General features: G+C 45.6%; 6 protein-coding genes across 8 annotated transcripts; 2 read left to right on the top strand and 4 right to left on the bottom strand.

Moving 5' to 3' along the window:
• Positions 1–454: 454 nt before the first annotated feature.
• Positions 455–7,796, bottom strand: PSMC3IP (PSMC3 interacting protein). Its single transcript, XM_066627808.1, has 8 exons — positions 7,590–7,796; positions 6,037–6,152; positions 4,673–4,762; positions 4,256–4,367; positions 3,918–4,063; positions 3,253–3,306; positions 949–1,008; positions 455–777 (listed from the first exon to the last, which is right to left on the bottom strand). Exons 1-8 carry the CDS (start codon positions 7,624–7,626, stop codon positions 721–723), a joined length of 672 nt encoding a protein of 223 aa, XP_066483905.1. The 5' UTR covers positions 7,627–7,796; the 3' UTR covers positions 455–720.
• A 3,346-nt stretch (positions 7,797–11,142) lies between these two features.
• Positions 11,143–30,644, bottom strand: RETREG3 (reticulophagy regulator family member 3). Of its 2 annotated transcripts, none has more exons than XM_066631127.1 (9): positions 30,266–30,644; positions 26,083–26,189; positions 24,788–24,815; positions 18,198–18,324; positions 17,543–17,627; positions 17,156–17,293; positions 16,077–16,159; positions 15,584–15,716; positions 11,143–13,849 (listed from the first exon to the last, which is right to left on the bottom strand). In XM_066631127.1, the coding sequence occupies exons 1-9, from the start codon at positions 30,610–30,612 to the stop codon at positions 13,401–13,403; spliced, it is 1,497 nt and encodes a 498-aa protein (XP_066487224.1). In that variant the 5' UTR covers positions 30,613–30,644; the 3' UTR covers positions 11,143–13,400. The 2 variants fall into 2 exon arrangements, with proteins under 2 accessions (XP_066487224.1, XP_066487223.1); XM_066631126.1 differs by having other exon boundaries at positions 24,788–24,818.
• Positions 30,645–30,756: 112 nt separating this feature from the next.
• On the top strand, positions 30,757–49,118 carry TUBG1 (tubulin gamma 1). Its single transcript, XM_066627286.1, has 11 exons — positions 30,757–30,862; positions 31,582–31,694; positions 34,175–34,342; positions 34,911–34,979; positions 39,284–39,363; positions 42,407–42,533; positions 42,860–42,946; positions 43,412–43,561; positions 44,481–44,633; positions 44,926–45,087; positions 45,848–49,118. The coding sequence occupies exons 1-11, from the start codon at positions 30,814–30,816 to the stop codon at positions 46,043–46,045; spliced, it is 1,356 nt and encodes a 451-aa protein (XP_066483383.1). The 5' UTR covers positions 30,757–30,813; the 3' UTR covers positions 46,046–49,118.
• On the bottom strand, positions 45,595–71,227 carry PLEKHH3 (pleckstrin homology, MyTH4 and FERM domain containing H3). 2 transcript variants are annotated; one of them, XM_066627285.1, is made up of 12 exons: positions 70,954–71,227; positions 59,740–59,798; positions 56,641–56,726; positions 55,580–55,774; positions 54,838–54,995; positions 53,760–53,883; positions 53,264–53,561; positions 52,430–52,637; positions 51,617–51,753; positions 51,006–51,126; positions 50,457–50,789; positions 45,595–47,960 (listed from the first exon to the last, which is right to left on the bottom strand). In XM_066627285.1, the coding sequence occupies exons 1-12, from the start codon at positions 71,101–71,103 to the stop codon at positions 47,823–47,825; spliced, it is 2,007 nt and encodes a 668-aa protein (XP_066483382.1). In that variant the 5' UTR covers positions 71,104–71,227; the 3' UTR covers positions 45,595–47,822. The 2 variants fall into 2 exon arrangements, with proteins under 2 accessions (XP_066483382.1, XP_066483381.1); XM_066627284.1 differs by having other exon boundaries at positions 50,457–50,918.
• Positions 71,228–89,929: 18,702 nt separating this feature from the next.
• Positions 89,930–92,362, bottom strand: CCR10 (C-C motif chemokine receptor 10). Its single transcript, XM_066629212.1, has 2 exons — positions 92,336–92,362; positions 89,930–90,979 (listed from the first exon to the last, which is right to left on the bottom strand). Exons 1-2 carry the CDS (start codon positions 92,360–92,362, stop codon positions 89,930–89,932), a joined length of 1,077 nt encoding a protein of 358 aa, XP_066485309.1.
• Positions 92,363–97,356: 4,994 nt separating this feature from the next.
• On the top strand, positions 97,357–133,485 carry CNTNAP1 (contactin associated protein 1). The gene is made up of 25 exons (XM_066629213.1): positions 97,357–97,730; positions 98,299–98,321; positions 99,020–99,121; positions 99,974–100,167; positions 102,358–102,505; positions 105,575–105,778; positions 107,166–107,350; positions 107,633–107,776; positions 109,161–109,434; positions 111,329–111,478; positions 116,802–116,973; positions 119,077–119,183; positions 119,275–119,394; positions 119,669–119,872; positions 121,868–122,024; positions 122,152–122,279; positions 122,423–122,608; positions 123,896–124,114; positions 127,760–127,999; positions 128,666–128,902; positions 129,706–129,833; positions 130,025–130,118; positions 131,209–131,445; positions 132,746–132,796; positions 133,080–133,485. Exons 1-25 carry the CDS (start codon positions 97,357–97,359, stop codon positions 133,307–133,309), a joined length of 4,308 nt encoding a protein of 1,435 aa, XP_066485310.1. The 3' UTR covers positions 133,310–133,485.
• The last annotated feature ends 358 nt before the right edge of the window (positions 133,486–133,843 follow it).

The following is a 133,843-nucleotide window of genomic DNA, read 5'->3' on the forward strand; positions in this document are numbered from 1 at the left end:
AGTTCCACTGCATTCAATTAGACTTGCAAGTGTCATATTTCCAGGCCTTTTTAACATTCTCGTAGGAAATTCTTCCTAGAGTTTAAAAACTCAGACTCCTGAGTTTCCTGAGTTTCTCATCCTTGACTTCTCAAATATTATCTCCTTCCCTTCATAACAGTGCAGAAAATCTCAGAAAGGGCCAGCTAAAGCATTATTGTTATGGCAATGGTTTCCCCATATTATTTTGAGGGCCTCCATCACCTGACCCATCTTTGCTGCTTTTTTCTGGTGTTCCTTTAGAACAAATTTCAGCTCCTCAAGCCATTCCTGGGATTAGTCTTGTTTCTACCTGATGTAGCTATTCAGAAAAAAGCATGAAAGCACAACATAAGAGAGTAGGGTTGGTTTTATGCACACCACCAAGTTCTAGCATGCAGGTCTGTTGCTCAAAAAAGAGAAGAAGACACAACCATGACAGCAACTTAAATATTTATTTTGTGTGTCTCCCCCCACCCCCATCCCAACAGTGCTTACCGGCAATCCTGTGTAGTGGGGCAAACAGGCTGACAAGCCTGGGGAGAGGTACTGTAACTAAGAAATAGTAGTGCTGTGAGCAGGATCTGCTTATCCCCACTGAATGCAAAGTACTTTCAACAATACACAGAGATACAGAAGATGTGGAACTGGAACTTGAATGCTAAACAGGTAAATGTTTCATAAGCCAGGCAAGCCCTTGGTTCATGCAAGAGGTAACGTAACATTGACATCTTCATCAGTCTCAATGCCAACTTCCTCCTGTACAAAGGACAACATGTATCCCTTAAGATGCAGGACAGGAAAATAAGGTCATCTCACACTTCATCCCAACTGGACTAATGCATTGTGGGAGCCGAACAAGAGCAGCCTGCTTAACCCACACTGTGCAACTGAGTTGCACAACACCCAGTGAAATGGGTTTATACTTACAAAGAACTGCTTCTTGCTCTTGGGGTAGCCTTCTAGGATTGCATCAAGTAGCTCTGTTGCCTGTTGAGATAGAATCAACAAACATGTTTAGCTGTTTGCCATCTTTAGCTAAGACAATATACCATGCTAGTCCCAGGGTGGTTATAATCAAGAAGACAGCCCTGTTGATGTACAGAAGAAAATATTACCAGACACAAGAAGTGATTGAACCATTTCCTATTTGAACCAGGAAGCAGAACCGGGCTATAGCTAGTGGAAAGAAGCTGTGCCCTATTTCTCAAACTTTGGAAGTATACACCATCAGAATAATCAATAATGCAGAATACAATGAAAAATGCAGAGGAGGCAACTTCAATTCAGCTCAGATACTCCAAATCTTGACATTTAGTTGCATAGTGGCCCAGTATGAACATCATATGTAACTTTGGTTTAATCCTGGTTCTGCATGACAATTCCATGCATTATGCTTGCATGATTCCCCCTCCATGCACTAAGAGAATAAGATTTCTACTTGCTTTTATGATTCAGAAGAAGATAAATTTGATCATGGATATCCAAAACAAGCAAATCCTAGATGGTCCAAATCAGTTTTGGAATGAGCCAGGTTTTGCTGGATTCAGACATAGAAAATAATGGCTTGTTCTAAGCCATGACAAGAAGCACATGAAGAAGAGGGGGAAGTATGCAACTCTGAGGGTGGGGAACATCACACAAAAACTGAATTAAGCCTGTTTCACCTGACAACTGAACCAGATCAGTGTGTATTTTGGTAACCTCTAAACCTCAGAGGAAAGCTTGAGATTTAAAATTCTCTTTTAAAAAAACATTCAATATATTACTGAATGACTAAGCTAGGAGGTATAACATTGAATGCAAAATATGAAGGGAAGACAAGCGAAACAGTTGTGTCAGGCACAATGCTTGCAGCTGAGCCTCAAAAGCGAAAATAAGGAAGTGAATCAACCAACGAAGAAAGACTATGAGAAACTTACAATGTGCATGAGTTACCAAAAACCCTAGAGGGGGAAAAATGGAACATAAAAAGATGAAACACACTGACTGTGAACCACCTTCCCGATATGTAAGGGTCAATAGAGAACATATTACCAGGAACAGTTAATACGAATTAGAGACATGAGGACACATTTTAAACTATAATTCTGGTTCTGAATAGAGACACATCTCTAATTGGGGGGGGGGGGGGTTGGTGTTTGAAAATAAGAAATGCTCCTTGAAAACATAGGCCATCAAGCTATCACTACAATACCACACGAAGCTATCGTCAGCTATGGGGATAAACTGCTCCCTAAGTGATCTAGCACATATCCACCAACCAGGGAAACTATATTACAGTGCTCAAAACCCAGCAACCAAAATAACTGTAAATACAAAGCAGTTCTGCTTGTAAAGATAAGGCACTAGAAGTGTGTTTTTAATTTGTACAGAGCCTAGTGCAACATTAGGCACTATAAATAATAATAATGTGAATTTTTGTGTGTGTTTTATTCTACTGCAGTATTTCCCAAATTGTGGGTTGGGACTCATCAGTGAATCATAACCTGATTGTTGATGAGTTATGAAATTGACAAGCTGATAGCTAACAAGGAAAATGTACCAAACGTGAAACTGAGTTGCATGTGTGTTTTTACTTGCAAGTTTCTCAATGCATTTTGAAAGGCAGGCCGAGAATAACACACCACCAGAATGGTTCCAATCTAATGAACGCAGGCCCTAAAAAACACTAAAGAAGGAGGTCACCCCTCCAAGCTGACAAGGAAAATGTAGGCAGTGTTCTTTTTTTATATCATTGGTTCCCAACCCATGGTCCTCAAGACCCTGAGAAGCGGTCCACGAGGTCTCAGAAAAAAAAGATTGCCTTTGATCCAGTGTCTTGCTGAGTGAGTGCTCCCCCATTGACCAACAGAGAGGGCTAAAGTGTCAGCTGTTGCTGTGGAATCCATTCTCTACCCTCTCTGGAAGCTCATGGGAGACCATGAGAGAGCATGAGCAGAGAGAGTACGAGTAGAGTATGAATCACCCACAGTCACAGCGAGCAACCCATAAATCTTCTCTATAAATAATAAGTCGCACAAATCTCTAATAACTCCACTGCAGAGTTTGGAACTCATGGTGAGTTAAATCTGTGGGTTACGAACCCACAGATAAATAGGGCGTTCCCGTACTGATTTAATTGTTGGCATTTTTTATTCACATCTGGATAAAACAGCCTCAATAATGGCACAAAATGGGTCTATGCAGATCATACATTCTTTCCACCCTTATAAAGCTAAGAAGTTGCCTTACCATTCTCTTCCGGCGGCGCCATTCCTTGCAATACAGCTTCTTCTCATTGTAAACCTGCCACCAGAAAAAGCAAGTTCTTACACCCCTGACCCCCCAAAAGAACGTCTAGCAATAAGGACAGCTATGATGCGGGGAGCAGGACAGTAGCATGTTAAACAGAATGTTCACAAGATACCAGCTCAGGGAACGGTCTCAGAAATGGAGAGCAGTCATGCTTTTACTGAAGGGACCATTCACACCTAGTAAATAGGTAAGAAAAGGTATTCATAGTAAAGAAATTGATCTGATGCAATCTTAAGAAAATCCTCCTTAGGAAAGGCTCCAGAGAACATATGAACATACACTGGTTGTCTTGAATCAAGGGCCTGTTGAAACAGGCAGTTTCCATGAACTCCAGAACACACTTATTCCCACTTTGATCAAGTTAACTGCAATTCGAGTAGGGTACTGACTAACTATATTGATGTTTTCCTGACTCCATGAAGAGTAATACATATAGTGTGTTTTGGAGTCTCAAGCATCATGTATTATGTGGTGCTTGAGGGTAGCTTTGAGAATTTCATCACTACTAGGATCCCTAGACACGGCTACAGGGAATGGCAAGGTACATGTCTGGACCCATGCTAGTCTCTGTAGCGTGGCCCTCCCTTTGGCAGCTCCGTTACCTTTTCTTTCTCTTCAGGGGTCACATGATTGGCAGCAGATTTAATTCGCTCCAGTTTCTCTGTATAATTGGCACAATCTTTTTTTAATTCTTCAATCTCCTTATCCATCTCTGGGGTTGTCAAAGAGCCTTTCAGTTCTTTCAGTTCTGGAATGGAATTGCTAGTTACAACAGCTGAGACAGCACTGGTCAGTGGGAAGCATCACAGGTACTCCGTGCACTGCTAACTCAAATACCAACACTTCACAAATGCTCTGTACTGTTTATGCGCTCAGTCACACGTGCACTAATTCTACACAAGACTAGCTGAGCAGATGAACTTAACCTGCCTGAACACACCTGTCTCCATATGACGGCAGTTCTGTTGGAGGGTCTGCACTTTGCAGGACAGCTCTGAAATCTCATTGTCCAGGACTTTGAGCTCTGAGTCACTGAAAGTGCCAAAGCGGTCCTGAAAGACAAAACACATAGGGAAAGGTTATTCATCTTGAAGACATAAATGGGATACTAGGTATGATTGCTGCTGCCATATTACAAACTCTACTCCCCATACATGTTAAGTATCATGTTAAGATTATGCAATAGTTTATTTTTTCCCCAATTACTGCTAACTTTCCCCTAATTAATGCCAGCTACAAGATTTCAATTTGCTAAATTGCTGTTTTAGAAAATTTCTTTATGGGTAGTTTATTCACAGTGGTAACTGAAGCATGCGTTTACTCCTTACAGAAACTGAAGAGCATCTCTCTCTCTCACCTGGTCTGGAAAATAGATTTTTTGTTTCCCATAAACCTTCTCTTTGATCTTCCCTTGCTGAGCCAACTGCTCTAGAGCCTTCACTACAGCCTAAGGAGAAACAAGAGAAGGAGCAGACTGATACAACTATTCACAATGGATCTGTAAAATTAAGATGACAGGCAGCATTTGTACAATGAAGTGTCCTTGTCAAATCAAAAACTGGAAGTTAAACTTTGCCCCTCTGTCAGGATGATGATTGTATAACAAGCTGGGCTGAACAAATGAGCTCTAAAGCCTGTTGACGCAACTCTTGACAGTCGTCTTGCTATCAACCAGTGGGTACAGAAAATCAAGCAGTTGTGAGAGAGGAGAGAGTTGTGGATGCCTGTATCTGGCAACATCATGTGAGTTTCGATGCAGCCCTATCTCCTATGGTGCAGCCTTATGAAGAAAGGTTGAATGAAAGTGTGGTCAGAAATTGCTGCAGCAAGCAGATAAGACAAAGTTGAAACTATCATCTCTCAAAAGCAACAACTGCATATTCAAGCCAGTTACTTGCCTCAGAAATGGTTCATGCCAGAGTGTGCAGTATTGTGAAGGGCACACAATATTTACTGCTGTTTCAAAACAAAACAGGAGAGCCAGGATGTGGGTCAGGAGTTGGATTTAGACCTAGAAGATCCAAGTGGAAATCCTCACTCAGTCATAAAGCTTCCTGGGAGATCTTGCATCAGTCTTGCAAGACTTGCAAGACTTGCATCAGTCACTGTCTCTCAGCCTAACCTACCTCACAGGATAGTTGTGAGGACAAAAGGAGGAAGGATCTATATACACGACCCTGAGCTCCTTGGAGGAAGAATGCCTTTCTTAGGAGGGTATAAAAATATGAAAAAAATAAGAATAAACTCATTGAAAGGAACGTAGCAACCAAATTATGCCCCCCCCCCTCTAAATTCAGCCAAGGACATGTATTGTATTAAAGCAGTTTCAAATTATATTCAGGAGAAACCCTAGAGTTTTCCAGATGTTCATCAGAGGTTTCTCATTGAGAACACTAAGGGCAGACCAACTTTCCTAAATGATAATTGCCCACCTTTGATTTTCCCCTACAATTACCTTTCATTATTGGTTCCAAAATCCTTTAATCCTGATAATCTCTTAAAACAGAATTGTGGTGACAACAAGGAACCATCCCTTTGATAACATTTTGTTTAAAAGCAGTAAATAAATATTCTAAATAAATCTACAACTGCCCCACAGAATCTGGACATCCAGCTTTTGAATGCTGACTCTTTTGACTAAGAGTCTCTGGAGTCACTCTCCTTTTTAGTGTTGTGAAATATTACAGTCCCCACACTTTCACCCCTGAAGTTGTATCTCACCGTTTTGCCCAGGCCATGCTCTCGCTGCAAGTTGCCAAAGGCATCCTGAGCACTGTGGGGTCTGTTTTGTTCCTGAAGGTAACGCAGCAGAATGGCAGCTGCACTTTCTCCAGTTCCTTGGATAGAGAAAGAAGAGTATCAGAAACAGGAGATTATGGCTGCAATCCTATGCACATTTTCCTGGGAGTAAGCGCCAATGAAAACAATGGGACTTACTTCTGAGTAGACATAAACAGACATCTGCTGCTTGTGAAGCAAACTCATCCTAGCTGCAGGCATTAGGAATTTATATTATGGATGATAGCAAGTTTTGAGAAAAAATAGCATAACTGAAAAAATAGAAATGGTTCTCAGCATACAGAAAATAATGTTTATGGGGGGAGGGTGTTGGAGAGTAATGAACTGCAAGCAGTGACCAAAAGCCTAAATCCTTGGTTAGCTGCTTGTTTTACCTCTGGTTTGTCAACAGCCACATAACCACCTTTCAATCTCATGACCCTTCTATTTTACAGGAACAGCCACTGGGGCTGAGCAAAGGTGCACATACTTTGCCCTTTAAAAAAAAAATCTAGCCTTTGCCAGTGGATGGCTTGGATTCCTCATGGAGGAAGCTCAAGATTTCAATTTGCATACACTGGTATACATCTCTGTCCTAATTGATAAATAGCAGCTTTCTCCGTAACATGGAGTCTTCTAGCACCTTAAAGACTAACCCAGTCTCAAGTATTTTAGCACCGGGACCTGCTCTTTAGAAAAACAATTTGTCAGGACCCACCACAAGTGATGTCATTAACCTGGAAGTGATGTCATGGTTGGAAGTGACATCACCAATTTAGGATTCAAACCTAAACCATGATCAGCCAAAGGTCCCATTACACAGCGCGCTGGTACTGTTACTTTGCATAGCTTAGAATTCAAACATTCCGAATCGGAAGTCAAAGCAGACGTAGACTTGGATCCTTCTCCAACCAGAAGCCCTCCTCCCTTTCCAGCATCCCATCTTCCTGCCTATGCAGGGCAAAGCACTATGCCTCTCTCCCCGTGGGAGGCTGCCTTGCCCAGCAGCTCTGCACCCTGTATTTTCAACGGTGGCTGAGATAGGCCCTACATGACCCACTTGAAATTGGCTTGTGACCCACCTAGTGGGTCCTGACCCACAGTTTGAAAAACGCTGAACTAATTTATTTCAGTTTATGCTTCTGTGGACCAGGGGTGTGTAGTGGATGGGGAGGCAGATGAGGCAGAGCCTCTCCACCAGAGTCCTTCGAAGAGCACTGCCACCGCTGTGGGAGGCACCCAAGCACCCACAACCCACGCGCACTGTGCTGCTTGTGGGTGCTTGGGTGCCTCCCATGGCGGTGGCGGTGCTCTTTGAAGGACTCCGGTGGGGAGGCTCTGCCTCACCTACCTGCCCACCCACCACACACCCCTGCTGGGGACCACAGTCCACCATCAGATGCATGAGGTGGGGGGCTGAGTGGGTGTGAGGAGGCGTTGCCTAGCAACAAGAAACAGGGGCAAGGGCGGGAGGGTCTCAGTCTCCTCAGTCTTACCTGCACTCCCCTCCCTGGCTTTACCTCCTCCACTCATCCTGACCACCACGAAGCCTCCAGGACACAAACCAAGCGGAAGCGGAAGCGTCTGGCGCGACAACAAGCAAGCACCTCAAACCTGATCACCCCCTAACTAGACAGCTTCCGGGTGTGTCTTCGACGCCATTCTTTCTCCCCCCCCTCCCTCGGAGGAAGAGACAGTTCCATAGAGCCAGCAAGGACTCTTGCGCATGCGCGGTTGGCAGCGGCGCTGTCTCGCGCACAGATCCCTGCGAAAGTCGTTCATTGGCTTTCCAGCGAAAGGCTTGTTTACAGGACAGAGCGAGGGTGCTTGTGCGCATGCGCGCTCTGCCTCTGCAGGCGGTTGAACATTCTGGTCTGGGGGAAGAGATGCTTTCGCATGCTTCCACTGTAACAAACGCCCTGCAGTGCTAGTTTTCTACTTGCAGTGAGTTATTTTATTTTATTTTAAAGCTAAGACAGGATTAAAAATAATCTGCAACCTAAAGCTGTGCAGTTGGGCAGAACCTCCAATAGGAATTTTATCAGGGGGGTACAAAGTTTCTTTTGGGTCCCTTTGCAAAGGGGGAGGGGAAAACAGAATGGGGGAGGGGCAAAACAGGGGGTGGAGACAGCTGGAAAAGTCTTTGGAGCCCAGTCCTCCCTGCCCATGCAGCATCAGCAGCTAGATACAGTAATATGGAAAACCAAACACATTCCTAAGTCTCTAAAATCTTTTGCAAGTAGAAAATCATGCCAAAAATTAGCATCATTGTATTTAGGCCCACACTAGAATGGAAAGTGTCCTGTGTGTGCCAAAACTTCTGCAGCAGCTGTAGTCCTGCAGTGGTGTCCCTGAGCTCCTATACACTCCTTAAAGGTTAGCAGATCCACAAGCCAAAGAGCTACTGTAGCAGGCTGGTTTCCTCCCACTGTGTTAAGGAGTGCCAGGTATGCATTCCTTGGCTCAGGGCATATGGCTTGTGGCAGTAGGTGCAGCCACATGCCCATGGTGGTGCCCCCAGCATTCTGTGCAGGCAATGAGTTTGAGATAGGAAAATGTAAGACCCCAGGAAATTTCCTGTCTCCCTCCTTTGGCTCTTGGACCTCTTTTCTGACACTGGACCTGTTTACAAATTACCCTCTCATGGGCCCTGCAGTTGGGGCCAATGCCAGGTTTCAGGAGATCAGTGGCCAAAAAACCCTCCCTTTCCCATAGGCTGGCTTCTGCCCTTCTGATAGCGTGATTACAGGCTACATCCCAACTACCAGGGTGCAATGACTCAGTCACGAAAATGCACGTTTTTAGCTGACTTGTGGAGTTGCATGCATGTTAGACTAACACTAAGGGGCTTCCTGACTCGGCACTTGTCCCCATGTCTGCAGACTCAAGTCTGGGTATGCTTGCTTACTGTTTTCTCAGTGTGAAAACCTTGTGAGGCCATCGTTCAGACCAGGTGAGCAGCAGGGAGGTTCTGGCTGGGAGGCAGGGAAGGGCTAATGTTTTCCTTTGCATGGGGGGGGGGGGAGAAGAGGCAGGAGCGAGCATAAAAGCTTATGCCATTTTTGAAATCAGCACCCGAAATTCATATAAAACCACCATAAATTCTGAAAAAAGCTTTTCTGACCCTCAATTTCATAGACCTGTGTAATTTTTATGCTCTGCCCTTGTGGATTTTTACTTCATGCCATCTTAACTGACTGCAAAAACTCATACCATAGATATTTTAAAGTTTCATTTTAAAGTAACATACACCACCTAAGACTAAAAAATAAATGCTGTTATTCCCAAGCAATGGTATTGTTAAACACTGAGGTGGCAAAGAGCACAATCCAAATTGTATTGGCAACCTTCAGTCTTGAAAGACTATGGTATCGCGCTCTGAAAGGTGGTTCTGGCACAGCGTCCAGTGTGGCTGAAAAGGCCAATCCGGGAGTGACAATCCCTTCCACACTGGGAGCAAGTGCAGTCCGTCCCTGGTCTGTCTCCCTGGCTATGGGCCTTCCTTCTTTGCCTCTTAGCCTCAGACTGTTGGCAAAGTGTCTCTTCAAACTGGGAAAGGCCATGCTGCACAGCCTGCCTCCAAGCGGGCCGCTCAGAGGCCAGGGTTTCCCACTTGTTGAGGTCCATCCCTATAATCCAAATACTGTACAGTATATCCTGCAGTAGAGGATAGCAACTTTCCCACACCAGTTGGACACTGAAATGCAATGCAATCTCTTCTCCAGGTAATTTTTCAAACTTTAGATGAAATAATGGCCCTAGAGACTGATCCACTCTTATTTTTTTGCTTTCCAGGCCACTAGTGGGACTGTCACATTCTCTCCTTGCCCCCAATACTCATTTTATCAAGGGGAAACAATCCTGGACAACTTCCCCATAGAGCTGTTGCCAAATCAACTGAGGATTTTTCCAGCTAGATTTGTGCAACAATACTACAACTGTACTTTGTTTTATTAATGCATTGTCAGTTAGCAACAGCTCCCTATAGCAAAAACACTTTCACCAGCCTGCAAGCCCATCCCTATACCTTCCACAAAACCTATTTCTGCAAATTAGTTTTTCCTGCATCTTCTATCATAACTCTTCCCTACAAGCCCTCTCCCAATCTATCAACTTTCAGGACACAGACTGTGTTGGGTCTATGTTTTGTGCAGCAGCTAGAACAGTATACGGTGACCACTACATGAACAAAAGGAACATACATCACATTTGGCGATAAAGACTCTAGCACTAATGGCTCAAACTAGAAGCAAAATAACAAATAGGGTTCGAGTCACTTTTAGAAAAATCACTAATTTAATAATAATGATACTAATAATAATAATACAGGTATTTATATACAGCCTTTCTTGGTCATCAGATTTCTCCTCAGACGGAAGGAGATTCAAGGCGGTTTACATAGGCAGGCTGTTTAAATCCCCGTAGGGATTTTTACAATTAAAGAAAGGTTCTAGCTTTCAAGAACCACACAACATTTCAGATGGAACTTTTGCGGTCTGTTATCACTTTCTGGCCTCCTCTCACACAGGCTGACAAGCAGCTCCTTCCAAAGAGCAGGTGGAATAACTCGGCTCAGCCTGTCAGCTGCTTCAAGGTCTCACCATTCATGGTGCCGGTGGCCTCAAACTGGCGACCTTCGGATGTTATCTTCAGGCAAATGGAGGCTCAACCCTCTAGACCAGACCTTCTGCCCTAATTTACAAAGTCAGGACAACCAAAAGCAACCCAAATGACCTTATGTGGGACTAGAACTGCATTAACACATCTGCAACTTCTGTTTAAACATCTCTTACCTCTATCTTGCTGAAGGGTAGTATGAGGGAACACTGATTTTATACAACAGTAGTGGTGAAAGCACAGAACCTAGGGCAAGCCAGCCATCATATTACAATGTGGGTCAATATCAAAATACTACAGAGAAGTTTCTCAGTATTACAAGTGCAGCAATGAGGAAACAAAACAGGATTTTTCTCAAATTCTTTATTTTGCACCAGTTGGGGCAGGAAAAAACACACCTGACAAGAACAAAAAACCCCAAATGTCTCACTATTGATACAGTGTTTGATTTATTGCACTAAACTTTTGTTCTAATCCATGTAACACAAAATCTGATGAAATAAATCTCCCACCTCAAAAGTTATCAGCATCTTATTTAAAAAACCTCTGCAAGGTGACAAATTACTCTATAAACTTTCACAATGTTGGCTGATTGTAAACACTAAAAAAGGCAGTTAAACACCATGATATTGCCACACAAATGGTACCAAACTCAAGCTGTTTCAAATTTACAAAGCACCACTCTTCTCTTGAGGCTTTTCTGCAAAAATGTGCTCTTGGGCATATAGCATCTACACCACCACATTACTGCTTGGCCAAGAAAACGATAGGCAGTGTATTGCAAAGGTCTCCAAATGCTAAGTCGAAAAAGTCTGTAAGCTTCTAAATCAAGGAGCCTAAAAATGGCGTTTGTTGAACTGGAGCTATAGGAATCTAGAGCAAAGCTCCTTAAGTAGATATGTCAGTATTCAAAATGGTTCAGTTCAGCAGATTCACAAGTTGCTTACAGAAGGTTGGAAACTAAAGAGCAGTTTAAAATGTAAAATCACAGCATTCCCATAAGTATCTCTTGTGTCCACAGAGGGTCACCACAATGGCTTTGTACTGAGCAGAATAACTTCTAGGATCCAATCTTCCAATAGTTTTGCATACAGACCGGAAAAGTTTAGATATGGAAGCCTGTACAAGGATAAATGGAGCATCAGGATTAAACCCATTAGCTATAGGCCCTACGGCACAAGACATAACTCCTCAGTGTTTACTTTCCTGTGAAGGCCTCAATTCCTTGTCTGTCTCAGGTGTTGGCACAGGAAACACCTGCATGCTGGTTTTATTCAAACGAGGAAAAACAGAAGATGTCGGTGGTATTGTGAGCAACAAATTCAGTGCCAAGGCATTCTTAACATCCAGATACCATGTGCAAATGTTTTCCTTGAGGAATATGGCGCCATTATCCCAGCAAGGCAAACCAGATAAATAGGTCACCCAAATCTATCATGTTATTTTGAATTTGGTTATCAAACAGTTCTCAGTAGTTAATAAAAACATGGCTGCCATACTAAGATGACTAGAAATGATGCATCCTACTATATTCCCAGAGTTTTTATTCTGAAGGGAAATCCTTGAGCATAAACTCTTATCTTTATGCACTCTTGGAAAACTATGTATCTTGGGAGAGCAAGTAGTGACTGGAGCTCTGGCTTTGCTGCCAGCTTCCATCTGTTATTCTGGGTAACATGCTTAACTTTCTATAGTGCAATTACAGAGCTCTTAAAAAGGGAGGAGGGTTGCATGTGAGAACATCCAACACCGATGGATTCAGAAATCAGTGGCAAATCACTACTAAGCTGGGAAGGACAGACTTATATAGTCCCCTTGCCAGGTATAAATCCCCAAAAGATCACACACTCCAACCTGGAGAGCAAAACCTTCTTTAGTGAGGAAGCATATTCATGACTCATGTGCAGGTATAGATTTTAGTGAGTGCTGGAAAGGGACTAAAGGCTGAAAAGACCTCCAGCTTTGAACCAATTCTTTAATGTTTATTCTACCTTGAACCTTCCCAAGGAATGGGGCATGTTATTTCAGCACTCACTTCTTTCAAATAGTTAATAGTGGGGCATGCTTCTATGGGTGCCTATGCTTCTATGAAAGGAGCGAGCGCAAATTTTAGCTCACCAAAGTATTATTGCCTTTACGTTCTGTGAGAAGAGCAACAGAACCCCTGGATTTTACAAGGTATGAATTTAGGGTCAATTAAGTAAAAATATTGGAGATAGAAGGGAATTTCCAATATCTTTAGTGTGTCAGGGGCAAATATATTACTTAACACATGTAACAGCAGAGGACTGGATCTAGGGACTTAAATTGTAAATTAGCAGCAGTGGAATACAGCCACCTTCTATTACTCAAGATCTGGCTTTAAATAAAATCCCACTGCCCGATTTCTGCTGCATTAATCAGGAACTAAGATCTTTCTTCCAGATCTTTTCAACAAGGGCAGCAACAGCAACATGAGATTTTGGCTTTGAACAAGAAGTGCAACAGGCAGCAAGCTAGAGAGGTGTAGGGCACAGCAGGTTCAGTAGCCAATCTTCTGGTTGTGCCCTGGAAAGTTTATTTTAAATGAAGACTGTCTTCCAAGTTCACCCAGCCATGCCACCCAGAGCATGATAATATTTGTGCACAGGGCTTTTCCATCTCTGCTCCATGAGACAGAAAAGCCACAGACATGGAAGGAGATAACTTGTTTATTGGCCACGGGAAACAGAAGGGTCCATCTGATTTAGCTCTGACTGATCCAACAGTTCAAAGTCATCCCCCTCAGCATCGGTGTCCAGCTCTGAGCTGGATGTCCGGAGAAAGCCCCTGGCACTTTGCTGCTGCCTGAAGCCATGTAAGGAGCCTGGCTGGGAGGCCCCAGACAAGGCAAACTGGATCATGCCTCTGGTCACAAAGCTGGCTAGGTCATCTGGGAGGTTGTGCGCAGATAGCAGCTCCCCTGGGCGAAGCTCCGAGGTTACTTCCTGGCTGCGAGAGAGACGAAGGTCCTCCTGGCCCTGTGCACGGTACACAAGGCTTGGGATACCTATGCTGGTGTCATCCTCATCATCTATGCCCGTTACTTCAGGGTTGATAGAAGGAAAATCTGGGAGATCCCGGGCAAAGGATTCCTCAGGATCACTGTGGCCATCAAGGTCTAAAGAGAGAAAGATAGTTTGGCAGTTAAAACCATAATCTGGCTTTTTGTCAATCACCAAGCAGATCTAATTTCCTTTTGGGGGCATTCCCTTTAAGCGAGCAGTTCCCAAACTCTCCTATAGAGTTTGGGCTCTTGTAAGTGTGTGTGGGGGCATGGTGGTGACATGATCACCACAACTGTGCCACCACCAGGGACAAAATAGTTGTGTTTTTTTTTAACTCACCCCTCACAGTACTGGCCCTCCAGAGGGTGCATGGAGCTGGCAGACCCCTGTGCTAGGCTTCCCACGTCTCAGAAAAGCAAAAAATGTGATCGCAACCCACTTCCAGTTTCACAATCGCAAACTGGAAGTGGGTTGCAATAGCATTTTTTAGCTTTTCTGAGGTGTAGGGAGCCCTGCAGAAGGGTCCGCAAGCTCCCTGCACCCTCTGGAGAGCCAGCGCAGCGCTTTTGTCCCTGGCAGGGATGCGATCACGGCGGTTGTCACCATTCCCTGCCTCGCCCCTTAATGGGGCAGAGACAGGGTTTCCTTGGCTGGGGCATCACAACACCCTAGTTTAGAAATCTCTGCTTTAAGCCATATTGTCTCTTGCAGGAAGCCATTATCTGGGCAATAAAATTTGCCAGCAGAAAAGAAAGCAGTATAACTTCTGAACCCATCCCCAAATACTTCAGTTAGCTCTCTCCATGAGGAAAAGGAAAATCAAAACTTTGATCCTGCAGCACAAACAGAGCTGAGTTTCATAGATCAAGAGCTAACTAGCCCAACAAGATGAATTTTTCCAACCTTGATAGGCAAATAAGTTTTAAATCCAGCTCTCAGAAATAGGTCTTTCCCAGACCTGTCATAGAAAGCCCTCAACTGGAGGTGCTGAGAAGTGAAGTGCTAAACAAGTGCTGAGTAATGCCAACAAAGAACAAGTTCTGCCATCAGACAGCCTGATCCTAGGCTGCCTTATTGTCAGTGCTGCAGTGCTGCAGTGCACCCCGCGCTGGTGGTGGATGTTGCAAACGTGCCATAAAGCACATCTGCGCCACCTAGCGAGGAAGCCGCATTGCAGGGAGGCCTGAGCTGCCCCATCAACACTGCAGAGGAAGACACAGCAAAGGTGGAGCAGAGGTAAGCGCTGAGCAGCATGGGGGGGGGGTGATGGAGGGCATGGGGGAGGTGTTTCTTGGTGGGGGGAGGGCAGAACCGGGGAAGGGACTGCCCTGGGAGGGATGTGGAACTGGCCTCCTCCACAGAATCCAATTCCCTGAATTGGGCTCGGAAGTCATGCATGGGGCTTCTCTAGTGTGGGCCAGCAATTTAGCTGACATTGACTCAAGGAGTCCCATTGAGCAGGCTGAGACTTTACTTTCCTCCTAGGAGACCTCTAGCCTGCTTGTATCCAGCACAGGATGCAGTGATAGCTGTTTGGAGCTGCTGCTCCTATGCTGGATAGGATTAACCACTAAACTGATCTCAATACCCAATAGTTTCCCACCCCAATTGCTAATGACTTAATCATAAAGCAAGCTGCAAAAGCTTTAGGGCAAGCCATGTTTTAAAGGATCTAGCTGCTCTTATTTCATTTTTAATATTTCTATCCTGTACTTTTTCTATCAATAGTTATATCTAACAGTTAAACTGAAAGCAAATCTTAAAATGCTACTATACATAAATTTAGTCGCAGCAAGAACATCCTGCCCCAGTCTCTACCTATCCCAATTAACCACGTGTGCCCTCACCTTCTGATCCCTCTGTCAAGGGAGTCTGGCCTCGTGAAAGATTGAATGTCCCATTGTCAGTATAGGACACTTCTGCATCAGAGTGCTCTGAATCGGAGATAGCCAGCTCTTTGGCAACCACGGCATCATCCAACTTGGAAGAAAAAGATCAACAAAATTCTTAGTAAGAAGGTTATTTTGGGGTACCAGACTGGGGAGAACGTATACACTAGGGCTTAAGAAAAAGAACACTGTCACCCTCTCCAACCTCTTACTGGGAAAGTCAGAAGCAGTGTCTGACCAAACTGGATCCAATATGCAGCTTATGAGAAGCAAATCAAAATGAAATTGTGCAAACCAATTTCGTATTGAAGATGAACAGAGCTAGCAGGAGATATGACATCCTTCAAATCAGGAAAACCCAAAACAAATACTCTGCTCTGCCACCACTTCATCCTCCATCGCAGCAGTAACCCATGCTTTGGCAAGACTCCTGTTACAGCTCTCTCTTTACCTTGGGACAGAAAGCAGCCAGCTCCTCTTCACTGTCACTCCCATCAGCAGTAGCAGGATTCTGGCTCAGCATCTGATAGCGCACTACAGTAAAATCAGAACCCAGACTAGCAGTTAGTTAACAGAAAGAAACAATTTGGCATGACCACTAGGAAGCCAAGCGAATTGGACCAGAGCAAGATTGAGAAAGGATCTTGGCATCAGAAACCTGAGGCTGCAGAGGCCAAGGACAGACACATCAAGAGCTGAAGCGCCTGTTGATGAATGCGTCCAGTTAGAATTACAAGAAGTCTGATTCCATGTTGAAAACGGCATTTCTCACAAATGGTCAACTTTGGCTGCCCCGTCCTAATCACAATTTCTTGAAGTGAACTTTTCTTGAATTCAAAGCTGGCTACTTACAGGAAAAGTTCATTTCAAGAAGTTGTGATCAGGATAGAAGAGCCATCATGACAGTCCAATCCTAAGTTTCCCAGTGCCCACTGGAGCAGCAGCACCAAAATGGCTACTGCTGCATCCAGCGGGTGCCAGGAAGCAGCTGGAGGTGTCCTTGGGGAAATCCCAAGCCATGCAATGGGGCTTCTCAAGTCTGCACTGGCTATTTTGCTGGCACAGACTGGAGAGACTCAGTGTTGGGCCAGAAGGCCCAACACAGAGTTCTGGATCCAGTGGAATAGAGCTCTGCCTGTCCCACTATCATCTGCCCCACTCCCTCCCCTCTCCCCAACCTCCCCTGCCCCGGAATGCCTCCCGCCGGTGCCCCGACAAACCTCACCACTGCCCAGAACTCTTTCTTTGCTCCAAGTAGCCAACTGGTGCTGGGCTGGCACCAGTGCTGACCCGGCTAAGAGTGTTGCAGGCGTGCCTTATGACACATTTGCAACACTCCAAACCGGTGGCATGCTGGAGCAACAAGCTCAGAATTGGGATCTGAGGCAGCCACTAGCTTGTTCAGAGCTTCCATTTAAACTAGAAAGCTGTTGAGTTCCTGATATTACCACCAGGCTGGGGTAGCTGACAAGAGTCTAAGTAAGCCTCCCACCCAACAACTTGTGGGAGTTAATACTAGCTCAGACTCACACTGCCTCTCCTTATGCTTGGACATCATGTAGCCACGGACACTGAAGTCCAACCGCTGCAGAGCTGGCTCCAGCTTGGTATACAGGCGCTGGCCAAGGTGGTGGTACACAGCAAGTGGCCACAGCAGGAGAAGCAGCACTGGAGAAAGAGGATGATTAGAGGACTTGTGCTTAATGAACATTCCCAGGAGGTATTTGGCAGTAATTAGGGAAATCTTTAGGATGTGACAATAAGAACATGTGGCATACAGTGCAACTAAAGCAAGCTGGAACTGGTCATGGCTGAACCTAGCCATCAACCCACAACTCATCATAACTATGTCATGCTGTGCACTTTCAAGGGGAAGACTTCATTTGCTCAGCTATTCCCCAACATGCAAGTACTCACTTGTAAGATAGGCAAGACAGACACCTGGAATGTACTGGCCCAAGACAGCCAAGAATGTGAGGACACCACAAGCTAGAAGGCAGAACTGAAGAGATAAAACCCAAAGTTAGTTTTTTGGGTATGGAAGAAAGGAAGCAATCTGGTTCTCAAAACCATTCAGGGATACTTACCAGTAAGCTGATACCTGGGAAATCAAGGCCACAACACAGATATTCTGCTTGACAAGATTTGCATAAATATGAGTGTTCGTATGGAAGTGTAGGGGAATTTGGACTAATTCCTGGATGCTGTAGTCAGAACCAGAACAAAACCTCTCAAATTTCGGTGGAAGCAAAACTGGAGAATGCTGAAAATTCCACCAGGTAGGATGGCTGCAGTAACATCCATCTGCCTCTGTATCCATTCCTTTTCTCGTTTCTTCTTGTACATACCTCTCAATTCTCCAGTGTCCCTCCCTCTCAATAGTGGGAGAACATATGTATGTATGATTTGGGGGCAGAGACATTGATTTTGTACAGGGAACCCTGCTTGTACTTCAAACAGGGTAATTCAAACAGTTGCTATTCTGAGGCCTTTGCCTCAGTTTAATCATGCCCCCTCCCTGCTATTTTGCCCAATACCAGATATATTTAATATAAGTAGAATAGATTTTCACCTTGCCCGGATTTTGCTTTTTGAAGCCCAACAGATTCCTCATGAAGGTGTCTCCGGTGACCAATCCTTCTGCCAAATAGTGACAGAGTTCAGGCACACTCAGCAGTCGGGGGTGAACATAGCCCCAGCTGGAGAAAGATGAGAAAGAAGGTATCTTGCCTTACTAATAAAATATCAGTACATTAATCCTCCTACAAACACACTAAGGTTTCTGTGGCTGGACGCCACGAAATTATTAAACATAATTTAAAATGTTGCTCAAGTCTTCAAGCCACAGATTAAAACACATTGTAGGATCTAGTCCCAACATTTCACTTTAAACTGTGGAAAGCATCTTCAGGGGGTTACAAAGAATTTTATATCCTCTGCTCAAATTCTGCTCTGCTCAAAGGGACAGATTAATTACATAATGGGTAAGGAAATATTAGTTTTTGTCTGTTCTATCTCTCCCACTAGTCATTTTTAGTTCTGGTTTCTACTTCTCCCACTAGTTCCCTGGTTCTGCTGTCGTGAGAGAGGAAAAAAAAATTCCTCTATCCATGCCATACATAATTTTACATGTCTCAATCATGTCCTCCTTCTCAAGTGCCTTCTTTTTAGACTGAACAGCCCCAACTGCTGCAGCCTTTCCTCTTAAGGGAGGAGCCCTAGCCCATTAATCATTTTGGTCCCCCTTTTTTGCACCTTTTCCAGTTCCACTATATCCTTTTTGAGTTATGGTGCTCAGAACTGGACACAATACTCCAGATATGGCCTTACCATTGATTTGTACAATGGCATAATAATATTTGTTATTTTATTCTCAATTCTCTTTTTAAAAATGATCCTTAGCATGGAATTGGCCTTCTTCACAGCACACTGTGTCAACGCTTTCATCAAGCTGTCTACCACCATGCCAAGATCTCTCTCCTGATCTGTAACAGACAGCTCAGAACCCATCACCACATATGTGAAATGCTGGTTTTCTGCCCCAGCATGCATCACTTAACACTTAAAGTGCAGCTGCCATTTTGCCACCCATTCCTCCCTTTTGGAGCACTTCACGATCCATTCTGGACTTCACTACCCAGAAAAGTTTAGTCTCATCTGCAAATGGGCCACCTCACTGCTTATTTCCAGGTCATTTATGAATAACTTGAAAAGCACCAGTCCCAAGAAAGATCCTGGGGCATACTGTTTTTCACTTCTTTCCATTCTGAAAATTGCTCATTTACACCCACTCTCAGTTTCCTGTTCTTCAGCCAGTTCCTAATCTGTAAGAGTACCTGCCCTTTTATTCCCTGACTGCAGAGTTTAATCAGGAGGCTTTGGTGAAGGGCTGTGTCAAACGCCTTCTGGAAGTCAAGATATATCCACATGTCTGTTGACTTTTTCAAAGAATTCTACAAGATTCATGAAGCAAGACTTACCCATACAGAAGCCATGCTGATTCTTCCTCAGCAAAGCTTGTTCTTTTATATGTTCTAAGATTTTATCCTTAATTAGGCTTTCCACCATCTTTCCTAGAACAGATGTTAGGCTGATCGGCCTGTATTTTCTCAGGTCTCCTATCTCTCCTTTTTAAAAGACTGGCATGATATTAGCTATTCTCCAGTCTTCTGGCACACAAGCCATTTTAGGGGCTCCAGGTCACAAAACCTGCTCTGGCCTTAGCATCTCTGAGCACTAGTGAAGTTCAAGCATACAGTGGGCCCTCAGTATCTGCAGGGAATCCATTCCTGGATACATACACATCCCACAGATACAGATTTCTATGGATCTGTGTATGACCTCCCCATGCTTCATAAGGCCTGCTAGAACCTTCTGAAAGGTTTTTCACTAAACTGGAAGTGCCTTTCAGAAGGCTCTGGCAGGCCTTTTGAGGTGCAGCAAGGCCATGCACAGCCTCCCCGCATCTCAAAAGACCTCCCACACATGATTTCCGGTCATGTCTGGGAGGTACCTTGAGGCCCTCCAGTGCCACCTTTTAATCTGTATTGACTCAAATCCACAGATCACAAACCCATGGATGATGAGGGCTGACTATATTTCAAGCAAGAAAGATGAGTCAAAGGTCTTGTGTTTGCAAGCTGCTTCACTTGCCCAGACTGTATCCAAGTTTGCACTATTCCTGCCAAATAGTCCGCCTTATCAGTAGAGCAACTTGGCCACCCTTGAGTTCTGTGCATCTACTATTTTAGTTATCTCTTGTTTATTGGCGATGCCAGGCTTATTATGGCTTCTATCTGATTATTACATTTTATGTAAGCAGTTACAGCTTTAGTAGGAAACAACCCAAATACATATACAGGTTGAGACTCATTATTCGAGAGGGTTACATTCCAAGCACTCACTTGGATGGCAAAAAACACACTATAGTAAATCAATTTTAAAAAACAAGTCTCTTTATTCTGGTGATTTAAAAACAGCCTTGATGACCTTTGTAATGCACACAGAGGCCATCAGTGTCTCTCCAAGCACTTAGGCTTCACTAGGAGATAGCAATCCTTCCCTTCACCAGGAGCCCCAGTGAGGGGGAAAGAATACAGAAGGTGATAATCACTGCCATTTAGCCTTAGTTTGCTAAGAATGCAGAAGGTGATAATCGCTGCCATTTAGCCTTAGTAATTTTAAAAAACTTGTTTTTTAAAATTGATCTACTATAGCGTGTTTTTTGCCATCCAAGTGAGTGCTTGGAATGGAACCCTCTCAAATAATGAGTCTCAACCTGTATATGTATTTGGGTTGTTTCCTACTAAAGCTGCAACTGCTTACATAAAATGTAATAATAATGCAGATAGAAGCCATATCTGCTCAGGGGGAAAGGAGGAGTGAAGCCTGCAGAGAGAATGATTGATGGATTGTCAGCAGCTGCCCTCTCTGACATTATTAAACAACTGTTTTCCTTTAATTTAGAGGGCCCTTCTCATCAGCTTTGAGATAGAAAAATCTGTGGATACTTAGGTTATACCTGTAATCACTTGCATGACTCTCTCTGAAACAGTAAAAAGCAGTTTTTAAAACTGTGATTTTAAAGGGATGCGTTTTTCCCCTTCTCCAGGGATCATGATGCACATTCCTTCTCATCTGCAGGGGCCATTCATATTGAGTCAAATTTGTGTATAAAAAATCTGTGTATAACAAGGCTGGACCTGTACCATGCTGCTTTGTTTTCATACCAGATTGGTGGCTGTGCGTCACCTTGTCAACCAGTTCCAGCTATCTGAATGCACTCTTGTATTGAAAGTACTGTATTCTAATAAAAATCTCTTCATGAGCAAACCTGGATCTCTCATATCATTTCCTCAGAGTCCCAAAAAACCTTCAGGCACACCCAATTTTAAGAGACAAGTTGCAGATTTTGGAAAGAAGATCAGTAATTTCATACTTGAGTCCCTAAAGTACTCTGGGTGGATGCCATCTGGGCCTGGTGAATTGTTAATCTTTAATTTGTCACTAGTTCTTTTTTAACCTCTATTTTATGTAATTCTTTGGTTGAAGGGGGGGTGCAGTTGTTCAGGCAGTGGTATCTATCTGAGCTCTTCTGTCATGAAGACAGATGCAAAGAACAACAACAACAGTATTTATGTAAGTAAAAGCAAAGTATTTGCTTTTCAACAAAAAGTTCACAAAGCGGTTTACAGAGAAAATCAAATATCTAATGGTTCTAATGCAAAGAACTTATTTGCAATCTCCCAATTCCCTTTTATCTCCGCCTCCCATTGCCCAGCAGACCAACAGCTTCTCTAGCAACCATCCTGCTTCAAATATATTTGAAAAAGCTTTTATTATTTCCCTTAGTGATGCTGGCCATACACTCTTCAAAGTCTTTTTTTGCCTCCTGTATTGTCTTTTTACATTTCTTTTGCCACAGTTTGTGTTCCTTTTTATTCTCCTCGTTTTGGCAAGACTTCCATTTACGGAAGCATGCAAGACTTCCATTTATGGAAGCATGGTTGAAAGGCACTTTACAGCCTTTCAACCATGGTGGACCAACTGGCTGGGATGGGGCTTGGGAGCTAGCTTTGAAGTGGGTCTGCTCCTTCTTAGCCAACAGGTCCCAGAAGGTTATGCCTGAGGTCTCCAACACCATGGCCTTTACGGTGTGGGGTGCCTCGAGGTTCCATCTTGTTCCCCATGCTTTTCAACATGAAACCACAGGGAGAGGTTATCCAGGGATTTGAACTCTATCTCTCTTTACTATTGGATTCCAGGGAAACTGTCAAGGTCTTGTAGAGCTACCTGGAGGTAGTTTGAACATGGATGAGGGCCAACAAGTTGAAATTACATCCAGATACAACAGTGGTTCTCCTGGTCCAGAAACCTTCAACTCAGGTGTTAGTATGTTGAGTCCAGCCAAGTCTATGCTTCTGCAACTCGACTCAAAAACAAGTCACAACAGGCAGACTTTCCGAGTTGCCCAGAGCATTTTCATGACTCCAAAAGACTTGAGTCACGAGTCTTTCCCTTTAAAAAGTCAGCTGCGGCTCTGTGGGGAAAAACAGAGTTGCTTCCAGGGGTGTGTGTGTATGTGTTTCACAGGTCCTTTAAACACTCCCCTGCTGTTCCCATCCCATCTGTAAACAAGGTGGGAGGGGGTGGGATTGCGTGAGAGTGGGGACAGAAGTGGCAAGAGGGAGAAGGGTCATGTGTGGCAGCTAGGAGGCTTACCAGTATGATCCAATCTTTTGCAGTTCTACTCAAAAGTAGTCTCATTGTGGCTGGTCATTCAATGAGCCTGCTGGAGCCAAGCCATTTCTCCAGGATGGTTAGGAACCTCCCCCCCCCCCACACCTTCCCCCCTTATTTGTCCAGGGAAAAAACCTTCATTCAATGAATGCAGATGAATGCCCAGCTTTCAGATCAGCGCACAAGGTCTTTCAGGCAACGCGGAAGCAGTACAACTGCATCAGAGTCGCAAGTAGCACCCCAAGCAGGGTTGGGCGAATTGAGTCATCCCTTGTGGTTCCCAAGTCAGTAGCCCCAGGACTCAAGTGTTTCCCTCAGTTATTGACACATGTGACTTGAAACTGCACAAGTTAGCAAAAAACGTGTTTTTGCAACTTGGACTTGAGTCACTTGACTCAAATTCCCATGCCTGGTTCATCCACCTGTTCTGAATGGGACAGTACACCCCTTGCAGACCAGGTGTGCAGCTTGGGAGTACTCCTGGATACACAGCTCTGCCTGCATAGTCATAGCAGCTGTGGCTAGGGGGCCCTATGCCCAGCTTTGGCTTGTGCGACTGGTGCATCAGCTGCAGCCGTACATGAGTCAGTCGGATCTTACCATGGTGGTCCGCGCCCTAGTGACAGCATAGTTGGATTATCGCACCACATGTTATGTGGGGCTGCCCTAGAAGATGGGGTTGAAACTGCAATTAGTGCAGAACATGGGGGGCTCATATGGTCACTGGATCTTGGCGGTTCGATTCTGTTGGGTCGCTGCTCCAAGGGCTGCACCAGCTACCAATTCATTTCTGGACCCAATTCAAGGTGCTGATACTCAGCCCTTTACATTTTAGGACCAGGTTATCAAGGATCACCTACTTCCACCCAATCCACCCTGCCCCCTTAGGACATCAAAGACAGCCCTCTTGTGGGCACTGCTACCCTTGGAGGTGAAAGAGGCTTTCTAGAGGAAGGGCTTTCTCAGGCACAGCACCCAGTCTGTTGATTTCCCTCTTTCAAGATTTGCTAAATGCCTCTTTCTTGATGGTATTCTAGTTGAGAAGACACATTTATTCCAATTAGCTTTTTCATAGGTCTGGGTTTTTTTAATATGTTATGGCCTTCCCTTGGTGTCTTTAAGCCAGGGGTCTCCAAACCCCAGCCCGGGGGCCAGATGCAGCCCACAGGGAGCCTCTATCCGGCCCACGACCAGCCTCTTGTCCCCTGAAAGCCTCTGGCCCACTCGACTGAACATGACCAGAGCTGTGCTCTGATTGCATCTGGAGGGTGTTCTGAGGGCCAGAGAGGCTGAGTGAATTAGCCCACTCATTCATTTATTCAGTCATCTAAGTTCCACCTCTTATTTATTTATTTATTTATTTATTTATTTAAATTTTATATTTAAATTTTTTCCAGCCCACAGCACTTTGCCAGATATTTCATGCGGCATTCTGGCCAAAACGTTTGGAGATCCCTGCTTTAAGCCATGATTGTTTGCCGCCTGTTTGACCAATAGACTGACTATTAGTTGTTTTTACCCTCACTTTTAGATTAGTCATTTAATGTAGATACATTTTATTGTAATATATATTATAAATGTTTATATACATTTTGATGTTCAACTTTTACTGAGCGCAGCTTCGGGTTACCCATCAGGGACAAAAGAAAGATATAAATACTTCCAATCAATCAGTCATATATGTCTCAGAGATGTCTGTTGTGGAGAAGTTTTACCCCAAAAGTAAGCACTAAACTGTAGTCTTGCGTGAAATGAGAAACACATGAGCTACAATATTCAGCAGCAAAGGACCTCTCCTTCAGTTTAACCTCTGAAAAGTATTCCCTACCACAGAAGTCTGAACTGACAAAGGTATTTTAGCTAAGTTTCACCAACACTGATGACACAGGATAAAGAAAAGGGGACTGAATGAATGTATCATACCTCTCACTGTCCAATTCATCAGGTCTTGCTACTAGAATGCAAAAGACACAGAAGGGTGAGTTGCAAGGAAAGTGCCCAGTTACATAATTAAAACATGCAATGACTGCATTTGTACTACTAGCAATTGAAGACACTCTGTGTAGAGTTTAGAATATAGAGTCCCACCCTGTTCTCTGCTTTTAGAGACTTGGTTACAAGCTCATCTCCCAGTTTAATGCCAATTATCATCTGGAGTCACTAATCAGCCTAACTGGGGGAGAATCTGGGAATCAATACTGCAGCTTATCAAAATGGAAGACAGACCACCCCAGGGAGATGTGGACAAGCAGTATGAGCATTTCTTCCTGATTGAATGGAATGAATGATTCCATTCAGCCCCAATCAAAGTTTGCTGTATTTCAATCAACATACTACCAGGGTAGCTGCATAGCCTGAACCTAGGAATTGTCAGAAATGAAGGAAAATAGAGCAATTTGAGATTTGGAAACACTTCCAGGCATCTTTAAAGTATGTCCTGGAACAACAAGACCCTGCCTTCCTCAATATCAGCATTTCTCAATGTGTGCTGCTCACCACATTCTAGTTACGGCATCATTTTGGATGTCAATTGGGAGTTGAATGGAATCATATTTGTAAAATTAGTATCTAGCTGCTTTAGCACATAGAGAAAATCAATCTGTTTCCAGGTCACACCTTAATTTTCTTGAACTAGAAGTTCCATGTGGCAAATTGTTTTGCATCTGTTCATGGAGAACACCTAGCTTGGATACGTTATTACAAAATTCAAACAAAGAAACCTTTGACTATGACTGCCCAGGAAATCATACCATCGCTTTGTTCACTTGACATATTTGATTGCAGAGTAAAAGATTATAATTGAAGATGAATATCAAGAGCCTCATCCATTCAATGCCCATTCTACTGATGGACTATCCTGGGCTTCACCTGGTGCCATGGCCTTTTCTGAAGTCAGCAGACAAAGCTTCAGACTACAGTACTTAATTAAGATCTCTGTGATCCTCTATGATTAATCTGGGTTCACGAACTCAGTAAGTAAAATCCTACACAATAGATAGGTATACCTACAAGAGGTGAGGGTGTTCACATCCAGATTGCAAGCCTATGTTTTTCAAATTCCCTGTCCTGAGAAAGGACAGTTCTCTCCTTCCTCTAATCAACTGAGAGATGTCTTCTTAGCCCCCTCTACTTCTAAATCTCTTCCAATCAAAGACTCCAGCTCACAGAATCCCTCTCCATCTTCAACCACCATTTTCAATTAGGAAGACAGAACTTACCTTTTATTTCAGGCCAGATTTTATTCTTCCACTGATCTAAACACACTATTAATATCAGGGTAAAAGCAACCAAGAATACCAGGTGGAGAGACGTCAAAGCAAAAAACCTAAAGGGAAATAAAGTGCATTAGCACAAAAATGCTTCTGGAAAAGTAATACATGAAAAGTGGAAGACATACTATTTAGGCCACAAATCAGCAGAAGCTCAGAATAAATGAATCTTAAAAGGCTCTTTAGAATTTAAATATTGGAGTTTGAGGGGAAAAGTCATGGCTTTTTTGCATATTTCATCCTTATGCAACATTCTTTTTCTCTCTTCCCTACCTCTCCTTTGTTGTTCAACAATTTACAGTTTTGGCCATTTTTATACATTCACCCATGTCATAAGAACATAAGAACAGCCCCACTGGATCAGGCCATAGGCCCATCTAGTCCAGCTTCCTGTATCTCACAGTGGCCCACCAAATGCCCCAAGGAGCACACCTGATAACAAGAGACCTCATTCTGGTGCCCTCCCTTGCATCTGGCATTCTGACAGCCCATTTCTAAAATCAGGAGGTTGCACATACACATCATGGCTTGTAACCCGTAATGGATTTTTCCTCCAGAAACTTGCCCAATCCCCTTTTAAAGGCATCTAGGCCAGATGCCATCACCACATCCTGTGGCAAGGAATTCCATAGACCAACCACATGCTGTGTAAAGAATAATTTTCTTTTGTCTGTTCTAACTCTCCCAACTCTCAATTTTAGTGGATGTCCCCTGGTTCCGGTGTTATGTGAGAGTGTAAATAGGCATCTGTCTATCCACTCTATCCTTCCCATGCATAATTTTGTACATTTGTATGTATATCAGCAGTACACTCTGCTCAGTATTCCGCCCATGCTCCAAACAAGGCTGGGCTTTTGAAACTGGGTTCTCAGGGGAACATAAGAAAAAAACCCAAATCACTCAGAAAGGAGAGCAAGTGGAAAGTTTGGAACTGACTTAAAATAGTAGAGACCTTAAAACCTGCTGCCCACCCCTGGCCTAAAGAGATCACAATTTTCCCCACTACCCAAGGCCAGTTAGCAAGCCTGTGGTTATTGTGGGGCCTGAAGCCTAAAGTGGATCCAATTTAATTTTCGTTGTGTGATCTTCACAACTTCCTCTCCAGGATGCCTCTTGGAGAGGCATTCTGCCTCTGAATAAAATTGGAGGATGCCTTGTTGCAGACTACCATGGTTACTCACTCTATCAACCAGCCAACCAGAAAACTAACACATTCATGGTGAATTCTACATATTTATGTGCATATTTGAGCCCCCAAATCTCTCATAAACATCTGGCCAGCTATAACATTAAACATCTGGCCAGCTATAAACAGATAACACAGCTTATAGCAAGTTGTGCCATCTGATGAGCTAGCATTTAAGATGCAATGTTCATGAAGATTATATAGTATTTCAGAGTCAGTAGCCTGCAGAAAGCAGGGAACAAGGGAGGTTGGGAGTGGTTTATGGATTACAGAACCATGCCCTGCTACACCCAGTTTTCAGTTTTTGATGTATTTTTGGCCACTCATGTCATAGTTACACACCTGTTAAGACTTACATACACAAACACCTCTCAGCAAAAGTTTACATGTTATTCCAGCCAGTGGTTAATGTCAACAATTATAACCAAAAACAAGGTCTGCAGTTGAGGATATCAATTTAACCACAAGCAATTTAACCACAAACCACCAAAACCAAGGTGGAAGTCACACCATTTTTATAGTCATAATTCTTTCTACAATAAAGGCATGCACATTAAAAACAATTAAAACTTTTTCAAATTGTTCCACTCAAGGGCCAACACAAGATATTTGCTATTGTGTTTCAATCCACATCAATAACTGTGGATTTTACAGTTGTACTGTACAATCTTATGCACATTTACTAGGAAGCAAGTTCTGTAGTGTTCAAGGGGGCTTCCTTCCTGGAAAGTGTGTACTGAAATACAACTTCAGTTTCTTGGGCAAGCCAAGCCTAAGCAGAGCACAGTTGAATGACTAGAGTTTGTGACATGGAGCAAAAGATAGTCAGGCACTCACTCCAGCTAGTAAGAGGCAAAACCACTGAAACCAAATGGCACGTGAACTCAGAGGACTTTTTTTTTCTTTTGTCCAAAGAGCTGAATACCTATTTGTTCCCTCACTGAATAGGAACTGTGTGCTCTCTCATCAAAGATTAGCCAAATATAATACTGTCATAAAAAAGCTGCATCCACAAAGACAGATGGTTATTTTCATCTGTTTAATGAAACCCCACTGGGAGCAAGTGATCTTTCAAGCCATTCATAGCACCAGTCGTACACACTGATCACTTTGCTCTGAGGCAAGCAATACAGGGTTCTTCAATGAGACCAATTATACACCAAAACTTAGCAAGAACACATCATGCACAAGAGATCTCAGTGGCATTGTTCCGGATGGAATGCTCTCTTTTTTATCCTAAGGCAGGAAGATAATAAGATTGTTTTCCTTCACCCAAAATGCTCAATTAATAAATATAACTACAAATATAACTTTAAGGGGAAAATAGAAGCAATTTTGCTGCTGCAAGATCATGAAAGACCAAACATCAGAAAAGTTTCTCAAGAGACTCAAAAACATCATCCGACGCATTCTCTGAGGCATACAGTGTGCTATTTCCTGTCCCTCTTTTCTATTCACAGCTCAAAAGTGTAGCATGTCAACACGAAAGTTCACAAGAAGGCAGCACGGTAGTTAAACTGCACACTTCTCATTGTTACTTTGAACATATCACTACAGGCACAACAGCCTGGTACTCCACTATGGACTCTAACAAAAAAGCCACCAAGAGTGTGGTGATCATGATTGCCTAGATAGAAAGGGGGACAAGAAGCCAGCAACTTGGCCCAAAACCACCATTCATCTGTCTTAAAGCACAGACAATGACAACACAGAGGTTCATATTGTGGCTGGGCAAAATGCCACACTTTGTTGAGCAGAGCTACAAGCACTCATCCCCCATTTGGAACTTATTTGCCTAAATAATAGAGAATCCTCATCTTATATGAGTTTGCCTGTTAATGTTTGGTGGAAGCACTGGGCAACTTAACACCAAATGTTTCCCATTCAGCATCCAAGCAGCAGGATCCCCCCCCCCTTGCTTCCATGGCAAGTGCAGCTTTCACCAGGACACCCATCACCACCTCCAGCCATTCATTCATGGCAACAACATAAAACTGCAAAATCAGCATGCTCTAACCTGCCTAATGAAGGTTCAGTTCACTTACTGAACCTGGTAATGCTTTTATTGGCTCCTTATTTTTCTTGGTAAGGGTACATCTGCATAGTGCAAATGTAGTTCAAATCTTATTTCTAGGCAGGTAAAAGAACAGAACTAGTTTCATTCACTTCAAATAGGTACAGCCTTGTTTTTAAAAACAGCAGACCTAAGTGAACCAGGCAGTTTTTTTACACAATGACAGTCACTCTGGCTCTATCCATGGTCTTTGTTATTCAAAGCTACCTACAGGCACCAGAGAGAAAGGGATCAGCCTCTGGTTGCTCACTACAGTGTACTGTACAACAGTGTGGAGTGTCACAACAGTGGACAATGTCCAGTATCAGAGGCTTAGGAAATCACCTATATATCCCCTTTAGAAATCTCTTTAGATTTTCTATATATCCCCTTTAGAAATCCCCTATATATTCCCCTTTAGAAATCTCTAAAGCAGCACAAAAGCGCACCTGACCTGCTTCCTCTGAAGAAGCAGCCTCACTTCTTCCATTACTATTTGTGTTGACCTGGACTGCATGAGGCACAATATAAAGAGAGAAACACCTCCAAGGAGTCCAGAGAAGGAAAGGCGGGTCTGGCAGCAATCTTATCCGCACCTCCCTAAGAGAAAGCCCTATTGAATATAATGGGACTAACTTCTGAGTAGGCACACACAGGATTGGGCTATTTGGCTGCAATCCTCTCCACACTTACCTGGGAGTAAGTCCCATTGACTCTAATGGGACTTACTTCTGAGTAGACGTGCCCAAGATTGGGCTCTGAGGCTGCAGTCCTCTCCACACTTACCTGGGAGTAAGTCCCATTGACTCTAATGGGACTTACTTCTGAGTAGACGTGCCCAAGATTGGGCTCTAGGTCTTCCCACCCCGCAGCCCACTGCCCAGGGGGCTCACCCGAAGGCTGCGTGGGCTCCGAGCCAGGCGGCAGCGCTCCTCGCCGGCTTCTCCCAGACGAGCACGGCCTGCAGAGAGCTCAGCGCCGGTTCGTAGGGCCCGAGGCGGCTCCGCAGGGAAGCGCTCAGGGCGCTCACGCGCCGCTGCCGCTCCGACGCCGGCGCCTGGACATCGCCAAGGGAGCCGCTGCTGCCGCCCCTAGTGCCGCCGACAGGCCATCCTGCCAGCGCCTCCATCCTTCGCCCGCCCAGCGCCACCGGGAGGCCGGGAGAGGGGAGAGGGGGGCAGAGGGAGGAGGAAAGCACAACCGTCACCAACGGTCGCCGCCGCCACACGCACGCCAACATGGCCACCCCTTGCGGGCGAGGGCAGTATGGGCGCCGCCATCTCGCCGTACGGAAAAGCTTGCCCGAAGTGCGCAGGCGCGCCAGCTCCAAGGTCCGTTGACTTTGGCGCATGCGCGCTGCAGGTCGAGAAGTCAGCCTGGAAACCACAAGGCGGCGGGAAGAATAGCGGGATCTCCGAGCTCGGGAGGGGCTGCGGCCGTTATGCCGCGGGAGATCATCACTCTGCAGCTGGGGCAGTGCGGCAACCAGAGTAAGGCCGGAGGGAGGGAGAGGCCTGTGCTGAGGGTGGACCTCGGTGGCTGAACTGGGGGGCGGCGGCTGGGCTGAGCTGGACTGGGCAGGGCAGGGCAGCCGAGGAGGAGGCTGAGCTGGGGGGGCCTTGATGTTGAGCTGGGGAGCCGAGGAGGAGGAGGAGGCTGAGCTGAGCTGAGCTGGGGGGGTCTTGAGGCTGAGCTGGGGGGCGAGGAGGAGGAGGAGGAGGCTGAGCTGGGGGGAAATGGGGGGCCTTGAAACTGAGCTGGGGGGATGAGGAGGAGGAGGCTGAGCGGGTGGGGGGCCTAGCTTCTGAGGAGGGAAGTCTGTAGTTGGTCTTGCTCTGTGCAGGCCTGGCTGGGGGGAGAGCAGGGGCTCTCCCTGGCTTTGGTGGCCACATTAAGGGGCTGAGGCAACATCTCAGGCTGTGACTTATTTGGTGTGGAATGGGGAGCTGCCTGAGGATGCCTGTGAGCCCAATCCTGGTCTACTCAGAAGTAAGTCCCATTAGGGTCAGTGAGGCTTACTCCCAGGATAGTGTGGATAGGATTGTAGCCTGAAGACCTGGTGCTCTCCCTTCTGTGGGGCTGGGAATAAATCTGCCCTCTTCCCCCACAGCACTGGGCCATGCTTTCTACTTTCCTTCTGTGCACCATTGTGTAGAGAGACTCCTTTTCTTCTTCTTCTTCTTCTTCTTCTTCTTCTTTACCATTACAGTTGGATTTGAATTCTGGAAACAGCTCTGTGCAGAACATGGCATTAGTCCTGAGGGCATCGTGGAGGAATTTGCCACTGAAGGCACTGACCGTAAAGATGTCTTTTTCTACCAGGTAGTACTGCACTGGTTGCCTCTTTCTCTCTGGGGCCTACAGCAGGGATATGTGGTGGGTGGGGAGGCAGGGTTGCCTCCCCACTGACAGCCCGTGGGGGTTGCCTCCCCACTGACAGTGCGTGGGTTGGTGACAGTGCTTTTCAAAGGACCCACCACATGTCTCTGGCCTGCCATGGATCTTGTAGATGGTCATCTGCCCCGATGAGTGATTCTTCACTGAAGGGACACTTGCAGAAAGATCATGTACTTGGTCTGCAACTGACTTTCTTCCCTAGCTGTACCTTTTTCTTCTTTCCCTGCTTTAACTTGCTCTCCCCCAGTTATTTTTAGAAAGAGATTTTCCTGACCATTCAATGACAATAGGGTAAACATTCATTTTTCTGAATCAACATTTTAAAGAGGTTGGTTATTCATTCATTCATTAATAAAAAAAAAGTATGGAAATAGTGAGTTAAAGCACTTGTCTCAACTTTTGTATAAGCGTATATATGTGTATATAGCTTTCCATTTTACAAATGAGCTTCATTCATCCACACTTTCTCCTGGCTGTTCAGCTTCTTTCTCTGTCTATTGGGAGCAAAAATGCTACACAAACGTTGAACAATACTTGTAGAAACAGCATTTGAAAAAAAATAGGGTTTATGGCCAGCCTGCTGATGTAAACTGCCTTGATTTTATGAGGAAGGCAGTATATAAATACTGCAATTAATAAATAGTTCCTTTTTACTTAAAAGCAAAAAATCAAGCACTGTAGGGGCCCAATCCTATCCAATTTTCCAGCACTGATGCAGCCACAGAGCAGCCCCATGGTAAGGAAGCAAATGTTCCCTTACCTGAGGAGGTTTACATGATTGCCTCCATACCACAGGATGCAGCGTGCACCCCATTGGCATAGCTGCATCAGTGCTGGAAGGTTGGTTATGATTGGGCTACCTATGTGTTCACAATGGCACCCAGAAAGCTTCTCTTTATTCTCCTCCAAAGCTGATGCGCCTGTTCTTATTCCTCCCCTAGTTCTTCCCTCTGTAGTTGGTTCAGAACCCTGTTTACTGCTTGGTCAATCAAAACACCTATTGGGGAGAAGACAGCAAAGCTCCACCATTTCTCTCTCTTTTGCCTACCCACTTTAAGCCAATCTCAGCCTGAACCTGCGACCCACTCCTTGGCCATGTTATCACCCCCATTCAGTCAAGCAACTAGAGATAGGAAAAGGGGTGTAGGGACACCTCTTGCTGCCAAACTGTCAACTGCGAGCACACTGGAATCTCTGTTGGCTTAGCCACTGCTCAAAGCTCTGGGACAGAAGTTCTCAAGGATTAGGTAGGGGGCATCTGCTCTGTAATGGTAGCTTCTACTGTGTATGAGTGCCTTTGACTCTCACTGGTATAAATTGGCTGTCTTTCATCTGATTTTGGACTGCTTGTACCCTTCACCCAAGGGATCTTCCATGGCAAATCTCTTAGTGATGGGACAAATCTTATCAATTTTATAATACTATTTTCATGTTTTTAACAAATATAATATGGTTCAGTTCCCAGTCATGTTCTTGTGATCTAACCTCAATTGAGTCTTTGTCCCATGTGCTATTTTATTGCCCCCACTATACTGATTTACGTCATCAATTCCTAATATGACTTAAAGACATACTTCTGCAGCTTTATTGTCTGTACAAAAGTTAACAAAATGCGAACCCTATCTGAGAGCTTACAATCTAATAAATAACATATAAATAAAATGTTTGTCCATTTAGGCTCTCATCTGATCAGGATATGCCTGTGCACTATTTTCCACATGCGGTACATGTTGAAGCTAAAAGATACAAAAAAGGTGCTGCGTAAAGTTATGTTAGGAATATGATCTAAAATAGTGCTAAAAGCACATACAAAAAGCTAAAATATATTGCTTCATAGTGTCATGCTGCAAGAAGCTTCTCTTTCCAAAATCTGAACTAGGCTTCTTCAACAAGGTTTGCTTACAGAATTTTCCCTGAGAACTGATAGCTCAGTTCCAGTTTACCATCAATTAATATGCAAAGTAGCTGAGATCCTGAAAAGAGTTTTGTTTTGACTTGGAAGGTTTTTCAAGGCATTTTAATAACAGGCACTAAAATTGTTAGATCAAAGCACTTTACAAAGTACTGTACAATCTCACAATTCAGCAAGCTGATCAGTAAAACATTTGTAAGGGTGTAAAAGGATCTGGCCAAAGAGTCTGTGTGGTTTTGCTCAAACGAGATCTACTCTTGTACCAATTACCTTTCTGATAGTATTGCTTAGGGAACTTCAGTGAAGTTGTGAATGCATTGTGAATGCTAGTGAGGGTTGAACTGACCAGAAAGAAACCCAAGTTCAAAATGAAGAAAAATGCAACTTTCACTTGGGGAATCTGACTGGGGTTGGTCTGACTGCAGCTTTGCATGCTAATCGCCGAACTCTTATTCTATGAATTGCTCAGGGTACTTTCATTCCTTGTTAACAGGCAGATGATGAGCATTACATCCCCCGAGCTGTCCTCCTGGATCTGGAACCACGAGTAATCCATTCCATTCTGAACTCGCCATATGCCAACCTGTACAACCCAGAAAACATATACCTGTCTGAGCATGGTGGTGGGGCTGGGAACAACTGGGCCAGTGGCTTTTCACAGGTAAGTGGGTTAAGAACCTGGAAGCAAAATTTGCCTCAGTTTCTCATAGCTAGACATTGATACCTCCCCCAAAACGCAGAACATTGCACATTTGGTGCTAGTTGTCTCCCTAAATCAGTGTTTCTCAAACTGTGGGTAGGGACCCACTAGGTGGGTCGCGAGCCAATTTCAGCTGGGTCCCCATTTCAATATTTTATTAATATTAGACTTGATGCTACCCTGGTATATGACTGCATTTGGGGAAATGTTACAGACCTATACTTTTAACAAGCTAATGTGTATATTCTTTTAACAATGATAGTAAATGGGACGTACTCCTGGGTAAGTGTGGGTAGGATTGCAGCCTGGGATTATTAAAAAATTTCCTGCTTGATGATATCACTTCTGGTCATGACATCACTTCTGGTGGGCCCTGACAGATTCTCATTCCAAAAAGTGGGTCCCAGTGCTAAATGTGTGAGAATCACTGCCCTAAATGAAGAGATGGCCTCCAGCAATAGTGTCTAGCTTCCAGGAAGTCATAGAGTGGAACACAGGACAAGGATTTTCATATGTTTTATCTCTGCAGGGAGAAAAGATCCATGAAGATATATTTGACATTATAGACAGAGAAGCTGATGGCAGTGACAGCTTAGAGGTAAGGTAAATAAGTAAGTTGATGTATAATGAGATGCGATGGAGAAATAGCTGACTTTCAGACTTCATTAAATACTCTCTGTTGGTTGGCTCTTGCTAGCCTCTGAAGTTCTTGCTAGCCTCTGTCTTTCTGGACTAGCTGATAGTAGCAATTTTTGCTACAGTTTTTTTTATTCTGCATTTGTTCCAAATCTTGAACAGGACATTTTGGTTTTATAGATCTTGAAGGCTTTAAGATTTCATTTCTGTATAATCCATTATACCTTTTTTGTCTTGTGTTCATGCAACCCCACTTCCTCTGCTTTTCAAAAAAAAAAAAAATTCTCTTGGAATACCAACAGTTAGAGACAAAATTTGCAGCCATGTGCCAACATTATTTATTAGAAGTTTCTATCCTGCCCTTTCTGCGGAGCACTCAATGACATGCGTTGTCATTTCCTCTTCCCCATCTTGTATTCTTACTACAGCAATATGAGGTAAGTTATGCTGAAAAATGGTGACTTATACTGAAAAATGGTCATCCAGTGAGCTTTGTGGATGAAGGAAGATTTGAACCTGGGTTTCTCTGGTCTAGGGAAGACCAGTTTCTCTGGTCTGCCTGAAGATAATATCCGAAGGTCGCCAGTTCAAGGCCACTGGCACCGTGCGACCTTGAAGCAGCTGACAAGCTGAGCCGAGCTATTCCATCTGCTCTGAGCGTGGGAGGATGGAGGCCAGAATGTGCGACCAGACCAAGAAAGAAACATCTGAATGTTGTGGTTTCTTGAAAGATAGAAAACTTCTTTCAAAATTGTAAAAATCCCTATGGGGATTTAAATTTGCCTGCCTATGTAAACCACCTTGAATAAAGTCTAAGGAGAAATCTGAGGACCAAGAAAGGCGGTATAGAAATACCTGTATTACTATTATTATTAGTGGCCAGATTAGATGAGATACAGAGAGATGTGTGATTGGCTCTGTAAAGGAAGACAGAGGACCAAATAGGGTGGAAGATGTAGGACTTAGCAACTGGCATCTACTCCTGTCTTCCTCATCCACCTCTCTTGTTTACCTGTTTATAATTGGGATGGTATTTACTGCTACTACCAAAATCTAGAAGCCCAGACAGAAGGGGGCTGCATTGGGAAAGCCTCTTTCAGATTAATAGAGGGCCTCAAGATCTGGTTGTTTGCTTCCCTTAAAACCAGCCGGTAACAGAACATGGTAGATGGAGCAACCTGTTCCCTCTCAAGTGAACTGATACCAGGCAGGTAAACTGTAGCTGTTAAAGGAATTTATTAAAAGGCTAAACCGTCAACTGGGGGGAGGGGAAAATGTAAGGAACAGGCACAGATCATGTAGCAAAAGGGCCTGCAGTGGCAAAGGTTAGCAAGGATATTAAAAGGCAAATGGCACATAAAAGAAAAAACCCTAATGCGACTTCTCTGGGTCCTTACTCTACTTGCTAACACTATCCATGGTCCTGCTCCTTGCACCCATGCTTGCAGCATGATGAGTGGGTGAGTCCCTGTGAAGTCTCGTCTCAGGTACTTCTGATGTCAGATGTAGCAAACGCACAGAGGTGTATGTGTGTGACCCCACTTTCTACCTTTGCCTCTGGACGTTAAGTAGGTTTCAGCTATGAGATTGGGTACAGGGTGGGATGGTCACTTTAGGTCTTGAATTTCCTGCTCTTGGGATCAGGTGGACTTTATGGGCCAATGAACTGGCTCAAAGCCAAGTTCTTTGTTGAGCAGTCAGTTGGAGAAGAAGAAAGTGGTCAAACAATAAACAACAAAGGGGAGTGATTACTGCATCAGGATGACTCAGCATCCTTTCCAGGATGCTGAAATGTCATAGAAGCCTCTGGAATGGTAGAAAGGTCCAAAATAGAAAGGGCACTAGAATTTCTATCGCAACATATCTCTTGGATTTGTTCAAATCACCTGTGGGAGGACTGGCTCAAAGAAGCAACTCTGGGAGATAGAATTTTCATGTGTTTTACCTCCCCCCCCCCAATACCATTTTCTTGATCTAAATTTTCTCTTTTCTGTCTACCCCTCGCCCATTTGCCCTATGGGAGAACTCATGCAGGCACCATACAGTTACCGGTGTAATTTTCCCTAGTAGGGTCATGGGGGAAATAGTGGATTTTGAGGACTATCTCCTTGTAAGCCTAGACTAAAGTGTAGGCCTGCTAGTATTCCCAACTCACACTACTGGTCTTTATGTTGCAGATTTATGTAATTTATTGTGGTTCCGTCAATGTAGAGACATAGGGTTGTGATTGGGTGGGGGTCTTTGTGAAGTGGATTGGAAAGTATTGAGCTTAGAGATCATGGCTAGATGGCTTTGGTGCCCACTAGTCTCATCTTTGATTTGATAGTTACCGCAGTCACCCGCCCATAAGTCGACCCCACAGATAAGTCGAGGGCAGGTTTTGAGCCGACAACCATGGAATTTTCTATGACCCTCGGATAAGTCGGGGGTTAAACTTAGAGGGGTGTCTGACTATAGTTTTGTCTGATTTTACCCCAGGCCAGATCCTGAAAAATAAACTACCACTAATTGTTACCTAAGAACTGTAGCCTGTAGTTTTAATTTATTAAAAACATAGTAAAAGATCATAAGATACATTTAAGATACATTTTTATTCTTTTTAAATTCTGGTCTTCACCATGTGTTGGCATCCTTCAATCTCGGAAGACTATGGTGTCACACTGTGAGAGTGTCCTCTCTGGAACAGTGTGTCCTCTCTGGAACACACTGGAACAGAGTGTCCTCTCCAGTGCGCGAAGCCTGGGTAAAGTAGGTATGGAGGATAGGCTGTTACCCATGCAGCAAATCCCCCAACTCCACGTCGCTGAAAAGGTCCAATGGAAAGGCAGAGGCCAATACGGTTTGTTCCAGTGGCATCGCAGGAGTTGCCAGAACATGACTGTGTTCAGCCATGAACTATCTCAGGGACTCCAGCTCCGGATTTTGCCTCGAGGTTGACTCCTGAAGCCTTTTCCATAACTGTATGTAGCCACAAGGCAGTGGAGGTTTGGGATCAGAGTTTTCCTTCTCTCAGATGAGCTGCCTTCCCAGGCTAACAAGTCCCATCTACCCGGTGGCTGTTTAGTCGCCTCTTATGACAAGTACAGCCAAACTGGGGGGCCTATTCTTATCCCCAGCCCCCAGGGGAAAGGTCTTCACCACCTTTTTGTAAACACTATCAGAGTAAGTGCACTGTAAACAAAATACCAGTAAATCAGTGGTTCCCAACCTGGTATTCATGTACTCCCAGGGACACTCAACAGGACCTTTAGGGGTACTTGAAAAAGAATGGAATAATGGTAGAAAAAGGCAGGTCATGCTCCAGAATGCCTTGCAAGGACCAGCAAGGCAGGAAGGGAGGTAGCTAGTTGGCTTTGAAAGCCCCACCAACAGCTAGTTTTTGGTCATCAATTCATGTATGAACCAGTGATTGAAAACTAGCACAGTAAAAAAGCTGAAACATAATATGGAAAGCCCAGAATTTCTCAGCATACTTCTGGTGCAAAACAGTGCAAAGGCAGAGTCTTCTGTTCCTCAAACAGATAAAAAGAGAAACCACTGTGATGAATACATGAAGTCTTGGTTTTCATATAGAGGAGATGAGGGCTTGTATTATTACAAACATTTTGCTAATATGAAGGGTACAATTTATTATTGCCAAGGGATATGCAAGTGAAAAAGGTTGGGAACCACTGCAGGAGAACCATGAATCAAATCCACCTTTAAGGTGTCTGGTGTGTTGCCAGAAGCTCTACATACAACATACAACCCATAACACATAACTGAGAGTGTGCAATTCAATTCACAGCAGAGAGATGCAGCTGCATATATTTGCAATCCTTTTTACTCAGAAGTAGACCCACTGCTTTCCATGGGTGTTATTCTTAAGTAATGCTGCATTGAATTGTAGCCTGGGAATTGTTGCTTCAAATGGAAAGGGGATCCCATCCTGGTGTTGAAAAAAAAGACCTCTGCCAAATGCAAAGCCTTTGTAAAAGGTTGCAGCAGCAAAAGGGAATGGAGGGGAATAAAAGGTTAACTTTGGCTGAAACATCCCAGGAAAGTAACTATAGCAACAAACCAGCTGCCTGCCTAAGCTTAGCAGAGAAAGAACCTGTTCAGAGTTGAAAGGCTCTGCCCTCTGATTGACCTGGAGATAAGGCAAAGTGAGAATTGGAGCTTGATTACTTGGCAAAAATTTCAAGCACTATACCCGAATACGTGTATGTGCACTGAGTGGACTTTCCACATGTACGCACCTTATGTCATGTGTCCTTTTCCCTCCAGGGTTTTGTGCTGTGCCATTCCATTGCAGGTGGTACTGGTTCTGGTTTGGGCTCTTACCTTCTGGAGAGATTAAATGATAGGTAAGTGCATGCACGAACTCATTCTCGCTCTCTCCTTCGCTCCCTGGGGACAAGTAGGTAAGGAAGCCAGTAAAGCTATGAGGAGGATCTCCTAAATTGGCAGATGCATGGCATATGCAGCTGACTCAGAATTAGGTCTGTTACCACCCATACCCAAACCTTGTAGCTGGAGAAGGCGTGGCTCAAAATGGGAAAGAGATTGAAATAATTGGGTTTTTTTCCCTTCCCCACAGGTAAGGGATTTCTTTAATCACCACTATGTCAAATCGGACTTATTTTTGATGACACGTAGTGACTTGGAAATTGTATCTTTGCAACAATTCTAGAAGCATTGTGGAGTTGGGGTGTGTGTGTGTGTGTGTGAGAGAGAGAGAGGGAGAGGGAGAGAGAGAACAAGAGCTTCCAAAGGAGAAGGAATGATGGAGATGGCAAGATTGTGGGGTTGCCACAGCTGGCAGCGTCTCCTCCTAGGAAGCAAACCTGGAAGTGATGTCATGATACCATGACATAGTGACACCATTTCTTCAGGCACCACTGTCTCCAGCGATGTCTCTGGTACCACCTACCCATAACTTGGGATTATCACTGATCCCTGCAGTCCTCTCCAAATGCCAGAGGGAAAAGGGGTCTTGTATTGTGATGAACAGGAGTAAGCTATCTGCTTCAAGGATTTATCATCATACTGAGATCTGGAGCAGACAGAAAAATGTTCTTGACATACAAGTTATTATTGATTTGTTTCTAAGCCATTTCAAAGTGTGGGCTTTGTTTAAGGCTCTGAACAATCTGGAACCAGGTTACCTTAAGAATAGCCTCTCCGCTTCTGTACCTACTAGGATCACTATCCAAGGCCCTGTTCTACATTCCTTTGCCATCTGAGATACCACAGGTAGGTATGTGGGAGAGGGTCTTCTCCCCTGTGGCACTATAGGTCCGGAATGCATTCTCAAAAGTAGTCCTATGCTGGCTTTCTGCTGCATTGTAATGACATGGCTCTTGCATAGTGCATTTGGGCTGAGGGTAGGGAGAAGAACAGAACTTTAGAAAAATGGATTGTTTTAAGTGGTGTTTGTTTTTTTTTAGCTGCTGGTTAACAACTCTTAATATATTTTACATATTGTAAAAGTGTGTGTTGACATTTATTAGCCACCTGTTTGTTTGCATTGTGGAAAATAAATTGTCATGAAGGTCCATCAGACAAAGGACATCCAGTGGTGGACGAGTCTTCCCATCCAAGAGGAGGCAGAGCTTGTAGAGGCTTAAAATTTCAACCAGGGTGGGGGGGAGTCACACCTTCATTTTTGTCCTTCCTTCATTGAGGGCACTTCCTTCCTGTGGTCCAGGGGCTATTTTTCATTTTCAGTTTAACAAGGCTAAATAGATTTTTTTTGTTCCCACTCCACCCCTTTCTGGTTTAGCTGGACAGGGTTTTGGAGTGGCTTTTGTTCTTGGCCTCTTTCCCTTAGGGCAGTCTGTTGTCTTGGCTTTATCCCTAATGCCAAGCAGTAAATACTTAGCTTAGAGCCTTCTCAATGGAGCTGCTGTTGAGCACTCTGAGCCTCCAACTGAAGCCTAATTGTGTTGGTTTCTTCCACTTCTGACTTGTTCTTTGGTGCTTGACACCTCTTGCTTCTCAGCTGCCATCAGGAGCTCAATCAAAGCAGGGGCAAATATTCTCTAAGGGCACAATCCTAACCAACTTTCAAGCACCAAGGTAAGAGCAGTGCATCTCTGAGGTAAGGGAACAAACATTCCCATACTTTGAGGAGGCCTCTGTGACTGCCACCCAAATGTAGGGTGTAGCACATGCCCATTGGCACAGCTATGTCAGTGCTGGAAAGCTGGTTGGGATGTGGGCCTAAATCACATAGCAGCATGCCTGATCTTTCCTCAGTGGGATGTTTGTAAGGAATGTGGCAAATCTCTTTCAGTGTTGGGATCTTGGCAGACACACACTCCCATATAGAAGAAGGTAAATGTTCTAGAAGGAGGAGGGATTGATAGGCTGTTGATTTACCAACTAACAGGCTATTTCACCCAGGTTATGTTGGATGTTCGTACAGGAGCTGACTCATCAACCTGTTTTTGATGATAAACAGGGCATATCCTGGGGGGGGGGTGTTTCAGAGGCTTTCCCTAGGTCTAGACTCTAGACCAGTGGTTTCCAAACTTTTTCAACTGGTGGTTTCTTGACCTGGACCACTGGCCGTGGCTCCCCATTAGGGAGTACAATGTACAGTCCTATACATTGTATAGGGCGGCAGGTTTTTCATGAGAATTCTGCAGCTTCCCTGGTTGGTTTCCGTGGCTCCCCAGGAAGCCATGGCTCACAGTTTTAGAACTCTTGCTCTAGAACAGGGGTCTCCAAACTTTTTGGCCAGAGGGCCGCATGAAATATCTAGTGCAGTGCTGAGGTCCGGAAAAAAATTTAAATATAAAATTTAAATAAATAAATTGGAACTTAGATGAATGAATAAATGAATGAGTGGGCTCATTCACTCAGCCTCTCTGGCCCTCAGAACACCCTCCAGATGCAATCAGAGCACAACTCTGGTCATGTTCAGTCAAGTGGGCTAGAGGCTTTCAGGGGACAAGAGGCTGGCCGCGGGCCAGATAGAGGCTCGCTGCGGGCTGCATCTGGCCCCCAGCCGGGGCTTGGAGACCCCTGCTCTAGACCAGGATTTCTCAACCAGTGATATGGGTACCACCAGTGGTACTTGAGGTGGTGTTTGGTGGTACTCGCAAGACCGCTGGACCTCTACTGCCCTGCAGTGAGACCAGGAACATGATGTAACAAACAGCAGTAGGAGGCTTGGTTCAGTGGGCAGAGCTCCAAAGCATGCTTTTCTATGCACCCTCCCATCCACCCTGAGCATCTGGTTATGCTTCAGGCCATTTGCACATCCAAACTTCTGAAACTGTTACTGGGCACTCCAGAGCAGCCATGATGCTCCACCCTGCATCTGGGAACCAAAGGCACTAAAGTCGCTGGAAAAGATGGGTTTTTTTAATACAAACTGGTAACTAGCTCCCTTTCCAACAGGTACCCCAAAAAGCTGGTGCAGACATACTCGGTCTTCCCCAACCAGGATGAGATGAGTGATGTAGTGGTGCAGCCGTACAACTCTCTCTTGACACTCAAGCGGCTGACACAGAATGCTGATTGTGTGGTAAGGGGTGCTAATTGGGGCAAACATCAATTCCTCTTCAGGAATTGAGCATATTGCTCAAGGCTTAAAGCACATGCATGAAGATGCATCTTAACTTTCTTTATCTCCAAGGAGGAGTTCATTTCTCCAGTCCTATGGCAACATCCTTAGAGTTAGCATGTTCTGGGGGCCTCCCAAAGCATCCCGCTCCTACAGGACAGGCTAATACAGATGTCAGCGGTAGCTCAGAGAGAAATGGGGAGATGGGTGAAGAGCCTGCAGGCTCTTTTAAGAGGGCTGAGGGATGCTTTGCTGAGCCTGTGCTCAGGTTTTCCCCCTTTTAACAGGTGGTTCTAGACAATACTGCGCTGAATCGTATTGCCACTGACCGTCTGCACATCCAGAATCCCACCTTTTCTCAAATCAACCAGCTGGTGAGTGATTAGGGTAGAAGATGCTTCTCCGAAGCTTCTGGAGAAGAAAGACTGGGATTTGATACTGGGTGGGAATTGGTAGCGGGATATTCTGAAGGTAGACTAGCCTTTTCTAGAGATGGGAATGGATGGGGTGAGTGACATAATTAGAGCTTTCCAGAGAACTGTGTAGCTGAATGGAGATTTGAATATGAGTTTTGGTTGTCTAAATGTAGTAACTGTATCCACTAAACTTCACAGGAAGGACTTAAGATTGCACTGTTTGCATGTATTTTCTGTATAACACTTGACAGGTCTAATATATTTGAAATAAATGTTTGGCTGCTGAGAATATTACTTGTGGCCTAGGATCCTCTTGTCTTCCTAGAAGATCATAAGTAGCTGTTTCCTGGAATCACTCATAGTGAATTCCCTCCTTTGGCCTCTGAAGATAGAATCTTGCCATAACTCTTGCTTCTTTGCTAGGTCTCAACCATTATGTCTGCCAGCACCACCACTTTGCGCTATCCTGGCTACATGAATAATGACTTGATTGGACTGATTGCCTCCCTTATCCCCACTCCCAGACTGCATTTTCTGATCACAGGCTACACACCTCTCACCACAGATCAGGCTGTAAGTACTTATTCTGCCTCCCAAGCCATGCTCTGGGAGTAGAGAAAAAAATCTCTGGCCTGTGTTAACTTGTGCTCCATTACTGGTTCTCAATTCTGCACATAACTAGTCTGGATGACTTCCCACATTATAGCTGAAAAAGGGCTAGTGTGGCCCCATGGCTGTATACTCATTCTATGTCTTCAGCACTTGAGAATGGAGGGTCTTCATCTTCTGGTTTGGAGATAAACCATGGCACTTCACTGTAACTGTGCAGTCAGGCTGTTCTCTCTGACTTGCAGTGATACCACAGAACTGGAGCAGTGCAGAAACAAGCAAGGGGAATTCCTGTGTAGGGCAGTCCCTTCAGCCATATTCCCAGCCTGCTAAACACAACTGTCTTCTCCCTTTGTCATCCCTTCCCACAAGCAGCAGGTCAGGATGCGGAAGGACAGATCACAAAGGCTGGCACTTCAGAAGAGGGTATCAAATGCATGATGTGTGACTTGGGTGTGCACCCCATTTTTTCCCTGCAATAGGTTGATTCTTATTTTCTTCTTTCTCCTGACTTATGCCTACTGTGACAATCTGTGTCTCTTCATTTCTCCTTATCAATATGTTGTTTAGAGAAGGAAGAATAGCCTAATGAAAGAATTCAGTTTTCCCAAATCTCAGATGCTAAAGGACTTGGGACATGGGAGGGGGGCATGTTTTGTTTACCTTTTCTAAATGTATGGGAGATTGCAACACTTTCCTTCCGAATATCACTTAAAGCAGGGGTGCTCTTTTGTTTTTATCCACTAGGAGACGCTTGGAGAAACTTTTCTGAAACAAACTCTCCAAGCTGTGCAAGCAGTCTTCTCTCTAATATATTTGTGTATACTGTGATAACTCTGTCTTCCACCATGTAAATGCTGATGTTGGCTCCTGTCACTCACAGGTGGCCAGTGTGCGCAAAACCACAGTCCTTGATGTGATGCGGCGGTTGCTGCAGCCCAAGAATGTCATGGTGTCCATGGGGCGCGATCGGCAAACAAATCACTGCTACATTGCTATCCTTAACATCATCCAAGGGGAAGTAGACCCCACTCAGGTTAGTAGCTGGATGAAGATTGGCCAAATCAAGTTGACTGTTGGAAAAATCTTCCATCAAGTGTTACCTTTGCTCATGAGGTCAGAAGAATAGCAATTCAGTCACTGCATACTGAGATGCATATACTGGATACACTGGATGCTACGGTGCTTGTGGAATGCTAAAAATGTAAACGATCCTTAAGATCTAAGGCATCTTTGGGCAAACTTTTCTTTCTGGCCATTAGAGGAAGTTTTTAGACTAAAGGACTCAAATAATTGGCATGTGTGTGGATATATCTGGTTCTCATCAGGTTCACAAGAGTCTGCAACGAATTCGGGAGAGGAAACTGGCCAATTTCATCCCTTGGGGCCCAGCCAGCATCCAGGTGGCACTTTCTAGAAAGTCTCCATACCTGCCCTCTGCACACAGAGTCAGTGGACTGATGATGGCTAATCACACCAACATATCTTCGGTGAGTCTAATTGTGAACATAAAGTGAAATAACATGAACTTCTTTCTGAGGGCCTTGATTTTCATGCTACAGAAAGATCTTCCTGTGTTTCACTCACTTCCTGCTGTAGAAGATTCCATGCTGTTTTTTAAAATAAGGAGTTAGTATGTGGGGAAGATTATTCACTCTCTTCTGCCAATAGTGTAGCTGATACTGGTTTCTCTTTCTATCTGTATATGTTGTAGTCATTATTGCAGGGTGAGAATTGGCTTAAAGAGGTTTAAGACCAGGTGCTAAAATCAGAAATATAAGGGCTAGAAAAATTTATCCTTGAAAGTAATCTGAAATGTGTTTTTTCTTAAGTGGTTTCTGGGCCTCCTTTTTATAGAATGATTTTCAGTGCTTTGTAAACAAAATTCCCTCCTTCCCCATCTCTTAGCAAAAAAATTACCTTGTTGATATCTGAATTGTGCAAAGCATAGTTTAATCTGGGTCTTAAGATGATATCCAGCTTTTTGGTGTAGTCATTCTAGCTAGTCAGAAACTTTCCTACCACTTGCATCTGCTTACTGTCCACCCCATCCCCCATATAGAAATCAGGATTCCAGTTCTTGTTCCCAAGGTACTTTCATCTTGTATGGTAGTGGTGGACAAGACAAAGATGGATATAGTGCTCAGCAGCATTTTTGCTGTCATAATGAAGCATAACTTGCATCTTTCTACAGTGCTCACTAGGTATTTTGCTTCTTTATTGTAACTGAATCTTTGTCCTTTTGCCCAGCTTTTTGAACGTACCTGCCATCAGTACGACAAACTGCGCAAGCGTGAAGCCTTCCTGGAACAGTTCCGTAAAGAAGACATGTTCAAGGAGAACTTTGATGAACTTGATGACTCTCGTAAGATTGTCCAGGAGTTGATAGATGAATATCACGCTGCTACCCGGCCTGACTACATTTCCTGGGGCACACAAGAGCAGTGAGTGGCCTCATAGGCTGCCTGGCTAGAGTTTTATCCTCCCTTCTTATGTGACCCACGGCTAAGGACGAGGGCAATCACATTTTTCCAACATTGAAGACAATCTTTTTCTGTGTGCTGTTTCTGGTCCTTGGATCGAGGTCCTCCATCACTTGCTAAGCTGAAACCTGATGTTCCTATTCTTGGATCTACTGTATCCTATCTCCTTAAGGAACCTGGCTGTGTATGGCACTCCCTTGGAATGGGACTTGCTAATCTGGTTACAAATGAACATGTGCTATGACAACTTCCTTTCTGTCTAATTCCCTTTAGTGTTCTAAAGGTTGTTCTTTCACTTTTTTCTTGTTGTTGCTGTATTTATTGAAACACATTCTTTGTTGGGCTAGATACCCAAATGGAGTGAATTGCCTGTGGGCATTTTAAAATAACACAGACCTATATTTCCACCAGCAGTTATTTTGCATTGCCCTTTATTCTTGTGGGCATGAACACTGTTTCAGCTGGATGGTGGCAAGTGAAAAGATAGCTGAATAGAAAAGATCAGAAGTATAAAAAGCAAGGGAGAGCAAGCTGTCATGGAGATTTACAACTCCTTATTTGGAATTGGGTAGCTTCTCCAGGTGGGAATAGCTGTGTACACAGGTGAGACTCTGGCACCCAATAGAATGTAGTGGGAGTAAAACATGGAAATTGCCTATTTTGAAGTTGCTCGGAGGTGATCTTCATTCCTTGTCCCACCTCAGTCAGTCACAGAACTTGTTTGATAATTCCTATACTGGAAATAATCTCCACATACTACCAAACTAAATTGTTCCTCTACAACCATTGTGAGAAACAAAGATGTTTCCTGCAACTGTAACATGTGGAGTTGGGCTTAGCTTGCTACGCTTATCTAGCTTTAGACTGCTTTGAGCCTATTTCTCCTCTTCTCTTTCTCTACCTGTTTCCTTTGATTTTGGGATGGAGTTGTTCAAAAGTTGTTGATCATTGCAAGATGGTCCTGTCTTTTACTAAGTGAACAGTAAAGGATCTTCCAGTTCAGCTGCAGAACCTCTGTGTGAGTCAGAATGAAGTGAGCAAGATCATCATGTATCAAGCAAGAGTGCAAATGCGGTAGCCTCTGATAGTCTTTCTAGCTATCAACCTCATGGACCATGGTAGTAGTGCATCAGGTGTACTTCAGTTCTAGGGGAGGTACAGTGCTGCCTTAAAAGGTTCAGAATTGTATCAGAACAGCTTTGGCAACCAACCTTTCCTGGAGTAGAGGAAAACAAATCCCCTTCAACTGGCTCAGATCCTTCATTCCTATTTTCTTGCCCTTCTTATGATGGTAAACACAGCCCTAGAAGAAAAGCTGATAATCCCTCTCATAAATGCAGCATGCTCCCCTTTCACAGCAAAGCTAACTACTATTTTTCCTGTGTTTAAGAGCTTTACAGAGGACTGCTACAAGAGGGAGGTCACTGTCCTAAGGGAGGTTCTACTATAGCTGCACTCTATATTAAAATTGGGTGCTTTGACATATGGAAACAAACCTGCCTGCAGCTTTGGTGGAAGCAAGTGTGTATTGTTACAAGAGAACAAAACAAAAAAAGACATCCACTGATATAAATACATTTTAACACAAAAAGCTTGGGTAGGAAGTCCCTCTGAACAGGAGAGGAAAACAATTAGCAGCTCCGTAGGAGCATAAAGTACCACTGGTGCCCATATTTCAAGTGTCTGACTGAAGAAGGCACTGATCCTGGCACTATAAGTCTACTGCCAGAACACAAAACCAGTCAACTCAGGGAAGATCCCATCTCTGGCAGTTCTGGGGCTGGATGTAATTCCTGGTGTTGGACTGGAGTACCGGGGATCTCTTGCTGATGCTTTTTGCTGCACAAGTACGCCTGAAGGAGCTGCACAATCTCCTTTGCCTGTAAGGAAAGCAGAAAGGTAGTGAAAATAAAACCTCATCCAGCCATGTTCCCTACCCTGGCTGAATTTAATGTCTTTCTGCTTGCATACCAAAACAGTTTCTCTTGTCTCATTCAGCTTGACAGCTCATGTATATCCTTCCACCTAGTCAGACCGAAGAGCAAAAGGAAACATTCTATTTTCACCTCAGGGTTGGCCAGCTATACAGTCTGCAAACTATTCATCACCCACAACTCTTCAGCTCTTGAAGATACCAAGAGTCTAGGGCATTTCCTAGCAGAAGTCTGGATGGTTGGTTGAGTTTCAGCTCGTCTCCCTCCCCTCCAGCTACCAGGACCAGAATAAGATGGACAAGAGCTCAAGATGTAGGAACTGCTTCTCTTGACGCAAACCATATTAACTGCACAGAAGCATCATAGTGCTGTCATGCAGTTGCTTCACATGCAAAGGCCTGACAGTCACCCTCTCCTCCTGAGGCAACTGCAGGTCTCTGGAACCCACAGGCTGCCTAAGGCCAACCTTTCTACACCCCCAGTCTTTCATGGAAAATGGTCCATGAAATATCTGGAGCCCCTCCACTTCTTTTTACCTTTTTAACCTGTAGAGGCTACCATGATGGCACAGTTTTCTTTTTAAAAGGCTGCTGCAAGACCTGTTTTGGGATACTACCTTGAGATTCTTTTGAATTCAGTGCTATTGTAGAAAGGCCACAGGGCAGATACAACTTTTTAGATTTGTCTTCATCAGCTTTGAGAATAGGTTATACATACACAGGGTCAGTATGCAACAGTTGATACATCCAAATCCACCTGACCAAGGTCAAGGATAGGTATGAATGCCCAGGTGGATAGTAAACCATCCAATCATATGAACCCATGACATCAGCAAATCTGTATCTAATGTCACACACAAGTATGTTTGGCTGTGTTGCCTCTGGTCCATTGCAAGCAACTGCTGAACAAAGGCAAGCCACTCACCGTGTGAATGCAGGGTCTAGAATCCTGTGACAGTGAAACTAGAATAGGGTCAGTATTCAGTGAATTGTGTCAGGAAATTTGTTTTGTTTGCCACTTGCATTTTAATCTTGCTTGTTTCCTGTACATGTCTTGCTTTGCATCCCCCCATCAGCCTTTTAATAAACTTTTGTTTAAACTGAACTACCTGCTTGGACCACGTTTACCCTGGAGAAACTTGGTTGCCACATCTAAGGTGGTCACTTTCTGGTACTGTTTACTTTTCAAGGGGAACACCTGGATTTTGGGGTTCACTGTTAACCAGGGAGGGAGACTCACTAAAGCAAAATTCTATCTGGGCCTCCCAGTCACAGTAAATCCCAGTCTGACCAATAAGAAGTAGAGAACAAGGGCTGTTGCTAACCATTACAAAGTTTTCCCATTTTCCCCCTCTATCATTCTCTCTTCACACACATTGTGGGTGATGTTAACAGATCAACTGAGGGTGGGGTAGGAGTAAGCAACTTCAGTTCCACTGAACTGTCTAGTACTAAACATTAAAAGTCTTGTTAAAACTGCTTGGGGGGGAGAAAGGGGCTTGCAGCAGTGAGAGAGGAGAGAGCAGAGATTCCCTATCCCTCCGTTCCAGCATTGCTATTAGCATCTAGGGATACGGAAGCAACAGAAAACCTATTTAAAACCACATATATTGGGGCCCTGGGACTTGTAGATGTGTCATGCACTCACATTATGTTAGATATATATTTACTTTAATCATTTTTAAAAGATCAAAACATTATTTTAGTGAAAAAATACAAGCAACTTGAATTTAGTAATGAACAATCGGAAAGCAAGAGGGGAGAACAAGTACATTTATTCAGCTGTGCCTCATTTCTACAATGGAACTGAAATCAGCGGATAGGGTGTGTGTGTTTTTTGGATACAAGCTGGGGCACACAATTCTTGCCACTCAGAACCTGAACAAGCAGCCATGTTCTGATAATTCTACAGAAGTACATGCAACTGACATCCCAGATTCTGTTCAAACTTCTCCACTTGGGGTTAGGGATGTGGAAGGAATGTCCAGACACAGCCACAGATGGTGTGCACCTCCATCATCCACAGCAGAGGACATGTTGCAGTTGGCGCTAAATGAGGCCAGGGAATAGGCCACTGAGGCTTGCCCTCCGCCTTAAGAGGGGGAGCAAGCTACAATGGGTGTAACATAGTAGCAACTACGCACTCCTTTTCCTACATAGGGAAATGCACATCCTTCCCTTATCAAAATGGGCCAGAACTGAGATACTAGAACCAAATTTCAACATGTGTCTTTCATAAACACATCCAAGTCTTGTCTTTGCACTAATACTGTCTTTCAAAATTCTTGTACAATTTCACATCCAGAGTAATGTGCAATTCCTATTTTGCCCAATGGCCTGCCTCCCCCCCCCCCCACAAAGGCTGGTCTCATGCCCCTTTCCCACACCCACTCTCCACATCTCAAAAGTAATGTCTGGAAGTGCAGAAATACAGATAACTCACCAGATGAGCCTCGACATCAAAGGGAGCAGAGCTAAAGACCGACCACTCGCCTACCAGGTCAACATAGGCAGTCATGGCTTCCAGCCGTCCCATTCCCTGTAGCTGCTTCCATTTGTCCATGATTGCTCCCATCACAGAAACGGCCTCCTCCCGGAGACGGCCATGGAGATGTTGCTTCCACTCCACCTGCTGCTTGGCCAGAGAGGAGCCACCCCACAGTCCAGCAGACAACGCCCCAGCAAGGAATCCACAGGCAGCAGGGAAGACCTTGGGGTTGGACGGTGGTGAGGGCAGGGGCCCAAGGCGGCTGTGCAGAAGGCCAGGAGGGAAGAGCTGGTCCAGGCAAGGAAAGGGCATGTGAGTAGAAAAGTCACCATTCAAGCTCTGCAAGCGCAGAGCAGCTAAGGACTGCAGTGTCTCCTCCGAGGCAGGCACACAACCACGGAGGACCAGCTTATGAGCCTGCAGGAAAAGGGCACAGACAAGCGAGTTACCCTTGGAACATCAGCACTCCCAATCAGGTTGGTCTTCTCACATGGCAACTCTTACCTGTTCAAAAAGCAGTGCAAACTCCTGGCTGTTGCAGGGGACACTATCCATGTCCAGGCACCCATAATGCCTAAACCAGAGTCTCCCAGGGGGCTTCTGGTGTGGCTCTTCCCCAGCTAAGCTAGGATAGAAGGAAAGGCAAGACATCAGGGCAGGGATGCACAAACTGCCTATCTGAATGTGGCCGCTCTCTACCGAGTGGGGCAGATTAAAAAGATTGTAACAGAGACTATCCTAACACTGAGCAGAGGAACAACAACTCTTCTTCCCCATTACTCCAAGGCAAATTGCATGTGAACTCTTATCTATACTCTGGGCTTTAATAAAACATTGTGTTCTGGATATAAATTATACAAATTTGCTTCATTATTTATATTTGCTTTGCATGCTTTTATATAATTTGCTTTTGCAAACCATTGGGAGACCCCACCCCTATGTATGCATGCTCCTTGCCCCCTTTCAGGCTTTCCAAATTTCCCCAGACACTGCTCACATACTTGTAGGATTACAGCCACAGGGTCTAGAAACCTCCTTACTTTTTAAAGTAAAAAGATGCTTGGCAGGTACTGGCCCCTCTAGAACAAGTTGCATTGTACGTGGGGCATATTTACCTTTCAAACCTGGCAAGGACATCTGCCACTAGTACGTCTTCTGGAAGAGGGCACTCATGCTGCCAGCTCTCTTCATAGAGGGCAAACGAGTTGGGGCTACACGTCAGGCCCAGGCGCGACATCAACTCCTGGGCCACCTGGGACGAGGAGACAAAGGGGGTGACAGGAGGTCCGGCCACACCCTGCAGGAGGGACTCAGTGCTGCAAAGGGGACACAGACAGGATCAACTACGCTGAGGAAAGATGGAGGGGTAGTTGGGAGGGGAAGAATGCAGGTGGCCCAGGTGGCAGATGGTAGAGGAAGGGGCAAAAAGAAGGTAGTACCATCTCCTGCCACACTACACAATGGATTAAAGCAGGATGGAGATGCAAAGTGAAAGCATCAACACTTGACTCTCCTTGGTGAAGTCAGAGGCTTCATCTTTTTAAATGTATGCCACCTCCAAACAGAGATGGAGCCAACACCAGCAATATCTGCGACATCACTTACAACCCACTTACAACCCATCCCTATTTAAGCCCCTGGCTCAGTAATTTTCAACTGGTATGCAGTGGGAGTTTGGAGCACAGTTGTTGAAAATCACTAAAAAACTTCTGCGTTTTCTAGGGCAAGTGTATGTAGTAAAGAATTGTCTGTCCCTCTTTGCCAGCTCTGCTAGCAGAGGAACAGACAATTTGTTACTACAGATAACTGCTCTAGAAACAAAGTTGTAGAACCCAGAAGAGTCTCCTGGAAGCCGGAAGTGACATCACAAGAGGCAAAGACCAAAGAGAAGAAAAACATTGAAAATTGTTGCCCGAGCTTCTACTCACCTCTTGGGCTGTGGTGTGGGAGGTGATGGCCACATGGCAAACAGCAGTGCCAGGGCAATGCACAGTGCACACCATCTCTTGGAGCCCCATCAGTCCTGCAATTTCACCCAATGAAGGCACACACGCACGCCCCTTGGTCTTATGCAGGGCCTCTGTGATGAAGTGTCCATATTGAGCCATCTCTGAGCCGGGGAACCGGTTCTCTGTGCTGCTGGAATCAGGGGAGGTATGGCGTTAGACAACCGAAGGCCTGAGGTGGAAGTTTCATGAATGATAATGCTGCTCAAGTATTCCACCCCGTCTACGAAAACAAGAAGCTCCATGTTGCTTTAGTGTGTCAAATCCATGATTCCCCCTTGCTCAGCTTCCTGACTACCAGCAGCAGCTGACTCAGATGTCTCAGGAAAGTTCACAAGCAGGGCAGGATGGAAATACTTTTCCTTTATTGTTAAATTCAGCAATTGGAAGTATTCCATCTCTAAAGGATTGAAGATCTTTTCAAAGCCAGGAACTGTTGCATTTAGGAACATATGAAGTTGCCTTACACCTAGTCAGACCATTGGTCCACCTCACTTAGTACTGTCTTCATGAACTGACAGAGGCTCTTCAGGTTTTCAGACAAGAATCTTTTCCTGGCCCTACCTGGAGATGCCAGGGATGGAACCTGAAGAAAGGGAGGATGTTGTGGGTAGACACACACCCTCTAATAATCTCCCTCAGAGTGGCAGAGAGGCTTCTGCTAGCTGATCTCCATGCTGTCAACCTTGAACTCATTGCATTAGTCTCTACCACCCCACCCCCACACTTCCTTTTATCCTTTAGCCCCAGGCTCACCGCTGCAGGTGCAGCTGCAGATAGCACAGTATGGATGGGGAAGGCGTAAATGTGCAGCTCATGCAAGTGAGCAGCTGCCAGTAGCGCAGGTCGGCAGGTGATCCTGGTGTGGGTGGTTCTGTTGTTTGCTTCACCAGTTGACAGTAGATCTCATCCACAAGGGGTGGGAGATCATGGCAAGTCTGCAGCACCCCCTGCATGAGAAGGGCTGGCTCCCGCATCCCCTCCAGCTGCTGGAGCGAATGGAACAGCCTGACGGCTTCATCACGAAGTGCTGCATAGCCTTGGCCAGAAGGGGCTGCAGAAGATACAGGTTAAGGACATCAACCAAGTGTAAAGATTCCATGTACCTAGAACTCCCCTAGCTATTGACCCCCTTTTCTATAAGCAGAGCACTGCTTGAAAAATTGACCAGCCCATGGCATACAGCTACCAAGGACTGAATGCTGCAAATGCAAGGAGGATGCCAGTCACATGGTGGGAAGAAGCCACTCACCTGCATTTTCACCAGCTCCATAAGGGAATGGCAACAATGGTGCATAGATTGGACCAGCTGTGTAGCACAGGATGGGGTTATTGTGATAAATTTGATCTAGAATTTCTGGACTGTTGCGGTTTTCCTGGAGTAGAGAGGAAAGTTGGGGGGGAAGGGAATCAATGAGAAGCATTCCCATTCAACCCATAAGAAGACTCCTAAACATGGGGAGAAACCTTGGGATCACCCCTCCCCAGAGTAGGGGATGCCAAAATGGTGCACAGGATTCTTACAACTGCTGCCCTGGCTTCAGCAGACAAACAAGGCCAATCTACTGATGACTTTCATCTGCATTGTGTACTGCAAACCCTCAGGGGAGGGCTGCATAATTTAAAATTTTTGTGCAGCGTCTCCTGCACTGTTGGTGATGCCAGTGCTAAACAGGAGGAACAAGACTGCATCTCCACCCTGCCCCCAAAGATATTAGTATTGCTATTAATTAACATATACTTAACCTCGCTGCCTATAATCAACCCCACCCCAAGGCCAGTTCGATAAGGAAATGGTAAAAAGTAACAACAAATCAATTAAAACTGTAATAATTTAGACACTCTAAAACAAAAATTCCAAACAGAAAAGCAAGACAAGCTATTATTTTAAAAAAATCAAAATCAAAGAAATCATAGAACCATGAAGGATTAAGGCCCTGCCCCCAGGAACAAACACAGTAGGCTTTTCTCTATTCGAGTGCCTCAGGAGCTTATCTGAGCCAAGGTTTGGTTCCTGAACTAAGCCTCCTGGAACATGTGAATTAGTAAGAACGTCCCTCCCCCTCACCACAGAGAAATTACAGCTAACTCCTGCCCATAGGGGATGCATGAGGAAAGCCTCCAGGCAGGCTAGATCCTCCTTACTTCCTTTTTAAAGGATACAACTTATGTATGCACATCTACTGGCAAAGTCTTCTAATCTCCAAGGGCTCCCCAGTTCCTTTGTTGCCAACTGAGGCATTGCTAGCCAACCAAGAACCCCTGCCCCTTGCCTGGCCCCAGCAACATGCCTTTGCTCCCCCTACCCATTTCCTTCCTACATCCCTTACCTCAAGGTCACACATGAGTAGCTGCGTGGGGGTCTGCACGGGGGCCTTGCTGACGATGACCTTCTGCAGAGCGCAAACCCAGTGCACAGCCTCGTTTAGGTGCTCCGTGTAAAGGCGGTAACAGTGCTTCCTGCCGAAAACTGTCACTGCCCAATACCCTGCAGAAGTAGGAGGAGGGAGCACCAAGATGTGGTGAAGAGAGACATGGGAGAGCCAGGATGATGCAGTGGTTCAGGAGTTGGACTTAGACCTGGAAGATCCCACTCAGGTTCAAATCTCCCACTCAGCCATGAAGCTACCTGGGTGGCCTTTGGCCAGTCACGATCTCTCAGCCTCACAGGGTTGATAGGTTGGCCTCACAACAATCTACCTCACAGGGTAAGAAGGAACTATGTCTACCACCCTGAGCTCCTTGAGGAAGAGCAGTATAAAAAGGTGAAAAATAAATAAATGTGACTGGGATGAAATAGGAAAAGGGCAGGCATCTCCCCCATCCCACCCTCTTATGTACGCCAGAGAAGTTATGCCCCGGCAAGAGGTTCCCTGCTGAGCTCACCGCCCCAACACCGTGGATTACAAAGACACACAAATTAGGCTGGGCAGAAAGAGAAGAGGTCCTGGGATTCCCCACTCTTGTCACACACACAGGCCACAGAGATTCTAGAAGTTCAATATAGCCAAGCAAGGGGAACCAAGGAGTTGGGACTCTTGCTGTGCTCCCACTGATCCACTAGGTACATACCTGTCTCCTTGTAGGTCTGTTTGTCAGGCCACAGCACAGAGCAAAGGCTGGTGAGGACGAGGGACCCAAGTCGTCGGGCGCTCACCTCACACCCGCTGTAGTAGTCGAGGGAATCCTGTGTCAGCACAAACCAATACTTGCGGGGACGAAGCCACGGGGTCTTTACACCTCCCCGTACCTCTCGCTGCAGCCAGCCTAGGAGACAGACAGAAAGATAGTAAGCTGGGGCCTCGGCTCATATTGACACACTCTGTCTGATTCCTCTGACCCTTTAGGTTCCCCTACTGCAGTGGTTCTTACACATTTAGCGCTGGGACTCACTTTTTAGAATGAGAATCTGTCAGGACCCACCGGAAGTGATGGCATGACGGGAAGTGACATCATCAAGCAGGAACATTTTTAACAATTCTAGGCTGCAATCCTAACCACACTTACCCAGGAGTAAATCTTATTTACTGTCATTGTTAAAAGAATATGCATAGTAGCTTGTTAAAAGTACAGGTCTGTAACATTACCCCCAAATGCAATCACATGCAGTCACCAATGAATGGGAACCCACCTGAAATTGGCTCACGACTCACAGTTTAAGAAACATTGCGCTACTACATCCAGAAGGACAAAATCTTTAATGCTAATAGTGAACAATGCAGGATTCTGCATGATGAGCTCCATTCCACAAGGTGCAAGGGAGGCTGCACTCCAACTGCAAGCTGAAGCAAAGGAGCTGAACAACTAATCTGGCATTTACACAACCATTTAACACCACACCTTGGGGCTTCTCCTACATTTAATGCAAACTGTGACTATGGCAGCATGCTTGGCTTGACTCCTGGTGCAGGCAAGAATCAATTGTTCTTCTGCACTAACTGCCAGTACTCAAAGTTGCTGAGTTGGGGCAGGATGGGGGAGAACCCTGAAAAGATATGAGCACCATCTGATGGTCTGCATGGGAGAGGGATTAACCCACCACACCCTATCCCATTTCCCAGAGATAGGAACTTCAAAGAGAAATAAGGAGAATTCTGGTTCTAATAAATGAGTCACACTGCACAAAACCCCACCTTTCACAATGGCATCGGGTTCATCCTGCATCCTTCCGCACTTCTCCCTGATAAGACTGCGCATCTCTTCAGGCACTGGCAAAGATCTGAGGGCAGAAGAATGGGCAAGGGGACAAAGGCATTCGCTTAGGCAAACTAACAGGAGGGGCAGTGAAGAGAAGAACCAGCGAAGCAGGTGGGGAGGAGACCAGGCTCTGTTTCTCCCCACCCCAAGATCCTATACCCAGAGCAACTTGGGTTCTGGCCCACCATATCCTTTTCCTATTTTCCTCTAGAACAGCAGTTGCCATCCTTGCTGGACACCCTCCCCACAAACTGTTTCAAGAGTCCCATTTTTAATTGTTTTTTACCACACTTGCAGTCCAGTCCAATCCAACTTTCCAGCACTGGTGTAGCCTTGCCAACAGGGTGTGCACTACATCCTGTGATGGAGGGGCAGTCATGGAGGCCTCCTCAAGATAAGAGAAGATTTGTTCCCTTACTTTGTGGCTGCATTGCAGCTGCAGTGGTGCTGAAAAGTTGGACAGGACTGGGTCCTTTGTTTTCTTTCTGCTTCTCTCTGTGTACTGTCTCCCCCCCCCCCCCCGCATTTTCTAATTTTCTTTCTCTGCCACCACCCAATCTTTCTACCACACACACTCTTTAAAAGTTAAAAAAAATACTCCTTCCCTGATGCAACCAATTTTAGGGTTCCAAGTTGAAGAACACTGGTCTAGAGTTTCCAAGACTCCCCACAGCTCCTGACTGCTATTCTGCATGCCCCCCCATTCTGGCACAATCTCCCCCTTCTTCTTGGAGGAAAGGAGAGGGGAGGGGACACAGCCCTGCTCCCCCTCCACTCCACGGCTATGGGAAAGTGGGCTGCAAGATCCTGCACTGTTGACCTCAAGCTAAAAATAAGCTGTTTATATAAAAGGGCTGCCAAGAATTTGGGAAATGAAAGAACCCAGGAGGGGAAAAAGGATGCTGGTCGGACTGTCTTGAGAGAACAGTGTGTTTGTCTGTGTATGAGAAACAGAGAAAGAAAGAGAAGAAAATGGTCAGAGATGGCTTGCTCCCTTCTCCCTATTCCATGATCCCCTATAGCACATCACAGGGAGTCACCAACCCCCACAGAATCTTACTTCCAAAGGTATCTCTTAAAGAGATGGAAGACAAGCAATGGCCATTCCCTTCCTTTCAACAAAGGAATTCAAATTCTCAGTGACTCTAAGATGACAAGTTCTGGGAGTCAAACCTCTCCAGAAGCTATGCCCTCTTTGACCCACAAGCTCAACTCAGAAGTGAGGGAGCTGTACATTTTCTCGGTTGTGATAAAAAAACAACCTCTGCACATGCTCGGAGGCGTTCCCTATTTGCTTTCTCCCTCATTTGTTACAGGCCTTTGTCCCTGGTATTGAAACAGTTTCTGGGGCTCAAGGACTAATTAACTGGCAATCTTAAACCCCAAGTCCTTTGTTCTAACTCCTGCTTGTTCCCAGCCTGCTAGAGGCACTCTAACACCACATGTACTCACTCAGGTCTTGGTGAGACTCAGCAGAGGTCTCTCTCTCTTTCCCCTACTCCTTCTCCCCTCCCCACAAGGTCACCATTATGATGTTCAAATTGTTGCCACCATCTAAAAGGGGGGAAAGCCCCAGAGCCCTCAACCTCACAAGGTAAACCCTTCTTTATCCCCTCCTTTCCCCAGGCCAGGCCTGGTGACAGATGAGATGCAGGAGTCACTTCCTCCAGGCCCTATAGCTAAGCCTGGACCCAGCTGGGAACCATTAGCTTGGAGACAAGGCGGGAGGTGTGTGGGTCGCCAGACAGAATCCTTCCCACAAACCCCTCCTCCTCTCCCCCAGCTGCTTCTGAGTTGAGAAAGAGATGAAGGTTTCAGGAAAGGAAGAAAGCAGCAGGATCTTAAAAAGACTTAATCTGGGCCAGGATCAAGCAGCAGACCTAGTTCCAACACCAGCGTTTCTCTATAACTGTGGAGTCATCATGAAGAGTGCCTCTGAACATATGCAGTGTACCCCACCTACAACTATCCCACAGACATCTGTAATTAAGGGAAACACTTTCAGGTGAGAAGGTATATCTTTTAGGAAAGCCTGGGCCCTGGATAACTTGTTCTAAAATTTTTTTATTTATTTATACAGGTATTTATATACCGCCTTTCTTTGGTTGTCAGATTTCTCCTCAGACTTTAATCCAAGGCAGTTTATATAGGCAGGCTGTTCTAAATCCCCGTAGGGCTTTTTACAATTGAATAGTTCTAGTCTTTCATAGAACTCCTCATTCCAGCTGGATTCCTTCCGGGTCTGGCCTCTCTCTGGCCCTTCGCCTCCCACACTCCACTTGATGGCAACTCCTCTCTGCCACTCCTCTCTGGCCAGCTCATCAGTATATCAGCGTGTCGTCAGTTCTCGGGCACTTCCGGTTGTTTCGAACTGGCAGCCTCAGATCTTCAGGCATACAAGGCTGCAGCTCTACCAACTGAGCCAGACCTCCTGCCACCACATTAGGCAGAATGACACATTTGGCAAAAATTAGCCACCACATTTGGGCAAGTGGCTCTCTCCACTACCTCTGCAATCCAAGACAATAGGAACCCTCCGTGGGAGTTTAACTTGGACCGATCCCAAGGACTGGCTGTTAATGTGTATCGGTTAACTAGTACAAATGTACACACACAAACACACACAAAACACAACTTTCTCTTAGCACTAAACTAACTCTGCCAGTCACTACATATCTATGCTTAGAGGAGGTCAGGACCTGCAGTGCAATTCAGAGACGTTTAGAATGTATTTATTCTAGGGCCTTCCCAGTGTTCTGGTTCTACATTTAAGAAACTGTCCACTTGAAACATAAAGGTAGGGCCCCATGCCAATATCCAAAGAGGAGTGGGAAAGGCAGCAGCAAGAGGGGCAGACAGTTTCTGGGGAGGGTCCAGAGAGGTCAGTCAAGTCAGTCGCAGGACCCACAGTTTTCCAGGGTGGGGACAATTGGAACCAAAACCAAACTATGGATAGCATGCAACCCTTCCCACCCTGTGTACACTTCCCCATCAGGGTGCCAGCCTGCCTCATGCCACAACCCTTCAGCGCTCACCTTTCAGAACCACTGCTGGCACGACTGGGCTGAGTGAGCTTCACCTGCGAGGCAGGACCCTGGAAGGGGGGGGGAGGAGGAAAGGGAAAGACTGTCAGAACTTCAAGGCAAAGCCCCAAGTGCACAATTTTCTGTGGTATGTGGGAAAGCCAAATTTAAGAAGGGAGGGCAGAAGACATGCTTGAAGGGTTAGAATTGGGGGCCTGAAGACACACAACATCCCCTGCCCCACAATCTTACTGTCCACACAATTTAAAGTGAGAAACAGGCTGAAGGAGCGAGTGGGAATGCAGAATAACGTCGATATGTTCATGCCACCTCCCTCCCCGTTTCCCAACCACACAAGGAAATGAATTAGTAATCTGCAGTTTTCCCAGGCTGCAGAGTCTCTTCAATTGCCCCTCCCAGGCCACAGCCTGACTAGCTGCCACCCCCCCTCGTGTGCGAGTGCGCACACTGCAAGCTACAGCAGCTGAGTAGATTCCTGTATCCTCAACTGACCTCAGTGCTGGGCTCCAGACCGTGCAGAATTGCACAAGCACATTGCTGAGTAAGATGCAGGCAAACAAAGTCCTATTGTAGCTGAGGCTTCCTGCCTCTGCAAAGGAGGGGGGAGCCAGGCTGGGAAAGCAGTCAGAATCCAGTAGATGGCAGGGGAAAACCCTGGCCACATGAACTTTATCAAGGGGACTCACCAGCCCTGGCAAAAATGGCAAGGTGCAGCTATCGAGGAGGACTTGTGGAGAGCACAGGACACACAGTCTAGTGCAGGTTAGATACAGTCCCAGGATTGTTCCCCCAAAGCAAAGACTAGTTGGACTTGTTCCTTGGGGGAGGGAAGAGGAGGGGAGAGAGAGAGAGACTAAATATAAAGCTGTTTAGCATGAGGAGAAGCAGGGAGTTGCTGTTGCAACAGGTATAGGGTAATGGACAGGCCACCAACTGTCCTTTGGCATTAAGACACCTGTTGTAAACTCAGCTCAAGTTGGCACGGGCTGTCACAATCCTGCAGGGGCTGGGAGACTGGCAGTAGCCAACAAGAGAACATGGATGGATTGTTCCAGGGTTGATGAAAGCTGGATGGGGGGTGGGGGCAAAATTTTGTCTTAGGCAAAATATCTTACTTGCAACTGTGCGCAAACTCTGCAATCTCCCCCCAATGCAATTCTCTTCCCACATTCCCATTTAGAGGTGCTGCTAGCTTTGAGGATCAACAACCATGATTTAAACAGTTTATGGTTAAGACACTTACAAATAAGCTCACGCACTGAAATGCATGAAAATTGTAGGTTACGGTCTTAGTAAGCATGAGGGAGAAGGATGTTCTCCAGTGTAGGCCTCACTGGCACAGTAGCCTCCAGGCACTCAACTCTTTCACACAGACTTTCAGCTCCAACATCATTCCTCTTTGGTTTGGGGGTGAAGCAAAGCTCAGAACAGCAAGGCAGTGGCCAGCTAGCAGCACAAAGGCTCCCTTCCCCTTTTTTAGTTAGACATTTTCATTTGAGAGAATAGTATACATCAGTAGTGACAGGTTGTACATATGGGAAGGGGAGCAAGGTTGATAGATGAAAAATGTAGGGGGAGACAAGACTGGATTCCAACAAGCACTGGGACAATGGTCTGAATCATTACAAGCTTACAGACCATGTACCAGAGCTTAGGTGCCAGAGTCTGTCTGCTCCAGCCTTGTGTTCCTCTCCACAATCTCCAACCAACCTCGTTCCCCTCACATACGGACAGCCATGATCACCACATACCATTCTCTCTGATCTCATGCTTTCTCTATATGCGTTCATTAGGGCTCGTTCACAGCTTGGTGGCTACTATCCCCATGCTGTCCTATACCTCACTGTTCCCCCAAACTAAAAAGTTAGAGGATAGGGGCTGAAAGACAAAAAAAAAAATTGGTTTCATGGAGGCTGATGGCCAAACAATGTGTTAACATAAAATGTGTCTCTTGGTCCTTACAGGTTTAGGTGCTTTTCTTTTAAAAAACAAAACAGGAGATGTGGGAAGACCCCAATCTAGATCAGGGACATGGTGGGAGGAGGAGGCTTTAAACCTTTCCCTCTGCTGTCACACCAGAGTGAAGCAAACAGAAAGCTCTCCCACAGCACTGAGCCTTCCTCATGTTTCTAATATTTCCATAAGACAACAGACATGAAAGGGACAACCTATGCACTGAACCTACAATGCGCAGTTTGGCCCTAAATGGTAAGCAAGGATACTGTTTAAAACTGTAGAGTATCTACTATTTCAGGTGCCAGCCACAACTTCTGCTCCATGTAATTTATATCCTAGGCTCAAAATATGGAAGTGGTAATCTCCAAAGTCTTTATATCAACCCTGTAAGGTAGGTCATTGTATATTATTATAGACAGGAGGTATGGTCTAGAGCAGGGGTACGCAAACCCCGGCCCTGGGGCACTTGTGGCCCTTGAGACCTCTCAATGTGGCCCTCAGGGAGCCCCCAGTCTCCAATGAGCCTCTGGCCCTCCAGAGATTTGTTGGAGCCCACACTGGCCCAACACAATAATACTAATAATAATAATACAGGCATTTATATACCGCCTTTCTTGGTCGTCAGATTTCTCCTCAGACTTTAATTCAAGGCGGTTTACATGGGCAGACTGTTCTAAATCCCCGTAGGGATTTTTACAATTGAAGAAAGGTTCTATCTTTCAAGAACCACAACATTTCAGATGGAACTTCTATGGTCTGTTAACACTTTCTGGCCTCCAGAAAGTGCTGTCAACGTGAGGCCAACTGTCTGACCTCTCGTATGAGCTGTGGGATGAGGGCTCCCTTCACTGCTTGTTGTTTCACATCTGTGATGCAGTAGCAGCAGAAAAGGAAAGACCAGCCTAGCTTTGCGCAAGGCCTTTTATAGGCCTTGAGCTATTGCAAGACCTTCATTCATTCATATAAGTTCATCTTTTAATATATTCATTTATGTAAATGTATGTAAATTTAATTCAAATTTTAAATGTAAATTAATTCTCCCCCCCGGCCCCCGACACAGTGTCAGAGAGACGATGTGACCCTCCTGCCAAACACTTTGGACACCCCTGGTCTAGAGGTTGAGCTGGTGTCCTGCCTGAAGAAGCTATGCAGGATCAGCATAGGTTCTTGCCTTGGAAGGAAGACTAGAAGCTGCTGACAAACCCTGTGAAGACACTGTGAGGCTATGGAAAGCAGAGGAGCCAGTTAGAGACAGATAATTCTTGAGAACCAACTGAGAATGAACTGCAGCTGCTGTGAAAGCTTGGATAGTGCAGAGCGCAGCCAGGACAACTTGAACATCTGGTGTAATTTAATTGAGGGTTCTGCGATTTCCTCTCACAGAACAAATACTTGTAACAATCCCATTTGAAAAAATGGGGTTTATGAATAGCTTGCCTATGTAAACCACCTTGAGTTCTGTGTAAAACCAGAGAAAGGTAGTAAGTAAGTAAGTAAGTAAGTAAATAAATAAATAAATAAATAGCTGTTTTTTATCATCACCTTCACAGCCTGTTCAATGGTTCAACAAGGCATCCACTGTAATTCATTACTGATACCCCAACCACTCATTATGCAACAATCCTGGAATGTCATCCACTGTTACCACGCAGACCAAAAATCAATTGAATTCATGGCAGGGATAACAAAAAAGTGTAGCATTTGTACAGAGCTTTCTGAGCATACAAAGTACTTCTTGACATACAAAATACGGTCCTTACAACAATCACACTCCTAAAACGGGTCACCGGGCCTGCGCAAAGACCTGATCAAAGGCAGTCAATCAATACACCCATTTTACAAGTGAGAAACACTGAAACTAAGAAAGAAGAAGACTAACAGAGCCAAGGCAGAGAATTTTTATTAACTTACAATTTTACTTGTCATTATTGAACTACTAGCAGTAAGAAACCCTTGCAGGATCCATTACAATTCACTCATAGATCTACTAGCACATCTCTGATCAGTCCGCCACACATTATAACGTTGAACTCTGGCTGGGGACACAGAGATTCAAACTCCACTTTGCCAAGAATAGGACCAGCTCACCCATGAGACTGACCCAGGCAGCATACTGGCAGGAGACACTCACCTCCACCTGCCCGCTTGCTTCCACTGCTCTTCCTCCCTCTCCCTGAATTGGGAGAGGAAGTGTGAAGGGGAATAGTGTAGTGAGTGACTACAGCACTGCCTACTCTCCTCTCTACCACACTTGCTCTTCGCACTGAGCGCTCTAGCCCCTAAACTTACTGAAGCACTCTAGCCCACCACTTTCCTCTCCTCCCTCTTCTGCTCCACTCCCTCTTCCTTTTCAAATCAGAGGAGAAAGAGGAGCAGAGGCTGACATGGTACCAAGTCAGGGACAGCATTTGGCACAGCACCTCAGCAGCTGGGAGGTCTTGAGTCAGCTTGACCTAGCAGGCTTTAGTAAATTTGGCATAGTTACACTCCCTTAGCCTAGCAGGGCTTCCGTGAGGTTAGCAATAGTGATGTATGTCACCCTAGGCTCTCTGGAGGACAGTTGAGATATAAATATGAATATTGTTGTTTTCAAAGAATTAAGCATGTAGAAACAGTACTGAAGGAAGACAGATGTCTAGATTAATGTGAATTTCCCCTTACATAAACAGAAGAACTTCTCCCTTTCAAAAGACACAGCACACAAAGCAGTATCCCTCCCTATATCTTACATGCACACACAGACACGCAACAGGAGGCCTTGGGGGAGATAGTTTTCACACAACAAACGAGCACAGAATGAAGGCTGTGGTTTATGCCTGCTTGCTCTTCCTCTGACCTCCTCCACGTGTTCATTCAAAGGTCAGCATAGAGAGGACACGTGTTGGACTTGTGCGTGCTGCTGAGATCCTACAAAATGCAGGGTCCCCACTGTATGGAGAGAGACAACTCGAATACAAATTGTACATATGTAGGCTCTGTTCCAACTTTTGGATGGTCTCAAGGTAATACAGAGCCAGTGGATGTGATCTTGTATCCCGCTCCATACATTCATTTTGTTGTGTGAAAACGATTTGAGCACTCTTGCCCTTTCATATACTCACAAACTCAGCAGCTTCTTCTCTTCTCCAACCTACTGTCTTTCACTCCTGTGAGCTGCCCTGTGAGCACATACAAGGTGAAGTGCCAACAGAAGCTGAATCAATAAAATGACTTGACTATAATGGGATATTTGAAATATTGTATCTTAGGACAACACAATGGATGTTCACCAAACCAGTAAGAGAGAGCGCCCCACAACATATTTACCTTCCTGACAAAATTTAAACAGTCAAAAGAGAGAAACTGAAGCTATGTAAGAAGCTGAAGGTAACACAACATTTTCAATATATAGATAATTCAGCCACTATCTGTTCAACCCCTGCTAATTGGGTAAGAGGCACTCTTTCAAGTGGGTGCTCCTCTTTTTAGCAGGGGGAGAGTAACTGGCCCACCTCACCACAGCAATGTCTTTTCTAGTGGTGGACTTTTCTAGTGGCTGGTGTTCTTTTGCATCTTTTTAGATTGTGAGCCATTTTGGGACAGGGAGCCATTTGATTTTTTTCTCTGTAAACCGCTTTGTGAACTTTAGTTGAAAATTTAGTTAATAATATTATTAATTATTATTATTATTATTCTGATACATGGTCCAGTATGACCCCTTGCCAAATATACTGAAATGATAGGACAATTTGTCTTGCTTTTATGATGAGAACTCTCAATGTAAGACTGTTTCAACACCTGAAAGCACAGTCATAATGCATGCTACCACTGCTGCTCTGTAGGTTGACTACTATATTTATCTGCCAGGGGACAACCACTGGGCACACATGGAGGAGGAAAGGTTTGCAACAAGATCTGGGCAGGCAGTCGGCCAGCGAGACACAGCAGGAGAAACACTGCCTGGCAGCCACCCCCTGCAAATAGCATCAAAAGCTGGGAAGCCAGATATAGAGTTGGCCTATTTTCCTCCAGGCCATGCAGTTGCACATCCTCATGGCATGACTCCACTTCCACCTTGTGGTTGGAAAAAAGGGAAGCAGCCAAGCAGGACATCATTATCAACCATCCACCAAACCAGCTGGTGCAAACCCTTTCCTATCTACCCTCCTGTGGTGGCGGGGTGGGGAATGCCAGCTTCAGGAGTAACCACAGGCTCACAACAGCAGTGTCAGCAAAGCCTGAGACACTAGTGCTACCCCTGCTTAGTGGGCAAAGTGGCACCTTTTAAGTGGTGGCTCCCCTACAGTCATTTAACAGGGGAAGAGCACTTATCTCTGGTCGTCCCAGCAGTGGTTGCTGGTGTCTATCTTGGGCTCTTTTCATTTATTTTCACATTTTTATGCCACCCTTCCTCCAAGGAGCACAGGGTTATGTATATACTGGTAGTTCTTCCTTTTGTTCTCACTACAGCCCAGCGAGGTAGGCGAAGTTGGGAGATTGTGAACTGGCCCAAGGTCACCCAGGAAGCTTCGCAGCTGAGTGGGGATTTGAACCTGGATCTTCCAGGTCTGTTCAACTCCCAAACCACTACACCATCCTGACTCTCAAGAAAGTTGAACTGAACCCAGAAAAGTATGCATGCTCCCACTGAGCTAAATCTCCTCCTCTTTTTCGTTTTTTCATTTATTTTGTCAAATAAATGACTTTGAAAACACTGTTGCTGAAAAGCAGTATATAAAGATTACCAAGACTGATGGCAATAAGACCCTGCTTGCCTTTCTATTGTATTATTTATTTAGTATATTTTATCCCTCTTTTCAGCCACAAACTGGCTCTCAAGGCAGCTCCCTGCAATTAAGGTCCAATTGTGTGTTTGTTATCTAGCACAGGCCTCCCTTTCCCTGACTGAAACCAAACATGTGAAAGTACAAAGCTGCCTAATATTGAGTCAGTTCAGTGGTCCAGTCAATCTAGTACAGCAGGGTCTACGCTTGACAGTAACTGGCTCTCCCGAGTTTCAGGCATCATTCAGATCTTTTGCTACGCTGTGCAGAAATGCCAAGAATCGAATCCAAGACCCTTCCTACATGCAAAGGATGTGCTCTGCTGCCAAGCTGCATATACAGGCTTAATAAAGGGTTAACATGGTTGTACAGGGCAGAGGCTCAGTACAGCCGACAAGAAGTATGTGTATATAGCGGGTGAGTAAAGCCACAGCGCTCTTGTTCTAACAGGCAGTAGAGAACATTTGAGTTCCAGACAGGTCTCTGAGGAGCAGCAGAGGTTGGAGGAGGGGAATTCCGAGTCTACAATGCTTCATCACCGCTCACTTCACGACCAGACTGAGTGTGTGTCCCAGAGTTCTTTGCTCGCTTCTCAATTGCTGTGATAAGCCCACAAAAAGCTTGATTAGCTCCCTTAGAGTCTTCCTCACAAAATACAATGGGTTGTTTGATGGGATCCACCAAAGGCTCAGAGTTCATGCAAGCAGAAGGGCCCAGAAGGAGAAAGCCCTAAGAGAAACCTCTGGTGAGCAGAACCCTAGTCAGGCACCTCTCCCCAGTCTTTCCCCTGGCAAATACCCAGTCCTGGTCTCAGAAAGATACTGTTCTTCCAATTCCTTGGTCAGAAAGCCTTGGCCTATAAAACACATAGTGAAGATACTGAACTTGAAAAGAAGCAACTGAAAGGAGATATACATAGCTCTAAGTTAAAGCACTGCTCCTTTCTAAGACATACAAAGGCCTACAGTTCAGTATATGAAGTCAGGGCAAGCAAATGTCCTTTGGCCATCAAAGGTCGGCGTATCAGAACTGTAGGAGATAAAAGTTGCTATTTCAAGCATTTTTTGGTGCAACATTTCGTGCTGAGATGAGCATCCACTTTTAGTATTGCCAGCTGCCTGAGTTAATGCTCCTGATCTTTTTGGCAATGCAAACACTTTGGGATCCTACTACAAACATCATTATGTTCTGTTCCTGAGCTTTGTCTTTCAGTTACTACCCATGGGGCTTCCTGGACGGCTACAAGCCTGGACAACTTCAGTATATACATGCTGCCCCAAGCTTATAGCCACCCAGGAAGTTCAATGAGCTGGTTACCACCCTTGGAACCCCATTTTTGTGAGGGGCTGGGGGTGGCAAAGGGCAAGGCAGCACCAAAGCACACCCAGCTGACATATATCAGATGGCTGGCTTGAGGATCTGGTCTCTCCAGCCAGACAAGGTAGCTCTGAAGTGACAGGCTCATGCGTGCTCCAACTCTGCCTTAGCATCACATCCCACTGGGAATGCACTTCTGGTACATCACCAAGCGGCAGGAGCATCTTTACCAGGAAAGGCAAAAGTGTTTCAAGTTATTTTGCTTAGGAAAAGACAACTGAAGTGGAAGATGATGGAAGTTTATACATGTATGTATGCTTGGAGGGAGTAGATAGCTTTTACTCCCTCTCTCACAATACCTTGACTCAAGGTTGGTCAAGCAAGTTTATTAACAGTGATTCAGGACAGACCAAAGAAATAAGCTTTTCATGCAACACAGAATTAATGTGCTTAATTCACTGCCACAGGATGTGATGGCCATAGGCTCGGAAAGTTTTAAAATGCAATTAGACCAACATATTAGGAACAGGTCTACCAATGGGTAATGGTAGCTACAACAAATCTCCAAGTTCAGGGAAGTATTTCTCTGTTGTCTGGTGGTTGGAACAAACAGCGGGGGAAGGTTATTGTCTTCATGTTCTGCTGTGGCTTACTAAAAGCCTCTGGAAACCAGGATGTTAAAGGCTAGGTCTGATCCAGCAAGGCTCTTCTCATATGCAGTGACAGGATACGGGCCACATCAGTAATCTCTCAGGGAGAGAGCCACAGTTGTTTGGGAGATGGGAAGGGCAGGGGGCATGCACTGGGCTAGCTACACTCAACCATCCAGGCTTGACATGATTATCTGTCCCTCCTCTAGATTCCTCTAGTTAATCATATATACTTCAAATGCTATTGCTAAACAGGATTAAAGAGGAGGTGTGGCAGGAGGAAATCTGCCCAGAGCAATTTGCAAATATCTGTCCACCCAACCTCATTCCACCTCCCAGGAAGTTCCATAGAACCTTCTTCCACTAAGAGCATGTGTCACCCCAAACTGCAAACAGACTCACTCTCTGCTATCTGGGAAGACAGTGCAGCCAGCAAATATATGCAGAGGCAGGGACTTGAGTTGGCAGACTGAGTGCTCCAATCCCTTTGACAGTCAAGATTTAACACTTTCCTCCCCCCAGACCCCCACTTAGCCCTTCTCCTCCTGGGGAGCTCCAATAACAGGTTTGTGGAAAGCCAAGGATCCTCAAACCAGTTCCTTCCAGTCCACAGTGATGCACTGCCTTAACATGACAGGGCCTGCCTTGCTGACTATGGAGGCATGAAAGAGAGGCTCCACAGCAGAAGTGTGTGTGAGCGCACTCCACATTCTCCAGCAGACCCAGCTGTGAGTTGAGTTCAACTTGCTGGAGTGCCACGGGGACTGTAGATCAGTCCAGCTCTACCCAAGAGGGCAACCTAGCCTTTTGCCTATGCAGGGAAGCAAGGCTGTTAAAGACTCTCCAGAGTACTAGGCCAGACAAAGGGGAAAAAATTCCCAGGAGGACAGGCTCTTTCTCTGCTAGCAGAGGCCATGCCAGCCATTCCCTTAAAAACAGCTGGCTTGGCACCAACCTCAAGCTATGGCTTCATTTGAACAAGGGCTCAGCCTCTGAGCCCTGGGACCTGTTTGGAATGAGAAGGCTCTCAGCCATGAAACATAACAAAGTGGCTGTCCACATACTTGGGTATGTGCAGAGTGCACTTCTGCCTTCACGGATTTCAGCCAGGAGCTCCAAATCAGAAGGCCAAAGTCTTCTTTGCAGAAATTAACCATGACTAAAGGAACAGGAAGGTGAATGTAGAAGACCAGGGAATTGATCTCCTTTGAGCTGGCACAGCCTCTCCTCCTGAAGGGGCTAGCAGCAACATGGAAAGGACAGAGAAAGGAACCAGTGACTTCCCTCAGGCTTTCTACAGGACAAACTGGAGTGCAGGGAGGGGGAACACGAATGACTTCTTTCTGTATTCTTTGGTGGCATTTTGACGGGCACTGCAAGCCAGGCCTAGGTTCATGTCGATCACAGACAGCCTAGAATCTACAACACCCCAAGGCCAGCAAAGCTTCAGTTTGCCTTGACTTTCATCTGCCCACCATTATAAGAAAATGGGCTGCAAGCAAGAGGTGTCCAGGCAGCCACAACAACAGCTCATTCTGCATAATTCATGGCAATGCCATGATATAAGAATTAGAAATATGAGGAACATACACAACCCCACCACCATTCACCTTACCAGCAAATCAGTCTTGGAGTAGTGTTAATCCTACAAACCTGGGAAAGTGTGATCCCACAAAAATAGAGGAAGGATATCTCCCCAACCAATTAATTATGCTTCAGGGAGGATGGAGGGGATAGAAGACAGGATGAGACTACAGCAGTGGTTCCCAAACTGTGAGCTGTGGCTCCCTGGGGAGCTGCAGAATCTGTGTGAAAAACCTGATGTTCTATGCAAGGTATAGGATTGTAGCCCTAATGGGGAGCCATGGCCAATGGCCCAATAGGTCAAGAGAGCCACCAGTTGAAAGATTTATAGGATTTTAGCCCTAATGGAGAGCTGGGGACAATGGCCCAAGAGGTCAAGGGAACTGACAGTCAAAAGAGTTTGGAAACTGGATGACAGTATTAATCTTCTCCTAACGAGGGACCCCAAATAGAGTAGGAATATTCCCAACATGCAGTGAAACACAAATATCCAAATCAAAGTCTTTGCACAGAGCCAGGCCATTGGTGCATCTAAAAACCAGGGCATGTGCCTCTGCAAATGGCCAGAGTGTGGATCTGGCCAGTGGGTTTCAGCCAAGACACAGGCAGGCATGCCTCTGAGCATGTGCCAGATGAATTCCTTCTTATCACCAAGTAACACGAGCAATTCCACACACATGGAGGGAAAGGGGAAGCTTCCACTCAGGTTTCTAAAGAAAAGTTTTAAGCTTCACTCCAAGCTTAAAACTCCTGCCTCCCTGGAGTCTTGGGGATGGGGGATCCCCAATCCATGGGGGGTGGGATGGGGGATCCCCAACCCATGGGCGGTGGGGGTGGGAAGGCGCGCACGCTTCTCAGGGGGCCACATGAGCACGGGGGGGGGAAGTGACAGAATATGTGCTGCCCCCCACGGGGCGCCACCCGGGAGAGCCCACCTCTGGGTCGCCTTTGGTGCGCAGCTCGAAGGACTCCTCGGCTTCCTCGTCGTCCGCCGCTCCCTTGCCCGTCTCGCCATAGTCGCGCCGGAGCAGAGTGAAGCCCTGCCTGCAGCACAGCAGCCACCACAAGCCGCCGGGGAAAGGCATCCGGAGCCTGGTCTCCCTTCCGCGCGGGGGGACGGGACGGGATGGAGCGCCCAGGGCGCGCCTGCAGCAGCCACAGGGAACCCTCCGCGTCCGACCGCGATCTCCCTGGGCGTCTGCTGCGGCTCGCCTGGTGGCGGGCTCGCCCCGCCTCGGTTGGTTCTTCCCGCCCCCGTCCAGGAAGGGGACCGGGGCCGCGTCACTGCGGGCCCTTCCAATTGCCTGCCGGCTGCCCAGGGAGGAGCTTCCCTCTCCGGGGGGCCGGCGGCTGGCGGCGTCACGCAGCCCGGCTCGAGAAAGGGGAGGCGGCCCGGGGCATTCTCAGCAGCAGCACCCCCTCGATCTGCTTCAGCGCCAGTGCTCAAGCGTCAGAGAGCAGTGGCGTAGCTGGAGGGGGGCAAAGTACTAAGTTTTGCAGGGAGGCTCACCACGGCGTGCAAGCGGCCCCTCCCCTTCGGACGCGGGGGAGCAAAGCGGAGGCGAATGCCCGGAATGGCTCCGAAGGGGCCGCTTGCACGCCGTGGTGAGCCTCCCTGCAAAACTTAGTGCTTTGCCCCCCTCTAGCTACGCCACTGCCGAAAAGGAAGAAGCCCTGCACGGCAGGCAGCGCTGGAGCGGGGCAGCGGCGGCGCCCCTTCCAAACTTGAGCTGGAGAGGGGAAAGCGGGGGCGAAGAAACCGGGAACCTCGGGGATGATGCCCACAGAGAGCCTTTCCCGGCCTGAGAGGCTTCCCTCCCTGCCTTTCTGTAAAGAACATTGACGCCGTCGAACAGTGATCCCAACGAAATCGGGCGCCTCGTGCAGGGACACCTGGAAGCCCCACATCGCTCTTGAACCAGCAGCTTCAAACCTCAGGAAAAGACAGCAGCAGGTGTCGCGTTTAGGTCCCAATCCTTGACAACTTTCCAGCATCTGTGCAGCTGCAGTGCAGCCCCAGGGCAAGGGAACTAAGGTTCCCATACCTTGAGGAGGCCTCTGTGACTGCCTCCCCACCGCAGGATGCAGCGCATGCCCCGTTGGCACAGCTGCATTGGCTTTGGATAAGATCATGCCCTAAATCTCACCTAATCAACATTGTTCTGAAAAAGCCCGAGAAAGGGAGCAGATCTTGACTGCTCTTCTAAAAGTGGGCATGTTTACCCATCTTTCCAGCCAGGGCCAAAAAAGCCATCTCTCTAGATACCCACGTGCTGCGCAGCCCATGCTGGGAAACCTGGAGAAGGGCATCCAATACTGAGCATGGCCATTCTTGGTCTCTGATCTTTGAGGGCCTGTAATATTCAACCAGCACCATCTTGAGTTAGGTCTGGAAGCAAATGAATAACCACTGAATATAGGACTGATCCAAAAACCTCCTGGTGCTTCAGGTGGTGTACTAAACGTGTGTGTGTGTGTGTGTGTGTGTGTGTGTGTGTGTCCATCCGTCCCATCTGGTAAAATGCACTCCTCATTCCCTGGATTGTTAAAGTAAGAAGGAGACAGAGTGGAAGAGTGTGGTGGACAAGAAGAGAGTGGTGACCCACAGTGTGGGATGTGCTAGTCTACCACTCTCCTCCACACTTCCTCTTCTGCTCTGTCTCCTCCCTCTTTGCCAATCCAGGGAGTGGGAGGAGTTAAGTGGGCAGATGGAGGTGAGTGCCCCTGCCAGTCTGCTACCTGAGGCAAAGGTCTCATTTGGCCTCAGGGATAGCCTGACTGAGGGCCCAATCAGGGTAACCAGATACAATGGAGGACAGAGTACCTCTACCTTTAACAATTGCATAGAAGAGGGAATTTTGGAAGGTGCAGCTTTTAAACCCTTCCATGTTGAGCTGTACCTGCCAAAATTCCCTCTTCTCTGCAATGGCTAAAGGTATAAGCACTCTGTCCTCCATTGTATCTGGTCACTCTGGGCCCATTCCTACCCAACTTTCCAGTGCAGGTGCAGCCATAATGCAACCCTGAGAAAAGGGAACAAACCTTCCCTTACCTGGAGGAGGCCTCCATGACCGCCCCCCTACCACTGAACATACCATATGTCCTGTGGGCATGACTGCACCAGTGCTGAAAACTTGGATAGGATTTGGCCCTGACTCTACTGCATCTGTAGGATTGGCAGGATGAATATGAACTGCTCCCAACTACTCCAATCAGAGCTCAGCTGAACAACTAAGGGCCTAATCCTATCCAATATTCCAGTGCCGGTGTAGCCATGCCAATGGGGTGTGCACTGCATCCTGTGGTGGGGAGGCAGCCACAGAGTTCTCCTCAAGATATGGGAACATTTGTTCCCTTAGCTCGGGGCTGCACTGCGGCTACCCCAGTGCTGGAAAGTTGGATAGGATTGGGCCCTTAGGGCGCAATCCTAACCCCTTATGTCAGTGTTTTCCAGCACTGACATAAGGGCAATGCAGCTTCGAGGTAAGGGAACAGACATTCCCTTACTTTGAGGAGGCCTCTGTGAGTGACACCCAACTGTAGGATGCAACATGTGTCCCATTGGCACTGCTATGCCAGTGCTGGAAAACACTGACATTAAGGGGTTAGGATTGTGCCCTAAGACTACAATCCTTATACACACTTTCCTGGAAGTAAACCCCACCAAACACAATAGGACTTACTTCTGAGTAGACATGCATATGCTTGCACTGTGAAACTACTGGCTGTAGTAGTAGCAGCCCCATGTTAAGCTGAAGGGTAGCCCCATGTTAAGCACATTACAGTAATCTAGCATAGAGCTGACAGAGTAGGAATGACTAATGCCAGGTCTGCTTTCTCCAATAAAGGGCACAATTGGTCTGCAGAACAGGGGTTCAGCCCTAGAACATGATGTGAAATAAGAGCTCTTGAGCATATACAGAGTTATTTCCTTCTACTCAAATAACTAGAATCAACCCTTCTACATATTCCAGGCTTCTAGACCGGAGAATGTGTGACTTCTAGGCAAGCCTCAGATCCTGTAACTTTCCATTTAAAAACATGTGCTGCATGAGTCTCTACACTGTTTCGTCACAGTAATTAAGGACTCAGATCTTCCCACAAGCTGCCCTGCTCTCTGTCTTATTTTACCCAACAAGCCTATAATGGCAGTCATGAAGAGCACTTATGTATGTATTTCCTGTCTAAGTGTGGAGCTGGGAAGTGGAAACAATTGTAAGTGATGATAACTGAAAATATGGTTCAGCAAATTTTGGGGGGAAAATGTTTAAGAGCTTCAGACCCTTCAAAGGTAACAGTGCTGAAATTCATGTCCAGTCACCAGTTCCTTCGTAGTGACATCAAAGAAATTGAAACTACAGTCAAACCATCATGGAGGACAGGTCTTATCAATGGCTTCTAGTTGTGGTGGCTGTGCGAAACCTCCATGTTCAGAAGCAGTGTACCAGGTCCTGGGGGTGCAGTAAGAGTTTTGCTGGGAGCATCTGGTTTGGAAAAGGTTGCTGGACTAGATAGACTTTTGGACTGATTCAACAGGATTCATTAACCCTTCCTTCTTCTTGGCTTAGATGTGAGTGTAACTCTCTCCCAAGGGAGGTGTGTCTGGCCTCCTCCCATTCACAGTTTTTTTTTGGGGGGGGGGTCTAAAGACGAATCTCTTCCAGTTTACTTTCCTGGACTATGTTTAGTTTTTAGTTCTAGCATTCTATGTATGTTCCGTGATTTTTGGTTTTTATGTAGGCAGGATATATACTTTAAAAAATAAACATATGGGGTGTCAGGGAAACTGCAAGTGTCGAAAGAGGAACACCTCATCCCATTATGGACTGCATTTGGATGGTGCTGGCAGTGCAGAGTCCTTGCTACATACAAAACAACCGTTTTCACACAGGACATTAAAAAGGACTTTGGAGCCTCTCTGTCTTGCGCCAGACAGTTGCACCTGGACTGAATGTTACTCACATAGGACACAAGGTGGAAAAGTACCATTTTCAATCTCTTTTGAGTCCTGCAGCCTTGTACTGCAGAATAATCTAAAATAAATGAGTTCCCAACATTTTGCTCATTTTATTTTTGTGTTTTCAGTTCAAAGTACAAAGTTCCAGCAGTCCTGGAACGAGCTGGAATCCCTAGCATGTATGCACTGCTGAAACAGAGACACCTGCGTTGGCTCGATCATGTCGTGAGAATGGATGATGGCCGGATCCCAAAGGATCTCCTCTATGGAGAACTCGTGCAAGGAAAGCGCCCTACAGGTAGACCACAGCTGCGATACAAGGACATCTGCAAGAGGGATCTGAAGGCCTTAGGAGTGGACCTCAACAGGTGGGAAACCCTGGCCTCTGAGCGGCCCACTTGGAGGCAGGCTGTGCAGCATGGCCTTTCCCAGTTTGAAGAGACACTTGGCCAACAGACTGAGGCAAAGAGGCAAAGAAGGAAGGCCCATAGCCAGGGAGACAGACCAGGAACAGACTGCACTAGCTCCCAGTGTGGAAGGGATTGTCACTCCCGAATTGGCCTTTTCAGCCACACTAGATGCTGTTCCAGAACCACCATCCAGAGCATTATACCATAGTCTTTCGAGACTGAAGGTTGCCAACTACAGTAGTAGTGGGGGTGGGGCCCTTCATACACACACACAATTTTCTGGATCTATGTTGTTCAGTCATGAAGCTGCTGTAAGACCCCCCTGGGGGGACTGCAAGTTTTAAGAATATTTTTTCCTGCTGGGGGGCTTGTAACAGTTTGTGGTATATGTGACTCAAAGCCAAAAAATGGTGCGCGAGAGGCTCAAACTCACTCTCTCATTGCCGCTGCTTCAGCAAAACTCAGTAACCTCTCTACCCCATAACTGCTTTTCAGTGAGAAAAAAAAGCAATTGAGATGTCTTGGATTTCCTGCATCATGTCACACATGAAAAATCAATCCTTTTGCAGCACTTTTGAAAGCAAAAAAGTGCACAGGGAAGAATGTATTAAATGAGGTAACTATTCCGTGGTAAATTGTCTACAAAGCAGAGATAACCATCAGGGTCAGAAAGGATTGTTGGGGAAAAAAATGTTTTCCTTTAGTTTGATGGGTATCTCTGCTTTGTGGTGATCATGTTTCTCCACCTTCCCGGAAATGTTTCCTAATATCAACTAGGTTGAGGTTCATTCCACATCTAATATAATTGCTCCTCATGGCAGCTGAGATGAGTAGACACACAATGGAGCAAGACACATCTGTAATAAAAAAAGTTCAGTTTAATTTATTCTAATAAGGACAGCACCTCCTCTGCCTTTAAGGTGGACAAGATCCCTGGAAGAAAGATATCTTCTCCCTGATGATGGGTCTCCATTGCAGCTTTTAGATTCTGAAATATATGACTTCCTCCCCCTTGCGGTCACTTTTGACTGGGATCCAATTAGCCCTGGGTTTCCATTAGCCCTGAAACAAGATTTGTACATAAATCAAAAACAAAATCAAATTTCATCATGTCCATACTTCCCATTTAGAATTTAATTTTCAATTACTCTTTTAAAAAATGTCTTTAACTAAACTAAAAATTAAAACTTGCATTTTCAACAGTGCTTGAACACATCCTTTTTTCTCAAACCTCTGAAATTGACAGCCTCCACCAGTAAGGCTTAGCAGAGGTTAAACTTGCTTGCCTGAGCCTTGGCACAGATGCAGGGTCAAGCAGCATCTCAGAGCAACTGGGTGGGGTCAGGCTGAGCTTTGGACACAGGAAATGGCAGGCATGCCAAATTTACTCCCACTCACGTCTGGCTGTGCAGCAGACTCTCCTCCCAGTGGCATTCAAAAAACCACATACAAGGTAGGGCCTTGTGCACATTTACATAAATGAAAAGACAGGTGCCTGTATACATAGTTGCACACTTTTGCATGTAGGCACTATTATGTGTGCACCCACCCAATCACATAGCATGTACAAATGCATACAAATTCAACGGAGATACACACATATACAGCACCTATGTACCACCACAGGTATGTGAATTTGGCATTTCTATCTGCCTGATAGAATGCAGTTCACCCATTTTGTACAGGCACAATCACTAAGACTTCCATGGTTATACAATATTTACTTTTTAAAATGTATTTTTTACTTTGTTTAAAATGTTTCTAGCCCAGATTTCTTCTCTTTTTTAGATATTCAAGATAGCTAGCAACAAATTGGATAAAAACAGTCATAAAAACCATCCACACAGGCCAAAATCACATCAGCACAGAAACTTGGAAGAGATCAGGCTGCGCAATCTGCAGTTTTGTGGACAGCCAGGCTTTAACCGCTGGCTGCAAGGCGGGTAAGGAGTTCTCATGCACGCACACAGCTTTAGACTCAGGCGCACTTGGAACTTTGCTGACTCAGCTGCAAATGCATTTCCTGTTAAGAACCAGCTAAGGGACCTGAACAAGTTTGAACCCAGGAAGGAAGATAAGCTAATTAGCAGACCTGGAGGAGGAATGAGGGAGGAAGTTGGGTGTTTTCTGGCTGCTATTCTCAGTACGGGGCCCAGATTTCTTCCTCATGCCCCCAGATTTTTTCTTGTTCTTCCCTACCCATCACAACTTTCTGTTTCTCCTGCCCATGCCTCTGGTTCCAGCCTCCTCCACTCCAGTGCTCCCATTTCCACTACTGAGAAAAGGGAGCATTTGCCAGGGTTTGTCACTTTCAGCAGTTTTTGCCATAAACATTTTCATGTGCCTTTGCAACCTTGCCTTTTAAATCAGCAGTTGTTTCTTCCATGCTAACTTCAGTAACATTTTCACTGTCATGCTGCTGTTTTTTGTGAGTATATGTGTGTGTGTGTTTTAAGGGTTGCACCCATGTTGAAAAGCATTGACTGCCTCATCTTCACTTGCACTGAGAAAGGAAATATGGAAGATAACTTCTTTCTCTGACTATTGCTGCCCAAGAAGACAGAAGTCCTTACTCTCTGCATTACACAATACACTCTGTCTCTTTCAGTTAAAATATTCCTGGGAAAACAGTGCAAATTATTGCAGTACTGGATTTTCCAGAGTTAGGGTGCAATCCTAACCAACTTTCCAACACTGGCATAGCTGTGCCAGTGGGGCATGTGCTGCATCCTGCCGTTGGGGGGGTCAGTCTCTGAGGCCTCCTCAAGGTAAGGCAATGTTTGTTCCCTTAGCTTGGAGTTGCATTGCCCTTATGTCAGTGCTGGAAAGGTGGTTAGGATTGCGACCTTAGTTTAATAAATACTACCACTTCAGTGCAAATGCTGCAGTATGTATGGGGTGGAGCAGTGGAGGATAAGCTGCCTCTGCAAGCCTACCATTTATATGTTTAGAATATACACATTTTTATTTTCCCTTTTCCCCCAAGAACATTGGAAATGCCCTGCTGGATTAGGGCAAAGGTACCCCTTATCCATTGTCATCATTCCCTCAGTGGCTTGTGGGGAAACCCAGAAGCAGAACAGAAAAGCATACAGTACTTCTTTCCTGCCATTGTTCCCCTGCAACTAGTATTCAGAGGCATACCGCCACTGAACCCTGAGGAAGCACATAGCCGTCATGACTAGTAGCCATAGAGAGACCTGCCAATTTGCTCCTTTTTAAGCTATCCAAACTTGTAGCCAGCACCACATTTTGTGCAGGGACCTGTGGTGTGGGTGTGGCAGGTGAGGCAGAACCACCCCATTGTAGTCCATGGAAAAGCACAGAAGCTGTTCCACCTGCTTACACCTGAGGAGGCTCTCCTTACCCCAGCTTTCTTAGATGTAAGGAGAGTCTCCTCAGGTGTAAACAGGCGGGGCGGCTGAGGCACATTTCCATGGACTGTGATGGGGTGGTTCTGCCTCACCTGCCACACCCGCACCACACACCCTGATTTTGTGACAACAAGTTCCACAGACTAAATATGCGCTTTGTGAAGAAATAGCTCCTTTTGTCAAAGGCGGTATTCTCCCACCAGTCAATGTTTCATTATATGACCTATAGTATTCTAGTATTGTCTAGAATAGTATTGTCTAGAATAGTAGTTCTAGTATTCTCACAGAAAAAAGTTTATCTGTTCTGTCCATGCTATGCATAATATATAAGTCTCAGGCTGCAATCCTATGCATACTCATCCGGGATCAAGCTTAATTGAGTACAGTGGAACTTGTGCTGTCAATCATGTCCCCCCCCCCCAAGCAAAAAAGCCCCAAGGATTGTAGTGCAACCCTGCACTTACGATGCATGATAAATGTAAATAATACAAATAATATCTGGGATAAGAGACTCTGAAACTGGGAACAGACCAGCTTACTTGGTCTTCCAGCTCAGGAAAAACGCACTGAAGCTTGAGGGTCACCCATTTCCAAAGGAGTTTGCATTAAAAAAGACCGAGCCACTGTTAAGCCTAGGAGGAGGAAGGCATATTTGCTGTTTCAACATGTCTGCAAACCATTAGCAGCTTATTGGGGAAGTGGCACACATGAGAACTTGGGTCTGGTCTGCCGCAGGAAATGAAGCAAGAGAAAGGTTCCCTGTAAGTATAGGGTTCCTTCCCCAAAATGATGGGGACATTCACCTGATGAGGATTTTCTACCAAGAGGAAACCCATGGCTGGAAGCCATTTCTCAGTTCCAGAATTTGCTTTCAGTACCATCAGTCTTGCTCTGGTCCACACGATGACACAACAGACTGCTTTTGTACTTGAGGAGAGGGGCTTTTCTTCATCACTGAGCAACAAGAACCAGCCCACCTTGATCAGGAAACAGGGCTTCGAGCCAGAGGGTATGGCTACCAGTCATACTCTTGAACTCTGGCACAACATTTGTCATTAATTAACCCTTGACACAGGCATTGTGGCAGCTAAGCCATTGTCTTAGCAAGTGGGTCTCTCTACAATGGGCCTGGCCTTGTCTTTCTTCTTCACCACCACACCGTTATATCACCTCAGGGGCTCAGCACAAAGTTCCTGGCTTCATTATCCCTGCCCCCATTTTCCATCACACCCCCTGGCCTTTTAAACACTTCTGGAACCTGCCTTCCCTCATTTTTCTGTGGGTTTAGGTCAGTGCCTGTTGAAAGCCTCTTCCATCAAGCTGGTAGGCTGGGGGAGAAATCCAAATCCAAACCCTGCAGGCTCGGATAGAGTAGCTTCAGGCCTTCTTTGGCTTCTCATGCTGGGGAGCAGCCAAACTGGCTGAGCAGCTTCACTGTCACTGTTTCAAATGGCAGAAAGCTGGAATTACAAGATTGTACTGGGCATGTGCAGTGCATTGCCTCTCCTCCGGGCCCCACTAGACCCTAGTTCTTTTTAACATTTTAATGGCTAGCAGACATTTATCAGGTACAGATTTCTCAAGTTGGTTGGACCCCTATTCCTTTAACAGCTGGACTGCAGGCAGAAATTAAACGGGTGGAGTACACACATATCCCATCAGAGAAGTCCTGTTGAATTCATTCTTGCTGCACAGTTGTTAAAGACAAAGGAGCTTGCTAGGAAAGATGCTGACAACCTTTATTTCCACCTTAGTATAACAGAAACAGTGAAAGGGCAGAATTGACAACCCTCCCCTTGAGGAAAAAATAACCCAGGATCATGAAAAATAGAATGATCCAAAGGACAATATTTTGAGCTTGCTATGCATGTATGCTATGCTAATTGTGAACTTGCTGGGTGCCTTAGACTAGCAAGTCATTTCCTCTTCCAGTTCATTTGTCCCACTTGCACAATGGAAACAGAAGTGTCCATCTTCACAAGATCAGTGGCATGACTAGAAAGTAGGGAACTAGGAGTAGGGAAGTAGGGATGAATGAGTGGGGGAGAAGCTGGAGGAGTGGAGTTACTTAGTGGGGAGGGGGAGGGGCTCAACTAGGAGAAGAGGAAGGAATTATCTTGATAGGGGTAGGGATGGAGCCCTCCCTCACCACACTCCTTCCCTCTGCTGATGAGATTTCACAAGCCTCTAGCCAACTAATAATAATGACAAGCGGAAACTTAAAAGACTGCATGGAAAATGTTAGTTTAATTTGTTAGAAGCTGAGAGCTTAGGAACATATGTAAAACATCCGGTCATAAAGAGATTTTTTGGTGAAGAAATCAACATGAGTCAAACACTGGAATTTTACAAAAGAGCAAAATGTTATGCCTTGGCAATAGATGTGTATGTAGGGGGTGACATTAAATGACTGTGGCATGTAATGTGGCTCATTGGTGAGAGCGACCTTAAACTTGTCATTCTGTAAGCCTCTTTCTGCAGCATGCCAGCTCTCTGCTTACAGAGCACTGCAGCCTGGATTCACCTCAGAAGGAACCTGCTGGGTCGGACAGCCCTGTCCTGCAGTAAGGATTGCCTTTCCATCCTGTTCAACTCAACTCTGTGATTCTAGGATTTGAATGGGGCTCAACAGTGATTTGCACTCACTATGTGCTCATGTGCTCTGGTGTCCCTGGCAGCCAACACCTTGGCAGTCTGTGGCTGTAGCATTTACTGCAGCTGTGGGCTACCTAATCCATTTACCTTTTCTATGATTTTGGCCTTGGTTTGTCACCCCATCATATTTCTGTTACTCTTGCAAAGGTTGTAAACTGGTACCTTCCCTTAAACCTGGATCAGCCCCCAGCAGCCATATCAAATTTCTGTCAAGATGTGGTAAAAAGTTTGCCTGCAGTTTAACTTGTCAGGGAAAACAAAATGTTTAAAACTTCCAAGAAGGCCCAGTATTCTGTATTTTCTCATTCTATCTCTGGCATCAGCTTCTAGTAGGGTAGCTATATAAGAGCCCAATCCTGAGCTTGCACCGCTGGCGCTCTGCCAGCAGTGAGTGTTGCAAACATGCCGTAAATCATGTTTGCGGCCCTCAGCATCGGTCCAGCACCGGTGCTAGCTCAGTACCAGCTGGCGCTGGGTTAGCACTGGGTCGATCTTATAAATGGTCTTCTATTTCACAGCAAGCTTTCTCCCAGTGGACTTGTCACTCGGAGACTGCTGTTCTTATCAGCAACCTTCTTTTTCCTTCTTCTCCATCCTCAGCTATAAGAGACTACAATTCTTTAATTGATTCTCTAGTTAATTTTCTTAGCTCCCCCAGTTCCTCTCAACCACCAAGGGCTTCTTTTAACCACAAGTCTTGGTTTGATGCTGACTGTTGGAATTAAAAAAACAAATACGCTCCCTTTTTTTTTCATTCGTTCTCATCCAATTCCATCACTTTTAAGAGACTATTTTTATTTACGCAGAACATGCCTTGATTTATTTGATGAGAAAAGACATCAGTATGCCCTGCGTACGTGGGATCAATTACACTCTGCAATTATTTCCCATAATCAAAAGGCCTTTTGGTCTTTAGTTTCCAGATCATCTTGTTTAATCCAAAATTTGCTTCCACCCATTTCCGCAGTCACTTGGGTTGACTTTTTTTCAAAAAAATTTTCATCTTTGTCCCCAGTACAACCTTCCAGTAATATTCCACAGGATCTTTTGGAGTGGCCTCCAGTTTCCCCTAATGAAATATATGAGTTAATTCTTTCTTTAAAACCTGGTAAAGCTCCTGGGCCCGATAACATTCTGATTGAGACCTTGACTAATAATCCCAAATGGTGGGCAGAACCACTTGCATCTTTTTTTACATTGGTTAATGCCACTTGTCGTTTTCCTGATGCCTGGCTGATTTCCCAATCAAATATTGGGAAATTGTACTCAAAGTATCTTTTAACGAAACTCTCTTCCTGGGCAATTTCTAAAAATCTCCCCGGAAAGGAACAGATTGGTTTTCGGGCAGGAGCTTCTACCCTTGATCATATTTTTACATTGACTTATTTAGCAGAGAAGTATTTTATTTACAATAAAGCTAATCTATATGCTGCATTTGTTGATCTCCAAGGGGCCTTTGATTCTGTAAATAGAGCCCTTCTATGGTCCAAATTACTTAAATGGGGAATAGACCTGCGTTTGTTATTTCTGCTCCGTCAATTACACTCCCAGAATTTTTGTCAGGTTAGGATACCAAATTCCAATACTCTCACTGACAGATTCCCTATTCACAATGATGTCCATCAGGGATGTATCCTTGCTCCTTTATTATTTAATTTATTTTTACCTGATTTACCTTCTTTTCTTTCTTCTTCTATTCATTCTACTCCGGTTTTAAATGGGGTCCCTGTTTCTACTCTTTTATATGCAGATGATGCAGTATTATTATCTTTAACTAAATCTGGACTTTGCTGCATCCTAGCTACATTTCAGGAGTATTGTAAACTTAATGATCTAACAATTAATTCAAACAAGACCCAAATTATGGTATTTTCTCGCACTTGGTCTCCTATAACATGGTCGATAGGCCCTAATATATACAAACAAGTCCAGTCTTATAAATATTTGGGTTTTATATTTCATTATAAACTCTCCTGGTCCTTTCATAAGAAAGCTATCACTTCGTCTCTCTCTCCCCAACTCAAAGCAATTTCAAAATTTTTTTATAATGAAGGTAACCAGTATGTCCCTGCTGCTATTCAGATTTTTCAGTCCAAAATTCTCTCCCATTTGTTTTATGGTGCCCCAATATGGCTTAAAGTAATCAACAAGGATATTGATCAGATTGCAGCATCTTTTTTTCGTAGAATTTTAGGGATCCCAAATTCGTGTTTCCACAATTATTTTAGAATTAGGTATACATCTTCCATCAACTACAGCCTGGTTACTTACTTTTAAATTTTGGCTTAAACTGTTTTTAAATTCTTATTCTGGTTCCCTTTTATACGATTTGTTAAGAGACTCTTATTTTTTTTCTTGGTTTCGTTTGATAGACAACAAACTTACTTCTCTTGACCTTCCATTAGAATCCCTGGCAGACATGAGTCTTTCTAGAGAATATTCATTGATAAAAGGCAAGCTTTTATCATCCGAATTCAATTATCTAAGTAATAACCTTAATCCTATTTGTTCTCCTCTTTCTTTTGGTTTGGCCCCATCTTTTGATCATGCACCTAATTATTTCTATACATTAACCAACCCATTACATAGACGAGCCTTTATGTTAGCTCGTTTTAACATTTTCCCTTCGGCAGTCCATTCTGGCCGCTTTTTTAATATTCCACGGGAGAAAAGGCTCTGTCCCTTCTGTCACGAGTCTCCTGATTTTTTGTCTCACATTCTTTTTTTCTGTCCAGTACACCTTGATATCCGTAATCATTACCTTACTTCTTGGATTTCCTCTGATCTTACCCCTTCTGATATTACTCTCTCCAAGTTCATGAGTGATGTTTGTGTTTCTCTGACTGCAGCTGTTGCTGGATATTTATCTGAGATTCTTAAAGTAACGCTGTCAGAATTTAAATAATTTGATATCCTGCTTTTAATTGTCCAGTTTGTTACGCAAATTGCTGTGTCAATTGTAAATTTTGATTGCAAATCGTGTTGATATGCCAATAAAGGTTTCAGAACAGAACAGAACTCAAGTAATTACAAAAAATGTTTATAGTTAATTATGTTGTGTTGTGCAATATTGCCTCATGCGGTTATGCAAGGTACACCAACATACATTGTACACATAAATGTTATATGTTATGATGGCGCGAACATTGTAAAAAAACTCTGGTAGATCTCCGGGCCTTGCTGGGTTTCAAAGTAGCTCTCGAGCCAAAAAAGTGTTAGCACCCCTGCTCCATTGTATTGTGAAAACATTGTAATGTGAACTCAATCACACTCTGTTTTTGGTAATTCATTCCAAGTCCTCAGAAGTTGAAGTTTCTGCCACAAAACAAGGGCTGCAATCCTTTGCAAATTTTCCTAGGAATTTTGTTGTTGGCAACCTTCAGTCTCGAAAGACTATGGTATCAGATGGTGGTTCTGGCACAGTGTCTATTGTGGCTGAAAAAGCCAATTCGGGAGTGACAATCCCTTCCACACCCGGAGCAAGTGTAGTGTGTCCCTGGTCTGTCTCCCTGGCTGTGGGCCTTCCTTCTTTGCCTCTTTGCCTCAGCCTTTGGCCAAGTGTCTCTTCAAACTGGGAAAGGCTATGCTGCACAGCCTGCCTCCAAGCGGGCCGCTCAGAGGCCAGGGTTTCCCACCTGTTGAGGTCCACTCCTAAGGCCTTCAGATCCCTCTTGCAGATGTCCTTGTATCGCAGCTGTGGTCTACCTGTAGGGCGCTTTCCTTGCACAAGTTCTCCATAGAGGAGATCCTTTGGGATCCGGCCATCATCCATTCTCACGACATGACCAACGAGATGATCTCACGAGCCAACACAGGCGTCTCTGTTTCAGCAGTGCATACATGCTAGGGATCCTAGGCTTATTCCTAGGAATAAGCCCCACTGAACGCAATGGAAATCACTTCTGATTTGACACGCATAGGATTTCCCTCTCTAAAAAGCTATTTCCCTCTCTGAAAAGTTATTGGAAAGGTGCCTGCTGTGTTCTTTTGCAGGGCTGCCCCCAACCTCCAGGGCTCCCTGCTCACCAGGATGAGTGGCAGCGGCAAGATACCTGGAGTGGTGTTACTGCTAACTGCTTTCAGAGAGGACCATTTCAAGCCAATTTAACTCAAGGCTGAGTAGGAGAGAGGGCCTTCTAGTGGCAATGTACCACTCACTGCACTCTCCTGGCCAAATTGGACAGACTGCCCTAAGGCCAGCCCTGCTTTTTAGGGGCCATGGTTATCAGTTTACACCATGATGTAATTATAAAACACAAATAACAAGGTTGTATTCTTCCCTCAGTGCACCCAGCCACAATGCTAAAGCACTGCTACCAGCTGAGATGCTATCTAGAATGCTTGCGTTTACATGAGCATTCGTATCAGCTCTAACTCTCACTCCAGACACACAACCATTATGTTTAAAATGCTGCTGCTAACTAACCAGCCTTGCGCTATAGTACAAGACACACTGGGATGCTAACCAGCTGAGGAAGCCTGCTGGCACAGTGCAATGCATTCTGGGGCACTATCCAGCTAGGTAGCTGGCCACGCTGTGACCCCTGACATCCAGCAGCACAGAAGGCTGCGTGGAGCCAAGTGGGCAGCTCAGGGGATCTTGCAGGGGATGAATAGTCATTTTAGTGTCATCCCCATGGGGTCACCTGGTGTGGTTTGCTCCCCTGCACCTCCTTACTGACTCCACTGTGCTTGAGGCAGCATGCCAAATTCTGCCCCCTTGCCCTATGATTTGCCAGCCTCTGCTCCTGCCACTCTAGCTCACCCCTCCCATCCATATTTCCTCCTCCTCTTTCTTCCTCTTCCCTTTCCAATCCAGGCAGTGGAAGGAGGAGAAGCAGTGGAGGCAACTAGGCTGAAATTGGCACCCCACCTCACCAATCTGCTCCCTGAGGCAACTGACTGCTTCAGTTGGCCTCTGGCTATGTCTGACAAAGAGGACTTGGCATGAATGGCGAAGTCCCCCAAGACAATAAGCCTGGGAATTTCCAGCTACTGCCAAGAATACCTCCTCCAATTCAGGCTGGGAGACTGTTAGACAAGAGTACACTAACAAAAGTTTTTGTTTTGTTCACCAGTTATGCAGTACAGCAGCAGTTGAGACTCTGGGCAGGGAGGAGGAAATGGGAATCAATCTAGCCTATTGGAATTCCACCTCACTTTCCAAATACTGGACCTTGCAGCAGCACTTTAAGCCCACCAGAGCCTCCAGAAGCAAAAGAAAGGAGGGCAGCACTGGTCCTTGGCCTAGAGACTAGGGTGCCCTTGCAAATATAGCAACTGGCCACCCCTGCTTTATGACACTTCCTCTGTCCACTAGCCTTGCGTCTTCCATCACTTCTGGTCTACATATTCCTCATTTTCTTTTTTGCAGGAGGTGACTAGAATAAAACACATACATACAGTATAATGGTTGTTCAGTCTCTATGGATCATCATCTTCTTATCTACATAGGTATCCAAAATGGAAGTTGAATGAAATGCAATAATAAGATGAAGGAATTATAAAGTAACCAACATTAGTACAGGTTAAAAACAATCAACTAATGATGCCTGAGATATGTCAAAAGTGTGATACAGGAAACATACAGGATACTGGGCTGGGGCACCTTCCTTATGAGGACAGGCTATGGCATTTGGGCCTCTTCAGCCTAGAAAAGAGACGCTTGAGGGGGGACATGATTGAGACATACAAAATTATGCAGGGGATGGACAGAATCGATAGACTCTCTTTACACTCTCTTTACACTCTTTACACTCTCACATAACACCAGAATCAGGGGACATCCACTAAAATTGAGTGTTGGGAGAGTTAGGACAGACAAAAGAAAATATTTCTTTACTCAGCGTGTGGCTGGTCTGTGGAACTCCTTGCCACAGGATGTGGTGACTGCATCTGGCCTAGATACCTTTAAAAGGGAATTGGACACGTTTCTGGAGGAAAAATTCATTACAGGTTACAGGCCATGATGTGTATGTGCAATCTCCTGATTTTAGAAATGGCCAGATTCTAAATGGCCAGATTAGAAATGGCCAGATGCAAGGGAGGGCACCAGGATGCAGGTCTCTTGTTATCTGGTGTGCTCCCTGGGGCATTTGGTGGGCTGCTGTGAGCTACAGGAAGCTGGACTAGATGGGCCTATGGCCTGATCCAGTGGGGCAGTTATTATGTTAAACAAGTAAGGGCCCAATCCTATCCAACTTTCCAGCTCCAGTGCAGCCAAAATGCAGTCCTAAGGTAAAGGAACAAATGTTCCCATACCTTGAGGAGGCCTCTGTGACTGCCTCCCTGCCACAGGATGCAGTGCAAGCCTCATTGGCATGGCTACACTGGTCCTGGAAAATTGGATAGGATTGGGCACTAAAACTTATATAATTGCTGTACCCTTAACAGAAACAATGAATTAAAATTATGCCAGTGGCACTTTACCTACTTTTTGGATAGACAAAAGAATTATGTTGATAGCAAAATCTGAGAAAGAAAAATTGGAAGTGCAGTCATACAGACCAATTGGAATATTGAATTCTAATCATGAGTAAGTATACTGAGTCTGATGAAACTGATTTGATCTCAGGCAACTGCAAATTTGTAAAATTTGAAATGTCATGGAATGCATTAACAATTAACAATGGCAGGTACATTTCTAGATGGAAAAGAAGTGGTTTAACAAGGCAAAGCAATCTCTTTGGCAGCAACCTTGCAGAGCTTAAGGGGGGAATGGTGCAGAAATAGATGCAGCTTAAAGGGGGGGGGGGAGAGAAACTGCCTTGTCAGGTCTAGCTTGGTTCTAAGAAATTGCTGCCTCCTTTGTCCTTGTTGATCTTTAAGTTGGACTGAGAATGTCCTTCAAACAATTCCAGGGAGCTCTGGAGAAACACAACTGGAAGAAAGGCTTATCTCTGCTGCCTCCTGCAGGGCCCTTTCAAACACAGCACTGCTTTTGAATTCTTCCATTTCCAAATTCATTTATTTCTTTTGTTTGTTTGTTTCTGTCTTGAAAGATCAGGAGGCAGAGAGAAAGAGTGAGTGAGCTGAAGGTACCTCTTGACTGAAGCCACTTTTGGGGTACAGGTCTTTCTGATAATTATCTGATATGATGTAGTGAACCAGCTGCCTTATAGGAACGCCTGCTGTTTGCCTCCTCTTAAGGACTGGAGGCAGTGTGTAGGTGGCAGCAGGGTTGAGGATTTGGAGCTGCCACTGCCATGTGAACTATGCTCATGGCGAAGTGAGCAAACAGGAAGGAGGTGGTGCCTTAGGGAAGGGCAGGCAACAAGGTGGGGCAAAATCACTGCATCTTATTATTATAATTATTAAGAATATTCATATACCACTTTTCAAGAAAAAGTTAATGAAGTTGCTTACATAGCAAAAGAAATTGAAAGGTAGTTTTTTTTTGGTGTGTGTTTTAAGATTATCAATCCCTTTGAATTGATAATCTTAAAACACACACACACCACGGGCGACAGCTACTGAAAAAGAGATTATGCTGAGATGAATGAGGACAGTTGCTCTCTCCCTGCTAAATAAAACAGAACCACCATGAACCTAAAGGGTGCCTCTTTGGCAAATGTGCTCAATTCAATGGCATGGACAAACGATAGTTTGGCAGTCAGGAATGTGCTCCATGATCAAACAATGGTTTCCAATTGTGGTTCAGAAGCAAACAATTGTTAGCGGCCACTGTCCTTTACCCAATTCGGCTATCACAGCAAACTCTTGTTACCATAGACTAAGAGAGGCAGGAGGGAATTTGAGCATACAAGGGAGTCTGTGACCATTTTCTTGTTTGGCTTAGCTCAACAAGATTGGGCAGCAATGTTCTGAATTGAAATTTACTCTAATTAGCCCTTCTGGTCATCTTATGAAAGGAGAATGAGATACTGTCTATCTGCTTCCCAGTGGCTGTGGGACTTGAACAAGGAATGTCATGGTCTGAAGTTGGGACTTAGCCTAGTGAGCTGCCTGGGACTGTGTATACTGTACACAGATCACAGAGTCCACTTCAAGCACAGTAGGGAACAGGTTTGTGCAACAGCAACTCATACAATTGGCAGGTAGTATGGAGCTTTTGAATTGGCTAGGCCTGATTAAAAATACTAGGAATTTGACCTTCTGTCCTTGTGTGGTCAACAGAATTGTTCCTGTTGCATTTCTGGCTCCAATGCCCACGTCCGGCCATTAACCTCAGGGCCCTGAGTTGAAGAACATGCCCTCTAGTTTTAGATGCAAGTATGATGGTCGAATGCCCATGGCCCTGACCTGACCCTGATGTTGCCCTTGGCTCATACATGAGAACACTATGTAACCCTCACAGGTTGCAAATACCAACATTAAGAAAGACACAGTTCTTAGTTTCATCCTAATTATAAACTTTATTGTCAAAGATGCAGAAAATAAGTGATAAAAAATGAGCTTTCTCAGAGCATATTGGAAGCTGTATGAATATCCCTAAGTAGACAGGCAGAACCTCCAACATTCCAAGGTCCTTAGATAGTGGGCAGTGCCCATGTCTTCATGGTGCTCCTGATATTCCTTCCAGGTGAGTGCTGAGTGATGCTTGCCAGGTGCCACTCCTGGACTTTCTGCGATAGCATGACCCCTTCCCCAGACAGCCAGCATCCCTGCTCAATTGTTGCAGGTCCCTACGGAAGCGCACGCCCAGGAAGGTGTGAAGCACTGGGTTTAAGCAGCAACGTGCAAAGGCCAAGGCACTGGTGATTAGGCGGGCAAGGTCCTGGCGGAGGATCACTGTACAGCTTGATGCATGGCGGCCCATCAAATCCGCAGTATCCAGTAAGATGAGTAGAGTGTACGGCAGTTGCAAAGCCAAAAAGAGTAAGACGAGGGCCAGGATCAACCGCAAGGCTTTGTGGGATTGGGTGCAAGAAGAGGAGAGCAGAGTACGGGCAATTGCTGCATAGCAGACCACCATGACTGCAAATGGCAGCGCAAAGCCCAAGCCTACTTGTACCAGGCTAACTGCAGCTGTGACAGTGGTAACCCTGCAAAGCTGGACGTCTCCGTAGTCCTCAACACGGGCATACAGGAACTGAGGCAGTGCTAGAGCAGCAGAGAGTAGCCACACCAGCCCTGAGCTCAGCTTGCCCCAGCGGGTGACAGTCGGGCGCAGGTGGTGGGCGACAGGAGCCCACACGATAACCACATAGCGATCCATAGTGAGGCCCATGAGGAACAGGAAGCCGCTGTAGAAGGTAAGGGCATGGAGGCCCTGCAAGGCATGGCAAGCACCTGTGCCCAAGTGCCAGCTGCTCACCACCCCAGCCACACCCACTGGCAGTGTCAGGAGGAGCAGCAAGTCAGAAATGGCGAGGTGCAAGAGGAGGACATCTCCAAGAGACTGAACTGTGTGATAACGGATGCGAATCAGCAAGAGTATCCCATTGCCAAGTACACCCAGCACACAGAAGAGGACTGCCATGACTGGGAGGTAGATTTGTGCCACAGCCCGGATAGATTGCTTTTCACACAGCTCAGGCAGGGCTGGGGGCGATGCGTCATAGTCCCATGTGTACCACTCCATCTTTGTTGAATATGCCAGCTCCTGCAAAAGGGGGTTGGACGATCATTACTGGACTGGTATGGATGCAGCACAAATGGTGAACAGTGATAAACAGCATCCACACAAAGTCAGTACCAGGCACCAGCATGCCTCTTTGGTTTAAGTGTTGATTCCTTGCTAACCCTGCTCCAGGAACTCTAGCCTTAAATCAGTCTCTCTCTCTCTCTCTCTCTCTCTCTCTCTCTCTCTCTCTCTCTCTCTCTCTGAAGCAAATGCCCCACTCCCTCCCCTACCAGAAGAAATGGGTCTTAATTTAAGTCAGATTGCCACAGCTCAGAGCACATATCCTGATCTCAAGACTAAAACTCAGCCATGATGAAGACATAGTCCTAGACTGTGGTCTGAGGGCACATAGTACAACCACCTCCTTGAAGCCAAAAAGGTCTAACTTAAGCCTAATTCAAGGGGTTCTCAGGAAGTCACCCATCCAAGCACTAATTTAAGTTGACTTCCTGAGAACCCCATGAATGCTACCTTGCGTTCTACACTGGAAGTAATGTGGGCTATAAATGTAATTTTTTAAATGCCTCTGGTTGTCTGTGTCAAGTGCCATGCCTGTGCATTAGGGGCTGCTTGCACAGAAGATGGTGCAAACTCAAGCGTATTCTATATTACATACCAAATGGTTCATAGAAGCTCCAACCAATGACAAGAACATGTTTATTCTGAAAGAGGGGGGCTATTTATTTATTACATTTCGGGCCCAATCCTATCCAACTTTTCAACACTGAGGCAGTAAGGAAACAAATGTTCCCTTACCTTTGAAGAGGCCTCTGTGATTGCCCCCCACCCCCGTTTAGGATGCAGTGCATTCTCTGTGGGCACTGCTGCATCAGCACTGGAAGGCTGCTGGATTTGGCCTTTATTTATTAGTCTGTCAGGAGTGGGATGCCCAGCCTAACTCTCCCCACCTTCCTGGGATGCCTGCCCTAATTCTCTCCACCTTCCTTGGCTGCTAACAGCTTTTGAGCGCAATCCTAACCCCTTATGTCAGTGCTTTCCAGCACTGGTGTCAATGGGGACATGTGCTGCATCCTGCAGTTGGGTGTCACACGGAGGCCTCCTCAAAGTAAGGGAATGTTTGTTCCCTTACCTCGGAGCTGCATTGCCCTTATGTCAGTGTTGGAAAGCACTGACATAAGGGGTTAGGAATGGGCCCTTTATCAAAGTAAGTTTAGTGAGTTTGTGATGCTTGAACGGCTCCCAAAGAATATTCTTGGTGCTATCTAGTCTAGTCCAGTCCTGGACTATTCTGAAGGAGAAGCTCTTTTCTACCCAAGGGCTGCTCTTTTGGAGTCTTTTCCTGCCATTCTCCACAGCAAGCTCAGTCCCACTTACCTGAACTTCTGAGTGCTGTTCATCCATGATCAGACTGCAGTCAACAGCTGTCCTTGAAAGCTTGCTGGGCTCTGTGAGTTGGTGGCTGCTGTGCTGCTCTTCATGTGCTTCAGTGGTTGGTTCTGAAAGAACACATCCCCTGTCTGATACTGAGAGAAGAACACTAAAAACAAATGGTACACTAACCTCAACTAAATTGAACAGGTTTCGTTCTGCTTTGTAGATGCAGCATGTGGTGTACACCACAAAGGTGATATGATATGCCAAAGTGCTGAATCTCACAAAGAATAACATGGTTAAAAAGTAAGCGTTGTTTTCCTGCCTATTCTGTCCATGCTTACAAATAAAATGAGGACTCTAATCCGCGTTAGCAACTGTGGGTACAGAACAATGGAATTATACTTTAGTCAGATGACTTAATTCAGATGTGATTTTGTGTAGGTGGCACCACATAAAACTCTTGACATTGTCTCTCTCCACTGGATTTGGAAATTGTACAAGATAGTGGAGAGGGTGGTGTAATCTCCTGAAACCTAGCAGCTGCTGATTTTAGATGGCTTTTATGAAGGTTTCAATGATTTTAGGTCAGATATAGAAAAGTTATGACATTTCCTTGCCCTCAACTCATGAAACATCATCCTGTTGAAACACAAAAGAGGTGCAGAAGCTCACAAATGTCTGGTCTTACAAATCCTGCAAATCTTTCTGCTTGACAAAAGCTTATCTATGCTACAGACTTAAAATGATTTCACAGACATTTCCACTTTCCAGGGAACTCTGAGAAAGGTAGTCAGACGTAGAATTGGGGCTTTCTAACAGTGATCTCAGCATCTCACCAAACTACATTTCCCAGGATTCTATGGAGCAATGAGAGTTGAAGCGGTTTGAAATTTGTAGTATAGATATGCTTGAGGGCTAGGGGAAAAGTACCCTGCCCCTACTCTTTCTAATTATGGCCTCTCATATGCCATGTGGCTAATCCCTGGCTAAACTCCAGAGCAAAACAATGAGCAGAAGGAACAATGTGAGCTACCCCATACTCTTCCAGTCTGTGTGGGGCAGCCATGAATTCCCGATCTCGCATTTCATTTCAGACCTGTTGTATTTTGCTTGGAACAGGGCATTATGACTTTTTAAGTAAACTGGCACAAAAATTTTTGTAATCTCTCTATTAACAGGCAGATTAAAGAGCAGCAGGGAGGAGCATGACTTTTCTCTCTACGTGATCTGAAAAATCAAGTCAGGGTTTTAATTTTAATAGGCTTTTGGACTTTAGTGGTTATAATCCTAGCAGCCGTTCCCCTTCCTCTGGCCCCAAAACAGCTCATCCCTGCTTGGCCTTCATAAAGGAAGCCTTTCCTCTCCCATCTTTTGAACAAGTGGAGAGATGGCCCCACATCTGTCCCCAGCACTAAGAGAGGACCATCAGCCATGACTCCTTTTTCCTATGTTTTCCCTCCTTGTTTAGGATAACTTCAGGAAGGCAGAGAAAAAAGACTCTGTCCTTTGCTTTGCTTGTGCTTCCCAGAACACTTGTGCTTACTTCTTCTCTTCCTTCAAATCCTTTCTTAAAACTCATACTACAGTTGGTCCCCACCATCTATGTGTGGGGGTCTGTTCCTTGACCCCGCCCCGTGGATACTGAAACCTATGGATAATAGAATTCGTGGGTGGGGTCCATCAGAGGACCTCCAGACACAACTGGAAGCACTTTCTGGTTTCATCTAGAGGTGTTCTGAGGCCTGGAGAGGTTGCGTGTGGCCTCTGTGGACCTCACAAAGCCTCCCAGACGTGACCGGAAGGCGCTTCCAGTCATGTCTAGGAAGTCAGGTAACGGCCTCCACCACAGGTCCAGCACTGAGTCAAATCCATGGGTGCCAAACTTATGTATATATATGTTTTATTTCAAGTTGTTTTAATTAGGTGCAGGGACTTTTCTGTTGTGGCACCATATTTCTGGAGCCAGTTATCAGAATATTTGAGAACAGCCCCTTCTTGATATGGTTTCCGGAGGGGGAAAAATAAATAAAATGTATTTATTTTTCTTGGCTTTTGAGGAGGAACCTCCTGTGGACCCTTTTTATTCTTGGTCATTGCTTTTATGCCAATATTTTATGCTGTTGATGTTTTACCTAAATCGTTTAACTTTGTATTTTTAAATTATTTTTAATGGTTCTTATTTATATGTTCTTATTTATATGATTTTATGGTTTTATTTTTATTTTTAATTGTATACCACCTTGAATGCAGGAAATCTTTTAAATACATCTCGTACATCTTTTAAATAAAATTATATATATCTTTGGAAGCCACTTTGGGTTGCTCATCTGGGAGAAAAACAGGGTATAAATAAAATAAATATAAATATTACATAATAAGGACAACAACATTTGGCTGATGAAGGCTGCTTCCTGTTTTGCTAATGGAGAAAAACAAGTCTTGCCCTCATGTTTCTGAAGTTGGCATATTGCCTGACATATGGCATAGGACTGGCATATTCCCAGTCCCAGCAAATGAAGTCATGTCTGTCTCTCATATGGTTCCAGGACTTTTAAGTTTTATAGTTTTAGGGGCCCAATCTATTCAACTATCCAGCACTGATGCAGATGTGTAGTGGTGGGGGGCAGTCACTGAGACCTCCTTAAGGTAAGGGAATCCTTACCTTAAGGAATTTGTTCCTTTATCTCAGGTCTGCACTGTGACTGCATCAGCGCTGGAAAGTTGGTTAGGATTGGGCCCTAAGTCAGGTTGAAGTTCAATGGGTGAAGCAGAAGATCCTGCAGTTAGTTTCTGCCTGTCATGTAGCACAGCAGACTTGGCATGAAACAGGCAGCAACAATCTAACAGGACCATTGTTAGAATTGAAATAACAATTATTTCACAAATAACGGTTGGTTCCACCTCTGTCACCTCCCGCAAGCACCTGGGACTCTCTATTCTCACTTTCATCCTCAAGGTCCACCATAACCCACCCACCATGAAATGCACAGGAAACATCAGGGGGAACACTCCTTTCTTGAGGAGCACTAATCCACTGCAGGGGGAGAGTCCTTTGTCAATTGCAGAGATGTGCTAAGGTTCAAGCACTGGCCTTGATGTGATTCTTCTTCAGTCTTTGCTGGCCCTTGATGAGCAGGTTGTCCTCTCAACCAATGAGCTGCTGAAGGTGCTGGAATCCGTGTGTCAGTCATGTCTCGCTTCCACTCTTTGCAATTGTTATTTTATGGCCAGTAGTCCAGATCCAGCACTCTGGATCCTCTGGAGCCTTGGCACAATGGCTGCTCCAGATGCAGTAGTTAGGATTTCCAAGAGGTTTCTTGCCTGGTTTCCCTGGTTTCCCAGTTCTGGTCACTGGCAGGGATCTTCCTCCTTTTGCAGCCAGGTTTGGGACCATCTTTGGTGGAGTTCTTGATGTGATTACTCAGCAGTAAGCAAAAAAAATAAAATAAATCAAAAATCTCTGAACATGCCCAGAGACATTCCTTATTACATTCTATGAATCTGGTCAAAGTACTATCACACAAAATAGAGTTTTGGGCTGAGCTTGATTAAATCAAGCCCTAGAACACTCAATAGCAGAGTGTGGTGGAGCTGGCCACGTGTTGGATATAGTGGCACTAGTCTCCAATCCCAGCTCTTCCCCTTGTCCATTAAGTAACCAGAAGGCTTTTCTTTCTGAGTAAAATATGAGTAGCATGAACCAATTAAGAAGCTCCATGTTCAAATCAAATATTATATCTGTTATTTATTTCAAGAAATACGAGCTAGGAATTTAAAGCTCACTCTCTGAAAATGAGTCTTAGGCTGCAATCTCATGCATGCTTTCCTGGGAGTAAGCCCCATTGAACTCATTGGGACTTATTTCTGAGTAGGCATGCATAGGATTGAGCTGTCAGTGGCTAAGGGATCATTTCAGTCATTCCCTGCATGGATATAGAACTTTTCTTTACAGAAAATAATGTAATTTGTCACAGAGGGCTGGGAACTCCTATCAGAATGAGGAAGTTCCAAATTTCCTCCGGGACCTGCAAGATTGCTATGTTTCCTGCTTTGCCATTTGCTACTAGGGTCATGCTGGGATCTCTGTCATTCTTCTCCCCCATTCTTGGTGTTCCAGGGCACTAGATGACCTTGCTGTTGATGGAAGACAGTGGGTTGGGGGCCGTTATCTAGGCCATTCACCAGCTGTAGTTATCCCCACCACCACCCTGGGGGTGAAAATGACAACAGGCTCCAGAAATTGACTCAATCCTGCATGGCTTTCAGCGCTTTAGCGGAGAAAAAAAACAGAAACCCCATAAACTCCCCCAAGGCTTAATCTGCTGGTTGATTGCAAATCAGTCACACATCTGTCACAGCAGGGAGAGCCTGTCTGGTTTTCCAGATACAGAACCTCCAACTCACAGGTCAAGGCATCCCCTATTGCCACCCCTCTCTTCCCCATCGTTTGTGTGGCCATTAGGACCTTCCTCAGGCACCAGCATTTCTTGGGCTGCCCCAACTATGCTCAGTGGCTATTTTTAAAAAAGAATTATGAGACTCAAAATGCCAAATTGTTTGCTCCTCTGAGTCCAACACTGGTGGCGTCGGCCCTGGATTAGAAGTAGGTTACAGGGTCAACAAACCAGCACCATCAATGAAGGCTTGATCCCAGATCCAGGCTGCTTCTCTTTTTGATGTTCTTCGTTGCTTTACTCAAGGTATCATGAGAAATAGCCATTTACACAGCGCTTTCCAGTTTCACATGTATCGACTGAGGACCCAGTCCTATCCAACCTTCCAGCCCTGATGCAGCCATGCCATGCCAGAAGGAACTGGTGCGAAGCGCCGGCATTCACTTGGGGCACCTATTTCAGTGCCTGGGATAAATCAGGAGACAAGAGTACATCTGAGCGTGTACAGAGTGCCTTCCTTGTCCCCTAGACATCTGGTCAGTGCCTGGGTGGGAGACTTTCTGGGAACGCTGGTGTGCACCGCTTCAAGCTTCACTGAAGAGAGGCAGAGCTATTAGAAGTAACGTGATGGATGAGATCGCACTCAGCCGGGACTTCCTGGCCTCTGGGCGTGTGCAGAGCGACTCGAAGTCCGCGCAGCCACCGCCCGCTGGCATCAGACTTGGGGGGGGGCGAGCGAGGGCAGCGCTTCTCGGGGGAGGCCGGCGGCGGGCGCGGGAGGCGCAGGCGCGCGGCCGCCTCGCCGCATCGAAAGCGCGCGTCAGACTGCTCCGGGCAGCAGGGCGCACGTGCGGCGACCATGGCCAGGCGGCTGAGCGGCGGCGGGGCGCACTGAGGAGCCGGCGAGCGTTGCGGCTCCAGCATGGGCGGCCGCCTGCGACTCCTGCTGCTCGCCCTGGCCGCGCTGCTGCAGCTCGCCGACTGCAGATGGTGGTGGCAGCGTGAGTGGCCCGGGACGCGGCGGGCGGGCGGGCGGCGGCACTAGCTGCATTGCGGCACCAGCTGGAGTCGGCCGGGCGGGAAGGGAAAGAAGGTCACGGGCGGAGGGTGCGCGCCCGGGGCGGAGGCAGCCCCAGCCCCGAGGGGAGGCACTTTGCAGCAGCCGCTGCTGCAGGGACCCCCAAGTGCAGGCGAGGAGCTTTCCCCTGCGGAGCCACCCCGGGGTCGGATGCCTCTGGGGCGGCTGCCTGCCTCCAGCTCCTGTTCCCCGGGGTGCAGCTGGAAGCCGCCTAGGTGGGGCTGGGTGTGAAGGGGGCATCCTGCGGGGGGGGGAGAGTCCCTGTTTCCTCGCTCTGTTGGAAGCAGAGTCAGGAGAGCTCACCCCCTTCCTCAGTCTCCCCTGGAGAAGTGATGAGCCCAGGCCAGACCCTGGCATGGTAGCCCCTCTCTGCAGCTGGGCCTTGCAACTGGGGGGACATCCCTGGGCCACTCCTGCCTTCCTTCTGCATTGACTTGTCCAAGACTTCCACCTACTTCCACACACAGCCTGAGTTTCTTCACCTCTTGCAGGCGCTCCAGGGTTCTCTACCCGGGTGAGTTAGGATGGGATGCCTGGTGTTTGGGGAGAGCCTGTCCTTGATCTACTGCAGCGGCTGCTCTTCCTTACTTGCGTGGAGAACCCAAGAGTCTCCCCCTCCCCTGTTGTCTGCCTTCTCTTGTTGGCAGCTGGCCTGAGAGGGGTGAGAGGGGGTTTCCCCTCATCATGGTGTCTAGCAGATGCCAGCAGGAGCTGAGCCTGCAAGGGCGTGTCAGCCACTCTCTGCAGTGGAAGGAAAAAAAAAGCTGGAGGAAAGGAGGGAGGGAGCCGGTGGATGGCTCTGCTACCAAAGAGCTGTCCAGTTTTGCAGCAGATGGCTAAGTGTACAACCTGCCTGGGGTGTCTTGTCATCTCTGAAAGAGGGCTTGGGAGCCTGGCAAGTCTGTCACTTGGCCCTTGCCAGTGTCTTCCGTTTAAACCCTCCGAGGGAGCTGTGCTGTGGGCATATGTTTCCTTGAGAGTGCTAAGGCAGCAGCTGGGGCTTCAATGGGTGACAGTTCAGTCCTGGAACCCATTTTCAGTGTGAGGTGGTCATAGAGAAGAGTCTGTCTGGGCACATGTGGAGTGCTTTTCGTCTTCTATGATGATTTGGACTTCCAGGCCAAAACTTCCAAACATGACCTTATCAAAATGCTCTGATTCTGATCTGTCTGGAATGTTGACTCCTTCCCACTGTCCCTCCTACCACTGCAGGGCATTGCGAATATGAACTGGTTGGCCCCCTCTACGTTTGGAATATGGGCGCATCCTCTCGGTCCAGCATCTTCCGTGCTGCCACTTTTGCCAGGATTTATGGTGAGTTCAATGCATGCAAAGCCTAGGAAGAGAAGGATCCCAGCTTTCTCAAGCACCAGAATCTAAGTATATAAGAATAAACTACTGGCCCATTATGGTTTGTAAGTTGTCTTCCACAAATTGGCCACATGCCCTAGAGAGGTTCACGAGCCAAGACTTGATAGTTAGCTGTTCTGTATCCAGCAACCAGACATTTACACAGACTCTAAATGCTGGGGTTGCACTTGTGGTTTTCATGGCTGGTGAGTCTGGCACTCTGGGCAATTTGGGAAAGGGATGAAGTGAAAAGTGATGGATAATTTTATCGGGTCCTTTTAAAAAGACCTTTATGCCAGTGATCCTCTTGAAATCTTGTGATAAGGAGTTTCTTCAATGATTAGTTGTGCACACTCTGGAGAAGTCCCTTATTCTTTTGGTTTAAAATAATATGGTCCTACAAATAGTTGCTGCAGTCTGGGAGACAGGGATTTTGAGTCGTTGAACTCTGCTGGGGTGGGCAAGTTGCATGTTGGGCGGGATGAGCAAGGACATGCCCATACCTGTGGCAGGCAGCTATGGATGGTAGGGGAGATGATTCAGCACTGGACTTTAGGAGTAGAGGCACTTTTTTTTCCAATGATGCTCCTTTTATATTTAGCAGGGAAAGGGTAACTGTCCCTCTTCACCCCAGCACAGTGTCTTTTCTAGTGGCTGTTTGCTGTTGTTCTGCATTTTTTTAGATTAGTGAACCCTTTTGGGACAGGGAGCCATTTAGCTATTTGATTTTTTTTTTTCTGCAAACCACTTTGTGAACTTTTGCTGAAAAGCAGTAATGGCATGATGATAATGATCTCTCCACTCTCTTTTGCTCAGGTGCTGGTGGCTGGTCACCTGACCCCCAAGACAAGCATCCCTGGCTCCAGATTGACCTGACCAAAAAAGCCCGCATCAATGCCATTGCCACTCAGGGGACTTTCAACAGCTACAATTGGGTGACACGCTACATTGTCCTTTATGGTGACCATCCCAGCAACTGGAAACCCTATTTCCAGCAGGGGAGCAATTGGGTGAGAAAGGAATTGTTGTCTCTGCCTTCAGACAAGGAGAGGGGGTGGCATTGTCTGAGACTCGTGGGCACTTCTGCATGCACATGCTCTTATCCTTTCAACTTCTGGAAAGTTGTCAGCAAGACTGTGTATATGCAAGAGTTTGTGTTTTCCATGCTTCCGCAATCATACATTTCAAGAAATTAGTGTTGGGGTGGACTGATCATGAAACTGTCCGAACACCTTGCTTCAGGCAAGCTGGAGGAGGTAGCAAGTTATCAGGCGATCAGTTATCAGTGCTCAGACAGGGTGTTTTTTGTAAAGTGGCTGTCAGAAAGAATACTGGGAGCAGAAAGATTGTGCTCCATGGATCCCCCCTCCCGAATTATAAAAAGTAGCAGCAGACTGGAGGAGGAGGATGAAGCTGGTAAGGTGTGTGCTGGTGTGTGCACTGGCACGTGGCGGAGAGGCGGTTGTGCATGTGCAGTAGTGAGGTATAGGAGTTGAATGGTGGAATTTGGGGTTGGGTTTGGGCGGTGGATCAACTTGGGCTGCTTTTCTATACAATAGCATAGCAGATATAAGTTTTGTGAATGAATTCCTCAAGAATGGTTTCACTTCTCAGTTATGTGGGATAAAACAGATGTGTACTATATCTCCAGTATTGCAAATAAACAAACACACACACACAAATGCAGGTTTTCAATTTTAAATGAAAATGTTTGATTGTACTATCGGTTGCAGTGAAGTCAGCCTTTCATTTTCATTCAGCCCAGTAGGCTTTTGAGGTGCAATGTAGCAATCATAAATCATAAATGAAATTAATCAAAGACAAGCATTTTAAGACCCTAATGAAACAAATCAATAAAAGCAAAGTGTCAGGGACTTAGCTCCAGTACAAGCCCCAGCCCAGCCCATAACTAGCCTGTAGCACAGGATACAATGTCTACAAAGGAAAAAAGTGTGCAGGAAGACACAGACATCATAATGTTCACTTGAGGAAAATCCCCCCACCCCACATAGTCCTCTGCTGAATAATTTATTTGATTGAGTTATATTTATGCAGTCTCTTCCAGGGTACATTTAAGCATGGCATGTTCATCTTGTGCAACATGATGTTCCAGACCAATTTTGAATTGCATTAAGCAGGGTACACCACCAGGCACCTGCCAAATGCTGCCCCCCTTACTGAGTGATGTGCCAGCCTTTGCTCTTCCCACCCTCCAATGTTCAAGCTCAGCACTTCCCTCCTCTCCACATTTCTTTTTCCTCTCTGTCCCCCTCTTCCTTTTCCAGTCCAGGATGCGGAAGGAGGAGGAGGAAGAGTGAAGGTAAGTAGAAGGACAGAGATGGGCACCCCCCACCAATCTGCTGCCTGAAGGGACTGCTTCAGTAGGCCACTTGGATGGGCCAACCCTGGCATTAAGCCAGGTGACTGGTGAAAGTCTCAGAAGAATTTTTTTTCTGGCTGTAGTTTTCTTCCATTAACAAGCAGGAGACGGATATTGGATAGTACACTTCGTCTAAGAATCTCATCTTTCATTTTAACACAAAGTGAATTGCTAGCTTTTATGATTGCAGTGATGAATATAAAAACATGGACAATGCCTGGTGAAATCTCAGGAGCAAGAGATGGAACTGAACAGAAGCCGACAGAAATGCTTGGCAGATGAATCATCCTGCCCTGATGTGCTCTTTCCTCCCTCCTTTGCCTTGCCAGATAAATAACACAAAACAATTATATATATATATATATATATATATATATATATATATATATATATATATATATATATATATATATATATATATGGTTGATTTGATTTTTACTCAGTTACAGAATTCAGTTATTCTTTTGTGCATTAGCTTGAATATGAATTTTGATCCATATTTTCATTGCTTGTACCACTGAAATGTGTGCTTCGCCAGCACATGTTGTTGTGAAATAGCTGTAAAGTGCTTTGTGACAGTGTTAGTTTCAGCAGCATTGGCAGGAAAGCCTGAGCCTTCCTGCTGGTGGCTGCATGGACACCTGCCTGAGCAGGTAAGTCTAGCTCAGGGGCAGGGGAAGGATGGAACAGGGCAGGGGGAGGGTGACGGAGGCAGGAGCAGGGGTTGCCTCAGTCGTCCTCATGGACGCACTGGTCCTGATGGTATCTGTGACTAGTTTCTCTTCATGTCTAGTTTTTGTCCCTCTCTTTTCCTATATAGACATTTTTTGGCAATGTGAATGACAGTGGCGTGGTCCTCCATAAGCTGCATAACCCCATCCTGGCTCGTTACCTCCGCATCATTCCTGTGGCTTGGAATCCCCGTGGCAGCATTGGCTTACGGGTGGGCCTTTATGGTTGTTACTACCGTAAGTGATGCAACTGGCCACTTTGGGTTGGAATGCTTCTTGAAAAACATCTGCAGCATAGAAATGTAGAATATATGGAAATCTGGATGACGTGGGGCAGAAGGTACTATTTTTTCCAGTGACAGGACCATTGCATCCTGGAAAACTATGCCCTAGTAAATGCGTTCCAGTACCAGACATTTGCATTTATTCTTTTTGCATCCTGGGCACATGGCCGGCTGTAAGTCGATCGCACAGATAAGTCGAGGGCAGGTTTTGAGCCAAAAATTATCGGATTTTCTATGACCCTCGGATAAGTCGGGGGTTAAACTTAGGGGGGTATCTGACTATAGTTTTGTCTGATTTTACCCCAGGCCAGATCCTGAAAAATAACCTACCACTAATTGTTACCTAAGAACTGTACAGTCTCTAATTTGTTAAAAACATAGTAAAAGATCATAAGATACATTTTTATTCTTTTTAAATTCTGGTCTTCACCACCTTTTTGTAAGCACTATCAGAGTACGTGCACTGTAAACAACAACCAGTAAAACAGTGGTTCCCCAACCTGGGATTCATGTATCCCCAGGTTCACTCAACAGGACCTTTAGGGGTACTTGAAAAAGAATGGCATAATGCAGGTCATGCTCCAGAATGGCTTGCAGGGCCAGCAAGGCAGAAAGGTAGGTCACTAGTTGGCTGTGAAAGCCCCACCAAAAGCTAGTTTTTGGTCATCAATTCATGTATGCACCAGTGATTGAAAACCAGCACAGTAAAAAAGCTGAAACATATTATGGAATATCAATCACTTATCAATCACCCAGAATTTCTCAGCACACTTCTGGTGCAAAACAGTGCAAAGGCAGAGTCTTCAGTTCTTCAAACAGATAAAAAGAGAAAACACTGTGATGAATACATGAAGTCTGGGCTTTCATATGGAGGAGATGAGGGCTTGTATTGTTAATTACAACATTTTGCTAATAGGAAGGGTACAATTTATGGAAATGGGCTGCCAAGGGATATGCAAGTGAAAAAGGTTGGGAACCACTGCAGGAGATCCATGAATCAAATCCACCTTTAAGCCCAAAGCTCTACATATAACATACAACTTATAACACATAACTGTACAATTCAGTTCACAGTAGAGGGATGAGCTGCATGTAATTGCAACCCTTTTTACTCAGAAGTAGACCCACTGGTTTCCATGGGTGTTATTCTTAAGTAATGGTGCATTGAATTGTAGCCTGGGACTTTGCTTCAAATGGAAAGGAGGATCCCGTGGTATTGAAAAAAACAGACCTGCTTTGCAAGCATTTGCAAAGCAGAACCAGGCTGCAGCAGAAGGAAGGAGAATGAAAGGTTAACTTTGGCTGAAATTTCCCAGGAAAGTTACTGTAGAAACTAACGAGGTGCCTGCCTGAGCTCAGCATACTTGACAAAATTTTTATGTTCTATGGTATGTATATTTATGTACTTTTTGTACTTATATGTACTTTTTATTTTCAGAATGCAAAGGTAGGTTTAGAGTAAGGGTTAGGGCTGGGATGAGAGGCTTAGGGTATATACCATGGGGTTTGTTGCCCAGTTTAGATGGGTAGATGGGACTCGTCAGCCTGGGAAGGTAGCTCATCTAAGAGAAGGAAAACTCTGATCCCAAACCTCCACTGCCTTGTGGCTACATCCAGTTAAGGAAAAGGCTTCAGGAGTCAACCTCAAGGCAAAATCCGGAGCTGGAGTCCCTAAGGCAGTTCATGGCTGAACACAGTCCCGTTCTGGCAACTCCTGCGACGCCACTGGAACCAACCGTACTGGCTTCTGCCTTTCCATTGGACCGTTTCAGTGACGTGGAGAGGGGGGATTTGCTGCATGGGTAACAGCCTATCCTCCATACCTACTTTACCCAGGCTTTGCGCACTGGAGAGGACACTGTTCCAGAACCACCATTCAGAGCGCGATACCAGAGTCTTCCGAGACTAAAGGATGCCAACATGATGTTGCCCAGTTATAGTTTTTTTGTTGCCCTGTTATAGTGGGATGCAAGTGACCAGACATACAAAAAAGTCAAACACAAATGTCAAGGGATGCCAATAACTGGGATGCATTTGACTGACACAATCATCCAGGATGCAAATGCCTGAGTACCTTCTTCCCACCAAAGGTACCATTGACCAAAGGAAAAGAGGAGAATCTGGGAAACTTAAAATATTTGCAGCATATGTTTATTTAGTTATTACCAAACCTGATTTTTGAGCTCTCCTTTGGCCTCTGAAATAGTACACAAGAAAGGTCAATAACACAGGCCTACAAAATTGAGGGTCAGAAAAGTTTTTCCCAAACTTTATGGTGGTTTGATATGAATTTGGTGTGCTGATTCCAAAAATGGGATCCGTTTTGCCCTAGCATGTCTAGTTTTGGAGATATATTATAGCCTCATTAGTGAATAGTTCAAGCAGCTTCCTCATGAGGAAGCCATGATGTAGCCTCCCTCATGAGGAAGCTGCTTGAACCATTCACTAAAGAGGCTATGCCGTGTCTCCCAAACTAGACGTGATACTGCAAAACGGATGTCATTTTTGGAATCGGCACCCCAAATATACCCAGGAATTGGTGTAACGTTTAAGGAAGCAAAATGTGTGTTGTAATCTGCCACAGTGGACAGAAACATATCTTTGGAGAAGCTGCTTGGAGAATTAATTTCTCAGTCCTTTATGATGTTTCTGACTTTCTTCCAAGTGTGGCATCTCTAGTCAGGTGAGTAAAGATGGTTTACTCTTTATGAGGTGGTAAGAGGGATTCTTGGGAGCAGGTGTTACTCAGAAAACTATATTACATACTGAAAGAGAGAGAGAAATGTTGACCACTGTTGGTCACAAAGAGAAATGTTGGTCATTGTGCCTTAACATTGATCAGGAGTCATCTGCATGTAAGCATAGCTCTGTCCAGCCAAGAACAAACAAGCTGTTAGTGTAATTTAGAATCACATTGGCCAGGGGACTGGCTACTGTTAAACTGGTGAGTTAGAAGGCTGCTTGGACAATAGGTTTGATTTATAATAGCCTTGCACCTGTTTGTTCTTTCTCCTTCCTACAGAGTCTGATGTCTTATACTTTGATGGCGATGATGCCATTTCATACAGGTTCCTCAGCAAAACTGTCCGTACCACCCAAGACCTCATCGGGTTCAACTTCAAGACCATGGAGCGCGAGGGCATCTTAATGCATGCACAGGGGGCACAAGGCGACTACATCAATGTGGAGCTGCGGCATGCCCAGCTGGTTCTTAGCATAAGTCTTGGTGAGGGGGAGGGGGATCATTTCCAGTTGACTCATGATTCTCTCTGTGGCAAAACTGCTTCTAGATGTCTGCCTCCCTTCCAAGCTCATATAGACGTGGCATTAAAGGCTGGAGAGAGATGTTCAACCCTTAAGAAACACTCTGCTTCTTTGTTAAGCCTCTGAAAACCCATTGGGTTTGAGCAAAAACCTAGTGATAGTCTCATTCATGCCACCCAATTCATAAGAAGCCATATTACTACCAAAAATCTTTGTGTGCCATGGTGCCTTGCTTTAAGGATGACAACTAGATTTAAACTAGCTCTGGAGTAGGGTTATCCCCTCTATTCCAGTCCCAATTCAAGCTATTGAATCCCAACCTCTACTGGAATCCCAATTTGCTGAGTGTGTGTGAGTGTAACTTGCACCATGTATTTAAAATGTTGGTCAGTCTCACTCATGTAAGTAGGGTGAATGATTTAAAGGGCGAAAGAAGCACATGAGAGGGGGATGCTACTACTCCCACATTTTTATTCTCAACTGGATTCTGATACTGGAAGAGAGCCTGGTTGGGAGAGAAGCCAGATCTCAAGGAGGATGGCTGTTGAGGAAAAACAGTGGCTAGGGGAGATTTTTCCTCAACCCTCTCCTGTGTATTCCTTTGGCCTTCTGATTTGTACCCCCATCCCCACTTTACATGTGAATGAATGACAGACTCCTTCAAAGATACAAGCCTGTATCCATCACGCACAGTTTATGTCCTGGTTAATTTGTAGGGGAGCAGATGTCTTGCCAAAGGAGTTTTTTGTGCTTCCCAAGTTTGTAATCCATCTTTTTTGCAAGCCTTGCATTTCTCTAGGCCAGCAATTTTGCATCTTTTTCATCTCATGGCACACTGGCACTAAAGTTTGCATGGTACACCATCAATTTTTTGGCAGTTATCAAGACACACTGTATTGCTAGTGGGGGGGGGGGTGCTTACATCCCTCAGTGGCCCTACTAATAAATAACCCTCCCCAAACTCCTGTATCATACCTGCAGGCTATTTGCAGCACTCCAGTATGCCATGGTGTACTGGTTGAAATTGCTGCTTCTAATCAGATATGATACCATTCCTAACAGGAAAACATTACAGGTTTTTTAAGTGTTCTTTATGTTATAATAGTTGTGAGATTAAGGAGCTCCTGGACCCACTGTACTATTTTGGGCACATACTTTGCTTCCAGTATTGTAAAGACAATCTGCTTGTCTGCAAGCACAGCTCTTCTAGCCTGCACACAGTTCTGTCTCCGTGAATTACCAAAGGCAAAGTCAGGTTTCAGAGGGAAAAAGAGAAGTCTCAGAAATGACCCACTCCTGCTTTCTTGTTGACATTATTTCCAAGGTCCTACCTTTCTCCACTCCCCCAGGCAACAGCTCACTGAACACCAGTGGAGGGGAGACCACACTGAAATTGGGGAGCCTCCTGGATGACCAGCACTGGCACCAGTTTCGCCTTGAACGCTACAGGCAGTTTGTGAACTTCAGCTTGGACGGGGAGGTCCTGCGGGTCCGCCTCAATGGGGCATTTGAGCAACTTGACCTCGACAAAGAGGTGATGTGCTGAGAAGGTGGGGACACAGGTTCTCCAAGCTCTGCTGGATTTATACTTGCAGTGCTCTGGTAGGGGATTTGAAACTAAGGTCAGATCAAATACTCCTCTTTTCCCCCTGAGAATTGTGTCTGCTAGGACCTTTTGATTACATCCTCCCTAACCCTACAGGTTTGGCCCCTTCTGTTGAACTACAAGAGTGGGGTCTGTGCACAGGCTTTGAGGAGCCTTGTATCCACTTGGCCTCATCTGAGCTACTGTCTCCTTGCTCTGGTCTCTGTGCAGGTGATCTTTGGAGGAGTGATGAATTATGAGAAAGAGCGCCTTGTCTATCGGCCAAACTTCCGTGGCTGCATGGAAAACATTGCCTACAACTTGATCTATATCACTGACTTAGCGAAACGTCGCTCACGTTCCATCAAGGTTGAGGTGAGAGTATGCAAGATTTTGGGCTGGGTTCTTCTGTCATGGGAAATAACCTAATGTGGAGGCCCTTGGTTCTTTTGATGGTGTGCTACAGGGCCCTTCCTGGTTAACACTGATGCTGGGGCTGTGAGGAAGCAGCTGTTGACAATCCATATGGAGGACTCTGGGGCCTGCACCGAGTCTGCCTTAGTGCTTGGATTGACTGTGTTGCCTTCTGTGCTGCTGTTACATTTCTGTTCCCAGAAATCTGAAGAGTCAACATGTTTTCATGGGCCTCTGTTGTCTTTGCTAACTGGGCTAAGCAGCACCTTTTAAGTGGTGGTTTTCTTATTTTTAACTGGAAGAGAGCAACTGTCCCTCTTCACCCCAGCATGGCGTCTTTTCCAGTGGCTGTTTGCTGGTGTCTCTTTTGCATTAGATCAGGCAGCTCCAGACTCCCATAGGAAATTGGGGCAATATGTAGCAGAGGTGGCTCCCTGGCATGAGGCTCTGCTATAATTTGGTGCAAAGAAAGGGGCTGTGGGGTGGAACAGAAGGCTTTATAATTATTTCCGGCGGAACTTGGGCCGCAGTTTGGAGACTGTTGCATTAACTTGTTAACTGTCTGGGACAGAGAACTGCTTTTCAGTTTATTTTGTTAAATAAACTGCATGGTGTGCTGCTTTGGTGAAAAGCAGTATTTAAATAGTGTAATGAATAAAAATAATAATAATCCCCTTTAAAGGAAATTCATGCTGCAAAGCTAGTCTTGATTTTCCCGCTTGTTAAGGAAGGAAGAGCAAGAAATAAAGATAGATGATAATGCAGATGTGTATGGAAGAAAGCAGTAAAATATCAGATGTTTTCAGTGTAAAGTGTCATGTTCTGTGGCTGTGGGGAAGGGGCAGGAGATACATCAAAGGAACTGAAACTGCATCCCCGTGACTGCTTGTCAGCCCTTCCCCCATCTCTTTTACTTCTGAGGCTTCACTCAGCATTGCTCAGCCATTCTCTCTTCACTTAGTTATAATTATGATGAGAAACTACCCTTTATTTCTGAAGGCAGTAGAGATTTGCAGTATGTAGAATTCTGTGTCTAATCACAAATTCAAAGGTACCCAATTCAGGGCACAATCCTAACCAGGTCTACTCAGAAGTAAGTCCTATTTTATTCAGTGGGGCTTACTCTTAGGAAAGTGTGGTTAGGATTGCAGCCTCAGTCATGGAAGTCAAGTGCTTACAGCTCTAAGAAAGCTCTAACAACCCCAGCTTGCTTTCTCTTTGCCCTGCAGTTTCACCTCTCAGTGCACTCTTTTCACTGTTTCTTTCTTTGCTTCAGGGCCATATTGGTGATTACTGTCGGGGCAACCTCTTGTTCCCCTTCACACTGTTTCCTTCTTTGCTTCAGGGCCATATTGGTGATTACTGTCGGGACAACCTCTTGTTCCCCTTCACCTTTGCTGGGGTCAACAACTTCTTGCAGGTGCCAGGGTATCCCCGGCGCAACTTACTGGCAGTCAGCTTCGGCTTCCGCACATGGGATGTAGTGGGGCTGCTTCTGTACACACCCTTTGCTGATGACCTGGGCTGGCTTGAGATGGTACTGAGCGATGGGCAAGTCAATGTAACGATTGCTCAGCCCAAATCCAAAACTAAAACAAAGAAACTGGAGTTTGCAGCAGGTAAGCGGAAGGGAAGAGGTTTTGTTTTTCATAGCCTCAAAGTTTTGGAGGGAAAGGGTCTTGTTTGAGGAAGCGATGTTGACAATATTAGGGAAAAACAAGTAATGCTGGATCCACCTAGGATGAATTGTGCTTCTTGTCCATCCACAAGCCAGGCTACATGTTTTAATGGCCTGAGTTTGAGGGCTGATGCACAGGTGGTTTTGAGGCTTCTAATTCAGCAGCCCTTGACTCTCATCTATGTAGGGAAGCTGCCTTGGCTGCAGTGGCCTTCCACTCCAGTTGGATTCGGTGGTAATAAATAGATGAACAGTGAGGGAGAACTGGATTCTCGTTGGTGTCTTCCTGGTGTTTCTGCTGGCTCTCATAAACTTCATTTATCATGAGACTCAAGCCTTTCACTCCAGCCAGTCAGGGGACAAGGACAGTCCCTAGTCCCAATGTTGTTTTCACTTCCCAATATATAGGCTTACCAACCTGATAGCTGCTTCACATACAGATAGTGAGGTGAGGAGTGCTCCTAAAACCAAGAAGTGGGTATGCAATTAGGCTGAACTATCCCGATTTCTATCATTTGAGATAACTTTACATGTCTCTTGCAAGCAAGTTTTCCTCTCCAAAGGCTAAAAAGATAAAGTCTGATTGCACTTCCTGATTAGTTTAAGGGAACAAGGAGGGTTACACCCCCGCTTCTTGCTCTGGTCTGAGCATGGTTGTTCATCCTTGCCAGGATGCAAAATTCTGTGGCAAGCAACTGGGCTTTAAGATGTACAAAATTGTTCAAGCTTCAAGTCTAGCAGAGAATTCATCAAAGAAACTTTTGGGCATTGAGCCTGAATTGGCCTGAGTAAGGGGGAGCCCAGTCCTAAGCCTCCCAGTGCCCACAGCTTCAGTGGTGCCAAAATAGTGACCGCCAGATCTAATGGGCGATGGGCTAGCACCAGTAGTCTCCTCAGGGTAAGGGAGCGCAGCTGTGACGCCAATGGTTCTCCTTGGATCTGGGCCCACTTTTGAGCAGTCACAGACATGAGGAGGTTTGTGTTGGGCTACCTGGGCCAACCTGGAGGGAGGTTTGGATTTGACGGCAGAGCCTGCTGTCATCTTGGCCCCCATCCCAGGCCCAAGCCTCCCCTTTCTTTGACCTCCCTCCACCCTGTTTCAATCACTCGCCGCCTCTCCCCACCCCAAAAACATCACTGGCTGGTGCTGCAGGAGTGCCGTCCATCCATTTGTGCGTGCCAACTGGTGCTGGCCCAGCCCCGGCACCTATTCTCCAGGTGCCGCAAACTTGCTTTACGGCATGCATGCGACACCCAACTCTGGTGCTGAGCAGCAGCGCTGGAGCTCCTAGCCCTCAGGATTGGGCTCAGAGTTGTTGTTTTCATTGTGGAGACAGGATCTTGAGTTATACCTGTAATTCACTTTGCATGCCTCTGTGGCTTAGGAGGAAAAGAAAGTCTGTGTCCCAATCCTGAAGGAAGGGAACAAACATCCTTCTGTTTTAGGCTGTACAGGAGAAATGAGGGAATCTTCCATTAAGGCCCTTGAAAAAAGGGAAAACTATACATGTGCTTGGGGGAAAAAAAACTGTACCTAAGTATAGAGCTAAAAGAGTTGGACCTGTCCTAAGTCATTGTTTCGCTGCCACAGTTAGAAAAAACTATTATTACCACAAGATACACACTGGTGCAGTAGGCAATTAAACCACCCATTTCATCATAGTATGCATTGTCAAAGAGTCTAGCAAGCTCAGGGGATCAAAGCTTTTGTGCGGGCTTTTGGGGACCTGGACCTGTGGCTGCAACTTGAGGGTGAAGCATCTTGAGGGTCTGTGCATGAGGAATGATTTGTTATCTGCCATCTCACTGGGGCTGAATTCTTTGTGTTCCCCCAGGATATCGCCTTAATGATGGCTTCTGGCATTCGGTTTCCTTGATTGTGCGGGAAACATCGGCTGTTATCACCATTGATGACAAGAATGATGCCAGCTTCCGTGTTGACCGAGACATTCAGCTGCGCACAGGGAACCAGTACTTCTTTGGAGGTGGGTGCTGAGTTGAAGTGAGGAAGCTGGATTGATAGGAGATTATAAGGGAAACAAATTTGTGGGGAAAGAGATGATTCTGACACCTTTTTATTCAGAATGCTTTTGCTTCCAGTTTATAAAAGTTGAGGAATGTAACAAGTACATTCTGATGTCATCCATACATGTTATATCAGTGGTTCTCAAACTTTTAGCACTGGGACCCACTTTTTAGAATGAGAATCTGTCAGGACCTACCAGAAGTGATGTCATGATCAGAAGTGACATCAAGCAGGAAGAATTTTGACAATTGTTGGCTGCAATCCTTCCCACACTTACTCAGGAATAAGTCCCATTTACTTTCATTGACAAAAGCATATACACAATAGCCTGTAAAAATATAGATCTGTAACATTTCCCCAAATGTAGTCACATACCATGGTAGCATCATGGTATGTGACCATATTAAAAATAAAATATTGAAATGAATGGGGACCCACCTGAAATTGGCTTGTGACCCACCTAGTGGGTCCCGACCCACAGTTTGAGAAACACTGTTACATTATTGGTTAAAATGGGGAATATTGCCACATTATAATTCTATTAATGCATATTTAACCTTAAAATTTGTGTGGCCTTTATTTTATTTTATTTTTAATTATTTATTTCTTTTTATTTTATATCTTGTTTTGCTTTGATGACTCATTTGTTGGAACATGAATTAATGCCAATAAAGGTCTTTAAATCTAAATCTAATCTATTAAGAACATAAGAACATAAGAACAGCCCCACTGGATCAGGCCATATGCCCATCTAGTCCAGCTTCCTGTATCTCACAGCGGCCCACCAAATGCCCCAGGGAGCACACCAGATAACAAGAGACCTCATCCTGGTGCCCTCCCCTACATCTGGCATTCTGACTTAACCCATTCCTAAAATCAGGAGGTTGCGCATACACATCATGGCTTGTACCCCATAATGGATTTTTCCTCCAGAAACTCGTCCAATCCCCTTTTAAAGGCGTCTAGGCTAGACGCCAGCACCACATCCTGTGGCAAGGAGTTCCACAGACCGACCACGCGCTGAGTAAAGAAATATTTTCTTTTGTCTGTCCTAACCCGCCCAACACTCAATTTTAGTGAATGTCCCCTGGTTCTGGTATTATGTGAGAGTGTAAAGAGCATCTCCCTATCCACTCTGTCCATCCCCTGCATAATTTTGTATGTCTCAATCATGTCCCCCCTCAAGCGTCTCTTTTCTAGGCTGAAGAGGCCCAAACGCCGTAGCCTTTCCTCATAAGGAAGGTGCCCCAGCCCCGTAATCATCTTAGTTGCTCTCTTTTGCACCTTTTCCATTTCCACTATGTCTTTTTTGAGATGCGGCGACCAGAACTGGACACAATACTCCAGGTGTGGCCTTACCATCGATTTGTACAATGGCATTATAATACTAACCGTTTTGTTCTCAATACCCTTCCTAATGATCCCAAGCATAGAATTGGCCTTCTTCACTGCCACCGCACATTGGGTCAACACTTTCATCGCCCTGTCCACCACCACCCCAAGATCTCTCTCCTGATCTGTCACAGACAGCTCAGAACCCATCAGCCTATATCTAAAGTTTTGATTTTTTGCCCCAATGTGCATGACTTTACACTTACTGACATTGAAGCGCATCTGCCATTTTGCTGCCCATTCTGCCAGTCTGGAGAGATCCTTCTGGAGCTCCTCACAATCACTTCTGGTCTTTACCACTCGGAAAAGTTTGGTGTCGTCTGCAAACTTAGCCACTTCACTGCTCAACCCTGTCTCCAGGTCATTTATGAAGAGGTTGAAAAGCACCGGTCCCAGTGCTTATATTAATGTATAACAGGGCAGGGAGGGGGCAGTTCAGGCCTGGGAAGGGAGTAGGGATGGCAGAGCAGGTCTCTGATGTATCCTAATCCCTGGCTTGGTCCTGACAGCCCTACATGGGGCTACTCAAACTTTCACTAGCGATTTAGATGGTGCAGATCCCCCATTGGGCAGTCTAGGGCTCAAAATGGGGTAAGGGATAATGGGGTAATGTTCCCTTACCCTGGGAAGACCTCTAACCTGCCCAGTTTCAGCACTGGATATAGCTTATGCCCACTGCACCAGTGCTGAATAGGATTGGGTTGCCTATCAGCAAAAAGGAAATATTGATAGCAAAGACAGCAAGCTGTTCTTCTAGGAAAAATCTTTACATGACTATATTGCTGTCCTCAACCACTTCCTATCTGATCTTTTTGAAATGTGGCCATTTCATAGCTTTCCCTATGTAGACTTTATGTGTTATTAAGATAGGGACAAATAGTTTTTCTTATTTATTTATTTACTTAAAGGATTTATGTCCTGTTTTCTGTGTCTAATCACAAATTCTATTGATGTTAATCATGATTGAGATGTTCAGGAGTGCCAGCTGTTGTGTTAGGAAAACTCAGAATTCCACAGCACTGGAAAAGGCTTCTGGTAAATAATGAGAGAACTTGCAAAGAATTATAGTCAAAAACTATCCCAGAAATTCTAGAGTTGTTGTCTTCTGACAACTGACCTTTCCCCAAGAGACCTTTCCTGCTCATTGCATTTTATGAAGTTTAATCTTCATCATAGGTCAGGGAGGGTGATAAGTATTTACATGTCTTTTATCGGCCCCTTTGGTGGAAGGCCACAAAGATGACGGTGATTGAAAAAGATCTTTCACCATTTATATGGATTGTTGGAGGCGCTCAAGTCATGAGATCTTTTTGGATGAATTGCTTACTTGGTGGACGGCCCAGGTCCAGGAGAGGCTTTGGAATGGGTTTGAATATCTGCGGATCCCAAGCCTGTGGCTGGGAGGGTCTCAGAGGACTTCCCGGATGCAGCTGGAAGGCTCTTCTGGTTCAGGTTGGTTACTGCTGGTCACGTTTGGAGGTGTTCTGAGGCACAGGAAACCTGTGTGCAGCCTCCCTGCACTTCCGAAGACCTCCTGGATACGACTGGAAGGCACTTCTGGTTCACCAACCCAAACCAAAAGTGCCTTCCAGTTGCATCTGGGAGGCTTCTGAGGAGGCCAGGAAGGTGTGTGTGGCCCCCACGTAAGTAATTGAGACGCTGCTCAAGTCCTCCGCAGATTTCATTATCCACTTAATTCAGTATCCACAGGGATTCCTGCAATGAATCCCCTGCAGTTACCAAGGGCCCACTGTATGCATTTGTTTGTAACATACAAACAACACTGTAACATACAAACAAACACTGTGTCTTCACGTACACAGTGGGAAGGCATTTTCCATTTGAGGCGATCTTATTGTTGGTTATGTTGGCCTTTCTTTGCTAATTTTATAAGTTTGCTATGGTGAGAATTCAGAAATAAATAGGGAGATCACTTGACTTTAGAAGAGAAAAGTGAATTGAAACATGTTATAAAGGATGCAGCTGTTGACCTGTATGCCATTGAACATGACTCAAAGTTAATAAAACAAAATATTTTGTGTGACAGAAAAGGGATATTAGTGAAACTTAGAACAGCAGAACTGTCATATATAGACTTAATAGCCATTGTAAAGACCAAATCAGTGGGACTGTGCAATTTTGATGTAGTCGCTTGCTGCCATTAACCACCACATCTCTGTCATAGCAGTCTAATTTATGTCTTCAAATAGCATGGGCACACATGCAGAAATCCATCATGATGTCTACAAATAATTTGAAGATGAGTAATGTCATGTCACCGTCAGATAATTTGGCTGGGCTCTCATCCAATCAAATCGGAGAACAAGGATTGATGGGATGTTAACAGCAATGAGCAGACACTGGCAAGGGATTGTGGCATGACAGAAGCGCAGCGTTCATTATGGGTGCCCTCACATCCTGCTTGATCTGAAATTTCTTGGAGAATGTGACAAAGTCATGCTATGAAATCAGTGAGCAACACAAGGAAGTTACAGGTGCAAGGAAACAGCATGCTGCCAGAAGACCATTTACCACTGCTGTAATGCAGGAACCACTGCTGGATCACTATCCCAGTCGGCTGTTGTATAAATACATCATTCCCTGCCCCCCAAAAGTCACAATCTAACAAAACATGCAAAAGTAATACCAGCAAATATCACTAGAAAATACACTATGCAGTGGGGAATGGGGAAAGAGAAGTAACAAGGGTGGACCCTGAGGGGCCCCTGCCCCGGGTGCTATGCCAAGGGGGCACAGTTTTTTTTCCTGTGTATACTGGGGATCAATGTAAAGAAAAAAGCCCCAAATAGCTTCCTCTACTGTCATGCTGCAAAACTGCAGCATTTAGAGTACTCTCCAGGTAGTCTTGTGAGGTCCCTGCTGCCTCTTCTGGGTCATGCAAAGGCTCCTCCCTTTGCCCCAGAATGCATCATGACCTCCATTGAGGGTGCCGCATACTTCCTTGCCCCAGGCACTTCTTTATCTGGTTGCACCTCTGAATTGGGAAATTTGCTTTTACCCTTCTAAAATTAAAAGAGGAGCAACAATTTTAAGGGGGGCCCCTTTACCCAGTTTATCAGGATTTTAAGAGAATTGTCTATCAGTATAGGAAAACTAAGACCAAACAAAGTTGGAAGTTAAGACAAGTGTTTACTATATAAAATAGACACAAACAGGATACTTGACAGTTCTTTCTTCCAAACAGGATATCTGGAATGGATTTAGCAATTAGTTGGGATGAAAACATGGGAAAGAGCAACTGGAAGATTTTACAAAAAACACAGGAGACAGAGGCAGTTAGCAAAGTCTCAGATCCAGCAGCATGAGGCAGAATATAAACCATAGCCTTCCAAAGGATGGTAATGAAAACTTGATATGATGAGGATAAGTAAAAATTAATAGATTGTTACTCTATTTCAAGCAATTTCAAACAGAATGTGTTTGACTATTATAAAATAGTGCACATTGCTTGTGAATAAAATGTGCACATTGCTTGTGAAACTTGTTTCCAAGGAAGAATAATCAAAATGCTTGAATTGCACAACTTAAAAGAAGTGATGTATTGCTGGAACAGGAGGTTATGGAAGAGTTTCAAAAATTTTTGGGTTGTTTGTATGAAACAGAGAATCCCTTCCAAACAGAAATTACACCATCTGAATAAAAACAACAAAGAACCTTGTAGCACCTTAAGCACTATTTTTAAGGTAATTATCTCAGGCCAGCGCTTTTATTAGCCAAGGTCAGGCTGCCATTCAGGTGGATGACACCAGTTCCTCTTCAGAGTCTTTTTGTTGATTGGTTTCATCATGAATTGTTCCCCCTGTATGTTGCTTCTGTTTTGCTCATAAATACAAATAGCAGCCTGGGCTGCTGTCATTTTTGTTTTCTAGGCTGCCCCAAGCCAGCATCACGTACTGGCTGTCTCTCCAACCAGACAGCGTTCCATGGGTGCATGCAGATGGTCACTGTGGATCGGCAGCCCATTGAGTTAGACATGGTTCGTCTGCATCGGCTCGGCAAGTACTTTGAGGTGTACTTCAACGTGTGTGGTATCACTGATAGGTATGCTTGCTAGCTTGGAGATTCTGGCAGGGCAGGGTTTCAGCTTGAGTTGGGAGTTGGGGGAGAGATCCAGGATCCTCCCCTTATGTCCTTGGACTGGCCTCTAGATATCATATGACTTGGGCCCAGAGGGTGACATGATGCCTCTGCTGAAGCTAGGCATGTCTGAGTTTGGTCTGCCTGAGGGAAGAAGGGGGAGTCCCATGTATACCACCCTGACAGCTGTGGAGAAAGGTGAGATGTAAGCATGAGGTTTGCAGATGTAAGTTCTTGTAAATGTTATGAAGAAGCCCCTATAAAGTATGACTACAGTCTGGTCTCAACAAGTATTCTGGGATAGTTGTAAACATCCCAGATGTTTGATGCTGGTCTTGATGATCCAGGGGTGGTATCAAGTCAAGCAGTAACCAAAGGCCCATGACCATCAGAGTGTGCAGTCTCTGAACACTCACATATTCACAGTGGCTGAACACCTGCATGCTGGTGGCAACGGTAGTGCCCAGCAGGGCTTCTGAGAGGAATTTTATCAGGGGGTACAAAGTTTCTTTTGGGTCCCTTTTGCAAAAGGGGAGGGGTGAAACAGAACGGGTGACAGGCGAGCAGAATAGGGGCAGGGAGGGATGAAGCAGGGTGAGGGTGGGGTAGAGACAGCTGGGAAAGTCTTTGGAGCCCAGGTCTCCCCACCCATGTGGCATCAGTAGTGTCCCCAGCATCCCGTACAGGCAACCGGTCTGAGTAAATAAGACAATGTCAGATCCCAGGAAATTTCTGGGCCCCCTAGTGGCTTCTGGGCCCCCCTTTTGACCCTGGGCCTGGGTACAAATTACTCCCTTTACCCCCCTCTCCTAGGCCCTGGTGCCCAGTACTCAGGGCAGGTAGGGAGCAACATGGGGAACCCAGTGTGCAGAACCCCTAGGGCACCTGGTGACATGGTGCTTGCAGTGAAGCCTATTACTATTCTTTTGAGAAAGGCATTGAAAATAAAGTATATATTATAAAATAATAAAATCCTAGTGTATAGAACAAGACTGTGTCCACATTTAGAATACTGGGTGCAGTTTTGAGCATCCATCAACCCTAACCCTAACCCTGAAAATGTTTATCAGGAGGAAGAAAGGTCTAAAACAAGGGTGTCAAACATAAGGGCCGGGGGCCGGATGCGGCCCTCAAAAGCTTTTTATATGGCCCTCAGGCTCTCAGCTGCTGAGCAATGCTGAGGTGACACTGCTGAAAGGGTGGCCCACATGATAATTGGGCTCTCCCATATCTTGAAATATGATCAAGATTTGAGTATTTTCTCTCCTGTCATTAGCAGCTAATGAGTTCCTTCACGAGAACAGAGTGTTTATTTCTGGTCTTGACCTGTTTAATGACAGCACTTCCTGTATAATGACATCACCTCCGGCCCTCAGCAGGCATCACGAATGCTTTTCGGCCCTCTGAGTTTGCCCTGGTCTAAAAAGCCTGTGCAACAAGCTTTGAAAAAAGAACAAAAAGAAAAGTACAACTGATGGTAGACAAGATAATAGTTTACAAAATTATGAACAGTGTGGAGAGAGCAGTGGGAGGAAGTTATTCTCTTCCCATTTGCTAGAACTTTGGGGCATTCATTGAAATGGAATTATAGTTGCTTCTGGACAAAAAAGGAGGGATTTCTTTGTGGAAAATATAGTTGCTCTATGGAACCCACTGTCACAGAAGATTGAGGTTGCTATACAGGTGGCTTTCAGAAGGATTATGTGCATTTATGGAGGCCTGTTGATAACCGTTGGCTAGTGTGACAGGAATAGTATTTCCACAGCCAGAAGCATATGCCAGAGACTCCCAACAGAGACAAGTAGTACTATTCTGCTCTACTTCTGCCTGACCAAAAGCAAACACAAAATTTCAGGGACTTTGGTCTGATTCAGCAGGGCAAGGGTTGTGCTCTTCTTTACCACTTGGGAAATGTCAGCTGTGTGTGTACCAGATGCTGTTCAAAACTGTGCTAGTTCTGGGCCTTACCTCTTTCTTATTTGAACCCATTTGTTTTAGCAGTCTTGGATCTGTGCTGGAATGGGCAGGCCCTCTCTCCAGTGCTAACCTCTCCTCCTGTTGTGCCAGGTGTACTCCCAACATGTGTGAACATGACGGTCGTTGCATCCAGTCCTGGGATGATTTCACATGCATCTGTGATTTGACGGGTTACAAGGGGGAGACCTGCCACAAACGTGAGTTGTGGGCTTGGGTCACAGGGAAGAAGAGGGCTATCACAGGCTGACTTGTTCCCACAAATTCCTCATCTCCTCCTTAATCTTGCAGCTGTTTACAAGGAAAGCTGTGAGGCCTATCGACTTAGTGGCAAAGTATCCGGCAACTACACCATTGATCCAGATGGCAGTGGGCCTCTAAAGCCTTTTATGGTCTACTGTGACATTCAAGGTATGGGAGAGTTCATGGAGTTCCAGTCTATCAAGAGACTACCTTCCAGTCTGTCAAGAGGTGGTGGCTGCTATCCAGGGCTTGCTTGGATTCAGGCCTCCCTGGAAGTTCCACTCTTGGCTCTCATGTTCCTTCCCCTTGGAAACTGAAGTCTGGCTGCCCTCAGAGGCACTCCCCATCAGCCAGCCAGTTTTGAGAAGCAGTTCTACCCAATTAACTGGGAGTGAGGACCAGCTTTGAACTTTGCTGACTGCTGCTCACTTTTGCTTTCTAGCGAATCGAGCTTGGACTATTATACGGCACAATCGACATTGGGCCACGCGAGTGACAGGCTACAGCCCTGAAAGGCCCTTCCTGGGCTCTGTTGACTACTGGAATGCTTCATGGGGTGAGGTGTCCGCTCTAGCAAATGCCTCTGAGTACTGTGAGCAGCGAATCGAGTTCCACTGTTACCTCTCCCGTCTGCTCAACACACAGAGTGAGTACATGGGTGAACTCTCATGGCTCCTTCTCTGAGCCAGGTGGATTTCTTGGTAGCATATAAATTCTGAGCCAAGTGCAACCAAATCCTGTGAGACGAGCCAGGTGGATTTTTCAAATTACTAGAGGGTACTAGAAACATTTGTGGTTGAGAGCCACCATCAGCTTTGATAACTAAATGGAACCCAGTGGCAGTACTGCAGGCGCTGTTTAAGTGACACCTCCTACATGCCATTGGAGCCATTCTGGGCACTGATGGCAATGCGCGGGCGCTTATACAGTATGTTGCATAAGAACATAAGAACAGCCCCACTGGATCAGGCCATAGGCCCATCTAGTCCAGCTTCCTGTATCTCACAGCGGCCCACCAAATGCCCCAGGGAGCACACCAGATAACAAGAGACCTCATCCTGGTGCCCTCCCTTGCATCTGGCATTCTGACATAACCCATTTCTAAAATCAGGAGGTTGCGCATACACATCATGGCTTGTACCCCATAATGGATTTTTCCTCCAGAAACTTGTCCAATCCCCTTTTAAAGGCGTCTAGGCTAGACGCCAGCACCACATCCTGTGGCAAGGAGTTCCACAGACCGACCACATGCTGAGTAAAGAAATATTTTCTTTTGTCTGTCCTAACCCGCCCAACACTCAATTTTAGTGAATGTCCCCTGGTTCTGGTATTATGTGAGAGTGTAAAGAGCATCTCCCTATCCACTCTGTCCATCCCCTGCATAATTTTGTATGTCTCAATCATGTCCCCCCTCAGGTGTCTCTTTTCTAGGCTGAAGAGGCCCAAACGCCGTAGCCTTTCCTCATAAGGAAGGTGCCCCAGCCCCGTAATCATCTTAGTCGCTCTCTTTTGCACCTTTTCCATTTCCACTATGTCTTTTTTGAGATGCGGCGACCAGAACTGGACACAATACTCCAGGTGTGGCCTTACCATAGATTTGTACAACGGCATTATAATATTAGCTGTTTTGTTCTCAATACCCTTCCTAATGATCCCAAGCATAGAATTGGCCTTCTTCACTGCTGCCGCACATTGGGTCAACACTTTCATCGCCCTATCCACCACCACCCCAAGATCTCTCTCCTGATCTGTCACAGACAGCTCAGAACCCATTAGCCTATATCTAAAGTTTTGATTTTTTGCCCCAATGTGCATGACTTTACACTTACTGACATTGAGGCGCATCTGCCATTTTGCTGCCCATTCTGCCAGTCTGGAGAGATCTTTCTGGAGCTCCTCACAATCACTTCTGGTCTTCACCACTCGGAAAAGTTTGGTGTCGTCTGCAAACTTAGCCACTTCACTGCTCAACCCTGTCTCCAGGTCATTTATGAAGAGGTTGAAAAGCACCGGTCCCAGGACAGATCCTTGGGGCACACCGCTTTTCACCTCTCTCCATTGTGAAAATTGCCCATTAACACCCACTCTCTGCTTCCTGGCCTCCAACCAGTTCTCAATCCACGAGAGGACCTGTCCTCTAATTCCCTGACTGTGGAGTTTTTTCAGTAGCCTTTGGTGAGGGACCGTGTCAAACGCCTTCTGAAAGTCCAGATATATAATGTCCACGGGTTGTCCCGCATCCACATGCCTGTTGACCTTTTCAAAGAATTCTATAAGGTTCGTGAGGCAAGACTTACCCTTACAGAAGCCATGCTGACTCTCCCTCAGCAAGGCCTGTTTGTCTGTGTGTTTTGAGATCCTATCTTTGATGAGGCATTCCACCATCTTACCCAGTATGGATGTTAGGCTGACCGGCCTATAGTTTCCCGGGTCCCCCCTTTCCCTTTTTAAAAATAGTCGTGACATTTGCTATCCTCCAATCTTCTGGCACCGTGGCCGTTTTGAGGGACAAGTTGCATACCTTAGTCAAGAGGTCTGCAACTTCATTCTTCAATTCCTTAATTAATCCTAGAGGATTCTCTGCTTTAGTACACCTCCCCACCACATCCTTCCATTTACACGCTCTTTTATTGCTTCTTAGCTGGGATGCCATTGAGCTTCTGGATGGGCCGAAATTCGGAGCGCCATTACTACTGGGGGGGCTCTCCACCAGGGCTAGGACGCTGTGCTTGTGGCATGGATAAGAACTGTGCTGACCCCCGTTTCTACTGCAACTGTGATGCTGACCATTATTTGTGGTGAGACATGGTCCTTTCCTCCCTCCAAGTGGGGCACAGGAGATAATGGTGGTGGGATTGAAACTGAGTAGATAACCCAAACCAATTACAGGGGCAGGAGACCAATTTCCCCCCCATTCTATTACAGGAGGACAGATAAAGGGCTGCTGAACTTTGTTGACCATCTTCCAGTAACGCAGGTTGTGGTGACCGACACAAACCGCACTGGGTCAGCAGCAGAGTTCCTCCTGGGCCCCTTGCGTTGCTATGGAGATCGTGAGTGGTGATCTGGGTGGGGCGGGCTTGGTGGTCATTCCCTCATGGATCTGCCAAAATGAATGAGAGCCCCCTGAGGGTGATGGAATGTGGTTTGCATCCCACTAGAAATTTCTCCTTAACACCCATCTTATGACTTGCAGGTAGCTCCTGGAACACAGTCACTTTCACCAGGGGAGCAGTCTTATTCTTTCCCCCCTTCCAGATGAACTACAGTCTCGACATCAGCTTCTTCTTCAAAACATCTGCCCCGTCAGGCACTTTTCTTGAGAATGTGGGCAACTGGAACTATCTTTACCAGAGGCCCCACATCCGCGTGGAGCTCAACAGTATGGAATTCAGGGTTCAAAGGGTTGGGAACAATGGAATGACCTTTTTTTTTTTAAAAAAAAAAATTGAATTGACTTTACAGTTTACCCAGTCCCAGAGTGTTGAGAAGAGAGATATCTAAATATATTAGTTATCTTTTTTTAAAAAATTGATAGTTACCTGCAGGCTTGTAGTCCTTTCTACCATTGGATGACCTTCCGTGGAGTCGTAAAATGTTCGCAGATCTTCTGACAGTTTAGGAGAAAGATGTTAGCATTAGAATTTTAATAAACAGGACAGGCTGTATAAGAACAATAAAAGTTCAGGACCAGACTAGGCAAGATAGTGGACATCTATGATGGAATTTCCTGTATCTTTAAATGTTTGTGAGTAGCAACTGGGGTGTGTGTGATTTTATTTGGGAATGCAACATTGGGGAACATACTTACTTGTGCATGCTTATGCAGCTCATGCCTCTCTTCCCATTTGCCCTGTTCAGGAAGACATATTGGTGATTTCCTTAATGGAGCAGATTACAGCTGTTTTTTGTGTTTGTGGACTTCATGGGCAAAACAGCAGAGGGGAGGATTATGCCCCAATGGCATGATCCCAAGTGGAAACAGACTCCTGCAACTGCTTTTTAGAAATGTTAAATGACAGATGCAGGGTGCAATTCTATCCTGCGCTGGAACAGGCATGCCAAGAGGCTTGCACTGTATCCAACACAGGATAGGGCCCAAAGCAGCTCAGCCAGAGGTAAGGAACGCTGACCCCAATGGTCTCCTCAGATTTGTGTCACCTCTTGAGGTGGCACAAGTCAGAGGAGAGCAGAGCAGCTTGAAGCTGCTCTGAACTCCCTGGGAATGGGGGTTGTGATCCATCATAAGTGCTAGATCCCAGCCCCTCCTCCCGCTCCCTACCCGCCCACCCCCAGGGCCGCCTACCACCCTCCCTCTCCCTGCCCAGGAACGTCTCCCTCCCACCTCCTCCCTGCTTCCTCCCTGTCCACCCCATGTTTTGCCATATTCCTCGTCCAAACTTCACTTTGGACATAATTCTCTAACTTCACTTAGAGAATTATGTCCACTTTAAGCTAATTATAGCTCCCCTCTTGTGCCTGTAGTACTGTTGAGCTGATGAGTGGCCAGTGTTTTCAGTGACTAGGAGGTGGTTTTCTCTAGAGCCACAATAGCTTTGGCATAGGTGTTTCTAGAGCACAGAGACCCTTCCTCCAAATAAGCTCAGGCTGGCAGATAAGGTGGTTTGAGATGGTCTTGCAACACTCCTATTCTCCCATTCGTTTCTAGCAACGCAAGATGTGGTCTTTTTTTACAACATTGGAAATGGTGATGAGAATTTGACAGTGCACTCTGAAATGCCCTTCAACGACAATGAGTGGCATGAGGTCAAGGCAGAGATGAACGTCAAACTAACCCGTCTCCGGGTTGACCGGATTCCCTGGGTAGTACGAGCAGCCCCACCCCAGACTTTCATCCACCTGAATCTCACTAAAAAACTCTATGTAGGTAAGTGGGGATGGATGGGATGGAGGGTGTGTGCGTGCGTGATGCAAAGCAAAGCTGTGGTGAAAAATTTCTGAGCTTTGCTGCATTTTTTGCCTGTTGGCTCACCTATTTTGGACTGTTTTAGCACCCCAGAGGCCTCAGCATTTGTGATGCCTCAGCATCATGAAAGGACTGCTGCGTCATCCAGATGCAGGAGCCAATATCCTTAGTGGTGGTGACCTTCTTCTACAACAGGGGTGTCCAAAGTTTTTGGCAGGAGAGCCACATTGTCTCTCTGACGCTGTGTTGGGGGCCAGGGAAAAAATAATTAATTTACATTTCAAATTTGAATAAATTTACATAAGTTTACATAAATGAATATATTAAAGATGAACTTATATGAATGAATGAAGGTCTTGCAATAGCTCAAGGCCTATAAAAGGCCTTGCACAAAGCAAGGCTGGCCTTTCCTTTGCTGCCGCTACTGCATCACAGATGTGAAACAACAAGCAGTGGAGGAAGCCCTCATCTCACTGCTCACACGAGAGGTCAAACAGTCGCCCTCATGCTGAGAGCAGTTGCATCGAGCTAGTGTGGGCTCAAACAAATCTCCAGAGGGCCAGAGGCTCATTGGAGACTGGGGGCTCCCTGAGGGCCGCATTGAGAGGCCTCGAGGGCTGGGGATTGGACACCCCTGTTCTACAACATTGGACCATGAAATTCACCTGATGTCCAAGAGCAGGAAATTTACGAACTCAAGTGACTCCCCTCCAAATACCCAATCCCACAGGGGAAATCCAGAACAACCATGGGTTATAAAAAGTGGGGTCAAGCATCCCCCTTTGCACATTTGCCCAGATCTGATGTGGGAAGCACCTGATGCTTCATGAAGGATGTGCCTGTTGCATGTGTAGGTGTGAGGACCAGGCCCCTAGTACAGCATAGGAAAAGTAGTTGCATCAGGCCTTTTATTTGCTGCTTACTATTCTTTGCTGCCCCTCCCTTATCCTTTTAATAAATGTAAAAGGTTTTTACAGTTTGCCTGCCTTGGCTCTGTTCACTCAGGAAAGAGTAGGTTGCCACATTTATCAGGTTGTCACATTACATTACTGCTTGGTTTTAAGGAGACCTCCCCCCCCCACACACACACACAATTTGAGGGCTTTCGGTTCTCCCAAGAGGAAGGGTTTCTCAAGGGGACCTCCTTCGTTGGGGCTTTCTAGCTTTGAGTGGTGGCAGCGAACTACCTTTTCCCAGATGTTCCTTCCAGGTTTACCCAGCAAAAAGACTTAAACAGCAAGCAAGGGAGAAGAGGACAGTTTCTTACTGTTAGGGGTTGTGCCTATTTTGCCCTCCACCATTTTTATAGATGCCCTCTTGAAGCATCTTTTGTTGTTAATCCCCTGAAATAACATTGATTAAGGCTGCAATCCTATACCCACTTTCTTGGGAGTGAGGGCCCAAGCCTTTTAACCCTCAGCACTGGCACCGAGCTCCAGCACCAGCATTGGGTGTCGCAATCATGCCATTTGGCATGTCTGCAGCACCCAGAGAGGAGAGGCCACCAGCACTGTGAACCAGTCCCAGTTGGTGCTGATCCTCAGTGCCATGTGGAGGGCTGGCCAGCACTCCTGCAGTGTCAGCATGTGGTGAGTATTTTTGGGTGGGGGGAGGCGGGAAGTGGGTGGAACAGGGTGGGGGAAGGGCAGGGCAGGGGGAGGAGCCGGCCTTGGAGAAGGGTGGCACCAGCAGAGCTCTGCTCAGCTGTATCTTATCCTCTGTGTCGGGCTGCAAAGTCCAGTTTGTGCCAGCAAAACAGCTGGCACAGACTTGAGAATTGCGGGGCCTGGACTTCCCTTGGGGGAAGGTAGTGAAAGTCCCCTTCCCCTGAGGAGACCTCCAGTGGCCCTGCCAGGTCACCATTTTGGCGCTGCTGCACCCAGCAGAGCAGCCAGGGATAGGATTGGGCTGTAAGCCCCATTAAACAGACGGGGCTGCCTTCACAGTAAAGATGCATAGGATTGGATTACAATAAGCTTATTAATCAGTTATGAAGCAGCATTTGAGATAGTCCATTTTTACAAGAGACACAAAGTAATTACAGGTATTCCTTTTTTCCAATGTGCAGTATTTTTCCTTGTAGCTGGATTTTTCATCACACTGCTTTTACGGTGTGCGCTCACTCACTCTCCCTTTCCCAGAAACTTGCTATGACATTGTGGCTGCTTTCCTATCCACTCTTAACTGGGAGTAAGCCCCATTGACTATAACAGGACTTACTTCTGAGCAGACCTGCATAGGATTCACCTCTCAGGGCCCAGTTCTATCCAACTTCCCAGCCCCGATGCAGCCATGCCAATAGGACATGAACTGCATCCTGCAGTGGAGGGGTAGCCATGGAGGCTTCCTCAAGGTAAGGAAAGGTTTGTTTCCTTACCTGGGGGTTGCAATGTGGCTGCATCAGCTGTGGAAAGTTGAATAGGATTGTGCCCTCAGTCATTTGTTTCTTGCATGATATTTTCTGCCAAGAAATATAGCCAAAAGCAATAGTTAGCAATAGTTAATGTTAGTAAGTAAGCAATAGTTAATGTTTTCAGCTTCTACCACACCTAAGGTCAGAAGGTTGATCCAAGAGGGAATTTAGGAAGCTTTGTTTATTTTCTCGTTTTCCCTTTACAGTAACATGCCAACAGGATTGGACCAAAACATTATTTTTATTTTTATTTTTTTAATTTTATAACATTTATACCTAATAAAAACACCTTTCCTAATATAATACTCTTGGTTTTATTATAATAAACTAATATGCATATAAATCAATATGATGGCTGTTTATAAAATTATGAATTGTGTGAAGAAAGGGGACTGAGAAATTCTTCATGTCATAACTAGGGCTAGACATTTGAATGGTTAAATAATGATTATTAAGGCATTATTAGAACAACAACAAAAAAAGTGACATTTAAATCATGAATAGGGTTGGTCCTGAATTGTTATAATTAGTACAACTGCTGTGAAACACTGAAATTAACTTTTTTTAAAAATGTGTAATTATTGCAGCTTTTCACAGTGTTAGGTATGGTTTCTGTATATGTGAAGGATTCATGGAACACTTCTTCCCTTTGACCTGCAACATTTGGATCAGTCTACAGTTGCAATTTTGGGAGGAAAAAAGAGATTAAAATGAAAAGGCAATTGTACTAAGTAGGCAGCAGGTCAGTTGTTCAACAGCTTCATTGGAGTATTATTTGGAAATATTTGACCATGGCCAATTGGCCGACTTTCCAACCCTCCCCATGACAGTAGACCTTGGGGGTCATCCAGAAATCTGAAATGCCAGTAGATTGCTAGTAGAAAAGAAAGGACTTCAAGGAATGATGAGGGTAACTGTGTTTGATAAATGTTTGGAGAAATTACTTAGCGATAGCTGATAGTCAAGATAATGACAACTCTGTGCTTGAAGTCAATGTGTCTTTGAATGCTAGTTGCCAGGGGACAAAACCCGGGGGGGGGGATGTGACCTTCCTTCCCTGCTTGCATGCATTCTGAAAGCATCTCACTGACTGCTGTAGGATACGGCATGCTGGATGAGATGAATCCTTGCTTAAATCCAGCAGGGCTGCTGTTGTGTTCTTCAGTGCAGCCATTTCTGTTGCCCCATCTTAGGTGCTGCGGAATACTACCTGAATCCCTTCGTGGGCTGCTTGCGGGGCCTGCGCATGAATGGGGTGACCCTCAACTTGGAGGGGCAGGCCAACGAGACGGAGGGAGTGCTGGCAAACTGCACTGGCCATTGCCGGAACCCCTTGGTGCCATGCCAAAACCACGGCATTTGTCGGGAGCACTACAGCCATTACACTTGCAACTGCTCGGTCTCTGCCTACGAAGGACCTTTCTGTAACCAAGGTAAGAGCAGAAGGGAGGGGTGGGATTACGTCTCTCTTGCTTGGGATCTGCAACATTTGCAGGACGAGCAAACTGTGTTGCAGTGACTTTGGGGAGCAAACTGGACTCTAGGCCAGGTTGCTTGATGTAGTAGTGCAAGGAGCAGAGCAGTGAGAAGTCAGAAAGACAGAATGAAGAGACAGAAGTCAGGTTGAGGGTTGAATGCAAGAAGCAAAGCTGCCTTTTACTGAGTCCGCCTCAGCAATGACTGATGTAGCAGAATAAGGAGTCAGAGAGGAGACGAGAGACAGATTAAGGATTTAATGCAGGGAGGGATGCCGCTTTTCCGAGCTTCCCAGCCAGCTTTGATTGAATCTTGAAACATGTTACAAGTTACTCTCAGTTACTTTGATAACGATGCTATAACAACGCGTTCCTAGCTATGAACAATAAGCGCTTCTGAAAATGCTATATCAGCTTGTTCCCAGACTTCAGTCTTAGTAACCGGCTCACTCCGGTTTGCCTGAGTGGGGGGGGGGCAGCAGGTTTGCCTGCCTGCCGGTTGCCATGTTACTAAAGCCAAAGAGTGCCTCTGCATAAACAAACACTACAAAACTGTGCTCTGCTCCCCTGTGCTGTGACCTCCCCCCCACTAACCACTTGCCCGTTTCCCTCCCTCTTTTCCAGACATTGGTGGCTACTTTTACCCAGGCGCCATGGTGCGCTACAACATCCTGACCACACCCATGTATGTGGCCCGGGAATTTGCCAACCTGCTTCACCAACCTCTTCAGCCACTCCCTGGCTATAACCTGACTGGGGAGGAGGCAGGGCTCAGCTTCCGCACCACTTCGGCCCCTGCAGTCCTGATGTATGTCAGCACCTTCGTGCGTGATTACTTGGCCATTCTGATCCGTGAGGATGGTGAGCAGGATGCTGAGGACCCTCTCTTCTGCCCTTGGGCCCCAACTTCAGCCTCTTTCTTTAAATATGTAAAGACTTCTTTATGTCAGAAGACGAAAACCAGCCAGGGAGGCCTCAGTCCCTTACGTGACAAATGAGTGAATGATTGCTAAAGCGGGATCAGTGTCGCTTAACTTTTCCATGAATTATCTGGGGTTGGGAGTCAGCAGTGAGGTAACCAAGACTTGTGATGGCATGAAAGTATTCAGGGTGATGAAAACCCAATCTGACTATGAGCCCTAAAAAATGTTTCCAAATTGGGTGAATGGGCAACTTGGGATCCCCCAATGAAATTGACTGGCAGTCCATTCAGGACAAGCAAACAACAAAAACAAAAAATTCTACTTCACGCAATCTGTAATGAATGTGTGAAATTCACTGCCATGAACGGTGGTGATGGCCACTGATTTGAGTCACTGATTTAAGGGGGATTAGTTGAATTAACTGAAGACAGCTGTGTCAACCCTTATAATAGCTATATCATCTTCAGAAGCCCCTGAATTCAGATGATGTAGTGATGGCCATGAGCATCCCAGGGCTACTGGCTGGCTCCTGCTGGAATTGGAAATAGAATCTGGACCTTTGTTTGGATTTAGCCGGGCTCCTGTGTTATTAACTGCGAAGAACGAGGCTAGCGACCTCCTGGTTCTCAGGCTGGGGTCAGCAGTCTCATTGTCTTATGGATAATTTCCCCCTTTTGCTGCACATTGCTGGGGGTGATGGGAGTGGATTTCACAACTGCTGCATCGGTGCTTGCTTTGCAGGCATTCTTCAACTACGCTACCAACTAGGTACTCTCCCTTACATCGTGACCCTGAGCTCGCGCTCGGTGGCTGATGGGCAGCCACACCGTGTCAACATCACTCGTGTGAATCGAACTTTGTACACACAGGTAACTAGGGCTTTATGGACAGGGATGGGGTGGCCTTCAGGGATCCCACCAGAGGCCCACTCTTAGGACAACATCCAGGGGACTTTCTGCCTGGTGAAGGGTGGGGTCTTGAGCAGAGCTGGGCATGAGTGAATGTTCATGATGCCCTAGTTCTCCCTCAGAGTGTCTCTTCTTTTCTCCTACCTCTCTAGCTGGATTATTTTCCTGTTAAAGTGGATCATTTCTCCCTGTTTGTGGACAGCAAATTGGACTCTCCTAAGGCACTCTATCTTGGCCGCTTTATGGGTGAGTGATAGCTAGGAGTGTGTGTTTTTGTGTGTGTTTTAATCAAAATTTCTTGATTAAAATAGCAAATTGTAGTGTTATGTGTTTTTATTCTAAGGATGCATTTTAATACATTATAACTATAAATTATAATGGCTTTAAAATGTACTAGGTAGATTATATAGTGTCAGCAGATGCAGCCACAGTATTATTTCTAACTGGAACAGTGACCTAGTTTAATTTTTGGAAACCATCTTAAAACACCAAAATGTGGTGTTTTGTGTTATTAGGATATTTTAACACCAAGAAGGTGATGTTTTGTGTTTTTAACACGTTTTTAAACGTGTTTTTAACACCCTAGTGATAGCAAGGACCTTCTTGTTCCCTGTTCTTGTTATGTCATCTATGTCGTAGGTTCTCCGAATTTTCTCCTTGGCCTCCTCTATCCCATTTTCTCCCCTCTTCAGTTTATAAAGCTTGATGCTTTTGTAAGTCCAAACTCTGAGTCATTTGGCCCTTTGTTTTCTCCTTTTCCCACCTTCAATCTTTAGGGATTTTCCCTGTTGCTTCCTATATTTGGAAAAGCCTCCTGTTCCTTTGAATCATTTTCTTTAAAAAGTCACCTTAGCCTAATGTTCCCTGTGTTGTCCTCACTTTCTCGCCTCAGTTCTTCACCTCGTTGTCTATATGCTGTCTTGTCAGGTACCTCACATAGCAGCATCTGAGCACCAATTTGGAGCTGAAGATAATTTTGTAGATTCTGCAGAATTTTGTGGGTTGTATTAAGTATGCAAATTAAGTAATTTTGCAGAGATTTGCATAAAATATTCTTTCTGCTTGCTAAGGGAAGATGAAAAGAGCTCTTCCCCTCAGCCCCCTTAGGAAAGCTACTTCTCCCACCGAGACCACCCACCCACTTTTAAACTCCTCTTCACAGCCATCATGGCTAGCAATCTCTTCTTTTTAAAAACATAACAAAAAGGTTGATAAGCATGAATAGCCTTTTTGCATTGGGCTCCTTGATGTGGCAGGGGGCAGGAAAGGGGGGGAGGAGGATGGGCTGACTTCTGTTTAATTTTATTCTATCCATGCTATCTTCCTTTATCCACAGAGACCGGCCCAATTGATCCTGACATCCAGAGGTACAACACACCAGGTTTCACAGGTTGCCTCTCGGGGGTGAAGTTCAACAGCATTGTGCCCCTGAAAACTATCTTCCGGCGCAGTGGCAGGAACCCCATCCCTCCCTACAGCATCACGGGCAACGTGGTGGAGTCCAACTGTGCCTCCATGCCCAACAGTTATATTGACATACCCCGCGAACTAGACCCCTGGTACATAGAGCCAGGTAAGGCAGAGAAGGGAATACTGTGGGAGGAACTGGCTTTTAAGGGGAGCAGCTGGGGCTTCAGCTTGTCTGGAATCGTTGCCTGTCCCAGAGAGAGAGGATAAGGAATGGCTCGGAGGCTCCTCTTCCATTGTGTGGGTCATCTAGTTTGGGCCTGAGCTTTGGTTCAGATTAAGTTGAATGGGATAATAAGATCTGGATACAGAGACTGTGGAGTGTAGTTTTGTATTGGGGGCTTCCTGCACTGCTGAGCAATTCCTCAGACTACTGAACCAGCTGCAACATGAATGTGGCTGGTGTTGTGTTCAACCTTCTGCATCTACAGCACCATCCACAGTTCTGTAAATAAATGTGGTATATATGAGAGAGATCCTCAGACCTGTCATGCCAGTGACTGTCACAAGGAACAGGTTTCTCCTTGTTTCATCCACCTGCTGCCACAGTGCTGGCAAACTTGGGTTCTCTGATGCTCGTTTCTGGAAGGGGAACGTCCTTGGGTTCCATGCTTGATAGGCTTATTGACTCTGCTCCTTGCATATCCCAGTGTGCTACAAAGGCAGGTGGCGGAGCATGGTACCTGTAGAGCAAATGGTTCAAGCTGAGTCAATACACTGAACCACATGCACACTCCTCACCCCCCCCCCCCCGTCCCCACAAAATTCCTGGTATTGCTGTCATAGCCAGAGGAGGACTCTGAGGACAAAATAAAACCTCCAAAGTTCTCCAAACCTCTGCAGCTAGTTATTGCTGTTGCCCTAGAACAGGGGTGTTAAACTCGTTTCATACCAAGGTGCCTGCTGAGGGCCGGAAGTTATATCATTAGGCAGGAAATGATGTCATTAATCAGGTCATAACCAAAAATAAACACTTTTTTCACTTAGGAACTCATTAGCTGCAAATGACAGAAGAGAAAGTATCAATCTTGATCATATTTCAAGTTATGGGAGGGCCCAATTTTCATGTGGGCCGTCCTTATAGCCTGAGGGCCGGATAAAAAGCTTCCACGGGCCGCATCTGGCCCCCGGGCCTTATGTTTGACACCACTGCCCTAGGGGGACATCTAAACCACAAGATTTCATAACCCCTGCTTGAATGGACTGCAGAGGGAACACATGCACACGTTTGCAAAGGATTTTTTAAAATAAGGATATCCAGCACTTACCTTGAAACTTAAAGAGATCCTTTGTCCATCTAACGTCCTGGGAAATCTATTTCAAAATGTTAAATCTCTGCTGATTAATTAAAAGCCTCCTTTCTGAACTTTTGTGTGTCTTTTGAACTTCTGTGTGTTCCCTTCTAGTGGAATTCCTGTATATCCATGATGATGGCTGGGTTGCAATTGTCATTGGAGGTGAGTGAATGAACAAAGAGAGTGGGTTGGGAGGATTCTCTCTTGGGCTGTGCCATCGAGAGGTTTGAGCTGCCATATTCAGTGGGAGTTAAAAGACCTCAAACTTAATCCATTTCCGCCCAGTTCACAAGTGTACACATTTGATCCCTGTTGCATATATATAAATGCAACATTTGGCAGAAATGGTTTAAACCATACAGGTTGCTTTTCTGCAGCTAGACACTGTTCTGGAGTTTCTCTTGTGCTCCCTCTTGCTTAACCACCTCTTCCTTTCTTCTCACAGTTATCATTTTCCTGCTACTGCTCCTGGCGGCGGCCCTCATCTTGATGTACCTGCACCATCACCGCTACAAAGGTTCCTATCACACCAATGAGCCCAAGGCCATCCAAGACTACAACAACAGTGGTGGGAGTGGAGGTGGAGGAGCTGCTCCCACTCCTGCTACCAAGCCAGTGGCCTCACGGAAGGATCAAAACTTGCCACAGATCCTAGAGGAGTCCAAGACAGAATAGCCAAGTGGAGCTGGGAGGGCAAATCCTCCTCCAGTCATTGGTGCCGACTTGAATTCCTCCACAGCCTTTTGGCAAGACCAAACATAAACTGCCAACTATACTGCTTGCCAGGTGGCCCACTTCCCCCCACCGTGTGATGGCCTGCCTGGTACTTTGCCTTGTCTCACCCACACTTTGTGGTGAGTGTTGCTGCATCTTCCAGTTGGACTCAATACCAACTAGTAGATGTCCGATCCAAAGCCTCTGGTTCCCACCAGCTCCACTTCCCATCCTTTGAGAAGATCAGATTGGTGTCTAAGCAGCTGCCAAAATGTTCCCGCAGGTGTGAACCTCCCTCCTGCACCACTTCTTTCTCTGTTTGGACAGTGTGGTTTCTTCCTTCAGCCTGGATGGGGTGGCAGAGGTGACACGCAGCAGGCTGTGTTAAGCAGCCCCATTTCCTATTTATGTTGGACTTTTTCCCAGCTAAACTCCAGAGCACGTTCCTGTTCCAAGAGCGACACATGACTGTCAATAGTGCACTTTTTTTTTTAA

The sequence above is a fragment of the Tiliqua scincoides genome, chromosome 5, assembly GCF_035046505.1.
Source record: "Tiliqua scincoides isolate rTilSci1 chromosome 5, rTilSci1.hap2, whole genome shotgun sequence".
In the NCBI taxonomy this organism is placed as follows: Eukaryota; Metazoa; Chordata; class Lepidosauria; order Squamata; family Scincidae; genus Tiliqua; species Tiliqua scincoides.

What these genes read in the sequence shown, in the direction of transcription:
- PSMC3IP (XM_066627808.1), bottom strand. Translation starts at nt 7,626, where the DNA reads ATGAGTGGAGGAGGTAAAGCCAGGGAGGGGAGTGCAG. An exon ending in AGCATGGCCTGGGCAAAACG is followed by an intron (nt 4,763 to 6,036) that starts GTGAGATACAAC and finishes GTTTCTCCTTAG; the next exon opens with GCTGTAGTGAAGGCTCTAGA. An exon ending in GGCGCCGCCGGAAGAGAATG is followed by an intron (nt 1,009 to 3,252) that starts GTAAGGCAACTT and finishes CTATCTCAACAG; the next exon opens with GCAACAGAGCTACTTGATGC.
- RETREG3 (XM_066631126.1), bottom strand. Translation starts at nt 30,612, where the DNA reads ATGTTGGCGTGCGTGTGGCGGCGGCGACCGTTGGTGACGGTTGTGCTT. An exon ending in AAAAGCAAAATCCGGGCAAG is followed by an intron (nt 17,628 to 18,197) that starts GTGAAAATCTAT and finishes TTATCTCTTCAG; the next exon opens with TTCTGCCTTCTAGCTTGTGG. An exon ending in TGGCTGCTTTCTGTCCCAAG is followed by an intron (nt 15,717 to 16,076) that starts GTAAAGAGAGAG and finishes TTTTCTTCCAAG; the next exon opens with TTGGATGATGCCGTGGTTGC.
- TUBG1 (XM_066627286.1), top strand. Translation starts at nt 30,814, where the DNA reads ATGCCGCGGGAGATCATCACTCTGCAGCTGGGGCAGTGCGGCAACCAG. An exon ending in TTTCTCAAATCAACCAGCTG is followed by an intron (nt 42,947 to 43,411) that starts GTGAGTGATTAG and finishes CTTCTTTGCTAG; the next exon opens with GTCTCAACCATTATGTCTGC. An exon ending in GGGAAGTAGACCCCACTCAG is followed by an intron (nt 44,634 to 44,925) that starts GTTAGTAGCTGG and finishes GGTTCTCATCAG; the next exon opens with GTTCACAAGAGTCTGCAACG.
- PLEKHH3 (XM_066627284.1), bottom strand. Translation starts at nt 71,103, where the DNA reads ATGCCTTTCCCCGGCGGCTTGTGGTGGCTGCTGTGCTGCAGGCAGGGC. An exon ending in ACCCGATGCCATTGTGAAAG is followed by an intron (nt 55,775 to 56,640) that starts GTGGGGTTTTGT and finishes TCTGTCTCCTAG; the next exon opens with GCTGGCTGCAGCGAGAGGTA. An exon ending in TACTCATGTGTGACCTTGAG is followed by an intron (nt 53,884 to 54,837) that starts GTAAGGGATGTA and finishes TCTCTACTCCAG; the next exon opens with GAAAACCGCAACAGTCCAGA.
- CCR10 (XM_066629212.1), bottom strand. Translation starts at nt 92,362, where the DNA reads ATGGATGAACAGCACTCAGAAGTTCAG. An exon ending in AACAGCACTCAGAAGTTCAG is followed by an intron (nt 90,980 to 92,335) that starts GTAAGTGGGACT and finishes CCCCTTTTGCAG; the next exon opens with GAGCTGGCATATTCAACAAA.
- CNTNAP1 (XM_066629213.1), top strand. Translation starts at nt 97,357, where the DNA reads ATGGATGAGATCGCACTCAGCCGGGACTTCCTGGCCTCTGGGCGTGTG. An exon ending in GTGTGTGGTATCACTGATAG is followed by an intron (nt 116,974 to 119,076) that starts GTATGCTTGCTA and finishes CTGTTGTGCCAG; the next exon opens with GTGTACTCCCAACATGTGTG. An exon ending in CATTCTGATCCGTGAGGATG is followed by an intron (nt 128,903 to 129,705) that starts GTGAGCAGGATG and finishes CTTGCTTTGCAG; the next exon opens with GCATTCTTCAACTACGCTAC.